The sequence below is a fragment of the Solanum verrucosum genome, unplaced genomic scaffold, assembly GCF_900185275.1.
Source record: "Solanum verrucosum unplaced genomic scaffold, falcon-dt-bn FXZP01000103.1, whole genome shotgun sequence".
NCBI lineage: Eukaryota > Viridiplantae > Streptophyta > Magnoliopsida > Solanales > Solanaceae > Solanum > Solanum verrucosum.
Window position 1 is genome coordinate 2677358 of NW_026020048.1, and position 119675 is coordinate 2797032.

At 31.3% G+C, this 119675-nt stretch overlaps 7 protein-coding genes, 1 long non-coding RNA gene and 5 pseudogenes across 15 annotated transcripts; 4 read left to right on the forward strand and 9 right to left on the reverse strand.

Moving 5' to 3' along the window:
• Positions 1-6140: 6140 nt before the first annotated feature.
• LOC125821864 (cysteine-rich receptor-like protein kinase 44) lies at positions 6141-16146 on the reverse strand. 3 transcript variants are annotated; one of them, XM_049501226.1, is made up of 7 exons: positions 15313-16146; positions 8120-8251; positions 7889-8016; positions 7562-7772; positions 7147-7384; positions 6730-6880; positions 6141-6613 (listed from the first exon to the last, which is right to left on the reverse strand). In XM_049501226.1, exons 1-7 carry the CDS (start codon positions 16136-16138, stop codon positions 6257-6259), a joined length of 2043 nt encoding a protein of 680 aa, XP_049357183.1. In that variant the 5' UTR covers positions 16139-16146; the 3' UTR covers positions 6141-6256. The 3 variants fall into 3 exon arrangements, with proteins under 3 accessions (XP_049357183.1, XP_049357185.1, XP_049357184.1); XM_049501228.1 differs by lacking the exon at positions 15313-16146 and adding an exon at positions 8650-9467 and having other exon boundaries at positions 8120-8262; XM_049501227.1 differs by lacking the exons at positions 6141-6613; positions 6730-6880; positions 7147-7384; ... (1 more) ...; positions 7889-8016; positions 8120-8251 and adding exons at positions 12494-12883; positions 13000-13150; positions 13921-14158; ... (1 more) ...; positions 14678-14805; positions 14910-15041.
• On the forward strand, positions 6206-12826 carry LOC125821878 (uncharacterized). The gene is made up of 2 exons (XR_007442620.1): positions 6206-6333; positions 12604-12826. It is a non-coding gene; the product is annotated as an uncharacterized LOC125821878 (long non-coding RNA).
• Positions 16147-17237: 1091 nt separating the features above from the next.
• Positions 17238-20378, reverse strand: LOC125822997 (cysteine-rich receptor-like protein kinase 29; annotated as a pseudogene).
• Positions 20379-23210: 2832 nt separating this feature from the next.
• Positions 23211-23699, forward strand: LOC125822998 (uncharacterized). Its single transcript, XM_049502450.1, has one exon. It carries the CDS (start codon positions 23211-23213, stop codon positions 23697-23699), a length of 489 nt encoding a protein of 162 aa, XP_049358407.1.
• A 9591-nt stretch (positions 23700-33290) lies between these two features.
• LOC125821865 (cysteine-rich receptor-like protein kinase 44) lies at positions 33291-49501 on the reverse strand. 5 transcript variants are annotated; one of them, XM_049501232.1, is made up of 8 exons: positions 48772-49463; positions 36347-36414; positions 35704-35889; positions 35476-35603; positions 35088-35298; positions 34626-34863; positions 33746-33896; positions 33291-33649 (listed from the first exon to the last, which is right to left on the reverse strand). In XM_049501232.1, the coding sequence occupies exons 1-8, from the start codon at positions 49461-49463 to the stop codon at positions 33293-33295; spliced, it is 2031 nt and encodes a 676-aa protein (XP_049357189.1). In that variant the 3' UTR covers positions 33291-33292. The 5 variants fall into 5 exon arrangements, with proteins under 5 accessions (XP_049357189.1, XP_049357187.1, XP_049357186.1 ...); XM_049501230.1 differs by lacking the exon at positions 36347-36414 and having other exon boundaries at positions 48704-49463; XM_049501229.1 differs by lacking the exons at positions 35476-35603; positions 35704-35889; positions 36347-36414 and adding exons at positions 47443-47570; positions 47671-47856 and having other exon boundaries at positions 48704-49463.
• On the reverse strand, positions 39203-41075 carry LOC125822838 (cysteine-rich receptor-like protein kinase 29; annotated as a pseudogene).
• Positions 49502-51981: 2480 nt separating the features above from the next.
• Positions 51982-52570, reverse strand: LOC125822999 (cysteine-rich receptor-like protein kinase 29; the record flags this gene model as incomplete). Its single annotated transcript, XM_049502451.1, has 2 exons — positions 51982-52299; positions 52520-52570. Coding segments are annotated over 2 exons (369 nt in total), but the record flags the coding sequence as incomplete, so codon positions are not given.
• Positions 52571-52771: 201 nt separating this feature from the next.
• On the reverse strand, positions 52772-59574 carry LOC125823002 (cysteine-rich receptor-like protein kinase 15). The gene is given in 14 exon segments (XM_049502454.1): positions 52772-53010; positions 53159-53369; positions 53506-53633; positions 53721-53930; positions 54347-55079; positions 55081-55131; positions 56808-57122; positions 57249-57396; positions 57495-57732; positions 57882-58092; positions 58218-58345; positions 58428-58622; positions 58802-59537; positions 59539-59574. Coding segments are annotated over 14 exon segments (3579 nt in total).
• An 821-nt stretch (positions 59575-60395) lies between these two features.
• LOC125823003 (uncharacterized) lies at positions 60396-60896 on the reverse strand. The gene has a single exon (XM_049502455.1). It carries the CDS (start codon positions 60894-60896, stop codon positions 60396-60398), a length of 501 nt encoding a protein of 166 aa, XP_049358412.1.
• Positions 60897-62369: 1473 nt separating this feature from the next.
• Positions 62370-63184, reverse strand: LOC125821871 (NDR1/HIN1-like protein 26; annotated as a pseudogene).
• Positions 63185-76997: 13813 nt separating this feature from the next.
• LOC125821873 (uncharacterized) lies at positions 76998-81482 on the forward strand. 2 transcript variants are annotated; one of them, XM_049501239.1, is made up of 5 exons: positions 76998-77121; positions 77260-77430; positions 78625-78727; positions 80384-80612; positions 81086-81482. In XM_049501239.1, the coding sequence occupies exons 1-5, from the start codon at positions 77119-77121 to the stop codon at positions 81171-81173; spliced, it is 594 nt and encodes a 197-aa protein (XP_049357196.1). In that variant the 5' UTR covers positions 76998-77118; the 3' UTR covers positions 81174-81482. The 2 variants fall into 2 exon arrangements, with proteins under 2 accessions (XP_049357196.1, XP_049357195.1); XM_049501238.1 differs by having other exon boundaries at positions 77027-77121; positions 78619-78727.
• An 8491-nt stretch (positions 81483-89973) lies between these two features.
• On the forward strand, positions 89974-97472 carry LOC125823004 (uncharacterized; annotated as a pseudogene).
• A 919-nt stretch (positions 97473-98391) lies between these two features.
• Positions 98392-110920, reverse strand: LOC125823005 (uncharacterized; annotated as a pseudogene).
• Between the last annotated feature and the right edge of the window lie 8755 nt (positions 110921-119675).

Genomic DNA, 119675 nt, shown 5'->3' on the forward strand with positions numbered 1-119675 from the left:
TAAAAGATAAGGCTGGCCAGCTCCTTTAGTACGAAAATCGTACAATTCCTCAACGGAACCATGATCTGAGGCTGCTTGATTTGAAATAAGGACGAACGAGGCGTCAAGATGGGGACACGTTGGATTGCTTTGTTGCTGGACTCGGGTCGCGATGCTCGCGATTCTGGGCTGCTGAAATCGCTGGACTTCAGCAATTTTCACTGGGTTGCAGCGTTTCTGGTGGAGGAGAAGCGTGGGGTCGATCGAGTATGCGCTAGTGTTATTTTTAGTATTGTTGTACATATGTATTGTTGGGCCTGGGTTAATGGAATTGAGTCGGTCTATTTTGGAGTGGGTCAGCTGCTGTTGTTGCCATTTTTGGGCTGAAGAAAGGAGATGGGCTGGTTTGATGTTGGACTGCTGGAAATTGCAAAATAGAAAGTCCAAAATTGGGTTTTGATTGGGTTTAAAGGTGATGTTTAAAGGAAAAACTACAAAAAATGTCAAACTACATATTATATTAAAATAATATAGCTACACTATACTTTATTTATAGTTTATGGATATATTTAATTAATAAATAGCAAAATACAATTCACACCCATAAAATTTACTTTTTCCCACTTTTCACGCTTTCTCTTTCCTATTCCCACTTTTTCAGCCTTCTTTGATTATCCCTAATTCAAAATCTTTATCCTCAAATCAATTCTATTACTCCTAAATCAACTTCATCTCCTAGTAGAATCCACAAAATCACAAACTCTTTGCCCATCAAAAATCGCATACCATTACACTTTGAATACGTTCTATTGTATTTGAATACCTTTACATTTTTGAATACCTTCTAGTGTATTTAGAGTTATGTTGTCATTTTGTTTTCTAAAGATGACTGAAGATGACTGTAGTAAATGTTGTCATTCTCTTAATATATATATTTTTTAAAACAGTATCCTATTTAATAAGTAATGTATTTTCCTCATTTATCAGGGATTGTGGGATATATTTGCTAGCATTTGCAGAGTACCTAAGTGAGGGTGAAGGTATTCCAGTTCAATACCTTGATTCTAAGTTACACCGCATCAGATACGGCGCACTATTGTGGGAATATACATCGAAAAAGACGGAAGAATGTGCTATTAGTGAGAATGAGGCACCATCCAGAATGATCAGGCCACCCACAAGAATCGATAATAGTCAATTTGTTAGAATCGATTAGTTTCTTATCCTAGTTATCATTTTGAACTTCTATTTAATGCTTATGGTTAAAACTAATATTTTTGTTTTTTGTCAAACATTATCAACTCTTCTATTTATATATGATCATGTTGCATTACTGTTTTGATAGCTACTTTGTTAAACTTGTTGTTGGAGTTATTGCATTCAATGTAATGGTAGGAAGAGATGGATGTGTGTTTGTATAAATGTACAGTTCAGATATACACTTGGATATCTACTTTTGGTAATCAATTTGTTCACCTGTGTTTTTTTATCAACATATTCAATAGTATAAATGTATGCTAGAGTCTTTTTCATATCAAAATATACACAAGTATTATTATATTCATTTATCATCAGTTATTGCTTAAAGAAATTTGGATACTTACATTCTTAAAAGTGATAAACATACAATAAATGTTGGTAGTAATTACATTATTATATGTTTTTAAAGTAAATAATATGTAAGCGTATACAGAGAACATTGTTCCTTTTCTATTTTTATAGGTTGTGTGTTATATTAATCAAAATTTTCACTAGTATAACTGTTTTATATATGTATTCACCAATATATTATCAAGTATAACTATATTCACGTATTATCAGTAGTTTGGGTGTGTCAATACATATTAATAGTATCAAATTGAGTATTGAGATAATATTCAAGTTAATTTATAATTTAAGCAAGTAAACAAAGAAACAAATATTTCAAAAGGCAAATAAGAAATTTTTTATTCATTTATTCTACATAACGATAATTAAGTAAAAGAACACTTCAATAGTGGGATGTATCAGGTCCTATGCATTCCGTGTTGCAGTTTGACATGGACTGCCTATTATGACCATGCTGTCCACATGTACTATAAGAATTTGTACCCTTCCTTTTACTCAACTCGCTAAATGACTTCTCCCGTTGCTTCTTTGGCCTTCCCGGAGGTCACTTGTATTTTGGTGGCAACACACCTTCAGTAGCAATGTGTTCAGGTATATTCCATTCACTTTTGTCAAGGAGAGGATACACATGCACTTCATATGTTTTCAATATTGTTTCTGGCTTGTAAAAGTCTGAACAATATTCATCTAGAAGAATGTTTTTTTTCAACACCCTCCACGCATGTGCACACGATATTCCGTCAACTTGAAACCTGTTGCAATTGCAAGTCTTCTTTTCCAAGCATACGATATAAGTCTTCCCTTCATCACGTACTAAATAAATGTAATCAGGTGACGGGACAACCTAGAATCTATACGTAATTTCATTTATACATTCTATACATTAAATACTTAAATAAATGAAAGCATAATCAACTGAATACTAGAAATATTATTTTTCTCACAAAAAATTAACCTTTCATTAATATACATACTGCCATAAATCAGAATATGAAGCATATTCCTTCAACACTATCCTGTCAATGCTATATTCTACATAGCAATTCTCTTCGCTCCATTTTCCGGAATGCCGGATCAAAACTGTGATGGTAGCCATTGAATTGTATTTTTCTTAGGCGTCAATTGAAGAAGAAAGAGCAAACATAATTTTTATTTTTAAACTGATAAGAATCCTAAAAGGTAGTGGTCAATTACATATTTAAAGTGCCAAATTTGTGGGTTTAAGGGATGGAAAAAAGCCTTGTCAGTTACATTAACCAATTTACCTTATTTAGTGGCAAATTAATTTTTGTATTAAAAGAAAAAACACATATATATGGATATAGCCATTTTGTAACACAAAGTGTAGCTATTTTTTGTAAATATGATACTTATAGCTATTTCAATCTAATAACCCTAAAATTATAGCTATTTTTGTAAGTTACACATGTTTAAATTGAGTTAGGAAAAATAGCCACATGGATGCAATTATGGCCAAATGGGAATTAAGAAGTTAGCCAACTTGAGTTTAATTTAGGGAATTTGACTAAAATTTAAATAAGATGAATTAATATTGATTAATTAATGAGCTTCTTAATTTTAACTAAATAAAATAATTAACTTAATTATAAACTAATAACTCAAAAAATAAGTATTAATTAACTAAACCGATTAATCAACTAATTAAGTAAACTTAAAATCTTTTTGAGACGATTTTTGAAAATTTATAAAATATACTAATTATATACATAATTATCTAAAACATATAAAACTATATAAAATAACTTGCAAACTATTTTATTTTTCTTGAAATCTTATAACGTTAATTATTTTAAATTGCTTGAAATTGAAGAAGCTCGACATTAATCTATATTGTAGAGGTCCAAAATTGAGTGTCAACAACTCTCCGTTAACATATTGACCACAAAATACCCTTGACATCTACCTTTATGGCCCTATATTATCCTTATCCCAAACTGCTACCAATTTAAACTCATTTAATAAATTCATTAATGATGTGGCAGTCATTTATTGGTCATATTTTAATTAACCTAAATTAATTAAAAACCCAACTCATTCCCAAAATCAGACCCGCCCCAAAATCATTTAAAACCCATTTTATCACCCCAAACACACACACTCGGATCGATTTTTTTTGTTTGTTGAATTTCCAAGAATATTAAACAGAGCATGACCAAGAACAACTGATATATACCCAAAAATGAACTTTTTGCTGAAGTTTCATGAATATTAAACAGAGCACTACCAAGAACAATTAATTTACCCCAAAACACACAAAGATCAATTTTTTGCTGAATTTTCAAGAATACTAAACAAAGCACGATCAAGAATAACTAATATACCCAAAATACACACCAGATCGAATTTTTTGCTAAACTTTCAAGGAAAATGATAAACAACAGTTATTCATTTATCTGAAAAAATGTCCAAGAAAGAACAAAATCCTATTTTCACGAAGAACTACTCGATTTGATGTGGTTATTTCAGATTCCCTGGTTTACAATCAATCCAAACAGAATGCGAAGCAAATTATCGGCTCCAAGAAAGAGGAATTAGTGATTTGCGAATAGGTAAAAATTAGTGATTTAGAATAAGCTCCTTTTCAAATACGGCTCTGCTTTTAGTCTTTGTGTAGGTTGAGGATGGCAACTTTTCCCGCTTGAACCAATGCCACATACAGGAGTATTCATGGTTTGATTTAGATCGGTTATTAGTTAAAATTAAAACCAAATCAATTTAAATCGATTTTTAAATTTCTAAAATCAAACCAAACCAAATCATAAAAATAACAGTCGGTTTGGTTAGGTTTTTTCGATTCAAAAGTAATAAGTTTGTTGAGGAATACGCATCTCGATAGACACAAACACTTAGTACATGAATAATTCACAAATAAGCTATTACACGAACAAAGTGATTCATCAAATCTACCAAGTTTCAGAAACTAAAAAAACTCATTGTCAATAGCATACAGTTGGTTCAATATTCTGGAGAGACTTTTCAATAAAATTACATCTTAAAATATTGGAGAATTACTTCTAAAAAAAACAACCAATATTTCATAGTAAAAACTAATCAATTACCATCTTCTTTAGCTTGAGCTTTAAATTATTCAATGTTGTGTTAGAAAATTTTATAAAATACAAAGAGAGTGTGATTTTAAAGTAATGAATATTGAGGGATTTAGATTAGGTTTTAATAGTTGGGCTAAAATTTAAACGTTGAACTTCAGAAAATAGTAAAATAAAGACTTAAGTTGATTAAAATTTATCAAAATACTTATATTTTATTTATAAATAATTATAAAATTTATATATATAACTTCTCGGTTCGGTTTGGTTATTTTTGTGGTTAGTTTTTAGTAAAACCAAAACTAAACCAAATAATAGCAATTTTTCAAAATTTAAAATCAAACCTAACCAAATCAAATCAAATATCGATTTTTTTAATCGATTTGGTTCGAATGGCGGTTTGGTTTGGTTTTATAACCATAACCATGAACAGTCCTAGGCCCACATAACTTGAAGTTATGTGTACTTCCAGGAAATTTAACTTGATAATTATTTTAGTAAAGTTGGATAACTTCAGAGGATAGAGAGGAAGAAGAAGAAAGCAACTTCAAGAACATTGGGAAGTTTTAGGTTAATGGAATGCCCCTTTAGAATAATGGATTTTTTAGTTGGGTCGGGCCATTTAAGGATCCAAATTTGGGATGGGTTAAATTAATTTTGAATAATTATCTATCCAATGAATCAAAACGTGCCACATATTTAATGAGAAGGTTAATTAATCCAATTAATGAGACCGTTTGTAATAAGGGTACTATGGTATCATAAAGGTGAATGTCAAGGATATTTTGTGGCTAATAGATTAACGTAGGATAATTTTGTATCAATTTCAATAGTTCAAGGATATTTTAGGGTATTTTCCATTTAAAGTTTGTGATTTCATGATCTTATATAAAAAGGTATTACCATTATACCCTTGAACTCTTTTTACCTTTCATATTTGCAAAGCTATAGATATTCTGACCTTCTATTTTAGTGCAATTGAGTAGACATTTAGCCATAAATTCCAATATTTTTTATTTTATTTAAATTTATTAAGTTGGAGTTGAATACAACATTTTGCTTGGTTATATTTTTTTGCAATGAAGAGAATAGAGTTCTTTATTTGGAAATTGTGAATATGGAGTTGTAAAACGAGTTTGGAACACTTCTCTAATTTTGGAATTCAACTCGAAGTGAATTTGAAAATTTTATAATCAAACACTGATTTTAAAATAAAATAAAAACTTATTTCACTAAGAAAAGTAAATAATTCTCCTGGACAAATGGCTCTTTAATAAGTTACTAATGCAATATAAATGGGTTCTTGCCAATTTCACTACAAGAAAAGGGTGAATTAGATGAAAATTTTATACAAGAATTTGATTCGCAAAGAATACCTCCAAAGTTTCATATCAAAAGTTTAGATTCTTAACTGCGGAAACCTATACCATTAGACTATTGGTCTTGGTGATTTTAGATTACAAGAACAAAAACAGGTAGTTCCAATACTAGTTGAAACAAGTTGCCTTTTGTGCGGAGTAATCAATCTCAATTCCAAACTAATTAGAGTTCGAACAAATAACAAAGTAGCTCAGAAAAGTAGGGTATTATGCCTAAGAATGTTAACGAGGGTATAACTCAGTTATGGATGCCTCATTACGTGATGAAGAAATAGATTTACTTTTGGCTAATTCTCTAGGTTCTGTCGATCTTGAATTGTACTCTTCAATGAGTGAAATCTCTGGGCAAATATTATCGTGTGAATAGTATGCAGGCCCTGAAGGCACGGGAAGGCTCAGAGAGAGGCTACTGAGCATGAGGACTACAGCTGCCATTGTTGGTCTATCACCAATATTTTCTTGAACGCACAATAAAGCAATGTGGATGTATCTCATTATGTCACGAACCAGTCCTGAACTTCCCCTAAACATGGGGTCAATCAAATTTGCAGCTGTTCCTTCTTGCCAGTTCGTCCATGCCTGCAATATTATAATTCAAAGTTTAAACTCTATACATCGACAATGTAAAACAATTTGATGCATAAGGATGGTCCCAACTATTCAAATGTAGTTGATCAATTAACTTAGTTACTTACAGAGCACAGAAGGTCTTCCACAGATTCTCCATTTCTGAAACAAGTGTTCTTTTGTCCACTTAAAATTTCTAGGACTAGTACTCCAAAGCTAAAAACATCGGACTTGACTGAAAATTGTCCATGCATTGCATACTCTGGTGCCATATATCCACTGCAAAACAAGAATTACATAACATTCCACAGCTTAGAAATGATTCAATTGTTAAAGTTTTTTGTTACACATAGTTCGCATTCCTATAAACCGGACTTACTAGGTCCTAGTCCTAGTCCTAGTCCAACAATATTGAAGCATTCTTTCAAGGAATGATTTGCTTTTATCTCGAGGCAGCTTTTAAATCTGGTTAAATGGTTAAAAGTTCTTCCCAGTGATCTGAAAAAGGAGTAACAGTCTATAATATTCAGAGGTGTAAAACTTACTAGGTCCCGACAATTCTACTTGTGTTGCCTTGAGTTTCATCCAATGTAAATAGCCTTGCCATGCCAAAGTCTGCAATTTTAGGATTCATTTCTTCATCAAGTAGAACATTACTTGCTTTGAGATCACGATGAATTATGCGAAGTCTAGAATCCTCATGTAGATAAAGAATTCCCTTAGCAATGCCTCCTATGATTTTGGATCGCCTTTCCCAATCTAATTGCCTACGTTTAACTGGATCTGGGAACAAGATGAAAAATATAATTATGAATTGAGCTTCACATCAAGTCACTATTACTATAGGTAACTACCTGTAACAAGTGGATTAGTTCTCCAGAATAATAAGGCAGATAGCTAGACGACAGTCAACATGTCATATTATACCGACAAAACATTAAGCAATATGTTAATTCATACCAAATAAAAAGTGGTCAAGGCTTGCATTGGGAACATATTCATAGATAAGCAGTCTCTCTGTTCCATCGAAGCAAAATCCCAGTAACCTAACCAAATTCCTGTGTTGAAGTCTAGCAACCAACATGACCTCATTTTTGAATTCCAGATCACCTTGGCCAGAATCTGATGACAATCTTTTCACTGCTACTTCTTGACTATTTGGAAGCTTACCCTGAAGCAGACGAGAGCGCAAATTGAAAAATTATGAGTTGAAGAAAGAGTCAGCTATATGATGTCAGTCAGTCACAGTGTCCTTTTATGCATCAAGTAGGCTAAATCAGCAATCACCTTGTACACAGGACCAAATCCACCCTGTCCCAATTTATTATTGCTTGAGAAGTTATCTGTTGCTGCTCTAATTGTTGAAAAATCATATTGAAAGGATTCTGCAGTGGTAATATCATCCCCATGTATACCTTCATCAAAGTAGTAGTAAAACATACAACAAAATTTCAGTGAAATACAGTCTTAACAGTTCAACTTTCCGAAATCATTGCCTGTTAATAAGCTACGCCTTACTCTGAATATTTTTCACTAGCTTCCTCTTTCGCCTCCTCATCATGATGAGAGTAATACAAACAACAAGAATAACAACTGTAACAGTTGACACACTGATAATGATGACGGTTCGATTTGTTTTATCATCCTCTCCTGCAGGAACTCTTCAAGTTAGTATTGGTTAGGCTATACTTTGTTTTAGTTTATGTGACCCTATTTCCTTTTTGTTGTGTCCGTGTTTCTAAAATAATGATCACTTCATAAATTTGGAAATAATTTAGTTAAGCTTCTCATTTTATTCTTAATAACAAGATTATATTACCACTCAATGTTAGGATATATTTTAATATCACCAATTTTAAAAGTCTTCTTATCACATAAATGTTACAATATGATTTAAATCTCAAAATTTCAAAAGCGTCTATTTCTTCTTTAAAAATATTATTTTCCTGTAAAAGCATGACTTAGCAATTTAAGAGTTGAACTGGCTAACAATTTCATGAAGATTTGACATACCTGATGGTGGTGGTGGTGGCGGCGGCTGCAGAGGCAGTGATGATGGAAGTGGCGGTGGTGATAAGGGTGGCGGAGCTTCTGTCGGTAGCTGGTTGAAAAAGAGGCTAATTTCATACTGAAATTTGCAGCTGGGCATTCTATATCTGAGACCAATCTTACCATAACATTCACAGTTAGGTAAAGTTCGATAGCCAGCGCTTAAACAATTGATGCAACTTTCAGCTGATAAATCCGCAGTGCACTGTACAAGTGCATATATAGTCTGAAAATCAGGGCCCCGAGTACTATTACTAGCGTACTTCTTCTTACCGCCCTGTGAAGCTTGACTTCGTAAACTTTCTAACAAGGTTCTTACATCTTCCATAAAATCGGGATTCGAGGCATTTGCCGTGCTATACAAAATGTTTTTCGGGTTTGTTAACACGGTGCCTATGATGGACTCATTTGAATATCGTAGCTGACAACTTTCATAATAACCAAAGGCCGATTTCTTGTAAGGACATACCTCTAGAATCTTACGGGTCGCATTATTTATACAATCACGGCATACCTGTAATTGTACATCCCCTCTACATTGCGCGATGACACTAATCGTGTCGGAGTTTAGGCCTATGGAAGTATTATAGAATCCAAAACTATCCATATTTCGTGAAACAGAGGAGAGGGTTGTGTTAAGGTTAGTGTCATATGCACTATTTGGGGAAAACTCAGTAATATTAGAATCTGCACATACATGAAATTCGAATTCAGGCTGTGCTATGCTGAGGTGAAAAATGTAATTAAATTGGAACATTACAAAAACCAGCCATTTCAAGAAACTCATAGCTCTCTTCACTATCTAATGTATCAGAGACAATTGTATAAATAGAATGGCTACTACACCTTCAAAAATTTCATGCTCAATTTTATTTATTTCAAAAATTGACTACGGACTTCTTCGTCAATGAAAAGGATGGAGGTGGCTTTCTATGCCTTGAAAATTTAAAAAAACGCGCTTCTGTGAAGCTTCTTTATTCTTCGGTCCACCAAAAGTCATCCCATCTAACTTTTATTAATCTACAAGTTTTCCAACACGTGCCACCCATGCGAGTTAGTATAAATATTTTTAACAAGTTATAATTAGTGTGCGATATTTTGCACAGAAACTGAAGAGAAAATATACACAAGCTTAGATTATGGTTATAATTTAAATGTTGATTATGATTTGCAAAATATTTCATATCTTAAATTTTTGGCTTTTCGCCTTCTTTTTTAAGAAATTGTAGCCTCCATCTTTTCACCGTTACATACACATTAAGAAGTTATTGTCCATTGAAAATAGTGTTTTGTAAAATTTGTATATAAATTCGATGAACATATGTCTTTTTTAAGATAGCTAGTGGGTCGTTATATTATTTCGTGGTGTACACCTACACGAAAATAGTTATTATCAGTGATAAAAATAATAGTACTCCCTCTATCTAATAATAGTTGTCCACTATTGATTTTGCACATTTATTAAGAAACTACTCCCTCTGTCTCATTTTATGTGAGGTAGTTTGACTCGGCACGGAGTTTAAGAAAGAAAGGAAGACTTTTAAAACTTGTGGTCCAAAATGAATGATAGAAATTTGTGTGACTGTAAACTATTTCATTAAGGGTAAAACAGACATTTTATAGTTAGATTGTTACTTAATATAGAAATGTGTCAATATTTTTGGGACTGACTAAAAAGAAAGGTAAGTCACATAAATTGAGACAAAGGGAGTGTAAAATAGAAAGGTAATTTTACTATATCATCCTTTGATTATACTCCCTCCGTCCATTTTATATATCATCCTTTTCTATAAATAGCTGGACCACAATACTTGTCATTTTATAAAATTTATGCATAAATTACCATATTTTGCCTATTATATCCTTGATAGAGTAGTTAATTAATCTTGAAAATGTATTCATCATTTATTATAAAGTTGACTTAAGTAAACATTAAATAAGGGTAGAAAGGTAAAGTTTCATCATTTCTTAATGCAAGTGCAAAGTAAAAATGTGACATATAAAATGGAACGAAGGGAGTACTAAATATAATGTCTTGAAAAATGTAATAGATAAATGACTATAATTAATGATAAGGGTAAATTAAGAATTAAGTGTAAAATTATCCATTGATTTCATAAAGTGGACAAATATTATTGAATATCTTAAAATACTATACTAATATAGTGGACAATTATTATTGGACGGAGAAAGTAATTACTAAAATATTTAATTGATAAATAAATCAACTAATACACTTATCTCAGAGAGCGTTGGTGTTATTTCAATTGGAACATTAGAACGATGAGTCATTTCAAGAAACTCATAGCTGTATTCCCCATCGTCTGCGCAAAACTATACGTCAAGCACAAGTATATAAATAGAATGGCTACAGAGTCAAAAAGACTCAAAATTCCGTGTTCAATTTTATTATTTTTTCGTCTATCTTTACTTGTCCATTATACTATATTGGAATTTTCAATAATACTTATTCAGTTTATAAAATTAATGAATAATTTATATTTTTGGGTCTATTTTACCCTTCTTATTAAATACTATTTATTTTTTAATATTTAAATGACTTATATTTAATGAGATAATTTGGTAAAATTACTCTTATTATATGTTGCTTCTTAATAAACATCTATAGTTAGACAGAGGGAGTACAAGGATTGACTTGGTCACCAAAAATGAAAAGTTAAGACACTGAAAAGGACGAGAGTGGGCAAATTAAGGATAAAATATAGGGAGGTTTTTTCTAGGGATAAGAGTCTGAAAATACCTTAACTTTGATCGAATTTGCTGTTGTGATACTAAACTTTCATAAAGACCTATTATTTCCCTAGACTATTTAATACCATATTTTTTATTCCCTGAACTATTTAATAGTGTATTTTAAAGGTATATATGTGCTCACGTGGACACATTACTATTTATAATTTTACATTATTTTTTATGTCCACGTGGACAAATATATATGTTTAAAATACGGTATTAAATAGTCTAGGGAGGTAATAGGTCCTCATGAAAGTTTAGTATCGCAACAACAAATCCAATCAAAGTTGAAGTATTTTTCAAACCCTTATCCCTTTTTTCTATGAGTTGAAACTTCCGAAGTAATTGACAAGTTTGAAAAAATAGATCAAAAGAACGAGGTTTTGTGAAGGTTCTTAATTATATCCTTTTTAATGTATACTCTCTCCGTTCTATATTAGTTGATCACTTTTTATTTTGTACAGTTTTTAAGAAATCATAAATAAGATGATGATTTTACTAATTTACCCCATAAAAAATTTCTTCAAAATTTTTAGAAATAAATATGAACACTTTCAAAAAGAATTAATTGCAAATAAAAATAATAACTAATTTATGATTTCTTGATTTAATAAGGTAATCAACTACTATAAGACAACTATATTTAGTATTATGATCAACTAACATGGGACAAAGAGAGTATATCTATATCTATAAATAATGTCAATGCCACAATTAATCTTCAATTTCAATTTTTTAAAAAATTACCTATATATAATAGGAGAGATAAAAATGTCACGTATCAAGGCCACAATTAATCTTGAATTTTAATTATATATAATAGGAGAGATAAAAGTGTAGATTCTTAACTGTGGAAACTTATACGGTCAGACTATTGGTCTTGGTGATTTAAGACAGCATATAGATGCTTCAAGTTTTCAGATTACAAGAACAAATAAAGGTAGTTCCAATACAAGTTGAACTTATTTTACTAGTGTAATAATACAACTAATACATATGAAACAAGTTGCCTTTTGTGCGGACCACAAAAACCATTAATAAATCAATCTTAATTCCAAACTAATTAAAGTTCGAACAAATAACAAAGTAGCTCATAAAAAAGGGGTCTTATGTCTAAGGATGTTAACGAGGGTATAATTCAGTTATGGATGCCTCATTACGTGATGAAGAAATAGATTTATTTTTGGCTAATTCTCTAGGTTCTGACGATCTTGAATTGTACTCTTTAATAAGTGAAATCTCTGGGTTAATATCATTGTGCGTGTAGTATGCAGGCCCTGAAGGCACGGGTAGACTCAGAGAGAGGCTACTGAGCATGAGAACTACTGCAGCCATAGTTGGTCTATCACCAATATTTTCTTGAACGCACAGTAAGGCAATGTGGATGTATCTCTTGATGTCACGAACCAGTCCTGAACTTCCCCTAAACATGGGGTCAATCAAATTTGCAGCTGTTCCTTCTTGCCAGTTCGTCCATGCCTGCAATATTATAATTCAGAGTTTAAACTCTATACATCGACAATGTAAAACAATTTGATGCATAAGGATGGTCCCGACTATTGAAATGTAGTTGATCAATTAGCTTATTTACTTACATAGCTTAGAAGGTCTTCCACAGATTCTTCATTTCTGAAACAAGTGTTCTTTTGTCCACTTAAAATTTCTAGGACCAGTACTCCAAAGCTAAAAACATCAGACTTGACTGAAAATTGTCCGTGCATTGCATACTCTGGTGCCATATATCCACTGCAAAACAAGAATTACATAACATTCCACAACTTAGAAATGATTCAATCGTCAAAGTTTTCTGTTACACAGTTTGCATTCCTATCAACCGGACTTGAGATAAAAGGCCAAAATAATCAGTTTAGTTAGTATAAACAGTAGGATCAGCAAGACCTAATAAGCTACAAAAATAGGAAACGTACAACTTGATGTTAAAAGTCAGAGCTATTGATGTTGTGATGCAATTAATATGTACTGCAAATTGGGTAATTATGGTTTTGATGTCTTTTTTTTTCCGCCTTTCCTTAGTGAGAGCTCTTAGGCCATTGATCTTGGCTGAGAGAAGTACAAGTTATGATGAGTCAAGACTACATCTTATATAATGCTGCAATGAGATCATATCTAACCTCTCTGAACAAGGAGAACTCATATGCTGAAAAGACAAATTCTGTTCTAGACAAAATCAAATTTAGCCTATTTATTCACAGCGCTAACTTTTGGCAGAAGATCATTCTTCTTGAAATAAACTTTATTATAATCATCAGATATTGCAACTTTGGGAGTGACCAAATTGAGCACAAAACGCTAGGTATCTGACCATACATCTCAAATAAGTTAAATTTTAGACATCCCAAAAGTCCTAGTCCAACAATATTGAAACATTTATTTCAAGGAATGATTTGCTTTTGTCTTGAGGCTGCTTTTAAATCTGGTTAAATGGTTAAAAGTCCTTCCCAGTGAACTGAAAAAGGAGTAACAGTTTATATAATATTGAGAGATGTAAAACTTACTAGGTCCCGACAATTCTACTTGTGTTGCCTTGAGTTTCATCCAATGTAAATAGCCTTGCCATGCCAAAGTCTGCAATTTTAGGATTCATTTCTTCATCAAGTAGAACATTACTTGCTTTGAGATCACGATGAATGATGCGAAGTCTAGAATCCTCATGTAGATAAAGAATTCCCTTAGCAACGCCTCCTATGATTTTGGATCGCCTTTCCCAATCTAATTGCCTACGTTTAACTGGATCTGGGAACAAGATGAAATATATAATAATGAATTGAGCTTCTATACACAGACAATATAGCAGAATTTTGCAACATCAAGTCACTATTACTATATGTAACTACCTGTAACAAGTGGAATTAGTTCTCCAGAAAATAAGGCAGATAGCTAGACGACAGGCAACATAATAAATTATACTGACAAAACATTAAGCAATGCATACCAAATAAAAATTGGTCAAGGCTTGCATTTGGAACAAATTCATAGACAAGAAGTCTCTCTGTTCCATCAAGGCAAAATCCCAGCAACCTAACCAAATTCCTGTGTTGAAGTCTAGCAACCAACATGACCTCATTTTTGAATTCCAGATCACCTTGGCCAGAATCTGCTGACAATCTTTTCACTGCTACTTCTTGACTATTTGGAAGCTTACCCTGAAGAATACGAGTGCAAATTGAAAAATTATGAGTTGAACAAAATTAGAGTCGGCTATATGAAGTCACAGTTTCCTTTTATGCATCAAATAGGCTAATCAGCAATCACCTTGTACACAGGACCAAATCCGCCCTGTCCCAACTTATTAGCGCTTGAGAAGTTATCTGTTGCTGCTCTAATTGTTGAAAAATCATATTGAAAGGATTCTGCAGTGCTAATATCATCACCGTGTATACCTTCATCAAAGTAGTAGTAAAAACATACAACAAAATTTCAGTGAGACATGGTCTTAACAGTTCAACCTTCACTTAATCATTGCTGTTAATAATCGACGGCTTACTCTGAATATCATTCACTAGCTTCCTTCTTCGCCTCCTCATCAAGATGACAGAAATACAGACAATAAGAATAACACCTATAACAGTTGGCACAACGATAATGATGATGGTTCGAGTTGTTTTATCATCCTTTCCTGCAGGAACTCTTCAAGTGAGTATTTGTTTTTAGTTTATCTGAACCTATTTCCTTTTTGTTGTGTCCATTCCTAAAATAATTATCACTTTATAAATTTGCAAACAATTTACTTAAACTTCTCATTTTATCTTTAATAACAAGATGTTAAGATATATTTAATATCACCAGCCTTAAAAGTCTTCTAATCCATAAAAAGCATTTTCCTTCGAGCCAAACACACCTTTAGTTCAGAGTTGAAGTTGCTAACAATTCATAAAGATTTCAGTTACCTGATGGTGGCGGTGGCAGCGGTGATGGAGGTGGCGGTGGTGATAAGGGTGGTGGAGCTTGGGTTGATAGCTCGTCGAAAAAGGGGTAAATTTCATACCGAAAATTGCAGCTGGGCATCATAAAATTGACACCCCGCTTACCATAACATGCACAGCGAGGTAAACTTTGATAGCCAGCGCTTAAACAATTGATGCAACTTTCAGCTGATAAATCCGCAGTGCACTGTACAAGTACATATATAGTCTGAAAATCAGGACCCTGAGTACTATTACTAGCATACTTCTTCTTACCGCCCTGTGAAGCTTGACTTCGTAAACTTTCTAGCAAGGTTCTTAGATCTCCCATAAACTCATCGGAACTCGAGGCATTTAGCCCGTTAGATAAAACTCTTCCTGGTTGATTTGCAACGTTGCCTATGATGGACTCATTTGAATATCGTAGCATACAACGATCATAATAACCAATGGCCCATCTCTTGTAAGGACATACCTCTAGAATCTTACGAGTCGCATTAGTTATACAATCACGACATGCCTGTAATTGTACATCTCCTCTACATTGGGCGATGACACTAACCGTGTCGGAGTTTAGGCCTATGGAAGAATTATAGAATCCAAAACTATCCATATTTCGCGAAACAGAGGAGAGGATTGTGTTAAGGTTAGTGTCATATGCACTATTTGGGGAAAACTCAGTAATATTAGAATCTGTACTACATACAGAAGAAGTGAAATTAGACTGGCCTATGCTGAGATCGAAAAGGTAATAAAATTGGAACAGTAAAATGACCAGCCGTTTCAACAAACTCATAGCTGTGTTCCCCATCGTCTACGCAAAACTAAACTCGTCAAGCACAAATATATAAATAGAATTGTTAGCTATACATTCAAAATTTCCATAATCAATTCTCTTTATTTATTTCAAAGATTGACTATTGACTTTTTGGTTTACGAAAAAATACAACACCGAAAAGGATGGGAGTGGGAAAATTTTCAAAAAACGCGTTTTTGTGAAAGTTCTTTATTCCTCAGTTCCACCAAAAAGTCATCCCATCAAAATTCTTTTAATCTATGATTAGGTACTCTTCTATTTTTTTAGGAATAAATTTGGAGACTTCTCAAAGATGTTTTGATTGATTTAAAAGTTGGTTAAATCTATTTTTAAGTCAGTTTTTTTTAATTTGAAAGTGTTTGACAAATATAAAAAATAACTTAAAATAAGTTAAAAAGTGTTTGGCAAGGTCTAAAATGACTTAAAATAAGTCAAAAATCAAAAGTAGGTCACCTCTACTTTATATTTTTTGACTTAAGAGTCATTTCAGATTGACTTTTTTATTTTTGACTTAAAAACTATTTTTTTTAATTCAATACAAATGGGCAATCCGTTCTCTCCTAGTTTAGTTTCCTAACACTAATCTTAAAATTATAATAAATAATTATGATAAGACTAATTTAATCTTTCTTAATATTATATTATATTGATTAATTAATTTTATGGAAACTGTTTTAACAAAATAATAGAATAATAAAAAAGAAAAAGAACTCATCAAGCAGGACACTGCAATCTCGTTTAGACAAATAAGACAATTACTGAGGAAGGGAAATCTTCAAAATATATGTCGTGATTCAATTAATTTAAGTAGGACAATATTTCGTAGGATACTTAGAAGTATTAAACTTAATTGAATGATAATTATTTATCTTGTTAGGCATGGAAAACAAATTTAAGCTAGCGGCTGGAACTAAAACAAATTTATAACCCGTTTCACTCATTTTATTGGGGGTTGAAAATGAGCTAATCCATATTTAATTTACCCACTTTTTTAATGGGCAGGTTGAATATGTATTTATTACGGGCGGGTTAAGCAAATATGGGTTGAAAATCAAAGCTAAGTTTTCACCAGAACAAACAATGGTTTATATATTTACAGGACTGGTTGAAACTTTTCACCATTTTTACTAGTGTAATAACTAGTAATACATATATATGAAACAAGTTGGATCACAAAAACCATTAATAAATAACAAAGTAATTCAGGAAAGAAGGCTATTATAATGTGTAAGGATGATAACAAAGATATAAAATGCCTCATTTTTGGTGATGAACAAAGTGATTTGCTTTTGTCTAATTCTCTAGGTTCTGATGATCTTGAATAAGCGAAATCTCTGGGCTAATGTCGTCATCTGTATAGTATGCAGGCCCTGAAGGCACGGGAAGACTCAGAGAGAGGCTACTGAGCATGAGAACTACTGCAGCCATAGTTGGTCTATCACCAATATTATCTTGAACACACAATAAAGCAATGTGGATGCATCTCATTATATCAGGAACAAGTCCTGAGCTTCCCGTCAAAATGGGGTCTATCAAATTTATAGCTGTCCCTTCGCGCCAGTTCCTCCATGCCTGTGACATATTAATTCAGAGTTTAAACTCTTTACATCGACAATGTAAAAGAATTTGATGCATAAGGATTGTCCCAACTGATTCGGTATTGAGGTGTAGTTGATTAAATAACTTGGTTACTTACATAGCTCAGAAGATCTTCCATATATTCTCCATTTCTGAAACAAGTGTTCTTTTTGCCACTTAAAATTTCAAGGACTAGTACCCCAAAGCTAAAAACATCTGACTTGACTGAAAACTGTCCGTGCATTGCATACTCTGGTGCCATGTATCCACTGCAAAACAAAAACAAGATCAATTACATAACATTACCTCAAATAATAATGATTTTGGGAGCAATCAAAGTTCTGGTTCAACAAAATTGAGTTAACTATTCATGAAGAAATTGATATGACAAAATTCATCTGAAAATTCTACATGTTAAGGAAAGATTTTGCTTTTGTCTCGAACAGCTTTTGTTCTTGCTAACTAATGGTCAAGAATCCTTCCCAGTGATATGAAAATAACAGTCAACTTACTAGGTCCCAACAATTCTGCTTGTGTTGCCTTGAGTTTCACCCAACTTAAATAGCCTTGCCATGCCAAAGTCGGAAATTTTAGGATACATTTTCTCATCAAGTAGAACATTACTAGCTTTGAGATCACGATGAATAATTCGAAGTCTAGAATCCTCATGAAGGTATAGAATTCCCCTAGCAATGTCTCTTATGATAGTGGATCGTCTTTCCCAATCCAATTGAGTACGTTTAACTGAATCTGCGGACAAGATGATGAATATAACTTACGAGTTAGACTTCTTTACACTGATAATATAGAAGAATTTTAACAGTATCAAGTCATTAAAAGATAATCACAAGGCAGACAACCACCAGAGTTAAGTTTGTGGGCCCGTGTTGTTTCTTTTAGTTATTGTTGTTTTCATTAGTTGGTGTCTTATAACACAGACAAAATAAGTGTCGTGTTAATTAGACTGTTATTTGTGTCTATAAGTTAGATTGATAATTTATTGATGCTCAAGCACATACTTTTAATAAAAAGCTAAGCAGTACATACCAAATAAAAAGTTGTCAAGACTTGCATTGGGAACAAATTCATAGACAAGAAGTCTCTCTGTTCTATCTAGACAAAATCCCAGCAACTGGACCAAATTCCTGTGTTGAAGTTTGGCAACCAATAAAACCTCGTTTTTGAATTCTAGATCACCTTGTCCTGAATCTGCTGACAATCTTTTCACTGCTATTTCCTTTCCATTTTGAAGCTTACCCTGAAGCACATTTATGAGGACACGTTGAAAATATTATGAATTATAACCAGTATTCTTGTTTCAACTAGGGAGTTCACGTATAATATATGTCCGTGGAAAGAATATTTGTACTATAGAAGTTAGACTCATGCATCAATATGTAAGCTTAATCACCTTGTACACGGGACCAAATCCACCTTGTCCCAGCATATTAGCATCTAAGAAGTTATCTGTCGCTGCTCTAATCGTGGAAAAATCATATTGTAAGGATTCTGTAGTGCTAATATCATCCCCACGTATACCTTCACAAACATATATAGTAGTAAAAGCATACAACAAATTAGTTAGGATTAACATGGTCCTAAAATTTTAACTTTCCTTAGTAATTGTTTGTTTTAGTTTATGCTTACTCTGAATTTCGCCCACCGGCTTCTTCTTTCGCCTCCTCATCAAGATGACAGAAATACAAACAATAAGAAGAACAATTGTAACAGTTGGCACAACGATAATGATGACTGTTCGAACCGTTTTATCATCACCCCCTTCCCGTATAAAAATGCTTCAAGTTAGTACAATAATGTCAGTTTTTAACTAAGTTATTATCTTCCCTTTCCCTTCTCCTACACTTCCCTTTTGAGGTTATTTCAGAAACTATATGTGCATACTTATTAAATATCACAAATACAAGATGAACAGAAGGAATGATAAAAATGTATTCACCTTCAGGTGGCGGAGCTACCGACGACCCTACATCCAGCCTGAAAAAACGGGAAGTTCCATAACGGAAGTTGCACCTAGCCCCTATGATTCTGCCACCCTTCTTGCCCATATCTTCATAAGCTTTAGTTAAGCAATCAAAGCAATTCTGAGGAGGTAAATCAGGAGTGCACTGCACAAGTGCAAATATAGTCTGAAAATCAGGACCTGTCGCATTACCACTAGCATATTTTCTACGGGGTGATCCATGTGCAGCAACGACTCTTAATCTAACCAATAATTTTCCTAGCTCCTTGTTAAATTCATCGGGTTTTGAGGCATTCTGAGTTTCTTTTAAGTAAAAGAGTTTAGAAAATGTTGTAGTGTCTGTAAGGGATTCATTCGAGTACACTAACATACATTTATCATAACCACCAGAAGCTTCTTTTTGGTTAGGACATACTTGTACAAGCTTTTGAGAAGCAATTGTGACATTATTCTTGTAGCTCCACGTCTCCTCTACATATATAGCACAATAACACTGGCTCTGTCGGAGTTTTGGCCAATGGAAGCCTTGTAGAAACCATAGTTATCTGTTTTTGAGGGAAGGGAAGTGAGGAGTGTGTTTAGATTATTTAAATTACGCAGCTGCGCTACGATATTGAGAACGTGTATATGCAAAAACAGAATGATCAATAGCCACTTTTGAATAGTCATGGCCATGGCTGTTTGAGTTATATTACAAGTTGTAGGCTAATAGTAGCAAGTAATTTGTTCACAAGCTCGATCACCTTAGAATTGCAAGAGCTTGAATGAGTAAATAGAGCTAGAGAAAACGTATGTTATCGTAACACTCTTTATATTATTGGATTTGATTCAAAATTTAAACAAAACAAAAAAAAACTTGTAGAACTGATCTTCGTCAGACAAGATAGAATAGAATAGAAAATGTCAGACCAGAAGACTCCATCTGTCAGTGCCGTACGCATGGGTGTCTACATCTACATTTAGAGAAGAGAGAATCGATGAACAAATTGGAGGGAATAATGAATAATTTTTTATACTTTTTGAATTTTATATTAAGATTGAATAATCCAATTCAAACTTGGTTTCAAGTAATTTCATGTCTAGCTTGACTGATTTGTTTGTTTATTAGTAGGAGACGTGTTGGATGGGGGTTCGATCGAGTCTCACTCAGAAATGTTGTAATTTCTGGCAACGACTCTTAAAGAATATTAAGAAAATGCTCAAGTTCATTGCACTGGATCATTTATATTACATGTAGCTATGTACTGTAAGAATTATTATTAATTATTTCTTACTTATGGCCCAAGTTTACTTGTAATCCAAGTAATACCATAAATAATATTTAATAAGGAATAGATCTCGTCTGTATATTGGTTACTTGATGAACGTACCAGATTAAGTCATAACCTCTATAAATTAGTCCTCCCTCCACCCATTAGGGTTATCACATATTCTCTACAATAATTCTATCGCTGACGGTTGTGGTAACATAAAGTTAGGGCCAGGAGGTAGAAACCAATTTATGACTAACGCTTTCGCTTATCTCTGTGATTATGTCTTCCTCATTAGGTATGTGCCCCTAACGATCTCTATGTAAGATTATCGTGTTCAAGATCCTGATATTATGTATTAAGTATTTAATCTTACATGTGGCATCAGAGCCTGAATTGTTTGAACGGATAATCTTCGTATATTTTGCATCTTTATGAATAATATTTACATGATATGTATATGTGAAATTATATTTATGGTTCATAATTTGGGATTAAAAATAAAAATAAAAATCGTGCGATATGTAAAGATGGTTATGAACAATCGTCGCTTTCTTTCGAACAATTTAATTTGATTGTTTCATAGAAACTTTGATAGTTAATTGTTTAAATTAATAAAGTAAAATAATCGAAAAGAGGGTTATATGGATGCGGCATTTTTTGGAGAATTGTTTTTTAACCTTTTCCGCATCAGTTATTGCTTTATTATTAAAATAATAATAAATGAATGAACTTAATTTGAAGGCCTTTCTTCATTTAATGTTGAGTGAATTGATGCTATCAATAACAACAATGAACAATTTTGTTTTATTGCACAAGTTATTGGCTTTATTAGTCATATAATATTATTATTCTTTTAGTTTATGTGGTAATGAATCAATTGTGCAACAAATTAAAGTGGTCATTATACTAAGTAATAAATAATGTGTGTACTTTGTGCTAAATAGTTTGTTAGTCATCAAAGTGGTCAAACTAGAGAAATTTACGTCTACACATATAACATTTATAATCACTTGATGCATGTATTATGTTTCTATAGTTTGTTAGTCACCAAAGTGGCCAAACAAAAATGTATAAAATTATTCACATGCACAAAAAATTTATGATATTATGTGTGTATTATATTTATACAGTTTGTTAGTCACCAAAGTGGCCAAACTACAGAAATTAACGTCTACACATATCATATTTATGATCACTTGATGCATGTATTATGTTTCTATAGTTTGTTAGTCACCAAAGTGGCAAAACTAAAATGTATAAAATTATTCACATGCACAAAGTTTTATGATAATAAGTGTGCTTTGTATTTATATAGTTTGTTAGTCACCAAAGTGGCCAAACTAGAGAAATTAATGTCTACACATATCATGTTTATGATCACTTGATGTATGTATTATGTTTCTATAGTTTGTCAGTCACCAAAGTGGTCAAACTAAAATGTATAAAATTATTCACATGCACAAAATTTTATGATATTATGTGTGCTTTGTATTTATATAGTTTGTTAGTCACCAAAGTGGCCAAACTAGAGAAATTAACATCTACACATATCATGTTTATGATCACTTGATGCATGTATTATGTTTAAATAGTTTGTTAGTCACCAAAGTGACCAAACTAAAATGTATAAAATTATGCACATGCACAAAAAAAAAAAATTATGATATTATGTGTGCATTTGTATTTATATAGTTTGTTAGTCACCAAAGTGGTCAAACTAGTATGGTTAAGAAAAATGTGCATTCATAAAATTATCATTTATCTATGAAAGTTAATGAAATGCCTATATTGAAAATAAATAGATAAATTGACTTTCACTATTGCTAGAACTTAAGAATTTACCCAAAGGTAAATTAATCATTCTACGAATAGTGAACATTATGAGGTAAATTAATATTTTCAATCAAAGATATATTGTATATCCAAATATATCATATATGTTTGGTTAAATATATTTAATTGCCTATTAAAAATTTAAAAAAATGGCATTTAAATTATGATAGTGTGTCGTAGTATCTACCCAATTGAGAATTACGATATACTTTTATAGTTTTACTAACTTCACATTATTTTTTATTTGTGAGCATGCATATCTATTTGCAATTATTTCTTTTCATTCACATGCTTTGTCTGTTACTGTGTTCAATGGATTGAACTTCTCTGAATGGCATGAACAAGTAGTTCCACTTAGGTATAATGGATCTTGATTTGGCTCTACTGAATGATAAACCTACTGTCATTACTTATAAGAGCAATGAGAATGAGAAGTTTTTTCCGTAAATCATGGGAGCGCTCTAACAAATTGAGTCTTATGTTCATGCGAATGATTGTTGCTAACAACATTAAGAGCACTATTCCACAAATAAAAAGTGTCAGGGAATACCTGAAGTTTGTGGGAGAACGTTTTCGTTCTACTGATGAGTCTCTCGTTGGTACACTAATGTCTGAACTCACGACCATGAAGTTTGATGGGTCGCACAATATGCAAAATCATATCATCAAGATGACTAACATTGCAACAAGACTTTCGACCTTGGGGATGAAAGTGGATGACACTGTCTTAGTTCAGTTTATTATGAACACATTGCCTCTTGTGTATGGACCATTTCAAATTAACTATAACACTATTAAGAATAAATGGGATGTTAGTGAATTGTCCAGTATGCTTACTCAAGAGGAGTCAAGACTTAAAGAACAGGGAGGTCATTCCATTAACCTCATGGGTCAAGGAGTTGGTAAATGACTTAAAGTGAAAGCCAATAAGTTTAAGAAAAAGAAAGCACCTGCTAAAGTTCCACAGGGTGCTCATAAGGAATTCAAGGCTGATGTGTGTCATTTCTGTAAAAAGGAAAGACATTATCAAAAAGATTGCCTGAAATGTAAAGATTGGTTTGAAAAGAAAGGTACATTTAGTGCCTTTGAATGTTTCGAATCAAATTTACTAGAAGTTCCTAATAATACTTGGTGGCTTAATTCTGGTGCAACTACTCATGTATCCACTATGTTGCAGGGATTCACTACGATCCAAACTACGAATTCAAATAAAAAAAAATCTTGTTCATGGGAAATCACATGAAGGCTAAAATTGAAGGCATAGGGACTTATCGTTTGATCTTGGAGACTAGACATCACCTTGATCTATTACAGACTCTTTATGTTCCTTCAGTTTCTAGGAATTTGATTTCTCTTTCAAAACTTGATGTTTCTTGATTTGATTTTTTGTTTAGACATGGTTGTTTCAATTTATATAAGAGTACTATTTTTTATGGTTCTGGTGTTCTTATTGACGGTTTATATAGATTGAAACTCGATAATAATTAGACGTAGTTCACTAAATGAAAATTCTGCTTATTTGTGGCATAAACGTTTGGGTCATATATCCAAAGAAAGATTAAAAAGGTTAATAAAGAATGAGATTCTTCCGAATCTGAATTTTATTGATCTTGATATATGTTTGGATTGCATTAAAGGAAAGCGAACCAAGCATACCAAGAAAGATGCCACAAGGAGCACTCAACTTCTTGAAATTATACACATTGATATTTGCGGACCCTTTGATGTTCCATCTTTAGGTGGAGAAAAATATTTTATCACCTTTATCGGTGACTTTTCACGTTATGAATTTATCTATTTGTTGAAAGAAAATCTCAAGCAGCGGACGCTCTCAAAGTGTACGTTAATGAGGTTGAAATACAATTAGATAGGGAAGTGAGAATCATTAGGTGAGATAGAGGTGGTGAATATTATGAAAAGTATAACGAATCAAAATAATGTCCAGGTCCATTTGCAAAATTCCTTGAGAATGGCGAAGTTAGTGGGAGCGTTGACCGACAAAGTGTGGAAATTAATGAGGTAAGGGTAAATATTTCATTGCCCATGAATTGTACCTACTTCCGCACCAATCACAAATGTTGTTCCTCTTGTTGAAGAACACTTTAACAATGTTGAACAACATTTGGGTGAAACACTTCAAGAAAGAACTAACTCACAAGTATCTGACGCAAATAAACCAAAAAAAGTGCCATTAAAAAATCAACCATTTCAGATGATTTTGTGATTTATTTACAAGAGTCAGATTTTGACATTGAAATTAATAAAGATCCAGTTTCATTTTCGCAGGCCATAGAAAGCATTGAGTCTGATAAATGGATTGATGCCATGAATGAAGAGTTAAAATTCATGGAATACAACAAAGTCTGTGATCTTGTTCAATTACCAAAAAGTTCTAAAAGAATCGGGTGTAGATGGGTCTTCAAGACCATATCTAATTCTAATGGTAATATTAAACGATATAAAGCCAGACTTGTTGCCAAGGGATACACTCGGAAAAAAAAGGCATTGATTATAAAGAGACCTTTTCACCGGTCTCAAAGAAAGACTCATTAAAAATTGTTTTGGCTTTGGTAGCTCATTATGATTTAGAGTTACATCAAATGGATATAAAAACTGTCTTTCTTAATGAAGACCTCGAGGAAGATGTTGATATGGACCAACCAGAGGGTTTCAAAATTAAAGGAAAAGATCACATGATGTGTAAGCTAAAAAAGTCAATATATGGACTCAAACAAGCCTCACGATAATGGTATATAAAGTTTAATGACACCATATCATCTTTTGGATTTAAGGAGATTACCGTTGATCGGTGTATATACCAAAAGATCAGTGGGAGTAAGTTTATATTTTTAGTCATGTATGTTGATGACATGTTACTTGCTACTAATGATTTAGGCATATTGCGTGAGACGAAAGACTTTCTCTCTATGAACTTTGAAATGAAAGATATAGGTGAGACATCCTATGTGATAGGGATATAAATATTCTATGATAGATCACAAGGATTATTGGAACTGTCTCAAAAAGTTATATCTAAAGAGTTCTAGAGAGATTTAACATGAACAATTGTTCAACAAGAATAGTTCCTATTAAAAAGGGGACAAATTTAATCTCATGCAATGCCCAAAGAATGATGTAGAACGAAAAGAAATGGAAACAATTCCTTACTCTTCTACTGTTGGAAGTTTGATGTTTGTTCAAACTTTCAACAAGACCGGATATTAGTTTTGCGGTCGGAATGCTAGGAAGATATCAAAGTAATCCTGGAATTATCACTAAAAAGAAAACTGCAAAGAAAGGTTGTGGCATGTTATGAAACCACAATTCATGCATTATGGCAGCGGAACTTCATTTCAGGACTTGGGGTTGTCGACACCATTACCAAGCCGCTGAAAAGTTATTGTGATAATTCTGCAGCAGTATTCTTCTCCAAGAACGATAAGTACTCCATATGTGCCAAATATATGAAATTAAAGTACTTTACTGTTAAAGAAGAAGTTCAGAAACAAAGAGTGGTACTTGAGAATATTAAAACTAATCTCATGATTGTAGATCCGTTAACAAAGGGCTTACAACCAAAGACATTTAAAGAATATGTTCAAAGAATGGGTCTTGGTTATACTTGTGCTTAATATATTTATGATGTTTTTAACACTCTGAGCTCAATTATGTGTTTCTGATATACATTAATGAATGTCTTGTTTCTCATAATAGTGTACACATTATTGTTTTGAGATATTACAAGATAAGTCTCTATGAGACATTATTGTGGACCATAATGTTATATGTTTTTATAGCTTATGAACCTAGTATGATATGTTGTTAATGTAGTAGTATATGGAAGGAAATATGTAGCTTAAAATTTATGTACAACCGCCATAACTCGCATTAGTAGTTTGTTATATTGTGGTATGTATGATGGACATTATAGAAGAGATTTATTATATGCGCAACTAATGTTTATTAACTATTAATGTTATATGGTCATTGGGTCAAGTGAGAGAATGTAAGAATTATTATTAATTATTATTTGTAAATGTGACATTCGAGCCTGAATTGTTTGAACGAATAAGTATTTAATCTTATATGTACTAGTATTATTTTTCTTTTCTCCATATTATACACAAATAACTATTTATGAAATTTTCAACGAAACACTGTCGCACCCTTTTTCAACGGAACAGTGTCACACCTTTATCATAGGGTGCATTAAGGGTGGCAACGGAACCGGTAACGGAACTACCGGACCGGGACGTTCCGGAACCGGGCACCACGGGCCGGAACCGAACCGGAACCGGGACGGACCGGAACCGGTAATTTCGGAAAAAAATACTTGTACCCGTCCCGGACCGGTAACGGACCGGAAACCGGGTCCAACCGTTATAAATTATATTTTTTTATTAAAATTAAAAAATTAGGAACATTACACTTAAAAATTTATACTTTTCAAGTTTTAAATACAAACTTTCAAACTTTTAAAAGTATAAAAGTTTAAATTTCACAATTTAAAACTTTAAAAATTTAAATTCAAACTTTAAAACTATAAAAATTTAAATTTCACCCTTTAAAAGTTTGAAAATTTAAATTCAAATTTCAAACTTTAAAACTATAAAAAGTTTAAATTTCACACTTTAAAAGTTTGAAAATTTAAATTTAAATTATAAACTTTAAAACTATAAAACTATAAAAATTTAAATTTCACACTTTAAATTTTAAAAGTTTGAAAATTTAAATTCAAACTTTAAAACTATAAAAGTTTAAATTTCACACTTTAAAAGTTAAATTTGAACTTATAAAGACAATAATAAAAAAAAATTAAGGCGAATAGCCTATACTTTTATTAATATTAATTAAATAGTACAAGTTGAGTTACAAAATATTAGTAGAGTATTAAAAAATCTAATATATACAGCCACCTTCTAGGAGGGGTTCTGTTTGAATTAGACCTCAAATTATTATACTCATACTAATAGACATTTAAATTTAATAGTTCATGCTACCAAGTAAATCTTTTTTTAAATCATTTAACATTTCTCTAGTAACATGCTTTGGAATTGGTTGATTAGCTAGTTCTTCCATTGCATCAATGCCGTCATCACTAAAATCTTGCATTATTTCATCAACGTCATTTTCAAATTTGGTCGGTAAAGGTGGACGACCATAACTCCTTCTCTCGCCATTAATCCAATCTCTAAATAGTACGGATATCTCCAAGCTATCTGCTGCTAATGAATATCTATGCTCTCCAATTTGAAATCTTGCTGCATTAAAAGCGTCTTCCGAAGCTACTAAAGATGCTTGAATAGCTAACACATCACGAGCAACCGGTTGAAGTTTTGAAAATCCTTGGCCGCGATTGCTCCACCATTCTAGAAGATCAATAGTAGTAGGTTCTGTATTTTGATTAATATATGCATCAAAATCATTTCTATCATTATGAGAAAGTTCAATAATACAATCTATCATATCATCTTCATTATTATATCTACTCCTAGAACTTTGAGGCTCTTCGTTATGTACTACATTCCTTATATTAGAATTATACAAGTCGTACAATTTTCTAGCTTCAATGTTTATACTATCTTTAACATCTTGACAACTAGGTGTTTCATCATCTTCACTATCAATACCCAAATTAAAATATATTTTATCAACCATTCGTGATGCACCTTCATCTTTGTAATGTGGGTTTAACAAACAAGCAGTTAAATAAATTTGAGGAATAGGAATAAAATATTTTTAAAATTTTTCAATCATTTTCTTAACAGATTGTTCAAATCTTGGTTTATTTTTGAATTTATAAAATTTACTAGAAATATCACAAATATTAGGTAAAACAGAGCAAATAGTTGGATAATAAAGTGCAGATATTTTTTTTGTAGTTAAATAAAAAACTTTTAAGAATTCTATAAGTTCTTTTATGTCATTCCAATCATTATCATCAAGTCTATATGTCATATTTGAATTATGAGCATTCCAAACCATTTGTAAAGGTTTCCTATATTCATAAGCAACTTCAAGCATTTCAAATAAAGAATTTCATCTAGTACACACTGATTTTGGAATTTTTCTAGGTGGAAGATTAAATTCACGACAACGATTTTCAAAATCTCTACGTCTAGACTTAACTTGACATTTAAAAATAAAATGACATGCAGTTTCAACTTTTGTGCAACCATCATCATATATTGTTATACCATCTCTAACAATCAAATTATATATGTGTGCAGCACACCTAATATGAAAACCATCAATATAAATAGGGCAAAGAGACGGTTTTAGTATTTCAACAGCATTACTATTATTAGAAGCATTATCTAATGTGACACTACTTATTTTATCACAAATTCCATAGTTTTGCAAAACATCTATAATTGTTTGAGCTATATAACTACCGGTTTTATGCATTTCACAACATTTATAACCTAAAATTCTTTTTTGCAAAGTCCAATTTTCATCAATCCAATGCGCAATAATTGTGAAATAATCATTACCATTTACACTACGGCCCATATCAGAAGTAATAGCTATTTTACAATTGTTATAATAAAATAAACAACGAAGTTATTGAAAATGTTGAGCTTGATAATCAAAAATAGCCTTTTTAATTGTATTTCTAGTAAAACCTTTAAAATGTGGATTATACACAATTTGAATATAATGAATAAAACCGGGATTTTCAGAAAAACTAAATGGCAAACCCATAACAACAATCATTTTAGCTAATTCTTCAAGATCTTTTTCTCTACTATATGACCGTTGTATACTAGAACCAGAAACATTAGAAGGATTTAATTGTGTTTGGACCATATTAGAGCCATCTACTCTTACATTTTCAGGAAGGGTGGTACCATTTTTTTTAGCTTCGGCTACAGCTTTAGCATGCAAAAATTCATTTTTACAACATGACATTAAATGATTACTCAAATGTCCCGTCCCACCCTGTTTTCCTACAGTTTTATGATTCATTCTATGTTTACATTTATTACAAATAGCTTGTGTTTTATCTTCATTCTGAGTCATAAATTGTCACACAACTGATTTTTTAGCGCGTTGTACCTTAGTCCTAGGATGCACGGGGGGAGTGGGAGCAGGACAACGAAAGGGAGCGGGAGTCGGGGAAGAGGGATTGGGAGTGGGACTAGTAGCCGACGGTGGCTCAGTTTCATCATCATCATATTCATCAACATTATTATCAAAACTATCAACATAAGCATTAACATCATCATGTTCATCATCTTCAGGTAATTCCTCTTCAAAATTACCAAATCTTCTTTGTAAATGTTCATGATAAGGATCTAATCCACTATTACTATCAATATTAAAAACAGTTTCATCAACATGCGTATAATCATCCGTATTTATTCTTAATTGAGAAGTTTTTTTAGTTTTAGATTGAGAAGTACTACCGATTTTTTTATTTTTCTTGGATTTTGAGCTAGATAAATTAGCGAACGAATTAACTATGGTTGTTTTACCCTTTTCAATAATGTTTTTTCCGAAATCCATATTCAAAATATAAAAAGTGAGTAAATTATATATAATACGAAAATGATTAGCAAAGTTTTAAACAAATAAACAACTAAATAGGTAGAGACTAGAGATTAATTACTCACAAAATAAATAATTAAATGTAAACAAATAAATAACTAAATGAAAAGTGAGTTAGAACGAATGTACCAAACGTCTACTTAAAAAAGTAGACGTGTATGACCGGAAGGCGAAAATTGAAAGTTGAATTTTGAAGCTCCAATTTCCAAAGACCAAATTCGTAATTTTAATGAGAAGTCGAGAATAAGAGAATTTAGAGAGTAGAGAGTAGAGAGATTAGAAGATATTTTTGTGAGTGAAAAGAATGAAAGATTAGGGTATTTATAGTTAAAAAAAAGGTTGAAAATGTAGTTTTAAGAAGTTTGGGGTATTAAAAAAAGATTGGGGGGTAGGGAGGTGTAAATGAGGGGTTATGGGGTGAAAGAGCCATTGGTGGGGCTCAAAACCCGTTGCCCAACGGCTCTCAACGGCTATTTTTCAAATTTTCAGATTAAAAAAAAAAAAAAAAAGTTCCGAATCGGACCGGACCGGGACTAACCGGACCGGGACGGACCGGTAAATCCCGGTTTCCGTCCCGTTACCCCTCCCGGACCGGAACAAGTCCGGATCTAACCGGCACTATCCGGAACTGAGACGGAACCGGTAACGGACCGGAACGGACCGGAACCGGTACCGGTACCTCCCGGTTCCGTTGCCACCCTTAGGGTGCATCCACTACAGAAAATAGTAGGAAGAAAGAAAAATGAAAGCTCCTTAAAATGGGTAAAACAAAAAAAATAAAAAGTGTCAACTTTTGACTTGGTCTACAGATGTTGACAAATTGAACCTTAAAAGTCAACAAGTCTAATTTATGGGGGTGATGGGACAGGAGAGTATAAGAACAAGCTACCGAGGTGCAAAATTTGTACTTGCTTTTACTTGAACGTTTCTAATTACATACTTCCTCCGTCCCTATTTACTTGTCCATATTTCCTTTTTTAGATGTCCCTATTTAGTTGTCCATTTTGACAAATCAAGAAAGGACAACAAATTTTTTCCTATTATACCCTTATTTACACTTCTTGAAAATTGTAAAAGTGTATGTTGTTTCCCTCCAATTTGTTTCACTTGAATTCAAATAAGTGGTTGTAATTTTGAAGTGAAATGTTGTCATAAGGGTAAAATTGTAATTTCACTGTGCTAATCATTGTTGTCTTAATTTGTGTGCCATTTCTAAAGTGGACAACTAAAAAGGGACGGAGGGAGTACTATTCCATCCGTACTATAATAATTGGCCACCTTATGAAAATTATATGTTTCGAATTATTTATCTACTTATTAAATCAAAATAAAATAAAATTCTAAAAAAAATCATTCTATCCTTAGTATTAATACTTTTTGAATATCTTAATGTGCATCAATATATATAAAGAATAAATTAGAAAAAAAATAAGTGTTTGATATATAATTTCTTAAACATCATGTAAAATGAAAGCTAACCAATTAATATGAAACGATATGAGTAAAACTTTATATGAATTTAGAATACGAAGGGTCTGTTTGGAAAGCTACTTGGTAATTGAAATTGATGTAATTACTGGGGTAATAATTATCAGCCTAGTAATTACACTGTCTAGTAATTACACTGACCTGTTTGGTTGCCACAGTGTAATTACTCTGTAATTACACATGTCTTGTTTAGATGCTACAATGTAATTACACATGTTCTGTTTGGATGCACAATTGCAATTATAAAAATATAATAAATTTTAAAAATAAAAATTAATTATTTAAAATTTATACTAGACAAATAAGAAACTTTATAAATGACATTAAATTAAATATTTAAGATATATATTCTTTTTTGAAAATATATTAATTAATAAACATATTTTCTGTAACTAATATTATGAAAAAATAATTGATTTATATTTTTTCAAATTAATATATTTCAATTGAATTGATCGTAACAACTAAAAGTATGAAGTTTCTACGAACATCATGAAATGCATGTTTGATAAAAAGAATAATATATAAATAAAATGTCATAAATTATTAAATGTTTGACAAAAATATAATCTATCAAGTCTAATTAAAAAATGACGTGCAATGTAAATTCAATATTACTAAAACAAATGAAACTAAAAATATAACATAGGTTATAAATTCAAAACAAAAAATTTAACATAATACTATTATAACAAATTTCAACATAGCAAAAACTATGATTTATTTTTATTTTTTCTTAATAAAGAAAACGTAAGTCTATAACCTTACTTAACAATAAATTCTATTTTAATTTAAAAATTAGAATACTAATAAAATTATGCTAATGAGAAAATAAGCATGGCATAAAGAAATAGATAATACGAGAAAATTACATAAAATCACGTAACGTAAGGTTGAGAACAAGAAGAAAATACAAGAAAATTACATAAGCGCGCGTTGTAGAACGTCAGGGTTGAGCGTTGGAATCCCCGTGACAGCGCTTGAATATTTGTTTTACGTTTTGAGGAGGCTTCAACTCTTCCTTTCTTTTTGTGTTCTCTTTTCTTTTTTCATTAATGTGTGCGGGAGTTTAGTTTTTTTTTGCTTTTTAAAAATTATTCTTATTGATTTTCTATTTCACTATGTATTTATCTTTAATTCATACGAATGTCATGTGTGAATTTTATATTAGTTAAAGATTAATTTAACATCTTATAAATATTAATAAGAATATATTTAGAGAATAAGGTCTCTTATTTTTTATTTTTTTTTACAAAAAAAACTACTACTTCAATATATCTTTAGTATTAGAATATCTAAAAGAAAACACTATCGAATATTCATGTTTGATCAATTTGTTTACAAAAATTGAAAAAGAAATTAAATAACTCAAAGTATATTCTAAAATTAAAGGAACCAACCCGTTTACCCTATTTAGACGATATGGCACCCACAACCTTCGAATTCTGGATCCGCCTCTGGATGTTAACGAGGATATAACTCAGATATGGACGCCTCATTTCGTGATGAACCAATAGATTTACTTTTGGCTAGTTCACTAGAGTCTGTCATTCTTGTGTTGTATTCTTGAATAAGCGACGTCTCTGCGGTAATATTACTGTGCATATAGAATGCTGGCCCTGAAGGCATGGGAAGACTCAACGAAAAGCTACTGAGCATGAGAACAACAGCTGCCATGGTTGGTCTATCAGCCACACTTTCTTGAACACACAATAAAGCTATGTGAATGTTTCTCATTATGTCACGAATCAGTCCTGTGCTTTCCTTCAGCATTGGATCTACAAAATCTATAGTTGTTCCATTACGCCAGCTTAACCAAGCCTGTATGTGAATGTGATAGTTCAATTATCAGAATAAGATGATATTCTCTGACCATTTCACAAAATTAATACTTGATTGATTGGCCAGGTTACTTACAAAACTCAAAAGGTCTTCCACCGATTCTCCATTTCTGAAACAAGTGTTTTTTTGGCCACTTAAAATTTCTAAGACTAGAACTCCAAAGCTAAAAACATCTGACTTGACGGAAAATTGCCCGTGCATTGCATACTCTGGTGCCATATATCCACTGCGAAACAAAAACAAGAATTACGTCAACATATATAACATTGCATATATAGTAGTCCAAACAGTGGGATCAGCAAAACTAAATTGCATGTTTCATTAATGATCTTGGACATTTTCTCAAGGAAGTCAAAAGCATTGTGCAGCAATTTATACTACAAATTGGGTTGTTATGTCTTACTGCAATGTGAAGACAACATCTTAGACCATTGATCTATTCTTGGCTGAGCAAACAACAAGTTTTGATGAGTTAAGACCTATATCTTGTATTTTGCTACCGCGAGATCATATCTTATAACCTCTTTGAACAATGAGAGTTCATATGCAGAAAAGAATAACATATTTTTGTTCTATACAAAATCAAATTTAGCTTATTCATTTCCAGAACTCTGTTTTGGCTGAAGATCTAACTTGTTGAAATGAACTTCATTTTAATCATTAGAGATTGCAACTTTGGTAGTGACCAAATTGAGAACAAAACTCTAGGTATATAACCATCATCTTGAATAATACTAAGTTTGTACACCACCAAAGTCCTAGTTCAACAAAATTGAGGTAAGCATTCCTAAAGATAGTACAATGTCGAGCAAAATTCATATTGAAAATTCTAATAACAATTCAAAGAAAGATTTTCTTTTGTCTCGAGGCAGCTATATTCTTTGCTAAATTGTTAAATAATCCATCCTAGCAAAATGAAAATAACAGTCTATCCAATGAGAGATGTAAAACTTACTAGGTCCCAACAATTCTGTTTGTGCTGCCTTGAGTTTCATCCAATTCAAATAGCCTTGCCATGCCAAAATCTGAGATTTTAGGATTCATTTCTGCATCTAGTAGAACATTACTAGCTTTGAGATCACGGTGAATGATCCGAAGCCTAGAATCCTCATGAAGATAAAGAATTCCCTTAGCAATGCCTCCTATGATTTTGGATCGTCTTTCCCAATTCAATTGCCTACGTTTAACTGAATCTGCAAACAAGATGAAGAATATAAAACATTTTTAATTCTAAGTCACTTAAAATGCTACTACAGGCAACTGCTCATTATAAGTGCAATTAGTTCTATGGTAAATAAGGCAGACAACCAGACAAAATATCAAATTACATTGACAGAATAACGTTTGTATATAAGTTAAATTCATAACTTATTGATGCTCAAGCTCAATACTTGATAAAAAGTTAAGCAGTACATACCAAATAAGAAGTGGTCAAGACTTGCATTGGGAACAAACTCATAGACAAGAAGTCGCTCTGTTCCATCTAGGCAAAATCCCAGCAACCTAACCAAATTCCTGTGTTGAAGCCTGGCAACCAACAAGACCTCATTTTTGAATTCTAGATCACCTTGGCCTGAATCTGCTGATAACCTTTTCACTGCTACTTCTTGTCCATTTTGAAGCTTACCCTAAAATATAATATGAAAACAACTTGACAAATTATGAACTAAAACAATGAAATTATAACCCGTACTCTTGTTCCAACTAGGGTGTTTTGAATAAAGGAGTTAACTTATTTATGTCAGTGGAAAAAAAAATTGTACTATAGAAGTTAAAATTATGCAACAATATGTAAGTTAAATTACCTTGTACACAGGACCAAATCCGCCTTGTCCGAGCTTATTAGCATCTGAGAAGTTATCTGTTGCTGCTCTAATTGCCGAAAAATCATATTGCAAAGATTCCGCAATACTAGTATCATCAATAGATGTACCTTTACAAACATAGTAGTAATAGCACACAACAAATTAGTGAAACGTAGTCTTAAGAATTTAACTTTCCTGAATTATTGTTTGTTTATAGTTTACGCTTACTCTGAATTTCGTTCACCAGCTTCCTCTTTCGCTTCCTTATCAAGATGACAGCAATACAAATAATAAGAATAACAACTGTAACAGTTGACACAACGATAATGATGATTGTTCGTGTTGTTTTGTCATCCTCTCCTGTTGGAACTGTTTTATCGTCCGTCCCTGTTGGAACTGTTTTATTATCATTTCCTACAAAAAGAAAAAAGCTTCAAGTTAATATAATATCTTCCCATTCCCAATTCACTTGTCTTACTTTCCTTTTAAGAATAACTAAGAAACTATGCATATTACTTATTGAATATCACAAATACAACTGCTCCCATAATATCCAGCCTTAACTCATGTCAAAGATTTGTGGTTGTGTTGAATTGTTTGCTCTATCTCATCTAAAGACTTAAGTTGTTATACAAAGTACACTTGTCTTTAGTTGACGTCTTCAACATGCCACCTCAAGTGCGAGCCTAAATCCCTTTTATGAGTCAAGCACACAGTAATTCTTCTTGATAGATGGTGACGGAGAGATTTGAATGTACAACCATATTATTGAATTGTGTTACTCATTTAAAAACTTGAACTAAATGACTTATGTCTTCAACAGTCACATCAAAATTGGGATTAGCAAAAGGAAGAATAAAAATGTGTTCACCTGCAGGTGGTGGAGCTTCCAACGGCACATCCTCGAAGAAACGGGAACTTTCATAACGTAAGTTGCACCTAACCCCTATGATTCTTCCACCCCTCTTTCCCAGGCAGGGACATTGAGGCAAGGTTCCATAAGCGTCAGTTAAGCAATTGAAGCAACTCTGACGAGATAAATCAGGAGTACACTGCACAAGTGCATATATAGACTGACGATCTGGACCTATCGCATTACCAGTAGCATATTTTTGAAGAGGACCACCATCTACAGCACTGTCTCGTAAATTTTCCAATAATTTCCCTAGCTCCTGGTTAAATTCCTCGGGTTTTGTGGCATTCGCAGGATTCCGAAAGTAATATTTAATAGAAAATGATGGAGTTTCTATAATGGATTGATTCGAATACTGTAACATACATTCATCATAGCCACCGAAAACTTCTTTTTGGTTAGGACATAACTGTGCAATCTTTTGAACAACATTATCGACACAAACGCGACAATCGTCTAGCTCCACGTCTCCTCTACATAACACAATAACGCTGGCTCTATCAGAGTTTTGGCCAATAGAAGCATTGTAGAAACCATAGTTATCTATTTTTGAGGAAAGGGAAGTGAGGAGTGTCTTTAGATTGTTCTTGTAGGTACTATTATCAGTATAGTTACCATTCTCACCACATGTGCCGAATCGTAAATCAGGCAGCTGCGCTACAATATTGAGAACATGTAAATGCAAAAACATCAAGAGTAGCCACTTTTGAATAGCCATGGCAGCTATGTCTGTTTAAGTTACAAGCAAATTTTTGATATCAGTGCTGAATATGTAAAATAGAACCTAGAACAGGAAGAGCTTGTAAAAAGAGTTGGAGATAACGTATTGACCGGGGTGTAGTCAACTACATTTGTCTTGGCAGTACAATTTCTGACATATTAGTTAAGCAAGAAAAGGATATTCATATTTGAAGGCTAGTTGCAAAACTAACACTCGGTTGGATTGGATTCAAATTTTAAAAGAAAAAGAGCTTTTAAAATTATTTGTAATAATCTTAAATATGCTGTAACATTTATCTTGTATAATATAAGTATGATTGTTAAAGTATAAAATGAAATTATTTTTAGATACAAAATATAAGAAAATACTACTCTATCAAATTTCTTTTAAACAAACTGTAGTTCTTTTGAAATAATGTCACGTACAATGGAATTAATAAGGAATAGTACCAACATTTGACTTGGTCTATATCTTTTGGTTGAATAATTGACTTTTAAGGGTGCATTTGTGAATATTTTTGAAAAATATTTTTTGTAGAGAAATAATTAGGAGGAAAATGACTTTTCTTTAAGGAAAAATCAAGTTCTACGAATGATATTTTATATAGATTTTGTCATTTTCACCCTTCAATATATCTCATATTTACCCCATCCTGCACCTATCTGCCCACAACACGGTCCTTACGTCAGATATCATTTGTTTTAAATTATATATAAATATTTTTGAAATGATATTTACTTATACACAAAATAATAATTAAAAACTCATTTATTTTTTTTAATAATATTTCAGCACAAAATAGTTCCATTCATACCGAACATACCATGGATCAATTAAGGCGGCCATCAATTAATGGAATTTCTACGGTTATGGTAGTGATGTGACATGAGTGGATAATAACAAGCCATCAAGGTGGGAAAATAATGACCGCTTCTTGTCATACTATATGACCGAAGAGGGAGTAACTATATTCTTCGATCTTCTAGATGAAGTTGAAAGTTACTCCCTTCGTCTCCGCTTCGTTTTAGTTATTATAATAAGGATTTAACACACTTCCAAGAAAAAATTAAGATAAAATTAAAAAATAATAATTTTTGAGTATACATGACAATTAAAAAAGATGGAAATAGTATTGATTAATTTATATATTTTATTTGTTTACTATTATTTTCATAAATAACCACTATAACAAACTAAATTATGTTTCATTGCAATAGTTTGCATGTTTGCATAATTAGCGGGTACAGTTGTATAGTTAAGCTATTTTTGTATAAATTCGAAATAACTAATTTATACAAATACAAACATCTAAATTTTAAACAGTTATATGAATTATATTATACAAAATTACATTATACAAAAGTTATACAAATTTCGAATTATACAAACTCAAAATCCTAATCCGTGTAATTATCACTGAATGTTAATCGCGAATGATAATTAACTAAAATTATAGATATGATGACTAATTAACTAATATATATTTACTTAATCATCTAAATTTTTCATTAAAGAAAGAATGAGTCATCTATAAACTTGACGTATAATTAATGGGCGATGTCAAATTCCTTAATCTATTAGTCAATTATTATCAATTATATACACCTATCTCTTACAAGATTTTAAAAATATATTTATTTTATTATAAAATAGTTCACGATAGTAATAAGACCATCCTAAGGTATAAATTACTTTTTTAACAAATATTTGAACAATGCTAATAAATTATGGTTGTCGATATTATTATAATTATTTTTTTTGGCCAAACATGCCATCCATGATATTTTGCTAAATGTTTGCTCAGTTAGACTTTTTTTTTAATTAATTCAACTAAGCCAGTATTATTTATTTTAAAACTATACCTCAATTATTAATTTTACAAATTGTTACGAATATGTAATTATTCGGAATTTCAGCTTACTCGTCTCAATTAATAGGGGCAAAAATACATTTCCATTACTATTGAAAAACTACACCACTTTTACAAGTTCAAAAAGTAATACTTATGACGCAAATTAGTCCAACAACAAAAGAATCATTGATAAATCAATCGCAAGAACCCCTAACTAATTGGGTTCGAACAAATAGCAAAGTAAATAAGAAAATTTATTAAGTAACAACATATTCGCATTCGGGGTTTACACCAGACCTATAAATGAATGATACACGTTTGCATATATATAGAGAGACTTCTAGCACTATATGTATGGATGTTTTATCGAGGATGCAACTCAGTTATCAAATCCTGATTTCCTTAAGAACATATTGTTTTATTTTCGGAAATTGTTGAATTGACATCTCCAAAGTGTAAAATCTGTGGGTTTACTTCGTTGTGTGGAACTGGAAGACTCAAAGAGTGACTACTGAGCATGAGAAGTACTTCACCCATGTTTGGTCTATTAGCAACATTTTCTTGAACGCACAATAAAGCAATGTGGATGTATCTCACTATGTCACCAACAGGTCCTGAGCTTCCCCTCAGCATAGGGTCTATCAAATTTGAAATTGTTTCTTCGCGCCAGTTCAACCAAGCCTGTGATAGATCAGGCATCACAAAATCATAAATTATACTACCTCTGATTCACATTATGCATTCCTCTTGAGAAAGACATTTGATGGCATTTTTTATACAAAGTGTTTGTCTAAATAGCAATTAATTTTTCTTTTGAATGTTTCAATTAGTAAACTAGTTTGGAATTGAGGAATACTTAATTGATTGATTGGCCAGCTAGTTACTTACAACGCTCAGAAGGTCTTCCACAAAATCTCCGTTTCTGGAACATTTGTTTCGTTGACCGCTTATAATTTCCAGGACTAGTACTCCAAAGCTATAAACATCTGATTTCACTGAAAATTGCCCCTGCATTGCATACTCTGGAGCCATATACCCACTGCAAAACTAAAACAAAAATTGTCTGACTTCTCTAACAAGGTAGTGTACTTTTAGTCAGTTCCACACATGTCGGGAAAAAACTTAAATTATTGTACTTAGAGATGACATATTTTATTCACCTTATTATGTTTCAATACATCGATTCATTATTCATGTGCATGTCTAATTCTTTTTATGTGTCTGCTCTTATGTCATATTTAATATTTGCAACCATCTCGTCTATAGGTTTGATTAAATTAAATTGTTAAATAAGGTAACTAAACTTTATAGTATCTACTTAGGTACATATGTCTTCAAATGAAAGTGGAAAAATATAATTTACCTGCAGGTGGCGGAGCTTCCAACGGCACATCAACGAAGAAACGGGAACTTTCACAACGGAAGTTGCACCTAGGCCCAATTATTCTTCCACCCCTCTTTCCCAGGCAAGGACATTGAGGCATGGTTCCATAAGCGTCAGTTAAGCAATTCTGAGGAGATAAATCAGGAGTACACTGCACAAGTGCATATATAGTCTGATAATCTGGACCTGTCACATTACCACTAGCATATTTTCGAAAGGGACCACCATTTACAGCACGGTCTCGTAAATTTTCCAGTAATTTACCCAGTTCCTGGTTAAATTCCTCGGGTTTTGAGGCATTCACAGTATTCCGACGAAAATATTGAACAGACAACGATTGAGTATTTATAATGGATAGATTCGAGTAATGCAACAAACATTCATCATAGCCACCAATAACTTCTTTTTGGGTAGGACATAACTGTACAAGTTTTTGAGCAGCGTTATGGATACAACTGCGACATTATTTTAGCTCCACATCTCCTCTACATAGCACAATACCACTGACCTCGTCGGTGTTTTGGCCAATGGAATCATAGTAGAAACCATAGTTATCTATTTTTGAGGAAAAGGAAGTGAGGAGTGTGTTTAGATTGTTCTTGTAGGTACTATTCTCAGTATAGTTACCATTCTTACAGCATGAACGGTATCGTAAATCAGGAAGCTGCGCTACGATATTGAGAACTTGTTTATGCAAAAACAGAAAGAGTAGCACCTTCTGAATAGCCATGGTCATGGTTGTCTAACTTGCATTTCCATTTGTAGAAAGCTTAGATATTTTGACATCAAAGGCAAAAATGAGTTGGCTTTTATTTTTATTTTTATTTTTTTAGCTTAAAAAAACATGCGTCAGGTCATTAAACTAGTTGTACCTAATATTCTTTCTATCTAATAATAATTGTAATTTAGGACAGAAATTAAGAAATACTAGTAAATGATAGATATAATTTTACCAAATTATCCTTATTAAATAAAGTCTTTTAAATATTTAAAAATAAGAATAAAATAGACATAAAATAATAAATCATTCATTAATTTTATAAAAACTGAACCAGAATTATCACTTTCTGGCTTAAGTGACCTTTTGAGTGAATTGACCTAGCAAAAGATAAAACTTCTGATGACTTGGTCTATATCTTTGGATTTGCCAAATTTTTCTCCTTAGAAAATATGAAATTCGTAGACTCTAATTTATGGGAATAATGGGAATTGGGACAGGAGTGGATACCAAGAAGCCACCAAGGCTGCAAATTTTGAACTTTATATGATTACTCCAGAAAATGAAATCCAACTTATTTTTTACAACTACCATATTTTCCTTTTTTTTTCCCCTAGTGTTTTAAATTTTAATCCACAATAATTTCTTTAGAATTTCTGGGAATTACTCTACAAAAGAATTTTAAAAAATTGCTCAAGTTCGCTGCAGTGGATCATTTATATTATATTTTTCCTGTCTTTAATTACTTATTCACTTTTAAATTCCTATTAAGAAAACAATAATTGACATAGTGAATTTACTAGTTTATCCCAATTGATTATGAAGTGGATGAATTAAAAACTTTAGATTTTCAAGAAGTATTACCTTTTTCAAAATAATTAATTAATGGTATAATAGATAAAAAAAATTTATCATTTCTTGATTTGTCAAAATAAACAAGTAATTAGAAACAACTATAAAAGAAAAACTGGACAAGTAATTAGGGACGAGGGAGTATGTCCTTGTATCTTCTCTGTTGCTCTTCCGACAATACACTTAAATATTTGTGAAATTTCCAACAAAGGGGTGTCATCATAAACTTGGGAAAAAAAATAATTGAAAGCTCCTAAAAAGGGATTAAAGAAACAAATGTCAACTTTTGACTTGGTTTACATCTCAAAAGTTGACAAATTGAATCTTCAAATTCAACAAGTCTAATTTATGGGGTGATGGGACAGGAGAGTATAAGAACAAGCTACGGAGGTGAAAACGTTTCTAATTACAGACTATTCTGTCCGTACATAATACTTCCTCTGTCCCATTTAATATGTCATGCATTTTTTTAAATAGTTGATTTATAATACTTGTCATTTTATAAAATCAATTCATAAATTACCATATTGATCCTTTTTTTACTCTTGTGAGTCATTAGTCTTGAAAATATATATTTGATCAACTTAGAAAAACTAAATAAATTATTCATGTTTATTGGTTAAATTAATTAATCAAAATAAATTAATTCATATTCATTGATTGAAAACTTGAGTATCAAAAAAATTAAATAAGGGTAGAAGGGTAAAGTTAAATCATTTCTTAATACAAGTGCAAAGTAAAAAAGTGATAAAATGGGACGGAGGGAGTAGTTGGCTACCTTATTAAAATATATGTTTTGAATTATGTGTCTATTTATTAAATTAAAATAAAATTAATTTAAAAAAATTCATTCTACCCCTATTATTAGTACTTTTTGAAAGCCTAAATAAATTTAGAAATTTTTTAAAAAATAATCAGGAGTTCATTATTTTGTATCTATTCTAATGATATATATTTATGTGCCCTATGTTATTAAATATATTTTTCATGAATTATCGTAATGTACATCAATAAAAATAAAGAAAAATTTAGTTATCTGATATGTAATTTCTCAAACACCACATAAAATAAAAGATAATCAATCAATATGAAACGGAATGAGTAAAATTTTATATGATTCCATAATACGAAAAGTTATTTTGGCTCTTCCAATAGTATAAAGTTGTACGTAATGAATTCCTAGAAATAGGGACTATTTCCTTTCCTCTTCTTTTCTTTTTCCTTTTGCCCGTCCATAAAGTTGAAAAGACGTGTGAGATGCCCATATGATGCTTTCTTACAAACCAAGCCAGTTAAAATGAATACGGATGTATTTAGCTCCAAGTTAAATACTTTCTATCCCTGATTATTTGTCAATTTTCAAATTGACACTTATTAAAAAATAATAATTGACATAGTGAGTTTATCAATTTATCTCTATTAATTATAAAGTGGATGAATTAAAAATATAAGATTTTTCAAAAAGTTTGACCTTTTTCAAAATAATTAATTAAGGGTATAATAGGTAAAAAAAAAATTGTCTTTTCTTAAATTGCAAAATAGATAGGAATAACTATAAAAGAAAATATGAACAAGTAATTAGAAAAAAAAAAAGAGTATAACTATTTTAAAACTATATATTGTATTAAAATGAGTGTTACTTTTACATATAAACTTTACAATAATTGCTAGCTATACTACAAGTCCAAGGCACGTACACTAAAAGTGGTACCAACACATAAAATAAGTAAACTCGGAGAAAAAGGCTACAAATATTTCATTTGACTAGGTCTACATCTCAGAAGTTGACAAATTCAAACTTCAAAGTTAACAAGTCTTTTATGGGGGTGATGGGACATGAGAGAATAAGAACAAGCTACCGAGGTGCAAAATTTGTACTTGCTTTTACTTGAACGTTTCTAATTACATACATACTTTTCCATCCCTACTATAATATATAGTTGGCTATCTTAATAAAATTATATGTTTCGAATTATTTATCTATTTATTAAATTGAATTTAAAAAATTCATTTAACTCCTATTATAAATACTTTTTGAATATCTTAATGTACATCAGAATGAATTAGAGAAATTAATTATTTGATATATAATTTCTTAAATATCATATAAAATGAAAGATAATCAATTAATATGAAACAAAATATGTAACATTTTACATGATTTTAGTAAACGAAAAGTTATTTGGCTCTTCAAATAGTATAAAGTGGTATGGAAGGAGTTCCTAGAAATTGAGACCTTTTCCTTTCCTCTTGTTTTCTTAGTTAAATAACTACTCATTTTAAAACTATGCATTGTATTAAAAAGAGTGTTACTATTACATATAAACTTTATAATAATTATTGTTAGCTAGACTACACGTACACTAAAAGTGGTACCAACACATAAAATAAGTAAACTCAGAGAAAAAGGTTATCATACTAAGGATGTTAACGAGGATATAACTCAGATATGGATGCCTCATTTCGTGATGAACCAATAGATTTACTTTTGGCTAGATCACTAGAGTCTGTCATTCTTGTGTTGTATTCTTTAATAAGCGACGTCTCTGCGGTAATATTACTGTGCATATAGAATGCTGGCCCTGAAGGCATTGGAAGACTCAACGAAAAGCTACTGAGCATGAGAACAACAGCTGCCATGGTTGGTCTATCAGCCACACTTTCTTGAACACACAATAAAGCTATGTGAATGTTTCTCATTATGTCACGAATCAGTCCTGTGCTTTCCTTCAGCATTGGATCTACAAAATCTATAATTGTTCCATTACGCCAGCTTAACCAAGCCTGTATGTGAATGTGATAGTTCAATTATCAGAATAAGATGATATTCTCTGACCATTTCACAAAATTAATACTTGATTGATTGGCCAGGTTACTTACAAAACTCAAAAGGTCTTCCACCGATTCTCCATTTCTGAAACAAGTGTTTTTTTGGCCACTTAAAATTTCTAAGACTAGTACTCCAAAGCTAAAAACATCTGACTTTACGGAAAATTGCCCGTGCATTGCATACTCTGGTGCCATATATCCACTGTGAAACAAAAACAAGAATTACGTAACATTCCGCAACTTATATAACATTGCATATTTAGTAGTCCAAACAGTGGGATCAGCAAAACTAAATAGCTGTTAAAACAGGGAACTACTTGATGTTAAAAGTCAGAACTACATGTTTCATTAATGATCTTGGACATTTTCTCAAGGAAGTCGAAAGCACAAATTGGGTTGTTATGTCTTACTGCAATGTGAAGACAACATCTTAGACCACTGATCTATTCTTGGCTGAGCAAATAACAAGTTTTGATGAGTTAAGACCAATATCTTGTATTTTGCTACCGCGAGATCATATCTGATAACCTCTTTGAACAATGAGAGTTCATATGCAGAAAAGAAGAAGATATTTTTGTTCTGAAAATCAAATTTAGCTTATTCATTTTCAGAACTCTGTTTTGGCCGAAGATCTGAACTTCATTTAAATCATTAGAGATTGAAACTTTGGTAGTGACCAAATTGAGAACAAAACTCTAGGTATATAACCATCATCTTGAATAATACTGAGTTTGTACACCACCAAAGTCCTAGTTCAACAAAATTGAGGTAAGCATTCCTAGAGATAGTACAATGATGAGCAAAATTCATATTGAAAATTCTAATAACAATTCAAAGAAAGATTCTCTTTTGTCTCGAGGCAGCTTTTATTCTAACCAAGTTGTTAAATAATCCTTCATAGCAAAATGCTAATAACAGTCTATCCAACGAGAGAGGTAAAACTTACTAGGTCCCAACAATTCTGTTTGTGCTGCCTTGAGTTTCATCCAATTCAAATAGCCTTGCCATGCCAAAATCTGAGATTTTAGGATTCATTTCTGCATCTAGTAGAACATTACTAGCCTTGAGATCACGGTGAATGATCCGAAGCCTAGAATCCTCATGAAGATAAAGAATTCCCTTAGCAATGCCTCCTATGATTTTGGATCGCCTTTCCCAATCCAATTGCCTACGTTTAACTGAATCTGCGAACAAGATGAAAAATATGAAAAAAACAAATAATTCTAAGTCACTTAAAATGTTACTACAGGCAACTGCTCATTATAAGTGCAATTAGTTCTATGGTAAATAAGGCAGACAACCAGACAAGATATCGAATTACATTGACAGAATAACTTTTGTTAGGGGTGTACGTGGCCGGGTTGGTTCGGGTTTTTCAAATATCAACCAAACCATTTGTGTCGGATTTTTGAATTTATAAACCAAACCAAATCAATAAAATTCGGGTTTTTCAACCTCAGATTTTTTCAGATTTTTCGGGTTTTTTGGATTTTCGGGTTTTTCTGGTAAAGTATTTATACAAACATATAATTTACTTGTAGTTCAAATATTTATTTAGTCCTACCAAAATATAACTATCTAAGGTGTTTCTTAAGAAAATAACACAAAATATGATATGATTAATGACATTAAAATATCCAACAAAAAAATAATAATGAAATCGCTTAAAACAAATATTGCAAATTAATAAGTAATAATGAAATAATCATAATTTAAAAGTACTAAATCATGCTAAAATAAGTTTAATAAGCATTAGTTACATGACTAAGTATTAAAGGAAATTAAAATTAGATTATGTATTTTAATTGTCTAAACTTTTGTAAAACTAAAGAACAAATATTCAATATTATTGTCATTCTTAGTGTTGAATGGATTTTCTTTTTGCATTAGTATTAATTCGATTTTGATTTAAGTTTTATTATAATTATCAACATCTATGGACTATAATCTTTATTGAACCATTAAGAATTCTAACTTTCAAACATGAAATAATATATTAAAAGATAAAAACTATGAAAAAGTATAACAAATATTTTAAAATTATATCAAACTAAATATTTTTACGTATAAAATAAAATTTTAAAATTATATATATAATGTCGGGTTGGTTTGGCCTCGGGTTGATTTTTTTTAGTTGAAACCAAACCAACCCAAATACAGTCAGGTTTTTTTTTCAATACCAAACCAAATCAAACCAAACCACTAGTCGGGTTTTTTTTTCTGTTTGACTCACTTTGCGTTTTAGTTCGATTTTCGATTCAATTTTGTACACCCCTAACTTTTGTATATAAGTTAAATTCATAACTTATTGATGCTCAAGCTCAATATTGATAAAAAGTCAAGCAGTACATACCAAATAAGAATTGGTCAAGACTTGCATTGGGAACAAACTCATAGACAAGAAGTCGCTCTGTTCCGTCTAGGCAAAATCCCAGCAACCTAACCAAATTCCTGTGTTGAAGCCTGGCAACCAACAAGACCTCATTTTTGAATTCTAGATCACCTTGGCCTGAATCTGCTGATAACCTTTTCACTGCTACTTCTTGTCCATTTTGAAGCTTACCCTAAAATATAAATGAAAACAAATTGAAAAAATATGAACTAAAACAATGAAATTATAACAAGTACTCATATTCAGTGGAAAGAATATTTGTACTATAGAAGTTAAAATCATGCTACAATATGTAAGTTTAATTACCTTGTACACAGGACCAAATCCGCCTTCTCCGAGCTTATTAGCATCTGAGAAGTCATCTGTTGCTGCTCTAATTGCCGAAAAATCATATTGAAAAGATTCTGCAATACTAGTATCATCTACCGATGTACCTTCACGAACATAGTAGTAATAGCTTACAACAAATTAGTGAAACATGGTCTTAATAATTCAACTTTCCTGAATTATTGTTTGTTTATAGTTTACGCTTACTCTGAATTTCGTTCACCAGCTTCCTCTTTCGCCTCCTTATCAAGATGACAGCAATACAAATCATAAGAATAACAATTGTAACAGTTGACACAATGATAATGATAATTGTTCGTGTTGTTTTATCATCCTTCCCAGTTGGAGGTGTTTTATTTTCCGTCCCTATTGGAACTGTTTTATTATCATTTCCTACAAAAAAAGAAGAAGCTTAAAGTTAGTACAATATCTTCTCATTCCCAATTCACTTGTCTTACTTTGCTTTTAAGAATAACTAAGAAACTTTGCGTATTGCTTATTGAATATCACAAATACAATTGGTCCTATAATATAGTATGTTCCTCCAGCCTTAACTTATGTCAAAGATTTGTGGTTGTGTTGAATTGTATGATCTATCCCATCTAAAGGCATAAGTTGTTATACATAGTACACTTGTCTTTTTCCCCATGAATTGGTTATTCCTAAACGAGTCATGAAGGGTATAACGAACATACCTTGTCTCCACATTGGATCAAGAACAGGATCGGACTTGTTTGGCTTTGTGCCTAGACAGTTTGCATTTCATAAAACTAAAAAAAAACTAGGACACCCCCTTCTTTTGATTTATGTTGCATCAGTCTCATAGAATGGGGTAGGTAGGAGATGATCAGTGATGGGAAGGCACTCATTTCAATCTCTATAAACGGTGACAATTTCTCAGTCTATTTGATCGAATTGATAGATACGAAACCTCTCCATTCTTAGGATTTTATCAATCAGATGAAAAGAAAAAAAGACTTATACTTGATGTCTTCAACACGCCACCTAAAGTGCGAGCCTGATTCTCTTTTATGAGTCAAGCAAACAGTAAATCTTCTTGATAGATGGTGACAAAGAGATTTGAATGAAGAACCATATTGAATTGTGTTACTATATATCTCATCTAAAAACTTAAAACTATTTGATTTTTATTTAATTAATTATGTCTTCAACAGTCTCAATCAAAATTGGATATTGATAAAATTGGGATTAGCAAAAGGAAGAATAAAAATGTGTTCACCTGCAGGTGGTGGAGCTTCCAACGGCACATCCTCGAAGAAACGGGAACTTTCATAACGGAAGTTGCACCTAACCCCTATGATTCTTCCACCCCTCTTTCCCAGGCAGGGACATTGAGGCAAGGTTCCATAAGCGTCAGTTAAGCAATTGAAGCAACTCTGACGAGATAAATCAGGAGTACACTGCACAAGTGCATATATAGACTGAATATCAGGACCTATCGTATTACCAGTAGCATATTTTTGAAGAGGACCACCCTGTGCAGCACGGTCTCGTAAATTTTCCAATAATTTTCTTAGCTCCTGGTTAAATTCCTCGGGTTTTGAGGCATTCGCAGGATTCCAAAGAAAATATCGAACAGACAACGATGGAGTATCTATAATGGATTGATTCGAATACTGTAACATACATTCATCATAGCCACCGAAAACTTCTTTTTGGTTAGGACATAACTGTGCAATCTTTTGAACAACATTATCGACACAACCGCGACAATCGTCTAGCTCCACATCTCCTCTACATAACACAATAACGCTGGCTCTATCAGAGTTTTGGCCAATAGAAGCATTGTAGAAACCATAGTTATCTATTTTTGAGGAAAGGGAAGTGAGGAGTGTGTTTAGATTGTTCTTGTAGGTACTATTCTCAGTATAGTTACCATTCTCACCACATGTGCCGAATCGTAAATCAGGCAGCTGCGCTACAATATTGAGAACATGTAAATGCAAAAACATCAAGAGTAGCCACTTTTGAATAGCCATGGCAGCTATGTCTGTTTAAGTTGCAAGCAAATTTTGATATCAGTGCTGAATATGTAAAATAGAACCTAGAACAGGAAGAGCTTGTAAAAAGAGTTGGAGATAACGTATTGACCGGGGTGTAGTCAACTACATTTGTCTTGGCAGTACAATTTCTGACATATTCCCTCTGTTCTAATTTATGTGACTTACTTTTCTTTTTAGTTAATCTAAAAAAGAATAAAGCATTTTTATATTAAGTAACAATTTGACTATAAAATATCTATTTTATCCTTAATGAAATGATTTACAGCCACACAAATTTCTATCATTCATTTTGGATTACAAATTTTAAAAGTCTTTTTTTTTTTTTCTTAAACTCCGTGCCGAGTCAAAGTACCTCACATAAAATGGGACGGAGGGAGTATTAGTTAAGCAAGAAAAGGACATTGATATTTGAAGGCTAGCTGCAAACCTAACACTCGGTTGGATTGGATTCAAATTTTAAAAGAAAAAAGAGCTTTTAAAATTATTTGTAGTAATCTTAAATATGCTGTAACATTTATCTTGTATAATAAAAGTATGGTTGTTAAAGTATAAAATGAAATTATTTTTATATACAAAATATAAGAAAATACTATCAAATTTCTTTTAAACAAACTGTAGTTCGTTTGAAATAATGTCATGTATGGAATTAATCAGGAATAGTACCAACGTTTGACTTGGTCTATATCGTTTGGTTGAATAATTGACTTTTAAGGGTGCATTTGTGAATATTTTTGAAAAATATCTTTTGTAGAGGAATAATTAGGAGAAAAATGACTTTTTTTAAAGAAAAAATCAAGTTCTACGAGTGATATTGTCATTTTCACCCTTCAATATATCTCATATTTATCCCATCCTGCACCTATCTGCCCACAACACGGTCCTTACGTCAGATATCATTTGTTTTAATATATATATAAATATTTTTGAAATGATATTTACTTATACACCAAACACAAAATAATAATTAAAAACTCATTTATTTTTTTTAATAATATTTCAGCACAAAATAGTTCCATTCATACCAAACATACCCTAGATCAATTAATGGAATTTCTACGGCTCTACTTTATGGCAGTGATGTGACATGAGTGGATAATAACAAGCCATCAAGGGGGGAAAATAATGACCGCTTCTTGGTCACCCAAGGGGGTAGTAAGTAGAAAAAAACTATTATGGATGAGGCATGTTTTTCGGAGTAACTATATTCTTCGATATTCTAGATGAAGCTGAAAGTTACTCCCTTCGTCTCCTCTTCGTTTTAGTTATTATAATAAGGATTTAACACACTTCTAAGAAAAAATTAATAATAAAATCTTATATATATATATATATAAGAATAATTAGTATTAGAGACAAAATTAAAAAATAATAATTTTTTAGTACACATGACAATCAAAAAAGATGGAAAGAGTATTGATTAATTTATATATTTTATTTGTTTACTATTATTTTCATAAGTAACCACTGTAATAAACTTAATTATGTTCCATAGCAACAGTTTGCATAATTAGCGGGTACATTTGTATAATTGAGCTATTTCTGTATAAATTCGAAATAACTAATTTATACAAATACAAACATATGAACTTTAAACAGTTATATGAATTATATTATACAAAATTACATTATATAAAAGTTATACAAATTATATTATACAAATTTCAAATTATACAAACCCGAAATTCTAACCCGTGTAATGGTCGCGAGTGATAATTAACTAAAACTATAGATATGATGATTTATTAACTAATATATGTTTACTTAATCATCTAATTTTTTCGTTAAAGAAAGAATGAGTCATCTATAAACTTGACGTATAATTAATGGGAGATGTCAAATTCGTTAATCTATTAGTCAATTATTATCAATTATATACACCTATATCTTACAAGATTTTAAATATATATTTATTTTATTTTAAAATAGTTCACGGTAGTAATAAGACCATCCTAAGGTATAAATTACTTTTTTAACAAATATTTGAACAATGCTAATAAATTATGGTTGTCGATAGTATTATAAAAAATTTTTTGCTAAACATGCCATCCATGATATTTTGCTAAATGTTTGCTCAGTTAGAATTTTCTTCTTTTTTAATTAATTCAACTAAGCCAGTATTCTTTATTTTAAAACTATACCTCAATTATTAATTTTACAAATTGGTACGAATCTGTAATTATTCAGAATTTCAGCTTACCCGTCTCAATAAATAGGGGCAAAAATACATTTCCATTACTATTGAAAAACTACACCACTTTTACAAGTTCAATAAGTAATACTTATGACGCAAATTAGTCCAACAACAAAAGAATCATTGATAAATCAATCGCAAGAACCCCTAACTAATTGGGTTCGAACAAATAGCAAAGTAAATAAGAAAATCTACTAAGTAACAACATATTCGCATTCGGGGTTTACACCAGACCTATGAATGAATGATATACGTTTGCATATTAGATATAGAGAGACTTTTAGCACTATATGTATGGATGTTTTATCGAGGATGCAGCTCAGTTATCAAATCCTGATTTCCTGAAGAACATATTGATTTATTTTCGGAAATTGTTGAATTGGCATCTCCAAAGTGTAAAATCTGTGGGTTTACTTCGTTGTGTGGAACTGGAAGACTCAAAGAGCGACTACTGAGCATGAGAAGTACTTCACCCATGTTTGGTCTATTAGCAACAGTTTCTTGAATGCACAATAAAGCAATGTGGATGTATCTAATTATGTCACCAACAGGTCCTGAGCTTCCCCTCAGCATAGGGTCTATCAAATTTGAAACTGTTTCTTCGCGCCAGTTCAACCAAACCTGAGATAGATCAGGACACACAAAATCATAAATTATACTACCTCTGATTCACATGATGCGTTACGTTCCTCTTGAGAAAGACATTTGATGGCAATGTTTATATATACAAAGTGTTGGTCTAAATAGCAATTAATTTTTCTTTTGAATGTGTCGATTAGTAAACTAGTTTGGAATTGATCGAGGAATACTTAATTGATTGATTGACCAGGTGGCTACTTACAACGCTCAGAAGGTCTTCCACAGAATCTCCTTTCTGGAACAAATGTTTCGTTCAATCAAGTAAGCTCAACAAAATTGAGGTAACCATTTCTTAAGAAATTACCATGACAGAATTCATCTTGAAAATCCTGGTAACATTTCAAGGAAAGATTTGTTTTCATATCGAGGTTTCTATTTTCTAAAAATGATTAAAGAATGCTTCCTATAATGATATGAAAAATAACAGTCTACCTAATGAGAGATGTTAAACTTCCTAGGTCCCAACAATTCTGTTTGTGTTGCATTGAGTTTCATCCAATTTAAATAGCCTTGCCATGCCAAAGTCTGCAATTTTAGGATTCATTTCTGCATCAAGTAGAACATTTTCAGCTTTGAGATCACGATGAATGATGCGAAGTCTAGAATCCTCATGAAGATAAACAATTACCCTAGCTATGCCTCCTATGATTTTGGATCACCTTTCCCAATCCAGTTGGCTACGTTTAACTTGATCTGGAGATACGAGGAAGAATATAACTTATTATGATTGCCTTTCCCAATTCATAGTTGTGGACTTATTTTCCGGAACTAAAATAAGGCAGATAACCTTACTGCAGTCAACATGTCAAATTACACTGACAAAACATTAAGCAATACATACCAAATAAAAATTGGTCAAGGCTTGCATTGGGAACAAATTCATAGACAAGAAGTCTCTCTGTTCCATCCAGGCAAAATCCCAGTAACCTAATCAAATTCCTGTGTTGAAGCTTGGCTACCAACAAGACCTCGTTTTTGAACTCTAGATCACCTTGGCCTGAATCTGCTGACAATCTCTTCACTGCTACTTCTTGTCCATTTGGTAGCTTGCCCTGAAGAAGAAGAGCACAAATTGAAGAATGAATTATAATTTCATCAACAACGAAGCCTCAACCCCAATCTAAGTTGTGGTCGATCTTTTGTATGAATTGTCAATGTCCATTTTATACATCATGCAGGCCTAATCACCTTATACACAGGACCAAATCCTCCCTGTCCCAATTTATTAGCATTTGAGAAGTTGTCTGTTGCTGCTCTAATTGTAGAAAAATCATATTGCAAGGTTTCTACATCGCTAATATCATCACCGAGTGTACCTTCACCAAAGTACAAGTAATAACAAATAGAGTATATAGTGAAAATTCAACTTTCCTTAATCATACAAATACTATACGCTATCTTACCTTGAATTTTGTCCACCAGCTTCCTCTTTCGCTTCTTCATTAAGATGACAGAAATACACACAGTAAGAATAACAACTATAACATTTGACACAATGATAATAATGACGAGTCGAGCTTTTTTATCATCCTGCACTATTGGAGCTGTATTATCATTCCCTGTTGGAGCTTTTTCATCATCATTCCCCATTGGAGCTGTTTTATCATCATTTCCTTAAAAAATGCTTCAAGTTAGTATAATATTCTCAGTTTTTAATAACTCATGTGAAAATAAGTTACTATCTTCCCTTTCAGGTTATTTCAGAAACTACACATACGTATTAAATATCACAAATACAATATTGTTATACCTCTAATTTAATATGCTCGTCTTTAACACAAGTCAAATTTTGTGTTATGATGGTGATGAACTGTGTGATCCTCCAATCTAAAGTTTTTAAGTTGTTAGACGACAAGAACAATTACTCTCAGTTCCACACAAGTCGGGAAAAAAGTTAAATTATTGTACTTAGAGTCGAGATGACATATTTCATTTACCTAATTATGTTTCAATACATCCGTTCATGTGTATGTCTAATTCTTTTTATGTATCTACTTAGGTACATATGTCGTGGAAAGATGTAATTTACCTGCAGGTGGAGGAGATCCCAACGCTACATAGAAGAATTTGGAACTTTCATAACGGAGATTGCACCTAGACACAATGATTCTGCCACCCCTCTTGCCGTTGCAGGGACAATTAGGCATATTTTCATAAGCCACAGTTAAGCATTTGAGGCAATTCTGAGGAGATAAATCAGGAGTACACTGCACAAGTGCATATATAGACTGAAAATCTGGACCTGTCGCATTACCAGTAGCATATTTAAGTGAGGAACCATCATCTACAGCACGATCTCGTAAATTTTCCAGTAATTTACTCCGTTCCTGGTTAAATTCCTCGGGTTTTGTGGCATTAGCAGGATTCGAAAAGTAATATTGAAGAGAAAATGATGTAGTTTCTAAAATGGATGAATCATTCGAGTACTGCAACGAACAGTTATCATAGCCACCAATTGCTCTTTTTTGGGTAGGACATAACTGTAAAAGTTTTTGAGCAATGTTATTGACACAAATGCGACATTGTTCTAGCTCCACATCTCCTCTACATAGCACAATACCACTGACCTTGTCGGCGCTTTGGCCATCGGAAGCATAGCTGAAACCATTGTTATCGATTTTTGAGGAAAGGGAAGAGAGGAGTGTGTTAAGATTATTCTGGCATGCACTATTTTCAGTATAGTTACCATTGGTACCACATGAACTGTAACGTAAATCAGGAAGCTGCGAAGCCGATACAATATTGAGAAAATGAACATGTATATGCAAAAAAAAGAAAGAGTAGCACCCTCTGAATAGCTATGGTCATGGCTGTCTAGTTAGCTGCATTTTGATATATAGAAGCTTAGATATTTTGAGATCAAAGGTAAAATGAATTGGCTTTCATTTTTATTTTATTTTTTGGCTTAACAAATCATGCGTCAGGTCATTAAACATAGTGGTCACTTTCCAGCTTAAATAACCTTTTGAGTGGAGTAGCAAAAGATGAGTAAAATAAACCAATATGATAAAAATGCCACATGCAAATGGAATAGGGAACGCAGACTTTTAACTTGGTCTATACTTTCTCCGTCTCATATTAGTTGTTCACTTTTTTTCTTTTCACACTCCTTGAAAAAATATAAATAAGAAGAATAATTTTACTAATTTACTCTTAAGAAACTTTTTGGGGACTTAACACATTTTTAGAACAATTAAATGTAAGAGTAAAATGAGAAAAATGTAAGTAACTTTGTATTGGCTTTGTAATTTGACATGTAATTTATGACAATTATTTTTAGTAATATGGACAGTTAATATGGGATGGAGAAAGTATCTTTAAACTTGCCAATTTTCAGCTTAGAATTTATGGAATTGAACAACTCTAATTTATGGTCGTAATGGGAATTGGGAGAGGAGTGGATAACAAGAATCCACCAAGTTGGCAAATTTTGGCCCCTACTTGCTCATCAACTTTATATGATTAATCCAGATAACGAAATCCAACTAATTTTCTTCAACTACCTTTTTTTTTCTTCTTTTTTAATGTTTTTTTTCTCTCTCTTTTTTTTCCCCTAGTGCTTTAAATTTCACTCCACAGTCCACTATGATTTCTCTTGTATTTTGGCTTCTAGATTACCAGTACTGCAAATATCTTCATATCATGTCCCATGGGTGATTCATAGTGAATTCACAAAACATTAAGTAGGTGTTTGGACATAAAAATAGCTGATTTCTCTTAAACGTGTATGAAGTTAGTTTGGTCAAGCTTATAAAATTAGTAATAATTTAAAAGTGTTTTTAAAAAAAAAAGTAAATTCAGTAAGAAGATTGATTAGTCAATTTAAAAATCACGTTAGAACAACAACTAGTGTTTAATCAAACTTTTAAAAGTGATTTTGAAAAAGATGCAACGGCTTGAGAGAACCTTGTACTTGTCCCCGATCTGCGTTTTCGACCTTGCCAACCGAACAATTAAACTTGTTAGAACTCAACATTTTAAACTTTTTTTTCATCCGATCAACAATAATACTTATGAAGCAAATTAGTACAAAAACATTGATAAATCAATCGCAATATTCCCTGACTAATTGTGTGGTTCGAACAGATAACAATGTAAATATGAAAACATAGAAGAAAAGCCTATTATATCGAAGGATGTTATCGAGGATATAACTCAGTTACGGATTGTTAAATTAGGTCTTAGGCCTAACTCACACCCCAAAAGCTAGCTCAAAGGGAGGAGGATTACCCAAGCCTTATAAGGAGTTCACCCATCTCATTAACCATCGATGTGGGACATTTGTCATTCTTTAACACCCCACCTCACGTCCAGTGCTTAGCATCTGGTGCGTGGGCAATTTTGATTTTGGGGGCCCCAACATCGGGTGAGATGGGCCCTGCTCTGATACCATGTTAAATTAGGTCTTAGGCCTAACTCACACCCCAAAAGCTAGCTCAAAGGGAGGAGGATTACCCAAGCCTTATAAGGAGTTCACCCATCTCATTAACCATCGATGTGGGACATTTGTCATTCTTTAACACGGATGCCTCATTTCGTGATGAACAATTTGATTTACTTTTGGCTAGTTTACTTGACTGTGCCATTATTCTTGAATTGGATTCTTCAATAAGTGGAAGACTTGAAGAGTGAGTATTGAGCATGAGAACAACTGCACCCATGGTTGGTCTATTTGCAACATCTTTTTGAACGCACAATAAAGCTATGTGGATGTATCTCACTATGTCACGATCCGGTCCTGAGCTTCCCGTCAACATGGGGTCGATCAAATTTGAAGATGTTCCTTCACGCCAATTCGACCAAGCCTGTAACAGTTCAATTATACAAGTGCTTATTAATTTCTTTAAAAGCTAAATACTTTTGAATAAATATAGTTTACCAAAGACTAATACAATTTCATATACTAATATCAAGTCTAGCGGGTTACTTACATAGCTCAATAGGCTTTCCGTAGATTCTCCATTTATGAAACAATTGTTTCTTCGGTCACTTACAATTTCAAGGACTAGTACTCCAAAGCTAAAAACATCAGATTTGACTGAAAATTGCCCGTGTAGATACTCTGGCGCCATATAACCACTGCAAAACCAAAACATGTGGAAAACTTTTAAGGTCCCAAACCCCCATGATATACAAAATATACTAACAGTTTATTTAATGAGAGATGTAAAACTTACTAGGTCCCAACAATTCTGTCTGTGTTGCCATGAGTTTCATCCAATTTAAATAGCTTTGCCATGCCAAAGTCTGAAATCTTAGGATTCATTTCTGCATCAAGCAGAACATTACTAGCTTTGAGATCATGATGAATGATGCGAAGTCTAGAGTCCTCATGAAGGTAAAGAATTCCCTTAGCAACACCTCCAATGATTGTTGATCGCCTTCCCCAATCCAATTGCCTACGTTTAACTTGATCTGGGGACAACATAATGAGTATAACTTAGGAGTTAAATTTCTCTACATTAACATTATATAATTATTTTTTCACATCAAGTCACTTCAGAATAATCACAAATAATTGATGCTGAAGCTCCATGTTCGATAATAAGTTAAGCAATAAATACCAAATAAAAATTTGTCAAGGCTTGCATTGGGAACAAATTCGTAGACAAGAAGTCTCTCTGTTCCATCTAGACAAAATCCCTTCAACCTAACCAAATTCCTGTGTTGAAGCCTGGCAACCAACCGAACCTCATTTTTGAATTCTAGTTCACTTTGGCCTGAATCTGCTGACAATCTTTTCACTGCTACTTCTTGTCCATTTTGAAGTGTACCCTGCGGATTAGACAAGCACAAAATGACAAATGGATCAGTTATGAATTGAACAACAAAAGCCTCATTATCCCAAGCAATTAAGTTGAGTCTTTTGTATGAATTTTTCATCAAACAGGCCTTATTACCTTGTACACAGGACCAAATCCGCCCTCTCCCAGTTTATTATCAATTGAGAAGTTATTTGTCGCTTCTCTGATTGTAGAAAATTCATATTGCAAGGATTCTGCAGTGCTAATATCATCGCCGAGTGTACCTTCACCAACCAATTAATATTCAGTGAAACATGAGCCAGGTCTCAAAAGTTCAATATTCCTTAATAATCTACGTTATCTTACTCTGAATTTTGTTCACCAGCTTCCTCTTTCGCTTCTTCATTATAATGACAAAAATTAATACAGTAAGAATAATAACTATAATAGTTGGCACAATTATGATAATATTAACGGGTAGTCGAGTTTTCTTATCATCCTTCCTTATGATTGGAGCTGTTTTACCACCATTCCCTGTTGGAGCTGTTTTATTATGATTCCCTACAAAAAAAAGGGGGGGCTTCAAGTTAGCATAACCATCTTTAAGTTTAGTTTATACTCCTCTTCTAATTTTGTGGTCTAAAGTGAATTTTAGAATTAAATAGTTGCCAAAAAGATAAAGAGATATTCTTTATGAAACAGACTAAAAGAAACTAATTAGAATATATAATGTAATTCACCTGCAGGTGGCGGAGCTTTCAATGGCACGTCAGTGAAGAAACGATAAGTTTCATAACGGAAATAGCAGCTAAGTCCTATAATTCTGCCACTAGTCTTTCCCTTGCAGGGACAGCTAGGCATAGTCCCATAAGCGCCAGTTAAGCAATCGAAGCAATTCTGAGGAGATAGATTAGGAGTGCACTGCACAAGTGCATATATAGTCTGAAAATCTGGGCCTGTCGCATTACCACTAGCATATTTTCTACGGGGATCACCACCATTTGCAGCTTGGTCTCGCAAATCAACCAATAATATTTCGAGATCCTTGTTGAATTCCTCCGGTTGTGAGGCATTCACATGATTCCAGAAATAATATAGAGTAGGAAATGATGTAGTATCGTTTATGATGGATCGATTGGAGTACTGCAACGAACATTCATCATAGGCAGCATTAGCTTCTTTTTGGTTAGGACATATCTCTACAAGCTTTTGACCAATGTTATCGACACAATAGTGACATCGATCAAGCCCTATATCTCCTCTACACATCACAATAGCACTGACCTTGTTGCTGTTTTGGCCAATGGAAGCATTGTAGAAACCATATTCATCGACATTTAAGGAAAGGGAATAGAGGAGGGTTTTTAGATTGTTCTGGTATGCACTATCTTCAGTATAGTTACCATTGCCACCACACTGAACGTATTTTAAATCGGACAGCTGCGCTAGGATGGGAGTATTATAAAGATGGATATGCCAAAAAAAGAAAGAGTAGCCACTTCTGAATAGCCATGGTCTTCGTGGTTATGGCAGCTCAAGTTGCTCGATATATAGAAGCTTAATTAGATATTTTTGAAGAAAATGTAATACATACTATAATTGATTGGTTACAATTGGTAGGAAGATTGATAGTAATTCAGTGGCCAGTGCTAAATGTGTAATAGTTGACAAATTAACACGCTGTTGGTCTATTTTTTAGTCTTGACAAATTGACTCTTAGAGTTTATGGATTTCAACTCTAATTTATGGATTGTAGTGGATGACAATAAGGCAACTAGGAGGGAATTTTTGGGTGCTACTTGCTCTTCTTTGAAAGTTTCAAACTTTATCAGATTCCAGTAAGTGTAATCCAACTGATTTGTATCTTATTATCTTTTTTCCTTGTATTAAATTGATTCAAATTGAATTCACAAAACCAATTAGCAACAGAAGTGGCCACCTAGCCTGCAGGGGCACATGCTGCTTTGGAGTACCGGGTTTATCTGAACACACTACTTCAACACTGACTATAAAATTTATGTATAAAATTACAATAAAAAGTAGATATGAGCATATAACTTTAAATATCTAATGGGTTCAATAATAAAACTTTAAAGATTTCAACCTATAAATCTTAAATCCTGCATTCAACTCTCGTTGATACGATTGGTCTATCCAGATTATTAGCATTCTACTCCTCTACTGATCATTCTGCATAATGTCTAATCGTTTATAGAGGTGAAGCATTTGTTCATGCCATAAACAGCATTTAGATAGAAATATGTATACATACGTAGCAAAAATTTTAAAATGTATACATGTAATTTGATTATACTCATTCTGAACCCCATCATTCTATATCCAGATTTCGTCTAGTGATCGTCTGATTTTCCACTTTGCTGGTCTACGTTGCAATCTGACCTTTTTCTTGCCTGAAATATTACCATCTGATCCAACTGAAAAACGACAACTCAATTTTAGCGAATGGTGTTTGATCTTAATACCCAACAGCCGATACTTAATCCTAGTCGCCACATCCACCTGCAATTTAGCAGTACTTTTGTCTGCTGTACATTTTATTAGCGAACTCCATTTTCTCCTATCAACAATTAGCTGTAATTGCAAAAATGTGGTTGTCTTATGTCTCTTTTGATGTAAACGAGGTATTGTTGTCTTTCCAACAGTGTCTTGATTATGATAACATGTTACGAAAGCATCGTCATAGTAAATATCCCAATCTTTATGATTTTGATTCCAAATCTTGATGACAAGAAACATAGTAACAATTTCACTTTCATTGTCGTTGAAGTGAACAGAAAAATCAAGAAGAATGTAAACAGGAGTTTTTGGACGCATACATAGCCATAGAATTAAGACAAGTAGTCCCAACAGGACAACAAATGGTGAAAGAAAGAGTTTGAAGCTTTTGCCTAAACACATGCCTTAATCTTGATAAAGAACTCGTAATATCTGGCTTAATTAGTATATATTTGTAGAATAACATAAATTAAAAAATTGAATCTTTTGGTCTTTTAGAAATTTGGGAATGAAATGTAAGTCCTATATCTCCTTCAAAAAGTGCATTAAGTAAGCTAAATTTACCACATGACCTTAATAAGAAGTTTCGATATATGTAACAAAACACAAAACAAGTTCCAGTTGATTGATGTCACAAGTGCAAACTTTTGTGGTACAATTTAACAAGCTTTTCACTAGATATTGTTCCATTGTTACTCATAGTCACATTACTCATATATGCCACATATTTTAACCCTCGTTGCTTTGTCCTCCATTCAAATATCTTAAACTTAACTGTAGTTTCCAAGACAAGAATGAAATTGATACTCCTACTGCCAATCTCTTGCCAAAATAGCTCATCAACAATATACATTTGGACGTCCTTTCTTGTAATATTTTTGTGGCCTTGGTAGATACCTTTTGTAGAATATTCCCCCACAACAAGACCATTGTAATTCAAAGCGAAGTTGATTTCATTATAGTAAATGCTCGTACCTTTGTTGGGATTGAAAATTTCAAGGTTTAAGAGGACAGAATTGTTGCCACTATGGAGAGAAGAATTCTTGATGTTGAAGACAAGAAAGGAGAAATCAACTATTGTGAAAATTGGATTTTTTGGAACCAAACAAAGCCACATGACAACAGAGGTCAAACATAAGACAGCTACAACTTGGAAGAACCAACAGTAGAGATCGAAAGAATCTTTAAATATCCTTCGATTATTCATTTTTGGTCAAATACTAGTACAAAGTTCAAGAAATTGAAGAAGCAAAAGATGTATCTTTTGAAGTTCATGAAGACTATATTTATAATTGATCGTGCTGTTATATATAGTTTGATTAGAAACCTTAGTAGGAAGGATAGCCAAAAAAGTACTTTATTTGCATTGCATGGTTGTGATCTATTCAGCTATTTAAAGGGCACTTTTTTAAAGAAACAAATTAATTGGTTGGATATTCATATGCCTACACCAAAATGACGCTGGAAAGTAAATGTAGAAAGGACAATGTCTACTTTTAAGTCAATAATTTTTTTTGGTCGAAAACTTAAAGATGAAGCAGAACAAATAGTTATTATATCATGTTATATTTGTTATTCATCTTTTCCAGCTTTTATATTGTGAAAATGTCAATAGTACACAATCTAATTAAGGCCCGCCCCTTTGTTAAGTGATTCCATACAATCTAGTTATGATTATCGGATGTGCCCAGGGTTCCGGTGGAATAAATAAGATCTCTCGGCCTACGAGATGCAGGAGGAAGATAAAAACAGAGGATGCCCTTGCCTTTTAGAGTAATTTTGGCAGGGAAAGCATGTACTGCTTTTCACAATCAAATACAAACAAAAAACGAAAATTCAATGAGACGAAAACATGAATCGAAATGTCTAATTAAAATATTCCGGACATCTCTTATCTATGTAACCAACCAAGATCATACCATCTTGTCCCACTCCAACAGGACAATTAGCATGCATCCTATGATGTTTACTTTTCCACGACCATATCTTAAATCGAATCCTGGCTGTCAATTCTACCCGGAAAACCACCGTTCCTCGAGACCGGTCATCAAGCATTTGCTGCCACTGTGTTCCGGTCACCGTCACCATGGGGCCAGAAAATGTACCCGCAAGAACAGTAGTGTTTTTGGGCAATTGATAAAACGGAGTCAACAATTGTGAATTTCCAATACTCTGTTCTTGATAAGTCGCTGCCATCTGAATTGCATCATAAAAAATCCCAATAACTTGATTTGAATTTCGTGCTGTTACGTTAAAGTTGATTTGGGCACTTTCAGGTCCAATTCCATGACTTATAGCTGGAATTGAAAAGTCATGTAGGAAAATTCTTGGACGATGAGGGCGCAAACCTAACCATAAAATAAACGCGATGATTCCAAGAATAGAAAGAAGTGTTAAGAAAATTGTACAAACTACTTTGGAAACTCTAGTAGTTAGACTCTCTTTAATATGGTGAGCATAGTATCGAGCTGAGTGGTGTCTCCTTACAGGATGGTCTTGATCTACATAAACAGGTAACTCGTGCGCGTTATCCATTTTAACAGGATACATGGTTGAGATTAATGTTGTTCTTAAGGTTGAAGAACATGACCAAATTTAGGGGACATGGTTATATATGTTAAGATTAGTTCGTTAGCTGGAGGACAAAGTAATGTCAAAGAATATTTCAAATTTTTCAAGAAAGTAAAGAATAATTGAATTGAACTTGTTACATTCTTTGATAGACAAATATTTCTTGTATAGTGCAATGCAATTCCTAAAGTCATGTGCAAGTATACTTTGTTCAATAGTACTCACAAAAAAATATTCTTTCTTGCCAAGGGCATTTCTTGGCAAAGCAAAGCCGGAGCTCCAAAAAACTAGAGACAAGTTAACGGAACTAATTATTCAAAAGACTTTTAAAAAAATTGAACAAAATCTAGGATTACTTATTAAGTAAACAATACAGGGACTAAGTATAAATACATATTAGAATATTTGGATGATTAATGATACTTGATAAAATGCTATAGAGGTGGGATGTGATTGGGGTGAGAGTTGGAGGATAGCGGGAGGTGGGTGGGTTGAGGGTGCGGGTGCGGGTGCGATTGAGTGGATATAACGAAGGGTATATTTTGAACAATTTCGAATATTACATGAGTATATTTAACCCTTTTCCATATTTTCTTTACCAATCTTCTATCTATATATAATAGGATAGGGAAAAAATGACACATGTCAGCACCACAAAAAAATAGAATTTATTATTTATTATTTATAAAAAATTAAAAACATAACTGAGGACACCCGTCAGTAATGTTGTTGATAGATTTTGTCAACCGCTTCAGTTAAAAATTTTAAATAGAAAAAACTACTTATATCAGTTTTATTTCAACTTCATCATCAAAATTCCAATTCAACGACAACAAAATGGCTGTGAGGGGGTGAAGAAGGAGAGGCAAGAATGGGGCTGCTTTAATGGCTCCAATACAGTGGGTTTTATGGTCGTTCTTCGCCAAATGAGGGGCATGCAATTGCGGTTTTTTCTTTATGACGAAGAAGAATCTGGTGAATTTCAAAAGAAGGATTACAATTTGGAGATAATTTATGTCTTCTACGATAATTGAAATATTTCATTTGAAAAAATAAAAATAGTTATAACGATCTAGAATTTAGTTATGATCATGGAGAAGACTAACTTTTGGTGGTTGGAAACATTCAGCATTCTGTAATATTATATTAAAAGGAACGTTAGCATACCATCATTCTAAATATATTATATAATACGTAAAAAATATCGCATGTGATGTGACAGCGCCAGTTCCATCATATCAAAATTATACATCCCCAATTAGTATCCTGTCAAGGAGATATGGACATGATTCTTCATCACAACCTCTTGCACATAATTCACAGTCCCTTTCTTTTATAGGACTTGACAAATTGTTAGTCTCCTATTTTAAAAATTTGTATTTGAATTTATCTCAAAGATTTAAACTTTAAACTAATTAAATTTATTTGAAAATCTTAAAATGTTAATGGCAGATTTGAATGTTGTTTGTCCATAAGTAATATAACTAAGCAGAAGAAAGGGTAGGGTAAATGCATATTATTTGTTGAGGCTGGAGCAAAGAGAGTCTTCACTAATAAAGACCATGTTGAAGGTTTGTGATCCTAAAGAGTACAAATTGGTTAGTTTGCCTTCCCTCTCTCAAATCATAAAAGGAACGATTTGTAGTTAATATGACTTTATTTTTTGTAATGCATAGTTTGATGCTCAAACATATAAATTTTTATAGAATAGCCTGAACACATGGTGTCTTAATCAATAAAAATAGGGGGATTGGTTGTCGTTTTTGCTTTATATATATATATATATATGTTTATGCAAATAAAAGTTTTAAATTAATGTTTTCAAAGTGTTTTTTAAGTGTTTGTTTTGATGCTTAATTTATTATGCCTTTGTTAGTGAAGGTGCAATTGATTGAGGCTCTGCAACAACGTAGAGTTAATATCTCAAAAGATCACTCAATTTTAAGAATTTACCTAATAAAGTCGTTGAATTTTGTTTTATATAAATAAAATCACTCTACTCAAATATTTACATCAATAAAATCACTCAACCAAATTTATCATTAAAAAAGTTGGTATAGCAAAACAAATTAGTATTTTTTAAGTCATATGAATAATAACTCCACAAGTGAATAAAATTAAAGAAATATCATTAAAAAAACTTATAAATAAACTTAATTAGTGAAATAAATATTATAATATAATTATGTATTTAAAAAGATAAAATGTATGACGATGAACATTATTCTAATAATAAATATTAAGTATGATTTTATCATTGGCTTAATGACTGCGACAAAAAAATTTCTGTAAGACGTAATTTTTTTTATAAGCCAGTGACTACAACAATTTAATATTACGCTATTAAGCCAATGACTAAATCATTTTTTTTATATGAAAATGATATATCCTACAGTTATTTGTGATGACAATTTTTTACAGTTTCTTTAAGAAAAACATCCAGTATCATACATTTTAAATTTTAAATATATAGTAATATAATAATATAATTTTCACTAATTAAGTTTGTTCTTGAAATATCTTGATGAGTTTTCTTTAATTTTATTTATTTGTGGAGTTCATTTACATAGCATAAAATAATAAATTTATTTAAGTGATTTTATTGATACAAAATAAAGTTCAGGGGACCTTTTGAAATATTAACTCCAACAATGTACTTTTATTTTCTTTTCCTGTCCATTCCTATTTTCTCTTCTTAGTCTATATATATATATATATATATAATAGGAGAAAAAAAAGTGCCACATGTCAGCACTAAAAAAAATTAATTTTAAAATATTTTAATTTGTGTTAGTTATTTTCAATTTAAAATTTAAAATGTTAAAAAAATTAAACGAAATTTTTCTTAGGATTAGAAATAACTCTTTCTATCCTTTCTAAGATAATACAAAATTTATCAAATGCGATTTTATATTATCTGTTTAGAGGTTAAAATATAAATTATGAAATGTAACAAGATACGTGATGCATTTTGGATAGAAATAAATTAGATATAAACCCCTCTTTTATGAAAATGAAACGAATTATTATATGTACAATGTGAAATCATGAAATGCTTGATTATGTTTATCAAGACTTATATAAATAAGAGATTTAACATATCAATCCTCTAACAAATTTTTGGCTTGATTATCGTGCAGGTATAAGATTTGTCTTTAAGTAAAATTTTACTTGCTTTTTTCGTGTTCCTTTTAAAAAAATCATCACAAAAAATAATTATTATTACTTTCTTTTAGTATGTTGTTTATAGCTTCAAAATTTAGTTTCTTTTTGTATAAGGTAATATTTACATTTAAAAGAATAGCCACGATATCAAGTTAATAAATAATATTTAAAATTGAAAAAATTCTATAATTTAACAAAAACGTGCACGAATCATTTTTTCTATTAGTTATGACAAATTTAGAGAGAAAAAAAACTTTTAATATTCCCTACTAAGTGACCGTCTAATTTCAAGGCACTTAATAATTTTACAACAAGGTAAAAACACAAGAATAAAAAATAATAAACAAACAACATTAACTATTTGATTAGAAAATATATTTAAAAATGTCAGGATACAAAATAAATAAAAAATAAAATAATTAACGAAAAAAGGAAGAAAAAGAAAACATTAATAAAGTGATATTTAAAATACGTGGGTAAAATTTAAAATACGTGGGTAAAATTGAAAATCGGAAAAAAAAAAACTAACCTAGATCATCCCTAAAATCTCACCTATTTACCTATATAACCACCTTAATCTCTTAATACTCAACTATGTATTTAAATATTCTTCCTATATAATAGGAAAGACAAAAGTGTCATCTATCAGCATTGCAAAAAAAATGAATTTTTGAGTTTAAAAAATATAATTAAATATTTCAAATCAGTATTGTGTAAAAAAAATAAAATCATGTCATCAACAGAAATGTTTTCGAATTATCATCTTTTAAAAAGAATAAATTTCAAATATTATAAATTCGTACTTTGCAAAATAGTGCCATGTGTCATTATCAAAATAATTCTTAAATTTTCAGTTTTAATATTTATAAAAAAATATTTATCTCCAAAAAAGTACAATTATAATTTGATAAATAATTATGTAAGAATATGTAACATACAACTGTCAAAAACAAAAACTGATACTTATATATATTATTAAAAATTTACAATATTTTTCAAAAAGTTAAATTTATTAATAGAAAAAATACAAAGAAATTACAAAACATCTAATGCGTGTAGTCTACAATTTTATATTCAAGTGATTAGATTTGTATAGTTTGATGCTTAGCATTATTGTGATCATAAGACTTTTCTTAGTTATATTTTTCTTTAATCTAACGACTAATTTTTTTTAAATGTTTATTATTCTAACAAGAGAATAATATGAATAAGGTAAGAATGTTTATGATTTTGAATATTTCAAAAAAAAATAATGCTAAAAATTATTATTGTCAATTTTAGGTAATGAACTAAGCTTATATTGATTTATTTACACAAATATTATATTATAACATATCAAGATGCTAAATGCTAACATTCTTTCAAATAAACTTTACTATATTATCTTATATTAAGTTAAATTTTAAAATTGTCAACAAATCAATATTTATGATTATATTTATCAACAAACCGTGCATCGCGCGGATATGTATACTAGTTAAATATAAAATAATTTCAAAATATTTTCTAAAAAAGGGTTTTATCCATACCAAACACAAGTGACATGTAATAAATCATCATCGCACTTGATGAATGAATTGATCAATATTCATTACTTATATTCTAGTTCTAAAAGTTTCAAATTGTTTATTAAAAATGAATCAGCAAACAAACAATTTGTCCTTTTCTCGAGAATGTCCAAACTATTACAGGTTTATTGTTGATCAGTTGATAATGTTAATATCTTGTAGCTAAACAAATAACTTACTCTTATTTAAGCTAAGTAATAAGAAGAACATCAAAATGTCTGAATAAACAACTTACTTTTCTTAAGTAACAAGAAAGAACATCAAAATATCTAAACAAATAACTTAACTTTTCTCAAGTAACAAGAAGAACATCAAAATATGTTACCATAAAAATACACTATTGAAACAAAATAGATTGTCAAGGGCATGAAGAAAATAAGATAGATAGTTGATCAATTCTAGTACAATCATACATGTCGGATAGAATGACACTGTAAGGCCCAATGCAAATTGTGGCCCAATAAACTAATATGGCCCATATACTTAGGTAGCTAAATTAGTTACTTGATTTATACTTATTATAAAGGAAAAACCACTTATCTAAACATACTTCACTATCATATATATTTATTTTACCTCTAGTTTAAAACAATTACATATAATATCACTTTTAATAATTATATCATATATTTTAAAAGATTTAATCAGTTATACAAGTTCCTTAAATATGGTGTTGAATAATTATCTTAAAATTCAAATTCCTTAATTTATGGTTGATTAGCAATTCAAATTATCTCTCACGTCATCCCCTCTCCCCTAATTTATCGTCACTCCTAATGATCAACCTACTCTCTCTCCCAATCCTTCCACTCCCATCGCATCCCAAAATACTCTCGGTACAATGATGACTCCTCCACTGGAGCAGAAGAATGCATCAATGAGCATGTCTTCTCTAAGACTATCAACATGCGGAAGTCTAATATCTAATTAATTATAACTTGAAGAATCAAACTTTTGTATGATATTGGACTGATTTGACAGCAAAATACTTATTATTTTCTTACTAGTGGCATCAATGGCCACTTTTTCTATTGCCAAAGATGAGAGAGACGAAGGGGAAAGCGAAGAGAGATGGTGGTAAAAATATGTATCTAGTTAGTTGTATGTGTATATACATGTATCTAATTAAAAATTTGCGTATCTCATAAAGTGTACACGTATCTGAATTAAGATTATGTACCTATAAGAAAAAAATTCTGATGCTCAAAAAAATGAGAAGAATTTTATTATTTTTTTGAAATTTTTGGGAGAGGAAATTCATGGAAGAATTGGAGAAGAAATTAATAGGAAAACGCGTGATTTCCTCCTAAATTGATGTGTTTACGTTACTTTTCATATTTAGATACATATAATTAGATGTATCTGCTTAGCATGTATCCGAGATACATATATCTAAACTACCTTTTTATATTTAGATACATATAATTAGATGTATCTGCATAGCATGTATCCGAGATACATGTATCTAAACTACCTTTTTATAATTAGATACATATAATTAGATGTATCTGCATAGCATGTATCCGAGATACATATATCTAAACGTGTTATGTACATGTATCTGAAACCAAAATATGGTAGAAATTGTAATATCAAAAACTCACGGGAAGAGAGGTAATTAGCTCCTAAACTAGTGGGATTTATGTTGTTTTCCCTATTATAAATATGTTCAATGTACTCTCATAATGAGTAACGAGTACCAAGTCTTTTCCACTCTATACTCTTTAATTCAATGATATTTTCTCTCTTTCTCTTCTTGTAAGTTCTTCATTCTTTTCCTCGTTTTTTAGGATCTTGAGTATAATAGCAAGTAGAAATACACATCTTATGTTTCCCTTATTTCTAATATTCCCTTTTATTTCTAAAAACCTCTAAAATCCCTTATTTCTCTCCTAATTCTAAATTATTTTATAATGTATCCGAGCTAGTTTTTAATGCATTCGAGCTACGTATTATGTATCCGGTTTATTTTATAATGTATCCGAGCTAGTTTTTAATGTATCCGAGCTACATATTATGTATCCGGTTTGTTTTACTTTTTCAGGAATTAATGTAATTACAAACTAAATAGGGATATATTGTAATTTCATATTAAAACTATGTGATTCCTAAAATTTATACTAATTATAAATATCTTCAATGTACTCTCCTAACGAGTACCGAGTACCAAGTCTTTTCCACTCTATACTCTTTAATTCAATGATATTTTCTCTCTTTCTCTCCTTGTAAGTTCTTCATTCTTTTCCTCGTTTTTTAGGATCTTGAGTATAATAGCAAGTAGAAATACACGTCTTATGTTTCCCTTATTTCTAATATTCCAAACTATTTCTAAAAACCTCTAAAATCTCTTATTTCTCTCCTAATTCTAAATTATTTTATAATGTATCCGAGCTACATATTATGTATCTGGTTTATTTTATAATGCATCCGAGCTACATATTATGTATCCGGTTTGTTTTACTTTTTCAGGAATTAATGTAATTACAAACTAAATAGGGATATATTGTAATTTCATATTAAAACTATGTGATTCCTAAAATTTATACTAATTATAAATATCTTCAATGTACTCTCTTAACGAGTAACGAGTACCAAGTCTTTTCCACTCTATACTCTTTAATTCAATGATATTTTCTCTCTCTCTTCTTGTAAGTTCTTCATTCTTTTCCTCGTTTTTGAGGATCTTGAGTATAATAGTAAGTAGTAACTCAGTTTAATATACGACTTTCTCAAAGCTCCATCGTAACATATTTCATTAAAGTGGATCAAGTTGATCTCGTAATAATTCAATTCAAGTACTCCCTCCGTCCCTATTTATTTGTCCACTTTAGAAATGACACACATATTAAGGCAACAATGATTAGCATAGTGAAGTTACAATTTTTCCTTATTAATTATGATTCCAAAATAAATTTATTCAAGATAACTAATCAATGTTGGGGGAAGTTTAAATTTTCAAGAAGTTTAAATGAGGGTATAATAGGAAAATTCTTTTTGTCCTTTCTTGATTTGTCAAAATGGACAAGTAAATAGGGATATCTAAAAGAGGAAATATGGACAAGTAAATAGGGACGGAGGGAGTATGTTGTAGACTATTAGGAAAAATCATTGATCAATTATAGAAATCATGATAAAAAAGTGTAACACATATTCCCAAGCTAGTATATTCTTTATTCTTCTTGGCTCCAACATAATATTATTAGTCCAACTAATTAATCACATTACATTCCCCCAAAATTGTGAAATAGTGCGGGGAAAATGTGCAAAAATGAGATCCACTATGGTACGTGGAAAGGTGGCAAGAAATTCGAGTATGAAGCTAAAAGGATAAAAAAAAATTGTCAAAATTTTTTAAAAGGTGCATCAATCTTTTTTTTTAACCAAAGGGCAAAATTGCTTATGACAGAGCGATTTCCTTCTGACAAAATTGATGTCGTTACTTCATTAAAAACATAAAATTCGCTACCCCGACAATGATTTTGTCAAAAAAAAATTAAACACCGCTTCCCCTGCAATATTTTTTAAAAAATTGAAATAGCTGCTATAGCAGTGATTTTCTTAAAAAAGTTAAAAAAATTTTAAAAAAATCGCTTGCAAGGTAGCGATTTCATTCAAATTTTGCATTTTAAATATATTACTGTCTTGAAGTGTTTTGTACTGCCATTTGCTTAAATGATTAGTAGTGATTGCACATGCTTGGTCTCAGCTTAATTTCTTTAATATTATTCTATTAATTTTGGAATTTGATGAAATCGGTGCCCGGTGAGCGATTATTTAATAAAAAAAAATTAAACTTTTTAAAGAAAATTGCTGCTATAGCAGCTATTTCAATTAAAAATTTTTTTTGACAAAATCGTTGCCACAGCAGCGATTTTAAAGAACAAAGATTTTTGTTTTGGACAAAATTGCTGCCAACAATTTTATGTGGAGTAACGGCGTCACTTTTTCCAGAAGAAAATCACTCCATCATGAGCAATTTTACCCTTTTGATTAAAACAAAAATTGATGTGTCCTTTTGAAATTTTTGACAATTTTTTTTTGCCCTTTTGACTCCGAACTTCAAAATCCCTTAAAAGGTTAAAGATAGAGTTAGGCCAGAGTAATTACAATATTATACCATATAGTACTTACCAATGTTTATATTATATCCACATATTTATTTATCAAAAATATTACTACTACCACAACAACCCACAATCAAATTAATGAGGTGCTCTTTTGGACCGACTAGAATATTCATGTTATAAAAATTATAACACCTTAATTGGTCAGTCTCCCACTAAATCAACTCTTGGTGTGAAATAAATTAGAAACTAATATTCTCCTACAACTTATAAAGTTTAGCTTAATACATAGTCATTCTCTAATTTTACGGATATTTAATCTAGACATTCAAATTAAATCTGATTATATTTTATTTGTGTATCTTAATATTAATAAAGTGTTTCAATTAAATAATTTTGATTATTATTTTTTGTGTGTGTTCTCGTTCTTCTATTAGGTTGTTTAGTTAACCACATAAAACATGACATCTTCTTTAATTATGCATATTCATCTCAATAAGTCGTAAAACTTTACATAATTTCTACTGGAGATTGACACATAATTAAAAAAAATCTTAAATTTGAGCTTATAAAAATAGAAAAAATCTTAATGAGTGTGTCACATATAAATCATACAATGCATAAATTTAATTTTAATCGCATCTCAATATAATTATCAACATTTAGGCGGAAACCATCCAAAAAAAAATAAAAATAAAAAATTGGACCAACTGAGATTCAACCTTTTGTGTATTTAACGCACGAGTGTTCCTATTATTTATATTTCTTTATTTACATGAAAAAGTTTAATTTGCATTCATTGAACTATCCATAGCATGCGCCGCGCTTTCGTGGCTAGTCATGTGCTTTTTTGGTTTCTTCCCTGTCAACAACTATCTTTCATTTCTTTTTTAACATTCCTTTTTCATTTAAAATTATATATTCTATATATATAATTTCGTTTTTTTTTTTCATAGCTTAATTTATTGTGAGTTTTGCCAGAATTCTTTCCTTATTGATTAGCTGATGATTATTATTATTTAAAATAATACTAATGAACCGTATATTTATAGGTATATTGTTTTTGCTGTTGATTTTATTGATTCTCCATTACCATTCCTAGACACGTGTCATTTTTATACACAAAAATAAAACTTATATTGAGTTTATGAATTTCAGATTCTATTAAAGTTAACTTATTAGATTTTGGATAAATTATTTATATGTATTAAATAATTTTTAATAAAAATACAACGTCTAAGCTAAGTCATTGGGTTATGTCAAAATCGTAAGCATAATTAGGGTTTGATAGTTAGAGTTCTATTTCTAGAAAGAAAGAGACTATCGAGAAGCTTACTCTTGGCCGAGCTCGATGCAGTAATATCTCCTTGGTCTCTTCCACGGATCGATGAATATGAAATAGAATAAATTCAAAAATATCACCGATATACTGTGATTCATACCAAAAAAGAGCCAAACATTAGTTTCGCTTTTGCTTGTTCATAGGTGACTCTTTTTTCAAAGAAGTATGTCCAATTAGACAGTAATGGGAAACTTTTTAGGTGTGATTGTAATTGTGAATAAATAGTAGAAATTATGAAAACTAAATTATTTAAGTGGTAGCAAGATTGACAACAATTTCATAATTTGTTGTCAAGAAAAGAATCACGTAATAGAATGGGTGAGGACTACCCTCATTTCTTACCCATATCTATTTCCTAGTTAATTTTTGAGCTATTAATTGATTCAAACATGTAATCAAGAACCAGATTTTATTAGGGTATTTACTTTGATAGTGTATTTTCATATTAGTACTACTCCCTCCGTCCACAATTGTTTGTCAGGGTAAGGTCATGCACATCCCTCAAGGAAAATTTAATACAAGGTGTAATTTGACTAATATAACCCTACTATATCAAGAATATCAAAAGTCCATATAACTTTTCAATTGAACTACACAATCATTAAGGGCAGAATTGGAAAAAAGTGACTAATTATTTCTTGATTGTTTAAATTGACAATTAATCTTGGACATCTATTTTTAGTATACCTGCCAAACAATTGTGGACGGAGGGAGTACTAATTAGGTGACTTATAAACAACTGATCAATTTCTTGGAATCAGATCTTGATAAGTAATTTATATACTTTGCAACTTTTAGAATCCAATCGAGTACTTATTTTTATAATAGATGATATCAAGTATAAAAATGAAATTCAAATTATTTAGCGATAAAGAAAATAAACCTTGAGTTTGATCTCAAATATTAGTTTAAAAGGTGTGTATTGCACAAAGCCATACAAGAAAAGAAATTGACATCCCACTCATCAACGAGGACTATTAATGTTAGATTAGGTCTTAGGTCTAACTCACACCCCAAAAGCTAGCTCAAAAGGAGGAGGATTGCACAAGCCTTATAAGGAGTTCACCCATCTTATTAACCACCGATGTGGGACTTTTGTCATTCTTTAACAATTAACATTCTCGCATGTTCAAGTTTGGCAACTTCACATCGATCGGATGCAAAAAGAATTGGTTCACGTGATCGATACCATGATAAAAAATTGATTTTGGGATATATTTAAATTAACCACATGAAAATCAAACTTAAAAGATAATTGTTCAAAATCATATAAGAAATTGTTATCCCACGATACTGATATGGAACTACTAACACATGGAAAACGTACGTGATCTTATTAAGGGATCAATTCCAATCAATTATCACAATAAAAAGGCTAGAAATTATCTTAATTTGAAGTTCACTTGGTGGAGAATAAGGAGATGGAGAAGTTTTTTGTAATAATATAATCAGCGTGGTCCAATCACAAACGACATTGGATGGTCACTTTACAACTTCTTTACACAACCAAGATTTTCCAATTGATAATTAATTTTGGTCCAACTATTAAATGTTTGTAGTAACTAAATTCAATTACTTAAAATAGTGATTAGATATATAACTTTATAGTAGTAGTAAAAGTAGTATATATGACCAAAAAACTAATTTAGGCGGCTTAGCGTCCCAGTTCTATGACATGTAGCACTTGACAAAGATATCAAAATTAATTTGGACATCAAACGTACTATATACTGGAAGTCAATGATTTTGGCTTTTGGATTAAAAAGTGTGAAAATAGATCTAATCAGATTTTCCCCCATTAATTAATCAGAAAATTGATTTTTGAAAACCAAAACGCCCCTCTCAAATGGTGATTTGGTAAACAAAAAAAAGTTTCAAAAAATGAAAAACAAATGCTAAAAGAAGCATTATATTTTGTTCTTTTTATTCAACCGATTCTGAGAGTTTGAAAATGGAAGTAATCATTTTAATATATATAATAATAATAATAATAATGTCTAAAGTGGACTGTTGAGTGGCTCTCCTATAGGCATGCTAAATACTTAGTAGTAATAGGGAAATAAGATGGTCCAGTAGAGTTACCAAAATGGTAAAAGGCGATAGCTGAGTATGCACTCCATTTACTCATTTTTTGCCTATATGTGTCTGTTTCCCATCTTTACCACTATATCTTTTTCCTCTTCAACATCAACACTATGATATTTACCTTTTATGGTGATGCGAATTCTTCTTCTTGTATTGGGGGGATGAGCACCTATATGACATAACATGCTTCCTGCTTAAAAGAATCGCTAATACAAATTTGAATAACGTTTACAAATCGCTTTTTTGACTTTTATCTTTAAAATTTAGTTATTGTTATTAAATCTACCATTACTTGAAATTCGATTACACATACTATTGTTATCATTAACCTCTATTAATTGATAGAGTCTCAAATATATTTGCTCACTACATTTTTCAAAAATGTTAAGTTAATGTTAATAAAATATTTGACAAATAAATCGAGATAGAAGGAGTAATTAACCGGCCTTTTTTTATATTTTGTTTCTACACCCCATATCGCGGGCCCCACCACAAATCTTTGTATCTAAATAATTAACGAAAAAAGAACTCATACAGTCATTTTATGAAATGAATGAATTTGGGAATTTACCTTTGACAGGAAAAAGAAGTAAAACTTTTGACGATTAGTCCATTTTTATCCCTTAATTAAATACTAAATAATGTTAGAGAGAGAGATCACGATAGATGGCAGTTTCAGGATTTTCCCTTATCTTATATCCAAATATTCCGCTTGAGTTTCGTCTCTGATCAGCTAAACTGGACTTATTTGGTTTAACAAAATTTGTATCACACGCAATAAAAAGCCTCATCTATTTTGTAAGCAAAAGATAAGATAAAAGCAAAATAAAGAAGATAAACTCTTAACCATAATCATTTTGTTAAGAAAACAATTTTAATTGATACAAAAAGCCAACGGTGCACTTCCAAGGAATTCAGTGTGATGCTTAAAATTCATTTATTCTTAATCAAATTTTTTTAAATAGATAGAAAAATCTAATTTTTTTTCTATGGACTTTGCCATTACAAATCTAAATTAAGCTAAACGAGTTCAAAATATGAATGATTAAAGCTGATTAAACCAAACAAAGCGGGGCGCAGTTGCTTATTTTACACCCAACCTAATGGACCCATCCCTAAAACATTCTTAGCCAAAAAATTACTAATAAGTGGCACTAACAAAGATGGGTCATCTCTTTGATTAATTAACAACCCAATTCAATTAATACAGACACCTAAACAACTCATAAACTTTTTTTTAAAAAAATAGTCTCTTTCTGTCCACACAACACATGATCTAACTTCCCCGGAAACCCCTCAAATATTCCTAGCAATCAATTCAATTTCCCCATCATTCTTTGTAACAAAAAAACAAAACATTTTCAAAAAATTAAATATTCAAAAAAAAAATACTCATATTATATATAATATTTATAAGAACTTGGGAGCTCTAAAGGAATTAGCAGTTCAACAAGAAGAGAGAAGAATAAGATTTTTTTTTTTCCTTTGGTAAGCTAGTTATTTTGTAACCGATAATATCAGAAAAAACTAAAAAAAAGGAGTCTTTCAAATTAAGTTACTGCTATTTCTCACCTATATATAGAGTTGTTTATTCGTACAGAGAAAAAAGTTTGACTTTTTAATCAAGACCTCTTCTCTGTTTGTTTTTGTTGTCAAATGTATCAGGTAAACTTTGATTTCTTAATTAGCAGGTGAAAACACCCCTTCTTCCTCCATCTTCTTCAATAATTCTCGATTATCATAAAATGGTGAGTCTTTTTTTTTTTTTTTGGTCTCTGAATACTGTTCTATTGAATTCTTGGAACTCTGTTCTTCAAAATTTCTCAGCAAACAAAGAAATTTGTTACCATTTCTGTATGTATATGTTTTGTAAATTAAATTTGCAGGAGAATATGGGTGTTGAGAAACAGAGACTATTTGAAGAAAAGGGTGTTTGTGTTTCTGATCATATGAATGGATTGCAATACACAAGCACAAAATCAGATAGCTTTGTTGTGGACATGGAACGATTTTCTCATATCATAGAGAAAGACATAAATGCCAATTCAAGAATTACTGTATGTTTCTCTTTTTCATTTTTTGGTCTCTGTTTTTCTCTGAGTTTTTATTCATACTCCTGACAAGTTCTTGATTCAATTCACAATTTGATTCAAGTTTATCCTAATCTTAACCCCCTTTGTTAAAGTAGTGAGAAAAGAACTCATTATTGGTCAATTTTTGTTTACTAGGACTAGTCTTAACAACTACTGATATATTTAATTTATTTTTATTTTTATAAAAAGATGGACCTCATGAAGAAGATGAAGATAGATTTTGAAACTTTGGAGAATACCCCAAAAGTTTTAGTATATGATTTTTTAGGGTTAATATTTGAAAATTCATCAAATTTATCATTAAAATCACTCAATTTACATCTTGGTTTCAATAAAATCATTCAACTAAAATTTATCATTAAAAAATTGATATAACAAAATAAATTATTTTTAAGTCATATTTATATGAACTCCACAAGAATAAAATTAAAGAAAAATCATCAGAAAAAACTTATGAATAAACTTAATTAGTGAAATAAATACTATAATATTATTATGTATTTAAGAGTTAAAATGTATGACGATGAACACTATTCAAAAATAAATATTAAGTATGATATTATCATTGGCTTAATGACTGCCACAATTTTTTTGTAACTCGTCAAGTTTTTATTAACCCAGTGACCGCAACAATTTAATGTTACAGTTATTAAGCTAATGTTATATCAATTTTTTTTTATATGACAGTGATATATCCTACAATTTTTGTTAATGACAACTTTTTACGGTTCTTTTTTTAAAAAAGAAAAATATCCATTACAATACATTTTAAATTTAAATATATTGTAATATCAAAACATAGTTTGTTCTTGAATTTTTTCTATGAGTTTTCTTTAATTTTATTTATTCGTGGAGTTCATATTAATGACATAAAAATAATAAATTTAGTTCAGTGATTTTACTGATACAAAGGACTAACATGAGTCACTTTACTGATACAAAATAAAATTTAATAACTTTACTAGATAAATTCTGAAAGTTGAGTGACTTTTTGAAATATTAACTCATGATTTTATTGGGATCTTTACAATTCACTGTTACTTTTTCTAGTTGGTAATTTAAATTATACATTAAATATATATATATATGTTGGCTATTTTTAATTTAAAATATTGCTATATTTTTTTCTGATATGAATTTGATTTTCCAAAGTTGCAGAGGAACCTTTCAAGAAAAGGATCATTTCGAAGCGGCGAGAAGAAAACAAATTCAAATGCTGTCAATGAGAAAGACACCAACTTCACGGAAAATTCCCCTAGAGGTAATACTTTTCTTTCTCTTTATTTATTAATACATATATATAGTTTCGGTTAACTTATTTGAATGGTGTAATATATATATAAAAAAAAAAACAAAGAAGTGTTAAAAACAAAAACAATCATTAAATTTGTATTCGTCTACCTGCGTTTCTGTTCTTTTACTAAGGTATTTAATAGTCAAAAGTGAAAGGAAAAGACTATATAATATGACCCCTTCGATATTTTCTCAAAATTAGAACACTTCCAAATTAAAAGGAATCGGATTCTTCTCTACATTTATTATTCCTTGTACTAGTTTTTGATCGTTTTATATCATGTCAATTTTTTTCGTTTTAATTTATATGATCGTATTTATGCTACGACCATGCCTAAACATGTGCCACGTAGCTATAACACATAGTACCAAACAATAATAAATTCTCAATCAAACAGAAGATCCATGTGGGGAAATCCGCTCTGTTCTTTTTGTCTTTTCATATGGCAGTATTACAAGATACAGACTTTGTTCCTACAATTATTTAATGAGAAATCATTCTATTTCTATTTTTTTTATTAGTTATAGATGTGCTAATACGCCATAAGTTCATAATCAATATATAAACTTTCAGAGCCTTCATTTTCATCTTTTTTTTTAGGGTGTAAAATAACTAAAAATCTAAGATTTAAAATCGGTGAATTTGAAATGAACACAATAATATACGTAGAGTTCAAGTCAGAAGCAGCAAGTGCGACTATACTCATTATTAATAATTTATTACATAATGCAATGGGTCCAATTAAAGTTCATATGGTCCGCTTGAAGCCTATGATGTCAACATTTCTTATGAAAATTTAGGTTAAAGCTTTTGTTAATCTTGTAGCTAGATATTGTGAAATTAAGTCTTACACCTAACTCACACCTCAAAAGCTAGCTCAAAGGAAGGAGAATTGTCCAAGCCTTATAAATAGTTATCTCATTAACCATCAAGGTGGGACTTTTTGCGTTTAACATCCCACCTCACACCCAGTGCTTAGCATTGGTCCGTGGGTAATTTTTGATTATTTTTTTTGGGTCCCAACATAGGATGAGATGAGTCTTACTCTGATATCATGTGAAATTAGGTCTTAGATCTAACTCACACCCCAAAAGCTAGTTCAAAGGGAAGAGGATTGTCAAGCCTTATAAGGAGTCCATTCATCTCATTAACCATTAATGTGGAACTTTTTGCTTTTAACAGATATATACTACTCTCTCTCTTTAAAAAAGAATGACCTAGTTTCCTTTTAAGTCTGTTTAAAAAAGAATGACTTATTTCTTTTTTTGGCAATACTTTAACTTCAACTTTTCACGTGGCATGTTTAAGGCCACAAGATTAAAGGGCATTTTGGTACATTTGACATAACTTTTTAGAACCACAAGATTAAAAAATCTTTTTTCTTTTCTGAAACTCCGTTCCAAGTCAAACTAGGTCATTCTTTTTGAAACAGAGGAAATAATTAATTAATAATATGAAGATACAGAGCGTCGGTCCTTTTTGTTTGCATACATTATTATTTTAAAAAAAGGGTTGCACATGCATCAAAATTATTGAGTGATAAAGAACCAATTAAGCCAACATATACTTATGGGGTATAGTATATTCTAATTGTTTATTTTTAAAATGGAATTAAAAATGCAGCAAGTTCATTGCTAGGAGGAGGTATCACACCAGAAAAGCCCATGGCATTGACTACTAGTAGTGATCAACATACCCCACAAACCCATAATCATCAGATCACTATAGTGGCCGGCCATGGTGCCGCTGCCGCCGCCACCGAAAGTAAAATTGGTGGCAGGAGATTCAGTTTCCGACGATCTACTAATTGGACCATTGATCCTAGGAGGATCCTTCTCTTCTTTGCTACATTGTGAGTTTTTCTCTTTAACTTCTTTACATAAGTGGTATATAATAATATTTGTTACGAGTTTAAGTTATATGCACAAAGTTTTGAGTTGAGTGATTTAATTGTTATAAAATAAAGTTCAATGACTTTGCTAGATAAATTCACATAGTTGAGTGACCATTTAAGATATTAACTCAAGAATTAATGGGTTACCTAGTAAAAATGATAACTAAAACTCTGATTTTATCTTTAGTGAGATTTCATATTTGTTAAGATCAGTTTTAGACAACACATTTCATAAGTGTTTTTTTTTTCTTTCTTAAACATCGTGTCATGATGTGAAACACAATCACATAAATTAGAACAGAGAGAATATATGCTATAACATGATGTTTAAATGCACTAGTAATTAACATCAGTTGGAGTGACTTAAATTGTAGACTAACAATATTTTGTTGCTTAATTTATCTAATATGATGGTACCCTGTCTTTGACAGGTCAAGTATGGGAACAATGTTATTGATTTATTTTACATTATCCATTGCCAAGCTAAATGGAGAAGACATTGCAGATCTTAATGGTTGATATATATAAAGCATGAAGAAGGCACTAGCTAGTTCTAACTCAGAAGCCTGTATATTATATAAATGTAGAAGCTGCAGAAGAGACATGAGCATAACAAAGTTTCAAAAGAGAAGAACAGAAAGCTATCATGACAAATCTTGGCAATATTCTGTTCTAATGAGTGGCACAGATCACAAACAAATTTGTACCTTTTCTTTGTTAGGTTCTCTTTTTGTAATATTTGACGAGCTCTCCTTTTTTAGAGTTTAAGTTCTATCAATGTAAAAAATTAAAAAAGTACTCAATCGAGTTACTTTAAGTTAATTACAATTAATATTTTATAATAACTTACAGGATACTATAGATTAAATTATATATTACTTCAAATCATGTGTGTAACCACATGCCTCCCACTCATTTTTGTTCAAAGCCCTATTGTTTCTTTATGTTCTCTGCAGCTTTAGTACAGGGCACATATACTATGACTTTGATCTGAATAGTACTAATAAAACATTGTTAGTGGAGCATGATGGCATGGCACAGAATATTTAGAATAAATATTTCTACTTAAAAGTAGGCATATATAGGAGCAGTGCACATTTATCAAACTAGATACTGATTGGGAAAAAATGTTCTCACAAGTATTAATCCATCCTTATTTGACTTAATGATTTCTGCAAATATGTATGTAGTTGTAAGAGGTTCAGTAACTTTTAATTAAGCTAATTAGGATTTAGGAGTAGAATTAAAGAAAAAAGACAAATAAAAACATATAATTAAGCTAAATATGATTGAGATTATGTTTTAGGCTTTTAAGGAACTGTTAGCATGATGGACAACTAAATGATTGTATATATTAATGTAATTATATAGTGATATAAATTAGCATGATCATATACATTTGGTGTAGAATCAAAGGAATAAATATTGTGATAGAATAACTGATTTGGAGGGATAGCAAGGCATATTTAGAGGGATTGAATAGCAGATTTGTAGAGATAGAATAGCTGATCTTTAGGGATAGGAATGGCGGATCTTTAGGGATGTGTAATCTTTATTTTCTCTATATAATGGAAAGACTCTCACTTTGAGAGGCATTAAGCAGAAAATTGACATGGTATTAGAGCCTTCTCTTGGCTGTCTTGTTTCATAGAGTCATCTATGGTTCCTTCTAATTTTTTTTTGAAAATCTTGGTTTTTGGTTGACTGTTCATCGACAATCAGTCCTATCACCTGGGAATTTTGTTCTTGGTCATTCTAGTTGCTTTCTTGAGTCTTTGTAGTTTTCATAGCTATTCAAAAAACATGAATTCACATCACTTTGAATCCTTTAGTGTTCGTTTTACTGGAAAAAATTCTTCTTCTTGGGAGTTTCAGTTTCAGTTGTTTGTCACCAGCAAAGAACTATGGGGCCATATAGATGGAAGCGATCCTGCTCCTACTGATGCAACAAAGCTAGGTGAATGAAAGATCAAAGATTCTCGGGTGATGACATAGATTCTAGGGTCAATTGACCTTCTTATTGTTCTTAATCTCAGGCCATACAAGACAGCTAAGGCCATGTGGGATTACTTACAAAAGGTTTACAACCAAGATAATAGCGCAAGACGCTTTCAGTTAGAGTATGAAATTTCTAATTACTCTCAAGGAGGTCTTTCTATTCAGGATTATTTTTCTGGATTTCAGAATTTATGGGCTGAATGTACATATATTGTCTATGTCAAAATACCTATTGAATCTCTATCAGTGATTCAGGCAGTTCATGAGCAAAGCAAGCGAGACCGATTTTTTATGAAATTACGCTCCGACTTTGAGAGTGTTCGCTCTAACTTGATGAATCGTGACCTGTCTTCTTCTTTGGATGTTTGCTTTAGGGAATTACTTCGTGAAGAGCAACATCTTGTCACACAAAATGCTTTCAAGAAAGAAAATGATGTCACTGTTGCATTTGCTGCTCAAGGTAAAGGAAATGGCAGGGATATGAGTAGAACTCAATGCTATAGTTGCAAGGAATATGGTCATATTGCTAGCAATTGTAGCAAGAAATTCTGTAATTATTATAAACAACAAGGACACATTATTAAAGAGTGTCCCACGCGCCCTCAAAATCGTAGGATCAATGCTTTTTAAGCTGGGATAAATGGTTCCACTAATGATAACCCATCTTCAGGACAAGTTCTTACTTCTGAAATGGTACAACAAATGATCGTGTCAGCCTTTTTAGCATTGGGATTACAAGGTAATGATGGTACATCTAATTTTTGGATTGTTGATTCAGGTGCTTCCAATCACATGACCAACTCAACGAGCATCCTAAAAAATATTTGTAAGTATCAAGGTCCATCACAAATACAGATTGCCAATGGTAGTAATTTACCCATTACCAAGGTTGGGGACATTACTCCAACTTTCAAGAATGTTTTTGTTTCACCAAATCTCTCAACTAGTCTTATTTCAGTTAGACAATTGGTAGATAACAATTGTGATGTGATGTGAATTTTTCTCGTAATGGTTGTCTTGTGCAGGATCAGGTGTCAGGGACGATAATCGCGAAGGGGCCTAAAGTTGGACGATTGTTTCCTATACACTTTTCCATTCCTCCTATTCTATCTTTTTCTTGTACTTCTACTGCTAGTAAGACTGAGATTTGGCATAAGCGTCTAGGACATCCAAATTCTGCTGTGTTGTCTCATTTATCAAATTCTGGTTTATTGGGAAATAAAAATCAATTTTCAGTTTCTTCCATTGATAGTTCTACTTGTAAATTAGGCAAAAGTAAAACTCATCCTTTTCCTAATTTTGGTAGTCGTGCTACCAAATGTTTTGATGTCTTTCATAGTGATGTTTGGGGAATTTCACCAATTATTTCTCATGCTCATTTCAAATACTTTGTGACATTCATAGATGATTATAGTCGGTTTAAATGGGTGTATTTTCTTCGATCCAAATCTGAGGTATTTTTCATGTTCAAGACATTTTTGGCTTACATTGAGACTCAATTTTCTACATGCATCAAATTATTAAGATCTAATTCTGGTGGAGAATATATGTCTTATGAATTCAAAAAATTCTTGCTTGACAAAGGAATTGTCTCACAACACTCTTGCCCATATACACCACAACAAAATGAAGTTGCTGAGCGAAAAAATGGTCATCTTTTAGATGTCACTCGTACTTTATTGATTGAGTCCTCTGTACCAGCTAAATATTGGGTGGAAGCTTCGTCTACTGCTTTCTATTTAATTAATAGATTGCCATCTAAAGTGCTAAATTTTGAGTCTCCATATTTTCGTCTTTGTCACCAAAATCCTAACTATAGTGATTTTCATACATTTGGTTGTGTTTGTTTTGTGCATTTTCCTCTTTCGCAGCGCAATAAACTTTCTGTACATTCTACTAAATGTGCTTTTATGGGTTATAGTACTTCACAAAAAGGTTTTATTTGTTATGATTCATGTTCTCACAAATTTCATATTTCTAGAAATGTTGTTTTCTTTGAGAATCAATATTTCTTTCCTACGATTGTAGATCCATCTTATGTTTCTCCTCTTCTTCCTACTTTTGAGGATTTATCATCTTCTTTTAAAAGGTTCAAACCTGGATTTGTGTATGAACGACGTCGGCCAACTTTATCCTATCCCAACATTGATCCACCACCTTAAACTATACCACAACTAGAATCTGAGAATTCGTCAAGATCTGGTCCTCTTGAGCCTACTCGGCGATCTACCAGAGTATCTCGTACTCCCAATTGGTATGGCTTTTCCTCTACTTTATCTAACATATTTGTTCCATCTTGTTACTCACAAGCTTCCAAGCATGAATGTTGGCAGAAAGCAATGGAGGAAGAACTTTTGGCTATTAAAGAAAATTACACATGGGACATTGTTTCATGTCCTTCAAATGTCCGCCCTATTGGATGTAAATGAGTTTATTCAATCAAACTTCATTCTGATGGATCTCTTGATCGGTACAAAGCTCGATTGGTTGTTCTTGGTAACAGACAAAAGTATGGAGTGGACTATGAGGAAACTTTTGCACCCGTAGCCAAAATGACTACGGTGCGAACTATTATTGCCATTGCTGCTTCACAAAACTGGTCTTTGTATCAAATGGATGTCAAAAATGCTTTTCTCCATGGTGATCTTAAAGAAAATATTTATATGAAACCTCCACCTGGTTTGTTCTCATTGCCTACATCAGATATATGCAAGTTGAAGCGGTCTTTGTATGGATTAAAACAAGCTCCAAGAGCTTGGTTTGATAAGTTTCGGTCTACTTTACTACAATTTTCTTTTGAGCAAAGCAAATATGACTCATCTTTGTTTCTTTGGAAAACATCTACAGGTTGTGTTCTTCTTTTGGTGTATGTAGATGACATTATTATCACAGGAACTGATTATTCACTAATCATAGCCTCCAACAGCAGCTTAAAGATTCTTTTCATATGAAAGATTTTGGTACTCTTACTTATTTTTTGGGTTTGGAAGTTCATAATGTTGCTTCAGGTGTGTTTCTAAACCAATACAAATATACTCTGGATCTGATTTCTTTGGCTGGTCTTCAAGATTCATCCTCTATAGATACTCCATTGGAATTGAATGTGAAGTATCGTCGTGAGGAAGGCGATCTTCTTCCTGATCTAACTATATTTCAACAATTAGTTGGGAGTCTAAATTACATTACTATTACTCGGCCTGATATCTCATTTGCAGTTCAACAAGTTAGTCAATTTATGCAAGCTCCCCGTCATCTCCACTTGGTGGATGTTCGTCGCATCATTCGATATCTTCTAGGAACATCTACTCGTGGATTGTTCTTTTCAAGTGGTTCTCCTATTCGTTTTAATGCTTTTAGTGATTCTGATTGGGCGAGATGTCCTGATACTCGTCGTTCAGTATCTGGTTGGTGCATGTTTCTTGGAGAGTCATTGATATCTTAGAAGAGTAAAAAGCAAGATCGTGTGTCAAAATCTTCAACAGAGGCTGAATATCGATGCATGTCTACTACTTGCTCTGAGGTTGTATGGCTTCGTGGATTACTTGTTGAGATTGGATTTCCTCAATCTCATCCTACTCCTCTCCACGCTGACAATATAAGTGCTATTCAGATTGCTACTAATCCAGTTTTTTATGAGAGGACCAAACACATCGAAGTGGATTGTCATTATATAAGAGAAGTTGTAGATAAAGTAGTCATTACTCTTCCACATGTGTCTAGCGATCTTCAAATAGCTGATGCAGTTACAAAATTCATGGCACGGCAACGCCATCAGTTTCTAGTTGGCAAATTGATGCTTCTTGATCCACCAGCATCAATTTGAGGGGGGGTGTTAGCATGATGGACAGCTAAATTATTGTATATATTAATGTAATTATATAGTGATATAAATTAGCATGATCATATGCATTTGTTGTAGAATCAAAGGAATAAATATTGTGATAGAATAGCTGATTTGGAGGGATAGCAAGGCAGATTTAGAGGGATTGAATAGCAGATTTGTAGAGATAGAATAGCTGATCTTTAGGGATAGAAATGATGGATCTTTAGGGATGTGTAATCTTTATTTTCTCTATATAATGGAAAGACTCTCACTTTGAGAGGCATTAAGCAGAAAATTGAGAGGAACCTCATAATCTGGACTCTGGATCCAGTTGGACTTGAAGGTATATCTAAATCTTTAAGATCAAACCAGATCAAAGAAACGTATTTCAAATTCAAAAGATTTTAGTCCAAATGTTTGGGCTTCTAAACAGTGCAGGTCCCTAATTCTGTGGCCCTTTTACTTGATCACTCACAACTTATAATACACATTGACACATACATAATAAAATAATATAACATCTATTGATTAGCTAAAGATTAAGCTTTACAACTCAACTCTGAAGCCCAATAAATTTGACAGTACCTACCTATATCTTCCAATGAAAAATACCAACATCTGAATATTTTCATCCTGATAACCCATAAAAATTTCAAGGTCTCAATAGCCAGGAGTCCCATTTTTGTACTACACCATCAAGATTATTAACCAACGGCGATAGTTTAATTGCCATTAAATATGTATTTTTAGAGGCAATTGGCAATCTTTACAAATGTTTAAAGCCTAATGCGACATTGGATCCTGACAATTAACTAATGTCGTTAAAGGCTTTAATACTCTTTGTTGATATATATCTTTATTGCTGCTAAAAGTTAATTTTGTTGTCGGCACATCTATTGTCCAAAATTTATTTCACCTTTTTTTAATCTAAAAATACATTTTTTTTCTATTTTTAATGGGCGTGATTGGAAATGGTTGGAAATACCTGGACGAAACTATACAAATTGTACGATTGGAGGTGATTTGAAATCAAAATTCGTAATAGAGATTGAGTGGGAAAAATGTCACTCCAAAAACATATAGTATCACTTATGTATATCAAGTTTATTAGTGTATAATACGTACACACAGATACATGCACGGATATAGAAGGATTAAATACACAAATACCATAGTGACTCAACTCGATTCCATCATAACAATTCAAAACACCATTTTGAGATTGAGTTCAATTTGTCTCCAAATACCTTCAAAATTGATTTTATCACTATGCACACTTTTATTAGTTAATGATATTCTCAATAATATGAGACCTCGATTTAACTCAACCCCAAAAGCTAGTGAGTAAGGAGAAGTTTGTTCAAGTCAATATAAGGAGATCAAATTTCCATCCCTCTACCAATGTGGGACTTCTTAACATGATGTGAAATAATTTGAGTAATCAATCAAAAAATATTACTCTCCAAGAAAGCAAAAAATAATTATACGTAAAGCCTTAATTAAAAAGTTTACCGCTGAAGATGCTACAAAACAAGAGTTTGTCGTTTGAAAGTTTTATTAATGGCAGATGAATGACGAGAAGGACATAAGAGTTTAAACTAAAAAAATATCAAAAATTGCTTGAAGATTTGAAGATCAAAAGGATCTCTTTATCAAAAAAGTTTATTGTTGGTTACTGAAAAAAAATTGCTTCAAGATTTGAAGACCAAAAGGAGTGGTGGAGGAAAAAAAAAAAAATGGAGAATCTCTTTACAAAAAAAGTTTATTGTTGGGTTCTGAAAAGCTGTTTCAAGACATACTCCCTCCGTCCCTATTTAGTTGTCTACTTTAGAAATGACACACAGATTAAGGCAACAATGATTAACATAGTGAAGTTACAATTTTACCTTTATAGTATAATTTACTTTCAAAATAAATTCACTCAAAATAACTAATCAATGCTGAGAAGTTCATAAGTTTATTTACTTTATTTATGACAACTTTTCACTTTAAATAAGGGTATAATAGGAAAAAATTTGTTGTCCTTTCTTGATTTGTCAAAATAGACAATTAAATAGAAACAACTAAAAGAGGAAATATGGACAACTAAATAGGGATGGAGGGAGTATTTTATTATTGAAGATATGAACGAAAAAGAGTCCTTCAAGCCTCGAAGTTAAGGAGATAGCTCTCGGACAAGTGCAAAGCCAAAATAATGTTTAATTTATTTGTCCTATTTTTTTAATTTCATTTTTAAAAAAATATTTCTTTCCTTTTTTTTTTATAAATCTTTAATTTTAATATTTCACAGTTTAAAGTTTTATAGCTTTTTTAATAATCTTAAATTTCAAATATATATATATATATATATATATACACGCGCATGCGTGCGCCAAGGGAAAACAAGGACCATTCAGAAAGCCAATAAGTTTTAGTAGGTTGTATCTAGAGCTGTCAAAATGGGTTGACCTAACCAAACCCTAATGGGCTAGAGAGTTAAATGGGTTGGGACGGGCTGATCGTTTTTAAATAAAGGGCCTGTAAAATAGCAGCCCAACCCAATCCTAAACGGGCCACGGGTTGACCCTCCAACCAAAAATGGACAACATTGCCCTCTTAGAAAGAGTACGCACATTGATGTCTGATGAACATGACATCAATACCTACAGAAATTCATTCATGAATTACACATACTTCAGTAAATATTTACAAAACAAAAACATAATAGCCAAGATTCAACATTCATAAGATTCATCCGAGCAAAAAAATTACATGATCACTATTTTCATAAACAAGACAATAAAGGAGAAGTAAAAAATTAGGCATAAAAACAAAAGTAGAAGAGGTCAAAGGTTCATAGTTATAATGGAGTAATGAACTTGGGCTAATAAGAAATTTAGTGGATAATGGCCCTGAAATGTAAAAGATATGTAAAGAAGTTAGATTTGATTTTATATTGATATTTTAAAAATATTTATTGACAAATCTTAACAAATAAAACAGTACTAAAAATATATATGATAAATGTTTTTAAAAATCACAGCCCACGGGCTGGCATATGAGGCTTGCGGGTAGGGCCTATGAAGTTCGCGGACCAAATGAGGCTGGGCTAAAAAACCTCGTTTCTAAATGGGTTGAAAAAACTAAGCCCAACCCCATAGGGAAAATAACTTAAATACACAACTTTAAGTTCCTTATTATCTATTTTTCCCTACTTTTTTTTAAACTTACTTAAATTCCTTATTTCACTTAAACATCAAATCTGTCAGATACATGATTATTTTTTACCTCCCACGTTTCACCACTCCCTATGTCACTCCTTTTTTTTCTCCCTAAATTCACTCCAATATTTTTTCAGTTACAAATCATTATCCCAAATTGATTTTCAAAAAATTTCTCTCCCAATCCAACCATTTTCAAACTTCGTCTTCTCCGTCCTCTCTCCCAAAGTCTGCCATTGTAGCTTTCATCTTCTTCCTTCAATTTTTATTTTGTTTCAATTTTTTCTTCTTGATACATATGGATCATGATCCTACATCAAATCTTTCTAATACTAATCGAACAATATACGACTTTGATGATGAAAATTGGGCAGAAATTAGATCAAAAAGTTTGCATGACCCATTAAACTTGATTAATCAGTCGACCAAAGATGTGCCAAAATTGTCTAAACCAGAGGTTGCAAAAACCCCCCCAAAAAAGGGGAAGAAAAGCAGCACCCGCTATTTCCAGACCTGCATTGCCTAGAGTATGTGTTTTTAATCTTTATGAAACTTGTTTGTGATTTGTATTGCGTTTGATATCTTAGACTGAAATTGGCTGATACATTAATTGGATGTGTTATATTGTTTATTGGGTTAAATCATGATACATTCAAAAACCCTATCTTAGTTTGATACATACTGATTTGAGATTTAATCGAAACTTATGCAACCCTTGTTTTATATTTGTATCGAAAAAAATGATACATGACAAACCCCAAAATGAAAAAGAGATTTGTCGAATTTAACAAAAAAATCGTTGATGTATCAGACAGGGCATCCTTCTGTATAATGTATCAAGTTTTATAATATGACTCTGTTGAAGTCTGGTAACATGTATTTTTCTGTGTATCAACTTGTTTTTATTATGTATCATTACTTGTTGTGTAGTGTGATTTGGTGTTTTTATTTATGTATCATAAGATATCATTATAAATAGTATCTGGTCATTTTGCAGTCAATCAAATATGTTATAAAAAATGTATTATTAATAATATATCATACAGGGTATCCTTCTGTATAATGTATCAAGTTTTATAATACAATTCTGTTAAAGTCTGGTAGCATGTATTTTTCTATGTATCAATTTGTTTTTATTATGTATCATTACTTCTTGTGTAGTGTGATTTGGTGTTTTTATTTAGTATAGTTTTCTTTTTCATTTTGCATTCAATCAAATATGTTATAAAAAAGGTACCAACACATGCCATAAGGTTTGGTGTCTCTTTTAACACAATTTTTTTGGAGGAGTTCCAGAAGTCTATAGGGGATGATGTAATTGAACTATTTAGAGCTACAGTTTTTGGACCCTATTTACACATTCCTAAATGTAATTTTCAGGGTCAAATTAGTAAATGTTTGTTGTTGTTAGAATTGGAACAAGGCAACTCAAAGGTGTTGCATATTAGGCATGCAAACGGGGGTATCTTGAAATTTGGTATCAAAGAATTTGCAATAATAACTGGTCTTAAATGTAAAGGCAATACCAAAGACTTTGAATAGCCAGAATCAACTCCCTTTAGGCTATTCCAAAAAAAATTTCCTGGTGCAGTTAAAAGTGTAAGCAAGAATCATCTAGTCCAACGATTTCTGATGGGCAACTAGAAGAGTAATCAGTATGCACTCCAAATGGCTATCATGTACTTTATCCATACATTCATTTTGGCTCAAACTGGTGATTCTTCAATATCTGTTAACGAATTCTTAATGGTTGAAGATGGTAGATATCAAGTATATCCTTGGGGACAGATTGCATTCACAAAGCTCATGGATTCACTCCGACAGGATTTCAATCTTAGCAAACATTTGTATCGGTTATATGGAATGCCTTATGCACTTAACGTATGGACATATGAATTTGCATCCCAATTAAATCCTGAAATTGTTGTCAAAGAACAGAATGTCATCCCTAGAATTTGCAATTTGAGGGTTGTGGCTTTAAAGCCAAAGTTTGAAATGCTTATGTCTAGCATTTTTCAAGAGGTAACATTGAATCCCATTTTGTATTACACTAGTGAACATTTCCACGCTTCGCGCGGTCAAAAAAATTATTTAGAAATTTAGAAATAAACTTATTAAAATTTAATCAAAATAATAACATACATCCATATATATCCTTACAGAATTAATACTATACATTAAACATTTTCTTCTAATAAAATAAAGGCATGAAATGAAAAAGTAAAGGTAGATATAAGTAGAAATGAATTGTATTTTATTATCGTTTTTCAATTATTATTTTTTTCAAAATCTTTTTTTTTCTATTTCCGTATCTAATCTCCCCCTCATTTGTGCAAATAGGTTACTTTCTCTGGAGTTTTCATTATTTTCTTCGTGATTATCTCCATTTTCTTTCCCTCTCTTATCCTAGTTCCTCTTTTTATTTTTCTGGAGCGTTACTTCTTTCGATCCTTTCTATATTTATTTAATTTCATTATTTTCTTGTTTCCCTAATTCTTGTTGTTAGTCAAAGATTGTGCTTTATTTTTGAATAATCAATTTTTTTAATACTTTTTTCTACTTTAATATTTTCATTACCTATTTGAAATCTAACGTCTTTCATCTTTGATCATCTTTTATAGCAATTATCTTCCCTTAATTAATTGAATACTTAAATGGTAAAAAATGAGAAAAAAGAAAAATATGGTTATTGATTATAGAGTTGTAATATCACTTTGTCTATGTCCAATTATATATAAATATATATAGATATTAATTTTAAATTTCTAGCTATCATATATTTGGATAAATGAAAAAATTGTGGTGCAAATTCAATTCAGGTTTTTTTTATTTGATAAACTATTGATAATAACTTATATTCAAATCACTTTTTCATGCAACAAATTTTTCAAGAGAATAAGAGATGTCCCAATGCTTAGAATTTAAATTTAAAATCCACATCTCATCCCTTATACTCAAAGGGTGAAGTAATTGCAACATAAAACATTTGCACAAAATAGGCAGAGAAAAATATAAACAGTCCAAGTTGAAAGGGAGAAAAGATTAAAAAACAGAAGAGGTAACATGAAATGACGTTTGTAAAATGAAGATATATTTGCACTGAATAAGTGTGATATCCAATAGACCAGTGAGGTCTTTTAGGATATTTAGAATATTGATACTCAAATGTTATCAACTTGTTACGGTATAAATTTTTTTCTTGCTTCTTTCCATAATGTTTTGTTCTTTCCATTGTTCCCAATAACATGATCGTCAATCAATTCTACATAATCATCTCATAAAAGTAACGAATGAAGAGGTGAGTGACTCTCGCATTGTTTAATTACAATACAATAACTTGTTATAAGGTCTTTTGAATATGTCATTATGTTTCAAATGAAGATAATAACTAAGCGATGCTGAATCTGATTTTGTCATTAAGATAGGAGGGAAATCGGCAGCTCGACGGAGAGCTTGCCCTGCCGCCATGGATGACTTGGGGAACCCTTATGTCGTCAATCGCCTCTGAAATCCCGGGTTTTTGAAAACTTCTTCAACACCAAATACCCTCATTGCCATCTCAAGAAACTCTTCTCATTATATATACAGAATTGATTACAAAATCAATTGTATTTCATGAAATTCTACCACAAATATTTGTAAAAAGTAAAATATCATTCTTAAATAAAATTTTGACATATCATTCTCTTTAGTAACAAATTATCTTCACTTGAAGTTCCATCCAAATGCTTCTGGGATTCCCTGAACATGAAATTGGAAAATTAATACATTTTCTTATACACAAGACCTTTACAATCGAAGAAATTGACAAGCCAAAGGTTTGGCTATTAATTAGCATTATGTGTTAGTGCTAGTACGTGGGATGAAGCGGTTAATTGGGCTTTAATGCAAATTACTGTTACTTGGGCTTCCTAGGCTTTATTGTTACGTGGGCTTTCTAGTAGCATAAATGTTAGGACAAATTACTTAACTACACTCTTTTACTTACCTTAATATCCATTTATCCCTACTTATTTCAAAATTTTCAAAAATCCCTTATTTTACCTATGTATCCCGTGCACAATGCTATGTATCCCGCTATGTGGAATGTATCAAACACTATGTATCCCGTGCACAACGCTATGTATCTCGCATGTATCCCGTGCACAACGCTATGTATCCCGCTATGTGAAATGTATCAAACCTAATGTATCCCGTGCACAACGCTATGTATCCCACTATGTGGAATGTATCAAACCTAATGTATCCCGTGCACAACGCTATGTATCCCGCAAACATCATTTTTACGAGATTTTTGGTAAATAGAAAACTAGAAGGGATAGGATGTTATTTAGTACTTATAATATGTGGTTCCTATAATTTATACTAAATGTTAGTCATTGCATTTTCGTGACTTGTTAAGTCACAAGTTATTTTATTTGTATTTTCTAAAGCTATTTAATTAATTAGTATATATGGATTAAAAAATGAAAAAAAAGGAGAAAAAAGATAAAAGGAATGTTGGTCATAGAGAGGTGCCACATCACCTTCTCTATATTCAGCATTATATATATATATATAGATTTCATACATAATTAAGTATATAGTTGTAAGGTTGCAAGTTTGTCGTTTTAAAATCATTTTTTTCTGTGTTAGGATACATAATTTTATCTCTTAATATTAAAAAAAATTGGTTTTCCAGAATGCAAGTTCAAACATTGTGCCAACACCGGAGGAACTTGAAGCTTTTGATTTACCTGAAGATGAACATGATCCTCCTTCTTCACCAACCACAACATCTGTCAATCCCAAGATAGTTAAACTGAATGACATTGTTGATTTCAATGGTTTCTCCAGAAGACCTCCCGAACAAGTTTTAAGGAGATCATCTAGAGTGTCTAATAAATCATCTCCATCACCACCAAAAAGAAGAAAGAAAGTGGATACACCTAAAACAAAGGTGTCAGAACCCAGTCATCCAGATCAGTCTAATGTGTCATTAAATCAGCCATTTTCTATTCCACATGGTCCTCCGACGCCGACTGCTAATGTACACGGTTCTGCAGTTGCTCAAAAAGTCAACTATGTAATTCCAGATATTGAAGAACTGAAAGATCATTTGAAGAATCACGTAAGTAATTATTTCGATTTTATTATTTTTTCTTTATATTGACTCTAATTGTAGTTATTTTTTTATAATTTTTTGATAGGTTGACAAGAAATTTGACGAACTTGTAATCTTGATAAAGGAAAATCACTCGCAGTTGATGTTATCTCGACACAAGGAAAACAACAAAGTCGATCCTCAATCAAGCAATAAACAACCATCTTCACATATACAGATTGATCTTGCTGATGCAGTTGGTGTAGCTGATTTTGAGGTTGGTGTATCTGTTAATGAGGGTGGACATCAAGTTAATGTCAATACAGAGGTATGTAACTGATACATTGTTTGTAATTGTCGTTATACCTCATACATTAAGTATGTATTAAGAATCAAAATCATATGTATCAGCACATATAGATCATATATATAGTTAAGGTGATTCACTGAATATTCTATCTCATTAATCAGTTATATATTTGAACTTTATATACATCACTTATGTTAAATAATGTATCAGTAACAATTATCTTAACACTTTTTTTATTATTAAAAATTCAAATATAGATTAATCATACTAGCAGTAACCAACAACAAATGAAATGTGTTTCAGAGCTCCAGCCTACATATGAAAGTACCCATGTTGATACTGAAGCAAATGATCGTAAGAAGGTATCAGTATGATCAAAACTTTAAACATTACAATTTTCTTTGATACATTTTCTTTTTTATATATATATGATACATAATTAGTATAATGGATAATTGATACATACACCATGCTTATATTCAGGATGATGAAGCACATCAAGCCCCACAAGATTTAAATGAAGTAAACATGGATGAACATGGTGTTGCCACAGTTCAATACAACATCCGTCATTTTGAGCCATTTAAAATAACAGTTGATACATCGGTAAATTTATCAATTATGCATCATGACACTAATATTCATTATATGCAATGATAGTAAAAAAAATATAATATCATATTATACAGGTGTCTTCCACAAAAACAATATCGCCCTAAACTCAAGCAGCAATAGATGCACTTGTATCCGATCTAGGAAAAGTTCCTATTTCTGCTAAACCATTGTGTGTTTTCAATCCACAGGATTTTACTGCCAGTCATGATTTGTTGTCTGATAGTCAATTACCCACTGAGATTCTAAACACCAAAATTGTTCTTAGAAGTCATTCAAAGACTCATGCGCCTAGAAACAGGATGCCTTCAAGAATATTCAATCTCCATACGTGACTTTTTTTGGGTCAAGTGAGAAGGAAAAACAAAAATTGAATGACGATGTTCGTCTGTATTTTCCATTTGAAGGATGTGGGATTACATATCAACCTTCGTCTAAACTAATTGATGAGTATATGCAGTGGTTATCCAAGGGGATTCTCAAAAATCATGCCAATAAGTAAGTTTTATACATATATTTTGTAAATGTTTGGATTAACTTAATTTGATGTAACCAATTGATAATACAAATATTATCACAGGAAACCATCGGAGGATAAATACAGATCAAAAGCCTCTTCTTTTGAATTTGGATGATGGATTTTGTTGTTGCATTTCCAATTAACAAGAACTGGTTCTATGCCATGTCACAACCAAACAAATATTGGACTGATCAGGTAAAGTACTTAATGAAACAATTTAAGCATGTATCAGATACATTGATATAGAACAACATAATACAAAAAATCATTTCGGATACACTCAAATAAAGTATCAAATTAGTATTTGTTTAGATTATCTATTAATGTATCAATTCTATCATAGACCTTTTTTACAAGTTTCGAATTTTGTTTATCATGTTTTTTATAGCATATCGATGTTGTTTTTTACTACCTTCGTAAAAAATCAAAACTCCGCAGCATGAATCAATACAGATACACAACAGTCAACTGCTTGTTCATCTCACACATCAAAAATACCTATTAAAGGTATTACCTGGCTAATGATGATGATCTTATTAGTACCCAAGAACGCATTGATCGCGCTTCAGTTGTATCTGTATATAAAAGGTCAATCACTAACATCATCAAAGGTTTTGAAATTCCAGCTGCTTTACCATGGCATCTTGTAGACGATGTTATATCCCGATTAATTGCGGTGGACAATTTCATTGGGTGTTGGCTGTTGTTGAACTGAAAAACAGGGTGATTAAGGGTGTATGACTCTTCATTAGGCTCAAGGAAAAAAGTAATTCCGCACGAGATAAAAATGTTGTCTAAAATGCTTCTTTCTTACCTCATGGACGGTGAATTCTTTGAAAAAACTGAGCGAACAAACTTTGTTGATTGTGATGCGTACAAGGACAATAATTCTGGTTCACTTTTGAAGGCACAAGTTTCTTTCATAGTTGAATTTGCCCAAGACATTATGCAACAAAAGAGTGATAGCCTGTAAGTATTGTGCTTTTATTATCTTTGAATCATGTATGATTTAAGTTTATAACTGATAGTCTGCATTTTTGTAGAGACTGTGGGTTATATGTTGCTACATTTGCGGAGTATCTGAGCAACCAAATCGAAACATCATTAGTTGATTTTCTTCCTGAATACCTATGCAAAAGATATGGAGCATTGTTGTGGAGTTATGGCAGCGATAAGGCTAAGGGTGCATACGTTAGTGAGAATGTTGATCCACTAAAACCTAATAGTGTAGTCACACAACCACCAGAAGAAGATTTGGTTCACGTAGTGTAGTAATTAAGTATATATGCATAGACAATGTTTTATTTTTTTTTATCCTTTTGACAATTTCACTTATGTTTTAGTCTGTTTAGATAATGTATGGACCAACATACTTTGCTGATAAAAAGTTAAATTTCAGACACATTATTGCATTACATAAAGAAAAAGTGTAGTATATAACATATATTGTATCTGATACATGTTTTCATTGTTATTATGTATCTTATAAGTAATTAAATATAATAACATATTACTTACAAATAGATTTTTGAAACTTTAACGTATATGATTCATTATTTATAATTAATATTATACGTGCAACATAATATATATAGTATATGATACACGATTCATAACTATTGTGTTAAATTAACTGTTTACAAACTTAATTGTTTAATGTATGTATCATAATATATATAGTATATGATACACATTTAATATCTTATTGCTAACATATAGGTTGTGTATGTTTTAATGTAAATGATACAGTAACTAATTAATATATATGATACAACAAACGTTAAATAATTTGATGTATATGATACATTACTGAAATTATTTATTATTTAATGCATATGATACATCAGCTTATACGTTAACCAACATTTTATTTATAATTACAATTGCACCTTAAAATTTATTTAACAAAATTAACATTGATACACAAATCATAACAAACTATTTTTTTTTGAACAACAATACTTATTAATAAGAAATGTAAATGTAAACAATACGGTTTAAATATTTTTGAACAGCTATACTGATTAATAACATTGATAACTGTTTACGTGAAAAATTATTCAACAAAAATGTTAATGCCATATAAAGATTATGATGATTTCACTTTTCTTTTAGAAAGAAAGTACAAGTTCTTCTGTTGTGACCTTCTTGTCCATATTGTCCACAAGAATTTGTGTTCACTGTAATCTTTTCATCTGCAGTTCTTTTTTCTTCGTTTTCTCGGTCGTCCAGCTAATCGTCTGTATCTAGGTGGATACACAATTTCAGCTACAACATCCTCAGGAGCTGACCAATCTTCCTTATCTGGCATTGGAACCATTAGAATCACATATGTTTTTGCTAATGCATCAGGCTTGTAGTAATCAGAGCAATATGGATGCATATCTTTAACATTCTTTTCTTTTAAAACAGCTATTGCATGTGTGCAAGGTATATCATCTAGTTGAAATCGTCCACAAGAACATACTTTTCGTTCAAGACAAACAATGTATCTTCTTCCAGCTTCATAAATCGAGAAAATAAATTCAAACGATGCATATCTTTAACATTCTTTTCTTTTAAAGCAGCGATTGCATGTGCTCAAGGTATCTCATCTAGTTGAAATCGTCCACAAGAACATACTTTCCGTTCAAGACAAACAATGTATCTTCTTCCAGCTACATAAATCGAGAAAATAAATTCAGATGATGGAACAACCTGCGTATATTAAAAAAGTCACCTATAAAATTATTTCAAAGAAATCATGTTTAAACAGCAGAATGAACACCGAATTAGATACATAGAATATAAAATAATGTATCATGACACATACCTCTATCTTCGAACTTTTAGACGCGTTTATAATCAATACCTCCTCAAATTTTCTCCCCAATGTGTCCTTTGTATAAGAAGCTATTTCTCTGTTTTTGCAATGCCAAGAACCAAATAGAATTCTATTTTCTTTCAAGAATTCTAATATAGACAATTGGCATGCTTCAACAAGACAACCATTGATACATTCCGCAATGTTCGAAGTCATCATTCTACCTCTATTTACTGTTGAGTGAACTCTCGACCACTTCTCATACCCTACATCCTCAAGGTACTCCTTAACCCTGTGATCAATTTTATCAACCTTAGCCATCAATTTATCAAAATCCTCCTTTCTGTATGCCTTGGCCATAGAGTAAAATAGATCACTTAGGGTGTTTCTGCTCCTTTTGGAGTTTCCACAGACATTCTTCCAAAGATGTCATATGCATACATAATGAGGTATATTTGGGAACACAATCCTTACACTTTTCATAATACTATCATTCATATATGATACAACACATTTTTTCATGCTCGCCAGATGCATTTTTGAATTGTTCGAAGAACCATGTCCACGAACAGTCATTTTCAGTGTCCACAACACCATATGCCAATGGAAATATGCAACCTAATTACAGAGCAACACATACTATTTCATTTGATACATAACATTTACAAACACCTCACAACTACAAAAAATACATACCTGTCCCATTAAGTGTGCTTACTGATACAAATGTCCCTTTGTAATCTCCGCCCAGATGTGCACTATCGACAACAACTATTGGTCTGCAGTAATTGAACCCCCTAATCAAAGGTCTTAAGGCTACGAACAGCTACATAAATTCATCTTCCTCGGTCTTCTGCATTCTTATATAAGAATTTGGATACACAGTATTTAGCATGTATATGTATCTCGACATCTGTCTATATCCAGCCGATGGTTTACCCCTTATCATTTCTAGTGCATGTTCTTTAGCACGCCATGCCTGCTGGTAAGATATTTGAACCCCATAAAATTCTCTAATATCAGCAAATATATCTTTTGGAGTATGAATTCTTTTATGGTTGACCAATTTGGGAGCAGTCACACCACTTACAAACCCGATTGTTGCTTGGACTTTGGTTAGTACCCTATACCGCATTGGACACGTATGTTCACTATTGAAGTATCTAACTTTGATAACATCAGATTTTTTTCTGCATGAAGCCTTTATAGTCCAGTCACATTCATCCGAAAAGCATACCAACACATAACTATATAAGTTTTTTCATCATATTAATACATATAGCGGTTGCATGTTATAATATATAAAACATTAATGTTCAAAGTAACCAAAGAATGATGTATTTTTTGTATCAGATTCAAAAAACAATAATTTATCCACGTATCACAATTTTTTGAAATGTATCGGCTACATGATTATTTACTGTTTCAACAGTATTATCTTAACGTATCAACAGTATAACTCAATGTATCAATAGTATTAACGACCAACACAACTATTTTTTATTAGATTCAAAAAATAAATAAATAATGAATCATGTATCACAAAATGACGGAATGAATCGGCTACATGATTTTTGCGATTAAATTCTTTAATGTTTAAACAGTCTAATCTGAACATATCAACAATATTAACTTAATGTATCAACAAATAATGTATCAATATCAATCTACCACAAATCATATTCAACGAACTAAATAAAAAATCAAAATCAATGACTTTCTAATTAATAATGTATCAAACATTAAAACAAAATAATGGTATCACCATTTATTGATCTAAAGAATCCAAACACATTTCTTCACAAAACAAATCAAATACTCGCATACTTTTGTCTATCAGATCTCTTTACTTTGCAATTGAAGTTGTTCTTTATCTTATATTTCGCCATCACATCTACGAGTGTTGATTTATCCTTATATAACTGACTTGTCTTCACCTCTATACTATTTGAATCAATTATGTAATTTGTAACTTCCTATTGTGGAATATAATACGAATCACAAATTCTTGATTCAACCACCGCAAGAGCTTCTGTATCTTGTGTTGTGCCTTCTACACACGTAATTTCTCCGCATGTTCCATCAAAGTTATGTACATCACCGCCAATCTTTTCATTTGTGTCAATGCATAATGGATACATTGCAAATCCTGGCTCACTTTTTTTCACTTCTAAATAAAGTATTAATACCCATGTCGTTCTTAATTTTCATCGGAGACGAGTTACCTTCTACGATGTAACTAATTTCAATGTTTTTCCTTCATACATTAATATCCAACTCAGCTGAAATTGCTGCTTTGAGATTCAAAAACGAAATTGATGTCCAACAACGATTCTGTCGCTTTTGTAACTTTCATATTTCACTTCGCTGACCCAAATTCCTGAATGCCTCAGTAAAATTGATATATTAATCTGCTAAAAAGTTATCCACATTAACATCATCTCTAGTGTAATCCTGCCTCAAGAGACAGGAATACAGTTTAGTTATATACTAAACGATGACGGAAAACATCTGCCTTAGGAACTCCTTTGTAAACATCCTCACCAGCAGGATTATTAATGATAACTTGTAAGCAATGCCATCATATATGAAAGACAATAATATTTTCATCCTTGAGACCACCTTTTATTAACAGCTGACATGAATCACATACATCATCCTGATATAAAAGCATAGGTCGACAAGGCTTATCAGTACGCATAAGAAATAAGAAAAAATAATTAAAAAAACTCTATAATAGTTAATATATCAAAAAGAATGAAAATGTTGTCTTAGCTAAACTTTTTACAAACTGATTTGTTTTTAACTGGTTGGTTGTCTTAATTGATTAGTTTCACAAGCATGGAAAGCTACCAACAAGCTTATATTTGGTAAAATCGTAGTGCAAAATAAATCACTGACATTATTGAATTCATCTATAGTTAGAAAAAAAGAAAAATCACACACAATAATGAACCAGATGCAGCTACCAAATACATATCTTCAAATTCCAACATTACTAAAGCGGACTCATGAACAAAACAACTACAACTCTCCTAAAACTATTTAATATTATTTTCCAATAATTAGTAGAACTCTTAAAATAGGGAGAAATTCTATTTGATAAGGCAAAAGACAGCAACATGGCTTTTTAATGGTTTAGTACTTGAAGGAACATATCTTTAAAAAGAACAAAAATTAAATCATATAAGTTAACTTGTTAGTGAAAAGTTTTGATGATAATCAACTTAACTATTTCAGGACAAATCAAAAAGGAAAGAATCAAATAAGAAGAAGATTCTCACAGCAAGATTGAAGATCATCAATTAGAAGATCATTAATCAAGGAGGCTGAAATCTGAAATGCACAAATCATGGAAGATTGCAAATCAAGGAAGATCACAAACCAGCTGTCAATAAATAAGAAAAGTGTAAGATCTTGATTAGATCTCCAATGGCCATATTAAATCAAGTAAGCTGCAAGAATGAATCAATCAAGAAAGGAAGGAATCTCCAAATGACTACATACAATTCAAGGAATCTGCAAGAATGAATCAAACAAGAAAGGAAGGGATCTCCAACGGCTATATACAACCAAGAAAGCTACTGAAGTAGAGACATAAGGAATGGATCACAAACGGCTGTCTGCAAGCTATTAAGGCTAAATCAATGAATACGCCTTAATTTTTATTCTTGGAAAATAAGAATATCTTGCCTTTTTTCCAAGGATTAAATCTCTTGGGTTGCCATCTCTTCATAGGACCAGATTCAAGTCTCGACCCTATATAAAAACATCACATTGCAAGTGGAAAGATTGTACAACGAGTCTGAATCATCTCACTGCTCCCTACTCTACGTTTGATAAGCATTAGTTCAACTGTGTAAACAAAAAAGAGAGAAGAGATAAAAATTGTTGGTAAGGGATTGTATCAAAATAGAAGAGTGAAAAGAAAGAGAGTGTAAACTATAAAGTTACACTAAACTTTGTACTCTCATCAAAAGTTACCAAGGCTAGAATAGAATACCCTTGTAACCCAAGGGGACTGGACGTAAGATTCACATTGGATCTCAACCAGTATAAAAATTATTGTGTCAAGTTTACTTTACACATTTTTTATTCCATTCATACTTGTCTGCAATTTGTAGTCGATCGAGGTTCCTCTCAAGTCAACTACTCACAAGTAAAAAATCGAAAAAAATAGCAATTCACCCCCCTCTTGCGCTTTCACTAACATCAATAATTTAATATGTGAACCAATGAAATAGTACAGTGAAAATATCAATAATGGAATTACATGAACATTGAGATGCCTTTGAAAGAAAAAAAAAACCACTGTATCTTTAGGACAAAGGAAATTATTCACACCCTCAACATGAGTATCCATTTTATAATTTGCAGGTGACTATTCGTGTATGCCCACAACATTTATCAACACAATTCCCAAACTATAATCAAATCGGAATAAACACCTACCACAAAATGCTAAATCGTAGGTCAATTATCCCAGCGGTGGTATATTGTAAGCCAAGTGCTTTAGAAAAATATATGAGAACTATGTAACAACTATAGTGTTTTACAATAGAATGAAATATTGTACCCAAGCAATGAATTGATAGAAATTAAAAGTCCACATATCGTACTATCTTTTTCTAATTGATAATTTTTTTTCCTTTTTAATAAATAAAAAACATAATTAAACAAGGTTTAATTTTATATAGTCTCTCCTAAATTCTTATGCTAGAATATTCAACAATCTAGCTCCATGATGGTAAACAGTTGTAATTTTCACTAACACAAGAAAGGAAAGACGTAGTCTATACTATCTCTCAATATTTACAAGTCCTCTAGATTTCATTTGTTGTTGGAGAAGTCAAAGGCACAAAAAAAACCAATAAACAACAATAACAATAACATATCCAATGAAATTTCACACAAAAATAACCAATAAATTATAAATAAAAGAGCGACGAAGAAATTTTTTGCAGACATCAAAGAAAAATGTGCCAATTTTCAATTCACAAGAGAACAAATTTGGAGTAAATAACGTGAAACTACTTACTTTTAGTTGAAAGAATTAGTAAAATGGAAAGAAATTGAACCAATAAAAATTAAAACTTACATACCATCTCTACATGAGTACCACAAAAAGAAACGAGAGTATTAAATTTGTGTGTAAATTTATAATCAATACCTTCAAACTAACAATTTGAATAATTTAGAGTAATACACAAAAATAATTCAACCATCCAAAGAAAACTATAATAGGGCAGGCTAAACAATCATCTTCAAGAAAAAACATAATTTTCCTATTGGAACATGAGCGACTGCAATTGAACCTATAAGATTGGAGTGAATGAAAGTAATAGGCACTACTCTTACCTGTGACTATGCATGTAACTAATATATGTTGGAACATTTGGTTCAAGAGAAGCATTACCACAAAATTTAGAGATAAATGGCAATGTGAGAAAAGAGATACCAACTTCTTAATACAAATATTCACCTTCTATTGTAGTAGTCACTTCATCTTCACATTGGTTACATTTCAGTCTTCAGTCTATATTTTGCCAAATTCTTTATTCGTTTTTCCATCTGCTTTAGTATAGATAAAAGTTTCACTGAGCCTGCATACCTTTTTTTACGTATGCAAGTTTCTAGACATATGTTGTCGTGTCTGTGTTATATTTTCTTAGCCGAGCAAACACGTATGATTCTAGAAATTGGATAAAGTGGAAAGTTATCAAAATGGCCTTGGTCTTCCTAAAATAAGTGATACCTTTTGGATTTTGAGATTAAAATAAGTTATTTTTTATCGTACTTTTTCATATACTTTCTAAATATATTGAAGTATCAATTATTGTGACTTATAATACTTTTACGTAGTTTTCAAATATGAAATTTTTATTCCAAAAATTTTATGTCCGAAAATTTACGATCAAAATTAAATTATTTTATTTTCAAAATTTAAATGGTGCCACATAAATTGAGACTGTTGCAAATGTTTACAAATAATATATTCATTAAATAAAGATGAAGAATATTGAAAGAAGCTATAGATGGCAAAAAACAGTTTTCACTCAATTCTTTCAATTATCTTCCTGCATTGTTTCTTTGGAAAGTTTACAAGTAAGAGGGATGGTTCTAGAGTACTGCAGAGAGTGTATTTATTAGTGTAAATTTACATTTTTATATTGGTTGTTCTAATCAACATATTTTCTACATAGTAAAAGACAAAATATCTAAAGTGAAAAGAAAGGAGTGCTTCTAATTTGCTTAAAAAACAGTTGTATTACATTTTACCCTTAAAAATGAGTATAATTACGATATTGCCAGTGGTCGTCCTCCTATCACGTTTCTATATAATAGAAATATATCTTGTCCAAACATCAACATCAATCATTCCTATGTCATATAATAATTTAAAAAACAGTTGTATTACATTTTACCTTTAAAAATGAGTATAATTACGATATTGCCAGTGATCGTCCTCCTATCACGTTTCTATATAATAGAAATATATCTTGTCCAAACATCAACATCAATCATTCCTATGTCATATAATAATTCATACAGACTTAAACAGAACTTGGTAACAACTTGCTCTTATTTATTTTTTTCTTCCCAATTCTTTTAGTCTACCACTATTCACTGGCATTATTTTATACGTGAGAGAAAGTATTGAAAACAACTTTAAATTTGACGTAAATTATTAATTTCGTCTTCAAATTGTTGATACCATTAAAAATATCTGGCTAAATTTGACGTAAATTATTAATTTTGTCTTCAAATTATTGATACCGTTAAAAATATCTGGGCTAAATATGACGTAAATTATTAATTTCGTCTTCAAATTATTGACACCGTTAAAAATATTTGGCTATCTACTTGACTAACTAAGCTTAGTTACGGCCCGATCTACCACATAACATAACAAGTTGTCTCAAACTCTTGTAGAACTATGAAACTCTTAATAAAAAGTTGAAGAAGTGTTAAAAGCACTTCTAAACTTGGCGAGAATTTAGGGGTGCGTTTCACTCGTGTTGTAAGATCGAAATGTATTTAAGTTTAGTTAGTAAAGAAAGGGAATATTTTTAAGGCTGTCAATAATTCGGAAATAAAACTAATAATTCACGTCGAATTTAGAGATATTCAAATACTTTTCTCTTTTATATATTCTTTTCCTGCAACCTGAACAAAACAGACACGTGAAGAAATAGTTCACAGAGAGACAAGACATATAAATAAACAGCTTGAATTGTCTAATTTGAGCATCCATTTTGATGCCATTTCTGGAGAGTTCTCTATTTATTTAATTTGTTTGATTCTTTTCCTTTAAGCCCTACACATGTCAATTATGCTTTTTAAAACTGTGTTGTTTGTATCCGTAGAGTCTAAATCTTTTTTTTTACAACTAGAGAAATTATATTTTGTTTGTTTAAGTTCTTGAGAAGCTAAATGTGTTTATTTTAGAGAGATGATGTGTTGGTGTAATATATCACAAATATAAAATATTACAGTAAAAAATAAAATGACAGAAATGAATAAATAAATTTTTAGGTTGAGGCACAAATATCTTGCTCTCTTAAAGGAGATTTAAGCCCAGTACTGCGGCATAATCTACACCGATCCAGCAGTAATACTCTTGACTTGTTCCCTCCAGGATACAACAGCCCAACAACGTCGTACAACTCATGCAACTCCGGATTAGTTGAAGAGTCCAAAGCTCCACATAAAAACACCTTCCTTCAACATACAAATATTCTCTTTTGTATAATGAATATAGTTGAAGACTTAGAATATTTTCTTTGTCTCAACTCTCTCTTTCACTACATTTACCTCACTAAACACTATAATATTTTTCCACACTTCTCATCTTTTTTGACATCCCTTTCACAAAGGAAGAAACACCACTATTTATAGGGGAGTAATTCTTCTTTGTATTGAATAAGAATAATGTGGAATTGTGGATAATAATGTAGGTAAATGAATGACCTAAAGGTTATATAAGTTACAATGCATAATGAGGTAGAGTAATGGGTGAAATTAGTGGTAGATCATGGTAATAATGGTTACAAGAATTACACCATTGTAATGACCACATTCTTATCAACTTATACCCACTAACATATGCACTTAATATTTTAATTTTAATATTAAAATATATAAACACCAACATGATGAGGTATAAAGAAAAAAATAAGTAATCTGAGCAGTAGCATAAGTTGTTTTCAGAAGTCTGCTCTAATATAGGCATAGTTTTTTTCCAAATTAATTTGTTAAACATCTTTTAAAAGTATTTTTTTTTTAAATAATCTAACAAAAAATATGTTTCAAAATAACCAGATTTTGTTATTTGGCCGAACATGCTATTAATCTCCAGCCAAATATAACTCACCGTAGGCATTAAAGTTTTAATAGTTAATCATAAAATAACTAGGACTATACTTCAAATTACAGATATATTAGTCCAATATTATAGACTAATATAATTGGACTAATGCCCTAATTAAAAAAAGTTACATTGTATAATTGTCCATAAAAATAATACTCAACAAATATACATATATTGTATAGTATTATCGTATGGTTGTTTTGCTCATGTATGGGCCAATAATTGAAGAAACAATTGGGCAGTAATAAAGCATAGAAACACCAACAGAAATAAAACAACAACAACAATAAGATTTTATTTTATTAATAAAGGAAATTTAGTAGAAACTTGAATTAGAAAAAAAATTATTTGTATTCAATAAGGATCCTTTTCTTGTATCAGCCTATTAGTGAAGGAAAATAGTAAAGAATTAAGAATATACAGTTTTTTTTTTTTAATTTATACCACTAGATGGTGTCTAACAGTTTTTTATTAATAAATAAGTAGAATTTAAAAAAAAAAAAAAACTCAATAGAAATAAGTACATGCAAGGCTAGGCTAGGCCTTACCTTACCAATTCTAATGAAGTAAGAAACCTCTACTAATTAACCCGCATGAAAAAAATAAAATAAGAGCATACGGTTTATAATCATTTAAAATTTATTAAATATAAATTTATAAAATGATTTGGATTATATTAAATTCATGAATATATTAGTCCAAATAAATAGTATGGATTAATATAATTGGGTTAATTATTTAATCAAATAACTATGAATTTAATTAAAGTCCGCTCCATAAAGCATATATGGCATGTCACTTAAATCTGATTGGTCGAAGGGAGTCCTCTTCCAATCACAACTCCTCTATTTTAAACCTATAAATAGGGATCCTCATAATTCAAAAAGGAACGAAGAATTCTAACAAGAAGCTAGAGAAAGCTTGTGGATTAAAAGTCGCAGATTTCTCTACAAGTTCAAAAATTCTAACAAGAAGCTAGAGAAAGCTTGTGGATCAAAAGCCACAGATTTCTCTACAAGTTCAAGAATTTGAGAGTTCAAGAACGTTCCAGATCAAGAACGATCAAGATCAAAACCACCGGATTCAAGATCAAGCTTGATGCCCTTGAATTCAACTAGAAGTCAAGATCAAGATAAAGTTCAAATTCAAGTTTATCGAAAATTCAAGAACAAGCTCCAAAGCCCTTGAATCCAAGATCAAGTTCAAGTTCCAGTTCATCGAAGATTCAAGAACAAGCTCCAAAGCCCTTGAATCCAAGATCAAGTTCAAGTTCAAGATCAAGTTCAAGACAAATTCAAGATCAAGAGCCCTTGAATTATATCTGAAAAGGCGAATTCAGAGGAATCATAAAGATTGTAACACTCGCATTTTGAAATCAATAAAATGATTGTGTAATAATTTTCCATTCTTGATTATTATTTTCTCGACGCTTTTATTGTCTACACGGTTCTTCAAAATAGTCCTCTATGGACTTTTTTTTTTATCGAACCACTCTATTTGTTATTAATGGATTGGTTTCTTTGGGTGGTTTAGTTTTAATTTGGTCTACTTTTTAAAATTGGTGTTTTAACTATTTTTTCAGAAAATACTAAACTCGACCAAAATGGTCATTAAAGCGAATTAGATAAAGTACAATGATTTATTTCAATCTGAGTTGAGTGAATAATAATTGAAGGACAAGAAATAAATGAATATTTAAATGATGTTTCTCCTTAGATTTTTTTATTTTTTTTTGTCTTTCTTATTAGTACTTGTAAATATTGGGTAGTCCCATTCACCTTGAAAAATTGTACTACTCCATCCGTCCTAATTTGAGATGGAGTTTAACTTGACACTAAGTATAATATAGAACGATTTTTAAAGTTTGTAATTTAAATATTATATATAAGTTATTAATATTTATGTGACTATAAAATATTTTATTAATAATAAAATTATTATTTTTTTGAAAAATTGAAAAAAAAAGTTGAGTAGTACAATTTGGATAGGGACAACTTTCTTTTGAATTTTTATATGCTTCAGACACTTTGAGTGCTTCAGGGATTTTCATAAAAATATTGTGATCTAGTGAGCCATATAAATAGGTTGTGACAACGTCCATTAGATGCATTTTAAGCTTTTTATGAGCTGTCATATTTATTAGATACCTGAAGGTAATTGCATCTACCACAGGAGAATATGTCTCCTCTAATCAATGCCAAGCCTTTGTGAAAATTCTTGTGCCACAAGTCATGCTTTATATCTTACGACTTTACCATTTTCATTGCGTTTTCACACAAAAACCCATTTGTACCCTACTGGCTTGACACCTTCAGGTGTTCGAATTATTGGTCCGAAAATTTCACGTTTTTCAAGTGAAGCCAATTCTGTTTGAATTGCTTCCTTCCATTTTGATCATCTCTCTGTCTACATTCATTGACAGATCTTGGTTCCAAATCCTCATCTTGTTGCATTATTTCAACTACAACATTATAGGCAAAAATATTATCCACCACAATATTATTTCGATTCCACATTTTTCTTGTCGAGACATAATTTATAGAGATTTTCTCATTCTCATTATTTTCAGGTACATGGACCTTCTCAGTGGTTTCATCATTTATTATGTCTCGAAGCTCTTCATGAGCAATTGCCTCCACATTATGATCATCTTGATAATTTATTCATTTCCTTTTCTGAGGACTTTTATCCTTGGAACCAATTGGTCTACCATATTTTAAGTGTGGTCCAAACTCAATTGCCTTAACATTTTGTCCTATTGGGACATCAACTCGAACTTGAGAATTAACAGCTGGGATATATGATTTTTGTAATCCGTGAAAGGTTAGTAAATGCATCTGACAGTTGATTTGTAATATTCTGCAAATAAATTATCTTTTGAACTTCTTGCTCACATTGATTTGTTCGAGGATCTAAATGAGACAATGAAAGTGAATTTCAATTTATCGCATTTTCCAACTATTTCTGTTCTCCCCGTAATGTTAGGTATACTGATTCATCAAAATGACAATCAACAAACCTTAAAGTAAATAAATCTCCAGTTTTAGGTTTCAAATATTTTATAATAGAACGAGATTCATACCCAACATATATCCCCAAACTTCTTTAGGGACCCATCTTTATGTGTTGTAGTGGAGCAATTGGAACATATACTGCACAATCAAAGATTTTAAGATGGAAAATGTTTGGCTTTTGACCAAAAATCAATTGCAATGAGGAGATGTCATGATAACTGATTGGCCTTATGCACACAGGTACTGCTGCATGCAAAATATCATGCCCCTAAACCGTAACAGGCAACTTTGTCCTCATCAACAATGGTCTAGCTATCAGTTGAAGACGTTTAATCAATGACTCTGCTAAATCATTTTGAGTATGAACATGTCCAACATGATGTTTAAATGTTATTTCAGTGGGCAAATAATAATCATTAAATGTCTTAGATGTAAACTCACCAGCATTATCAAGACGAATTGTTTTTATTGCATAATCTGAAAACTGTGCTTTTAACCTTATAATTTGAACCAACAACCTCGCAAAAGCCATATTGCGAGTTGACAATAAGCACACGTGTGACCATATTGTAGATACATCTATCAAGACCGTAGAATATTGAAGTGGTCCACATGCGCACGGTGAATAGGTCCACATATATCACTATGTATCCCTTTCAGAAATGCAGGGGATTCCACCCCAACCTTAGCCATTGATGGTTTGATAACCAACTTTCCTTGAGAACAAGCAGCACAAGAGAATTTCTTTGATTATATGCCCATGTGAATTCTCAATTATTTTGCGCATCATATTATAACTGGGATGACCCAACCGGTCGTGTCAAATTATAAAATCATTAGAACCAGTAAGCCTTTTGTTTACTATGACATGTGATTCAACCGTACCAATATTTGTATGGTACAACCCAGAAGAAAGTGCAGATAATTTTTCAAGCACAATTTTCTTCTCTGCATTTATTGTAGTAATATAAAGGTATTCAACCTTTCCTTCATTCGCAGTCTCAATATGATAGCCATTTTGGCGAATAACCTTGAAACTTAACAAGTTTCTTTGAGACTTACTACAATACAATGCATTATCAATTACCAATAATGTTCCTCCAAGTAGTAATAAGGCCGCTCTTCCAGAGCCCTCAATCAATTTTATACTATCGGATATTATATTAACATATGCCTTTTTCATTACCAAATTAGAGAAATATTTCATTTCTCTTTGTATCGTATCAGTTGTGGCACTGTCCAGAAGACACATATCTCTATTACTCATCTTGGATCCAACTAAAGACTGCATTTTTTTATTTATCTTCATAAAAATAAAAATACATAATAATAAGAAGTACGAAACTTAACAAAATAAAATTTAAGTACATGAACTTTAAGTAAACATTAAAAACACATAACAACATTATTCATTTCCCAGTTCAATTATCAATCTTCAATTGCGATCCCCAAGAGTCCTCAGCTTCTAGATGAGTAATATCATCGAGCCCATCAAAAGCATCATCTTTCAATGCTAAATTCGCCTCAACATTCTCATCATATTTTTGGGAAGACCCTGTCTGAGCATCATCTTTGAGAGTCAAATGTGACTCTACTCGAGCATTAAAAGAGGAGGTGTCGCCTTTATTTCTTTTTCTTTTAAAGGAATTTTGATACAGCCTGGCAAAATGCTCAAGTGCCCGACATTCATTTTTCAGTGACCTTTAAGGCCACAACGATGGCAGTGATCACCCTTGCCTTTTAAAGGGTTATTTTGAGAATCCATATTATTTTCTCTTTTGTTATGGCCACCGCCTCGACGATTATTATATCATCTTTTGCCTTTGCCACTCCCGCGCACATTATCATGGCCCCCGATTATTTTGTCTTATTTCATACTGGTTGTGTGCTTCTACCCCGTGTGCCTCCGGTAATGGAGCACTTTCAGCGGAACAGGCTTCATGATTTTTCATTAAAAGGTCATTATGTTGCTCAGCCACCAGAAGGCATGGGATTAATTCAGAGTATTTTTTAAAACCCTTTTCACGGTATTGTTGTTGTAATATCATATTGGAGGCATGAAAAGTAGTTAGTGTCTTTTTCAACATTTCCTCATCTTTTATAACTTCCCTACATAATTTTAATTGGGAAGTGATTCTAAATACAACAGAGTTAAACTCAATTGCGATTTTATAATCTTGGAACTATAAGTGCATCCACTCATAACGAGCCCTTGGCAATACCATTGCCTTGAGGTGGCCATACCTCCTTTCAAACCTATCCACAATTCAAGTGGATCTTTCACTGTTAGGTATTGAACCTTTAGGCTTTCATCAACATGATAATGAAGGAAAATCATTGCCTTCGCTTTATCTTGACTTGATGCTTTATTTCCTTCGATTATACAATCACCAAGACCCTTAGCGGTAAGGTGAATTTCAGCATCAAGTACCCATGACAAATAGTTCTTTCTAGAAATGTCAAGTGCCACAAATTCAAGCTTTGACAAATTCGACATGATGAAAAGTATCATAAAATAGTTGATTTAATGACATGATGTGATTTCTTTATAATAAAAGATAAATTTATGTTTCAAATGATTAAGAATTAGTATAAAGTATATTATATGCATGAACATGGAATGTTACAAAAACATGTAAACTCATAAAGTAAGAAACGGTAGATTTAAATATGTTCTAATTATTTTTCAATATTTATTAGTAGTTTCAATAGTTATTACCATCAAACTTTTGTAAGATTTTCAAGTCATATTTAATATATAATACTACTCTCTTTATGACACACAAATATTTATAATAAATTTATGACAAGAAAATACTTACAATTCTTCTAACTAGCATGTTATCATATTCCCTAGTATTTAATTTAGAGTTATAAGTTAGTAGCATATAAACAACATAAAAATATAAACCTGAAACGTATTGATTATTATGCCTAGTAAAGTATCATAATAATACCTAAAGCAAGTTATGCAGTAATTAAATTACAGATCAAAGATTTATGCAAGTCCTATTAGAGATGTTATAAACACATAAATGTATACCTTACTCTAAAAGCAAGTTGATTAACTTTTAGGAATTAATTTCGAATTAAGTAGGTCTCAATTGATTAGAGACTCGTGTTGATAACGTGTTGTAAAATGAGAGCAAAATACAATAATACTTCCTGTGTCCCTAATTACTTGTCCACTTTTCCTTTTATAGTTGTCCATAATTACTTGTTCATTTTGACAAATCAAGAAAGGACAATTTTTTTACCTATTATGCCCTCAATTAATTACTTTGAAAAAAGTAGAACTTTTTGAAAATCTTAAATTTTTAATTCACCCACTTCATAATTAATAGGGATAAAATGATAAACTCACTTTGTCAATAATTGTTTTCTTAATAGGTGTGTCAATTCAAAAGTGGACAAGTAATTAGAAAATTTGCTTGACGCATATATTCAATAGGCATAACTTGTGTCTTATGACATAAATTTAGTAGTATGAACTTCTTGATTAAATATAAAGTTCTAAAGTCGAACTTATGCTTTGAAAAATATAATTTGTGAGTCGGGATTAAATTCATTAATATAATTTTTTCAAGGTATAAAATTCTAAACTTAAACTTATCTTATAAGGCATAACTTCTCCATATTGGGACATAAGTTCAGTGTATGACCTTATATATGTCTAGTGAATTTTATTTACCTTGCAATTTTTTTTGTCTTATGAAATTTGTTTGTCTGGTTATTTTATTTTTAATATCTTATTTTTATTATTTAAGTTGTTGAAGGAGAAGAAAATTAAAGATCACAAATTTAAAAATAAAAATAAAAATTACTACACATGACCCGAGATGATCTGATGTACCAGGTCCTTTTCTGATTTTTGTAATTTAACCATTTCATTTTGCTCACACTGGACTCCAACAACCAAACCCTTGTGTGACCTTTCAAATTCTGTTTTTTCTTAATATTCTTCGAAGCTCTTTACGACTATACTCCTTTGATCCCTAATTACTTGTAAATAATGATTGATACAGTAAATTTATTATTTAATTTTTATTAATTATGAAGTAAATATTTTTTAAAAAAATAATTAATTAAAAATATAATAAATTTTAAAAAATTATACTTTCTTAATTTGTAAGTAAAAAAATTAACAAAAAATTCGGGACAGAAGGACTACTGCATTAAACTAAACAACCACTAAAATGGCGTAGAATAATACGTAGAGAATTTATGAAACTACAGACAGCCCGTCGGCAAAGCAGAATAGTGGGGCCTACTAAACTATGTTGGACGCTTTCCAGGGACCCAATTCACCTTTTTAGATAACTATATCTTTTAATTCTACAGTCCCCAACAAGAGGACTCAATTTTACTTTCTCAAATGTCACACTCAATTCAATTAAATTTTTTTTCTTAATTAACTCCCTTACATTTCAACTCATATGTTTCAATTGATCCAATTTTAAATTAATACTTAGTATGTATAATGAGTAAAATGCTTTTGGAATCTTAAAATATATATAAAGAGATACTCTTACATATAAAAAAGTGGAATGAGGATATTACCTTATTTTCTTTCTTTGAGACTTGATTAATACTCATGGCCCAACAACTTTATGATTTGATGTATGGAGAAAAATCGTTTCCAATGATGATTGAGTCCCTACATTATAAATGGTTGATTTACTTTTATTACAATAACCTCTCATGAGTTCTAATCAGGTTCTATAATATTGATATCGATCACTAAATTGATGAGACATTATTGATTAGACTTGACGGCAAAATAGAATAATGCATCAGCAACTAACATCTCTTGCTAATCCCATTTCGTTTGGGTAATTGTGTCAACATTTTTATCCAAAATATCTCTGTGTTTGACTTATTTCTTAACAAAAAATGTCTTAGTTCATGCATCTGTCCCGTTAATGCTTCAGCTGATACATGTCCAATTGAATCAAATCAGAAAGTATTATTACTTCCTTTTAATTTCTTTTTTAGGACAGTTTGAACACTCCTTGACTAAATTTACGAGATATTTGTCACCCTTTACTAGAAATATGTATTAGATAACTATTGTTCACTAAGCGTAGGACAATAAGTCACCAAGTAATATTATATTTGATACCTCATGATTCTTAATCTACTTTATTTCAGCTTACATATATTCTTCTTTAATAACTTTATTGTATCAGATGCATTATTATCAACTACAAAATGATACATTATGTAAGTTATACATATCTTTCAAGGCAAACAATACAATACTTATCAATTTAAACGAGATACATAAATAGTAATGTATCATGCACTAATTTTTTAGATATGATACGTAAATTCAAATTTATACTAAATGTATCAATTACATAACAACTACCACACAGTAATATATCGATCTCAAATCTAACATCTTATGTACAACAATTATTTATTTAATGTATCTAGTATAAATACAATACTTATCAATTTAAATAAGATACATAAATAGTAAAATGCTAAGTAGCAAAGATATTCATGATGTATCTTCTCAATTTTTTCGACAATTTTGAATCAAAATTGAAAGGATCTTCAATAAACTAGGAGAAGAATTTTGAATCTCAAAATTTTCAATAATTTTGAATCAAAATTGAAAGGATCTTCGCTGAACTAGAAGAAGAAAGAATCTTGAATCTCAATTTTTTTGATAATCTTGAATCAAAATTGAAAGGATCTTCGATGAACTTGAAGATTCAAAAGGATATCGTCCAACAACAATTCCATCAATTTTGTATCCTTCATAACTTACCTCAATTGCCCAAAATTGCGACAAAAGTTTTTGAATCAAATCTGAAAGGTTTCTTCGTTGAACGGAGAGAGCAAATTGAAATTTTGAATTTCTTCATTTTATTAGGATTTGCCTCTGTATGATCGAGAGTAAGAAGAAACATAAGCGTAATTTATGGGAATTAATTAATTTTCATATTTTATTCCCATTTTAGCAGATTTTTCTTGTATTATAATTTATGTATTTGGATGGTGACTTATGTATCCGGAAGGTACAAATTTTAAGGGATTATTGTAATTAGAAAATAAGTAGGAATAAGATGCAATTTACTTTTTACACTATGAGATTTATGTAAGTTATAAAAAGAGAAGCCTAAAGCGGATCTATGTGTTGAGTTGAGACTTGAGGGAAAAGTCCAAGCGATAAATCACGAAAGTGGACTTACCAAAGTCGGACTCTAATACCATATATAAAAGAATATGAACATCCAACTCAAAACCTAAAGATATTCAACGGAATGACTCTAGACATTTTTTGGGTCCCTTACACAAACGATGAAGGACATGTATATTTCTCTATCACAATTCACACATTGCATACAAAATTTACCTTTGATACTTGAGAATCCTCAAATTAAAGTATAAGTTCTTTTTACTTATCATGTGAAATAAATATCTCCCTACTTAGATGTCTAGTAGTTCTCAAAAATAATTCAATCGATAGGATTTAAACTTTATTTGATTTTTAAATATATCATTTGACACTTAATTATCTAGCTGGAAGGAAACTTTTGTCTTGAGTAAGGGATTTCTCCGCGTAAGATCCGTAGCAAAACTATGAATCAAAAATCGATAGTATGTCAAACCATATTATATTTAATTAAAACGTAGGGCGATTGCAATTGTGAGAAGAAAGAATAAATGCATGAAAAAGATCAAGTTGTTATAAATGTACATGTTCATGTCAACACCTAACAAGTACTTTATGGTGTAGAGAGAAAGATAAGTTATAGTAGGGTATGGTATAATAAATATGTTGTACCTTATTATTATCGTCCTTTTTTTCATCAAAACAGTGCACATGGAAGCCCTTTAATTCTCAGCCTCTTACCAATTCCTAATTAGCACAAATTGCCGACGTGGATTTCAAATTCAGCATGTGATTTGGGATTTCCCATATGCTGCCACGTGCTATTTTTTCTAATGCCGACATATATTCAGAAATATTGTTTCTTCTGTTAGCTCAAATTCTCAAAATACAGTATTCTTGATCTTTTCTATTTTATTTTTATTTTTTAAATAAAATAATTAATTAAGTTTTTACCCCCCTCAAGTTGTTGCATATTTGGGTCCAATTCCAGAAATTTATCATGTGTCCTGTTCCTCACTCAAATATCAAAATCAAAGAGTACTGAGAAATTAAAGATATGAAATCAATATAAAATCACGCCAAGAATTGTAAGAATGAGAGCCAAAATGAAATAAGCCATGATTTTATTTATGATAAAAAGAAGAAGAAGAAGAGGTTATGGTTATTATCATTCATAAAAATAATTTATTGGACTAGTAACCTGAAAAATGAAATAAATTATACTCTATCATATAACACGTTGAAAATATCGATGAATTAAATCAATCAAACACAGTTTGTAGGATTATTAAATTCGTTTCATTGATATATGATTATGAAACATGAATTGTATAGAAATAATCACAGTGTATGATCACGTATTTGTTACAAAAGTTTGTTCTTATTTTTTTGAGAAAAACATGATCAATAGAATCCTTTCTAGAGAACTCGAGAGAATGAAAGAAAAAAAAAGGATAAATTTCTATAAAGTTTTCAAGAGAGAATTACTTACGGGAAGTTTCTTATGATCTTCTTCTTTTTACAAAAAAAATTAAATATATAATTTATCTCCTTAATACTATTTCGAATTGATCGACGTGGATGACCCTATTCAATTTCCTTGAGATATATTGTGTGTAAAAAATATTTATCTTGTTAGTAAAATCAAGTTAGGTTTCTACAACCATTGAGATATTATAGGTTGACCAATAATGCCAAAATGAAATGATTGTTATCTTGATTATTAATAGTAATAAATTGTAACGTCTTTTTATATATATGAGTGATGTGCAAAGCAACTGTTTTTTTTGTTTTATTTTACTTCTTTTTTTTTTTTACAAAAAGGGGGATTTGCCCCCTTCCTACCCATGCTAAAAACCCTTCCAAGCAACAGTAATATGGCAAGATATGGAAATAATTGACATTTGTTTTTAAAAGATAAAATGTATTTCTCTGATTAAATTGTGAGCCGCGTGTTCTTCTTCTATGCATAAACATTCAATCCTTTACTACCATGCCATTTTTTTCTTATAATTTTTATATTTCCAATTATGTCCTTCTTTTCATTATAAAAATATCCAATCTTTCTCTACTGCAGAATATACTTAGCCACCTCCACTTCTCAATTTCTTCTTTGTTTTCCCTTATCTGGTACGTCACTTCCTTCTTATTTTTGTTTCCTAAATAAGTTATTACTTACATGATAAAATTCTTTATAATTACATGATTCTTATAATCTCTTTTTCTGCATTGCCATGCAAGTAGCTAGCCATGTACATAAACAAAAACAATTGTTATATACATTAACAAAGAGTGTTAAACTCTTTATCAATATTAGTTAATTGCTATTGTATACAATGTCACTAATGATCTTTAAAAAAACATATTTAGCGACAATTGAGGTATTGACATCTATTCATTGATGATAAAGATCATTTTTGATGTAATGCTAGTTACTTCCCTTCTTCTTTTTCCCCCTAATTAATCACTAATCTTTATATGCTTGTTTTGAATTTTTCATATTTTGTTACACAGGACATTAAATATACTAGGGAAAAATTATGGTGAAGTCTACAAACTTCTCACAGCAGGCAAACCAAGTAAGAAACAATGATTAATTACACCAAACTTTATACTTCTGTTAAATCCTTTTTGCTTCCGTTTAACTTCTGAGTTTTTTTAGGATATAAAAAACACACAAGAAAGTGAAGAGAATTTTTTATTTGATCAAGCTAGCTGTCAAGTTGTAACTTCTTGGCCATATTTTAGTACAAGATTGTATTAGTGTATCAAACTAGTTGTATGCTAATTCGATCCCAAGAGAAGAGCTTTTACTTGAGATATGATCATATGACTTAGGTACTCTAGCAGTATTGAAACGTAAATTTGATTAACAACAAGTACGTAATTTTTTCATTGAAATTATATTCTATATTGTATATATATGCTTTGACCAAGCTGGAATTTCTATAATTATTTTCTTAATTCTGATCGAACTTGCATAGTGGAAGTACTGATAGTACAAGTCAATTAAATTGGGAAATGAAAATTCAATGACTAGTAAGTGTACTTTCCTGCACCTTCTCAGCTTATGTACGGTAAAGGATCTGTTTAAATCTCTACCATACCTCAAGGTTACAAAGTTACCTTGCACTAACTAGATTCATCGATCAGTACAATA

Excerpts from the sequence above, each read along its gene's own strand:
- LOC125823003 (XM_049502455.1), bottom strand. The coding sequence starts at position 60,896 with ATGCGTCCAAAAACTCCTGTTTACATTCTTCTTGATTTTTCTGTTCAC.
- LOC125822998 (XM_049502450.1), top strand. The coding sequence starts at position 23,211 with ATGAGAATGAGAAGTTTTTTCCGTAAATCATGGGAGCGCTCTAACAAA.
- LOC125821865 (XM_049501232.1), bottom strand. The coding sequence starts at position 49,463 with ATGGCTATTCAAAAGTGGCTACTCTTGATGTTTTTGCATTTACATGTT. Across the intron at positions 36,415-48,771 it reads GGAAGAATCATAGGGGTTAG|GTGCAACTTACGTTATGAAA; the intron begins GTGCAACTTCCG and ends CATAGGGGTTAG. Across the intron at positions 33,650-33,745 it reads TGGAAGACCTTTTGAGTTTT|GCTTGGTTAAGCTGGCGTAA; the intron begins GTAAGTAACCTG and ends ATTCACATACAG.
- LOC125821864 (XM_049501226.1), bottom strand. The coding sequence starts at position 16,138 with ATGGGGAACACAGCTATGAGTTTGTTGAAACGGCTGGTCATTTTACTG. Across the intron at positions 8,017-8,119 it reads GCTAGTGAAAAATATTCAGA|GTATACATGGGGATGATATT; the intron begins GTAAGGCGTAGC and ends ACTTTGATGAAG. Across the intron at positions 6,614-6,729 it reads TGGAAGACCTTCTGTGCTCT|GCATGGACGAACTGGCAAGA; the intron begins GTAAGTAACTAA and ends ATAATATTGCAG.
- LOC125821873 (XM_049501238.1), top strand. Across the intron at positions 78,728-80,383 it reads CACGGAAAATTCCCCTAGAG|CAAGTTCATTGCTAGGAGGA; the intron begins GTAATACTTTTC and ends TTAAAAATGCAG. Across the intron at positions 80,613-81,085 it reads CTTCTCTTCTTTGCTACATT|GTCAAGTATGGGAACAATGT; the intron begins GTGAGTTTTTCT and ends TGTCTTTGACAG.